The sequence below is a fragment of the Lycium ferocissimum genome, chromosome 9 (assembly GCF_029784015.1).
Source record: "Lycium ferocissimum isolate CSIRO_LF1 chromosome 9, AGI_CSIRO_Lferr_CH_V1, whole genome shotgun sequence".
In the NCBI taxonomy this organism is placed as follows: domain Eukaryota; kingdom Viridiplantae; phylum Streptophyta; class Magnoliopsida; order Solanales; family Solanaceae; genus Lycium; species Lycium ferocissimum.
In genome coordinates this window covers 13,560,940-13,677,186 of record NC_081350.1, presented here as the reverse complement: position 1 = coordinate 13,677,186, position 116,247 = coordinate 13,560,940, and the positions used below count along the sequence as shown (strand labels likewise).

At 36.7% G+C, this 116,247-nt stretch overlaps 2 protein-coding genes and 2 pseudogenes across 3 annotated transcripts; all 4 read right to left on the bottom strand.

The window, feature by feature from the left end:
* Positions 1 to 2,422: 2,422 nt before the first annotated feature.
* On the bottom strand, positions 2,423 to 3,778 carry LOC132029671 (3-hydroxyisobutyryl-CoA hydrolase 1-like; annotated as a pseudogene).
* A 20,487-nt stretch (positions 3,779 to 24,265) lies between these two features.
* LOC132029670 (3-hydroxyisobutyryl-CoA hydrolase 1-like) lies at positions 24,266 to 25,656 on the bottom strand (annotated as a pseudogene).
* A 10,510-nt stretch (positions 25,657 to 36,166) lies between these two features.
* Positions 36,167 to 57,774, bottom strand: LOC132029669 (uncharacterized). The gene is made up of 22 exons (XM_059418981.1): positions 56,541 to 57,774; positions 50,952 to 51,067; positions 50,373 to 50,578; positions 48,876 to 48,995; positions 47,327 to 47,455; positions 47,112 to 47,237; positions 46,645 to 46,700; positions 46,453 to 46,552; positions 46,235 to 46,352; positions 45,639 to 45,848; positions 43,213 to 43,546; positions 42,805 to 42,898; positions 42,454 to 42,562; positions 40,959 to 41,230; positions 40,731 to 40,858; positions 40,177 to 40,411; positions 39,264 to 39,452; positions 38,873 to 39,162; positions 37,959 to 38,163; positions 37,637 to 37,879; positions 36,744 to 36,823; positions 36,167 to 36,666 (listed from the first exon to the last, which is right to left on the bottom strand). Exons 1-22 carry the CDS (start codon positions 57,356 to 57,358, stop codon positions 36,519 to 36,521), a joined length of 4,326 nt encoding a protein of 1,441 aa, XP_059274964.1. The 5' UTR covers positions 57,359 to 57,774; the 3' UTR covers positions 36,167 to 36,518.
* Positions 57,775 to 70,873: 13,099 nt separating this feature from the next.
* On the bottom strand, positions 70,874 to 76,881 carry LOC132029668 (RNA polymerase sigma factor sigC). 2 transcript variants are annotated; one of them, XM_059418978.1, is made up of 7 exons: positions 76,664 to 76,881; positions 73,951 to 74,108; positions 73,262 to 73,828; positions 72,942 to 73,172; positions 72,081 to 72,221; positions 71,775 to 71,975; positions 70,874 to 71,322 (listed from the first exon to the last, which is right to left on the bottom strand). In XM_059418978.1, exons 1-7 carry the CDS (start codon positions 76,746 to 76,748, stop codon positions 71,044 to 71,046), a joined length of 1,662 nt encoding a protein of 553 aa, XP_059274961.1. In that variant the 5' UTR covers positions 76,749 to 76,881; the 3' UTR covers positions 70,874 to 71,043. The 2 variants fall into 2 exon arrangements, with proteins under 2 accessions (XP_059274961.1, XP_059274962.1); XM_059418979.1 differs by having other exon boundaries at positions 76,601 to 76,719.
* Positions 76,882 to 116,247: the final 39,366 nt, after the last annotated feature.

Here is a 116,247-nt window from a genome sequence, read left to right as displayed (position 1 = left end):
ATAAGTCCAAGTTCCTCACAGTTTCTTGATCTTATACTTTTAATTTGAAAAGTAAAATTCTTCATGCTTATCAACAGAAAATAATCTTCAATACTAGTCACAATTTGAACATAGAAAATGACCCAGCAAATGATACAAATATCTTTATGTTATATTTAACTATCTTACTTTCCTCACAATTTCTTCATTTTTTTTTTTAACTGATGTTCTTTGAAAATAACTAACTAAAAGAACATTTATAATATGAATTTATACCTTTTTAACCGGTAATTCAACGATCTTTTAGTATTTTAATTGCGGTTCGTTGACCAATAAACTCTACTAACATTTTTTAAAGCTTTTTTTAAGCTGAAACAACAAAATTACCAACTATTGATTAATTAAACTTGTAACTTTTATTTTTTTTATTATAATCTACTACACTAAGTACAAGATATAAATAAATCAAAAAAATAAATATGAACTAATTTATAATGACTAAATCAAAAAATATATGTAAAAATTTATAAAATTAATAAATTACCTCAATTTGAAGAAGATTATGGAGCAGAAGTTGTAGAAAAAAGAAAAAGAATGGAGAACGGAAGAAGAGGAAGAATGGAGAATGCAGGCAGAGGAAGAATGGAGAATGGAGAGGTGCAGCTATGATAAGGTAAAATAATTTAGGGTAAAAGTGGAGAGCAGAAAAACGATAAAAAAAAAAAAAAAAAAAAAAAATAATAATAATAATAATAATAATAATAATAATAATAATAAGGGGTTTTTCGTTCATATTCCAGCGAAATGGGACAAAATACATTTTGTCCCATTTTGTTGGAATATAAACGAAATACAAAAAAAAAAAAAATTATTTGTTACATTTCGCTCCTATTTTTGTCTATTAGCTCAAAAAAAAAAGCCATTTTGGCGCCGGACTCGATTTAAACTCTAGGGGTTCAAACTTCTAAATTTTTTAGCATTGAACCATTGTATTTCTAAAGTTATGGGTTCATATCAACTATTTATTGTAAATTTAATAAATTTTTACACATAAATTTGTACACCGCATCGAAAGTTTGGTGCTCCATCCGGATAATTTGCGTGACGACTTACCTGAAAAGTTTTGAGAACAGGTAATCTTGTTATCCTCCATCTATTTTATTTTATGTTATGTTGGCCCTACGGTGTTCAGAGCAAACAAATGATTCTCGTATGCATTTTCCTCTATTAGGGAAGCATTGATTTCTGCTGTGCCAAGCTTTGAGGAGCCTTACATCAAAGTTCCCAAGGTGTTGAATAAGGAGTGACATTATTTAGGTAATTTTCGTTTCACTTCTAGGGGAAGACCATAATTTTATATATTTTGATCAGTAGATGGAAGACCAGAAATCATCCCTCCAAGATCTTTTTCAAGATGTATCTTGATGCAACGTGTAAAACAGCTATGCTCCTGCTGCCTGTTAGTTATCTCTAGTCATTTTTTCTATTACTCATCTAAAGGTTTCTAAGTATCTGAATTGGTGTTCTTGACATTTCCTTCTTTTACAAAATTATCTATAGCCATGTCATAGACTTTTTAATTTTAAAAAAAGACTTATAACCTGTTAAACCAAGCTTCTAAAATCTGTGTCTAGAAAAGTGTTGTTTGTTAGAAGTGCTTTTTCAAAAAGTATTTTTGGGGGAAAGCAGTTTGTGTTTGGCTAATTATTTTGAAAATCACTTTTTCCGATATCAGAATAGCAATTTGTGCTTGGTCAAAAGTGCTTCCGAGAAAAAACTACTTTTTTCCAACTTCTGAAAGATAGCTTCTACTTTCCTTTAAAAAAAAAAAAAGGGCAGTCCGGTGTACTAAGCTCCTGCTATGTGGGGTCCGGAGAAGAGCCGGACCACAAGGGTCTATTGTTCGCAGTCTTACCCTGCATTTCTGCAAGAGGCTATTGCTCGAACCCATGAAGCATCTACGTTTCCTTCCAAAAATAATTATGAAGATGGATCACAATTCACATATCATATAATTTAAAAAATAAAAAAAAAAGATTCTTGCCTAATTCAATTCCAAAAGCTAACTCAAGAGATGAGAAACTTTTGTGCTTAACTCAATCCCAAGAGTTAAATTCATAAGATGAGAATTGTCCAAGATCAAATGAAGAATCCAAACTTATTTTTCCCAGCCAAGACTAGTACGCTGGTTCTCGCATTGCAATAAATTAAGACCAATACTTATCTCTGATTACAAAAACTACATTGCAAATTATTTATTAGTACAATCTACCATTGTGCTTGAGGGTGGACATCACAATTCAATCAAATGACGTGCATATCTGTATACACAACTCTAGCAAGTTTTGTACATCAATATATCTTTCCTTAGGCTTGATTTTTGTCATTTCATACATTGGAGTGATGTGCATTTATTTGGTGCACCACTTCCAAATAAAAATATAAGTTTTAAAATCTAGTGAAGAGGCAACATGCTGTAGAGAAGTGAATTTTAAAGTTTGGCAATTGCATATGGAGGCAAGTTTGATCTTGGAGGCAGCTTTAGGTCTTGCCAATCTTCATCATCTATCTTGGAGAAGTAACGATCAACATCATCATCTGTAATTAGTTCCAGTCTGGAGGGCTCCCACTTGGGATTTCTATCCTTGTCGATGAGTATGTCTCTGCATCCCTCGAAAAAATCTTTGCTGAATTCTCCCCTAAACACATGACAAGCCATCCTATACACTTGACTAAGGCAACTACCAACACCTGGCAGCCTCCCATCTCTTATTGATCTCAATGAAATCTTCAGACTTGTCGGGGGATGCTTTCTTCAGCGATTGGATGGTTGAAGAGATCCAGTACTTATCCTTCTTGTTCAAATCCTCATAATTTTCAAGAGAAGATATGATTTCTTCGATTGTTCTCCGAGAGAAACAATGGTCAATAATCTTCATCTTGTGATAGGACTTTCTGCTTTCAGCTTTGGTATGTTCGAGAAGCGATTAATGATGGCAGAAATAACATCTGGATCACTCGTATTGACTTTAATTAGTGCTTGTTCTAAAAATCGCAACCTCTTTACTGGTGCAGGTGCTTCTTACTTTTATTCTAGGCTTCCAGGATTCTTCGGGGAATATGCTGGTCTTACTGGTGCTAGGTTAGATTGTGCTGAAATGCTTGCTTGTGGTCTAGCAACTCATTTTGGACTTTAATTAGTGCTTGTTCTAAAAATGGCAACCTCTCCGAGGGTACAAAATGAGTTGCTAGACCACAAGAAAGCATTTCAGCACAATCTAACCTAGCACCAATAAGACCAGCATATTCCCCGAAGAATCACAAGAATAAAGTAAGAAGCACTGCCAAAGAGTCCTAAACCTGTTTCAGGCATAGCACAAACCGACTTCTCTGTTGCAACTCGAAATCTACCGTGTACAGAGGCACCAAGTCCACCTCCCATGACAATTCCATCAAGGATCGAAACCTGGGGTTTACTATATGTTGCCATCACATAGTTAAGAGTGTACTCTTCGCGAATATAATCAGCACCCCATTTCCAGTTACCGTGGCGAATATTACGAACAATAGATGTAACATCACCACCAGCACAGAAAGCCCTTCCATTTCCCTTCAATATTATCATCTTCACATTTGAATCTCCTTCACTTGCATGGAAAAGTTCCAACATCCGAGAAATCATTTGATAAGAAAGTGCATTCAACTGCTTAGGCCTATTTAATATGAATGTTCTAACACTTGCTCTCTCCTCCACCAAAACCTCATTGGTTCTGCCATTGTTAGAAAATGTTAGAGCCATGGTATGTGGTTCTCAGCTTCTTTGGGAATTTGAGATTGACTAGCTGAGTGCTGCAAGTTTATTTATTGCTGCAGCCAGGGGGTTAATTTTATCCATTGACCAACGAAACACGTTTCTTCTGTCTTTTAATTAACTAGACTAACCCAATGATTCAAAATTCTTTCATGTATTACGGCACGTTTCATCTTGCCCCCATTCTCCATAGCACCATTACCCATTACATGGTTTCTTCAGGACACTAGTTGCCAAACGCACACTGTGGATAGTGAAATTGTATTAAATTTAAATCTGCAAGAAATTCGGATTATATTAAATTCAAGATATATTAGTCCAAACAAATATTATGGATTAATATAATTGGATTAATTATTTAAGTCCAATAAATATGGATTTGATTAATGATCCAATTTTTATGGGCTAGTCCATTAATTTGGGCTATAAATAATGAGCCCTTTCATCTTCCTAGAGGCCCAAATTTGGTGCCACGTGTCAAATGACGTGGCGTGACAAGTCAAATGAAAGAGCCAATAGGATCATGCCACGTGTCAAAATGATGCAGCATGCCTAGTCAAATCAAAGGCCAATGAAGATGTGTCACGTGTACAAGTGACATGTTCCGACCAATCAAATATCACCATGTCAACTGAAATCTGATTGGCCGAAAGGAGTTCGTCCTTATCACAACTCCTCCATCCTACAACTATAAATAAGGGCCTCATAATTCAGAAAAGAGGAACAAAAATTCTAACAAGAAGCCAGAGAGAGCTCGTGGATCAAACGCCGCAGATGTAGAAATTTTTCTACATGCTAAAAGCATTCAAGTATTTCTCTAGAAGTTCTAGAGATCCAAGCAAAGATTCAAGATCAAGCTTCAAGCCTTGAATCCAAGTACAAGTTCAAGATCAAGACCACCAGATTCAAGATCAAGCTCAAAAGCCCTTGAATTCAAGTACAAGTCAAGATCAAACCCATTAAGTTCAAGATCAAGCTCAATAGCCCTTGAATTTATTGTTGAAAAGACTATTCAGAGGAATCATAGAGATTATGACACTCATAATTGAAATCAAATGCAACGATTGTTGGGATATTTTCCAATCTTGATTATTATTTTCTCGACGCGAATTTTATTGTTTACTAATTACGCACACCCAGTGGGACAACCTCTACCTCTCATCTCAACTTTTCGATCATCAAAGTTTTACAACATCGAAATGGCTTAAAAGAAGATCAACTCCAAATCAATTTCCTCCAAGGTTGCTGACTCCAAGTTCTCTGCTGATGTGGAACGCATCCTTGACATTACCTTCGGTAGCATTAGACTAGTTATGAGGAACCAAGCAGGCATGCTGGGACAACAAGAACTCCAAGTGTCGTCCGTATCAACTCATGTTTGCGGATCTTCATCCCTAAAAGGAGCACGGTCCTCTACCAATGCATCAGAGGAAGGAAGCGACATTGCTAAAAAGATTAAGAAGACTCTAGCTCTACTTGATCTCTCTGGATCCAAGAACTTTGCCATGAAGGAAGATGATGATACTTCAAGCGACGGATCCTCTCCACTCACACCCCATGAAGTAAGCCAGTCAAAGATCAACTTATGCGACAATCCATGCTATTCTCCAACATCCCCAACGATCGTGCAAGCGATGGTAACTAACGCTTTATCTATGAAGGAGACACTAGCAAACTTGACAAAGGGATCGACGGCTTAGCCAAGCATATGCAAACTCAAGATGCTCAGATTGAGAAGTTGATGGATAAGATGGATGGATTAATGGAAGGAGAACCCAGCCATGCACCTGGGAAGGGTCCAGAAACATAAGAGACTGAACCTCGTGCAAAACGAACACTGCTACCAAGGAAATCCCAGTTTCTTCTGAAGGGATGATTTCGCTTGACTGACTAAAGGAGTTCATCGAAGGAGCTATCAAGGATAAGTACGAAGTTTTGCCAAGTCTTCTTTTACTTGCAAAAGCCGTACTACTAAGAATTGATAGCTTCAAGATGCCTGCCGGTTATCAACCTCCTAAATTTCAACAATTTGAAGGCAAGGGAAACCAAAGCAACATGTTGCACATCTTTTTGAAACATGTAACAACACTGGGACCTATAGAGTCTATCTTGTCAAAACGATTCGTCCGCTCCCTCCGAAATGCCTTTGGGCGGTACTGCCCGATCTTGAGCCTAATTCTATCGATAGTTAGGAGCAACTAGAGCGAGGAGTTCCTCAATCGATTTTGTAGCACAAGGCGTACCGTGAGCATGGTCGAACTTACAAGCACTCACCAGAGAAAAGGCGAACCAGTTATCGATTTCATCAATCGATGGAGAAATGCAAGTCTAAACTGCAAAGATAGGCTCAGCGAAGCTTGTGCGATAGAGATGTGTATCCAAGGAATGCATTGGGGGCTTCACTACATCTTGCAAGGAATTAAGCCAAAGCCTTTTGAAGAACTAGCTACTCGTGCTCATGACATGGAGTTGAGCATGTCTTCCACTAGAAATGAAGTAATACCTGTCTACGACTCTCGCAAAGGAAAGGACAAGTAGGAACCCAAGAAATGAAGCAAGTTCGTTCCCAAGAATGACAACAAAGAGTCCATGAATATCAATGTCTCGCCTGTAAAGTTTACTACGAAGGTGAGCAAGAAGTAGAGTCTGAAAGCAATTTCCTTCCAAGACAACACAAGCCGAAAGTCGATTTTGAAGGAGATGCAAGAAAGAGAATACCCCTTCCTGGATTCTAATGTCCCTGAAATTTTTGATAAACTACTTAAGCTGAAACTCATTGAGTTACCAGAGATGAAGCGGCCCAATGAAGCTAGAAGAACAAGCGACCCAAACTATTGCAAGTATCATCGACTTGTGGGTTACCCTCTTGAGAAGTGCTTTGTCTTCAAAGACAGAGTTATGCAGTTGGCTAATGAAAACAAGATTCTGCTTGACGATGAGAAGGCAAGTTCGAATCAAGTCTCTATCACCTTTGGTTCTTTCGATTAGGTCCAGATACGCAGCTTTGAAGAATATGAGGAAGGACCATTGGAGGAAGATAGAACCCAAGTTGATGAAGCCGATGATGAAGGTTGGATTCTGGTGACTAGGCGGAGACACTGTAAAACAAGTCCACAAAAAAAATCATCTAAACAACCAACTAGGAAGATGATGGTTAGAAGACCAAGGAAGCCAAAATCAGTTGAGCATCCGAAGAAAGCAAAAGTGGAGGTGAACTACCACCAAGAACCACAACGTCCCGTTACTTTGGAGGAATTCCTACCAAGTTGGTTTTGCAATAAAACTGCTCGAGAAAACATTGAGGCATCATGCTACGATACTGATAAAGAAGAAGCAAAGGATGAAAGCCTATCAACGTTGTCTCTATCGTCATCTAAAAAGCTTGTTAAATCTTTTTTCCAAGAGGCACACGCATGTGATATAAGAATCACATTCACGGATGACGATCTTCTACTTGGTGAAACACTACATAATCGTCCTTTGTACATGGAGGGTTATGCCCTTGAGAAGAGGATAAACAGAATATTGATAGATGATGGATGCGGAGTTAACATTCTTCATTCGCCTGATGAAGGAACTTGGTATCATAACTAAAGAACTTTCTGAAAGTCGCTTGATGATACAAGGATTCAATCAAGAGGGGCAACGAGCCATAGGTGCTATCAAATTAGATATCACCATCAAAGATTTGTGATCAAGTGCATGGATGCATGTCATCGATGCAAAGACTTCGTACAATATGTTGCTTGGCAGGCCATGGATACACGAGAACAAAGTTGTCCCATCCTCCTACTATCAATGTTTGAAGTATCTCGAAGGCAGTGTCGAAAAGAAAATAGTTGCTGATGATAATCCATTCACTGAAGCTGAGTCACACTTCGTTGATGCGAAGTTCTACTTGAAGAACTACATTATGAGAGAAGTAAAAGTCGATGACATCGCAATGACCAAGAGTGATAAGATCGCAACTAAAAGAGCTGATGAGACTATTGAAAAAGCTGAAGTTGGTCTTTGAGTGCGGCACACCCAGGTCGAATAAAGGGAACATCGTGTCTTTGAAGAAGAAGAAGACAACTCTCGTGCTCTGCTATGTTCCAAAGTTGAAGAAAGCGGAAGATCAACCATCTGAAGCTCAAGGAAATGTGCTAGGGGGACTAACTCTTCCTATCAGACGAATTGACGCGATAAATTTATCCTCAAAGATGCTTGGAGACTTCGTGGCTCAGAATCTGCAGCAAAATATGGCACTCCCTACAAAACGTACAAATGAAGGCTTTGATCCAAATGCTTACAAGTTATTTGTCAAGGCTAGGTATGACCCCAGCTAGCCGTCAAAGTTAGGAAAACTTCCATCAGGAGCTACCATGATGTCACGTGAAGGTTTGGGATGCAAACAACCTCTGCCAGTTTGCATATCCATAAGAAGGGAAAGTACCAACTACATTACTGTGGAAGATGAGTCACATTTGCTTCCAACAAAAAGCCTTCAGTATTTGATCGTCTTGGAAAGTCTACCGCAAAAGCTTCTATGTTTGAAAGATTGGGGCCGTTGAAGATGAAGAAGAAGAACAAGTTCCATAGAAATTATCAAAGCGTGAAAATGCTCGCTTTGCCTAAAACCCAGAAGGATATACAAAGTTTAATTCCTTCTAGAATGAGGCGACAAACAAACCTTATGGTTTCATATGGGGAGGTACTAAAAGCAAAGTCTCATATTGTGGTGTATACTAAGAAGCGTGATGAAGATGAGGAAAGTGTAGGCTCTTCATATCATATTACCGCACAAAGTGATCGAGATACCTCATTTCAAATGGACGTTGCTGAGAAACTGGAGGACATCTTCTCGTGTTACCACATATCTTTCGATGATGGTGATCCTCAAGAGGATGAAGATGCTAGAGATGCTCCTCCAGAACTTGAAGAAGGGGTGAAAACCACAGTAGACTCCTTGAAAGAAATTAATCTTGGTACTGATAAAGACCCAAGACCCACCTACCTAAGTGCTTTTCTGACAGTTGATGAATAAAACACTTACATGGAGATTCTCAAAGAATATAGAGATGTTTTTGCTTGAAGTTATAAATAAATGCCTGGATTGGATCCCAAAGTAGTAGTCCATCATCTAGCAGTCAAGAATAGTGCTCGTCCTGTTAAGCAGGCCCAGAGGCACTTCAAGCCAGACTTGGTTCCTTCGATTGAGAATAAAGTTAACAAACTTATTGAAGCTGGCTTTATTCGTGAAGTTAAATACCCTACGTGGATTTCGAGTATCGTTCTCGTGAAAAAAAAGACTGGCCAAATTCGAGTTTGTGTTAACTTTAGGGATCTTAACAACGCATGCCCTAAAGATGATTTCCCTCTTCCCATCCCAAAACTAATGATTGATGCTACCATTCGTTACGAGGCGATGTCTTTTATGGACGGTTCATCCAGCTATAACCAAATTCACATGGCGCCAAAAGATAAAGAGCTTACTGCATTTCGTACACCTAAGGGTATTTATTGTTACAAAGTGATGCCTTTCGATTTGAAAAATACTGGTGCCACTTATCAAAGGACTATGCAGAATATCTTTGACAATTTGCTCCACAAAAATGTTGAATGCTATGTGCATGACTTGGTGGTAAAATCAAGAAAGAGGAGCGACCACTTGCAAAACCTGAGAATAGTGTTCGAGTGAATTCGGAGATATCAACTTCGAATGAATCCATTGAAATGTGCCTTTGGAGTTACTTCTGGAAAATTCCTTGATTTCATTGTTCGACATCGAGGAATTGAAATTGATCAAGCCAATGTTGATGCAATTTTTTAAATTCCCGAGCCTCAAAATATTCATGAGTTAAAAAGTCTGCAAGGGAAGCTAGCAAACATTAGGAGATTCATTTCGAATTTAGCTGGAGGTGTCAACTATTCAGTCGTCTCATAAAGAAGGGCGCCCCTTTCAAGTGGGACGAAGCATGTACTAATGCCTTCGAGAATATCAACTCATATTTAATGAAGTCTTCAGTTCTAGTAGCCCCTGTACCCGGAAAACCATTGATACTATACATTTCAGCACAAGAAAGGTAGGTTGGAGCATTGTTGGCCCAAGAGAATAGTGAAGGGAAAGAAAATTCTCTTTACTACTTGAGCAGAATGATGACACCAAATGAGCTGAATTACACACCAATTGAAAAGTTGTGTTTGGCGCTAGTCTTCTTGATTCAAAAGTTAAAGCACTACTTTCAAGCTCATAGTGTTCACCTTATTTCCAAGGCAAATCCCATTAAGTTTGTGATGTCAAAACCAGTCCTCAGTGATCGACTAGCAAGGTGGTACCTCCAGCTTTAACAATTTGAGATCACATACATACCTCAAAAGGTTGTAACAGGACAGGCATTGGTAGACTTCTTGGCGGATCACCCGATACCTGATGATTGGGAGCTAACCGATGAACTTCCCGACGAAGATGCAATGGTTGTTGAAATTCAACCTCCATAGAAAATGTACTTTGATGGTGCTACACAATGTGATGCAGCTGGTGCTGGTGTGGTGTTTGTTACTCCGCAAGAAGAAGTTCTACCATACACAATGTTGCTCCAACAATGTCGCTGAATATTAAGCACTAATACTTGGACTTGAAATGGCAGTCGACATGAAGCAGTTGCAGTTACAAGTATTTGGTAACTCTCAGTTGGTGATCAATCAACTCTTCAGAAGCTATGAAGGCAAGAAGCCCGAATTACTCCCCTATCATGGTTATGCTCAGAAGTTGATAGGATGGCTTGGTGATGTGACTCTTCAGCACGTTCCTAGGAAGGAAAATAAGAAAGCCGATGCTTTAGCTGCTCTAGCTTCAACGCTTACTCTGCTAGATCAAACACAAGTCACTATCTGCCAAAAATGGGTAGTACCTCCGCCAAATGAGGATGAAGGCGTGGAAAATGAGCTTGAGCATCTCGTAGCTGTTTCTGAAGCTGCGAAGAAAGACTGGCGACAACCTATCATTGACTACTTGAGTTATGAGATACTGCCAGAAGACTCAAGAAGAAAAACTGAAGTTTGTCGTCGTGCACCTCGATTCCTTTACTACAAGGATACTTTATATAGAAGATCTTTGAGGGAGTACTCTTGCGATGTTTGGGGGAAGATGAAGCAGTCCAAGCTTTGCAAGAAGCACATTCAGGAGTATGTGGATCACATCAATTTGGACCAAAGCTCAACTTGCACATGAAAGGGATGGGATATTATTAGCCAACGATGGTGAAAGATTGCTTGGACTATGCTCGAAGATGCAAGGCTTGTCAGTTCCATGCGAATTTTATACATCAGCCGCCCGAAGCATTACACCCGATTATCGCATCTTGGCCATTTGATGCTTGGGGGTTGGACGTCGTTGGTCCGTTGCCGAAATCTTCTGGTGGACACTTATACATCTTGGCTACAACCGATTACTTCTCAAAATGGGCCGAAGCTGTCGCTCTTAAAGAAGTGAAGAAGGAGAATGTTGCGAACTTTATCCGAGTAAATATCATTTACCTCTTCGGCATTCCTCGTTACATAATAACGGACAATGGCAAGCCATTTGATAACAAATTGATGAACAAGATTTGTGATCTCTTTGGTTTCAAGCAGCGTAAATCTTCTATGTATCATCTTTAACGCCAACGGTCTAGCTGAAGTGTTCAATAAGACTCTATGTAACTTGTTGAAAAATTTTGTCTCCAAGTCCAAACGAGATTGGCATGAACGAATGGAAGAAGCTTTGTGGGCATATAGGACGACTTACCGCAAGCAACCCCATACTCGCTTGCTTATAAAGTTGAAGCAGTCCTACCACTTGAGTGCCAAATACCTTCTTTATGACTTTCTACAAGAAGGGCTCACCGAAGAGGAAAATGCTCGATTGTGTCTTGCAGAGTTAGACCCACTTGATGAGAAAAGGCTAGAGGCTCAACAAAATCTTGAATATTATCAAGCCCGTCTATCTCGTGCCTTCAACAAAAAGGTTCGCTTGAGGTCCTTCCAAGTGGGAGATCAAGTCCTTGCAGTAAGAAGACCCATCATCGTTTCCCATAAGTACGGGGCAAATTCACCTCAAAAAGGGATGGACCATATGTCATACAAGAGGCGTATTCGAGTGGCGCTGACAAGCTTGTTGATGCGGATGGCATGAGGATCGGTCCTATTAACGCAAAGTTCTTGAAGAAGTACTATCCTTGAGGCAAGATGATGCTCCTTGACGTACGAGCATAAACTGCATGTTACTCCTGGCTCGCAAGAGTATAAACTGTGCACGGCCCAAAAAATGTCTGCTAGGTTAAAAATCTCGCAAGGGATTGCCTAGGCAAAAGTTAGGACACAAAAAAAATGTCCGCTAAGTTGAAAACCTCGTAAGGGGCGGCCTAGGCAAAAATTAAGACACAAAAAATGTCCTCTAGGTTGAAAACCTCGCAAGGGGCGGCCTAGGAAAAAGTTAGGACAAAAAAAAAAAACTCATTTTTCTAAACTACGAAATGACTTGATCCTCTTCACCGAGGTACGTAGGCCGCTTAGAGTTTCATTCTAAGCTCAGTCTCATGAGTTTAAAAAAAAATACGTCACCATATGTGTTGTTTGAGTGACGTATGATGAAATGAAATCCGCCTGACAAGGCACATGCAGATTGTACATACAAGCATCCTTTTATTGAAATTTGGACCTTCACTAAATACCGATGGTTCAATGGGGGAAAATCTCCATGGAAAATGGGTTTCTCTAATGGGATGATTGTAATCTCTTAGCAAGTGGTCAGATGAACAAGTTGAAGTCTGCAAATCTGTCGGTTTCAAGTTGAAGGCATCAAATCCGCCAACTCTTCAAGTTGAAGTCCAAAGCCATCGCATCTGCAAGGTGAAGTCTTCAAATCTGCCAGTCTTCAAGCTGAAGTTTTAAATTCACCATGTCTGCAAGTTGAAGTCTTAAAATCCAGTAAGCCTTCAAGTTCAATTCTTCAAATCCGCCAAGTTTTCAAGTTGGAATGAAAACAAATCTAAGGTGGACTTCCGAATTTATCTGGGATGACCCAAAGGGTTTGTTGACTTTGATTTTTGGATACATGTTAGATTCTTAGGTCTAGTTTCTTGAGAATTTGGCGGCTCGTGATTTCACCATTTCTACATCGAGATATGAATTTTTTGGCGAAACTTCACGAATCTGAAACTATCGGCGTTTCAGCATATAAAGTCAAATTCCTAAATTTATCTAGGATGATTAATATGTTTGTTGATGTTGATTTTTGGATACATGTTAGATTTCAAAGTCTAGTTTTCTGAGAATTTGGCGGCTAGTGATTTCAACATTCCTACACCGAGATATGATTTTTTTGGTGAAACTACTCGAATCTAAAACTATCGGCGTTTCAGCATGTAAAGCCAACTTCCTGAATTTATCTGGGATGACCCAGAGGGTTTGTTGACTTTGATTTTTTGGGTACATGTTAGATTCTTAAGTCTAGTTTCTTGAGAATTTGGCGGCTCGTGATTTCAACCTTCCTACATCAAGATATGATTTTTTTGGCGAAACTGTTCGAATCTGAAACTATCTGCGTTTCAACATGTAAAGCCAACTTCCTAAATTTATCTGGGATGATTCAGATGTTTGTTGACTTTGATTTTCGGATACATGTTAGATTTCGAAGTCTAGTTTTCTGAGAATTTAACAGCTAGTGATTTCAACATTCCTACATCGAGATATGAATTTTTTGGCGAAACTACTCGAATCTGAAACTATCGGTGTTTCAGCATATAAAGCCAAGTTCCTGAATTTATCTGGGATGATTCAGATGTTTTTTTACTTTGATTTTTGGATACATGTTAGATTCCTAAGTCTAGTTTCCTAAGAATTTGGCGGCTCGTGATTTCAACATTCCTACATCGAGATATGAATTTTTTGGCAAAACTGCTCGAATCTGAAAATATCGGTGTTTCAGTATGTTAAGCCAATTTCCTGAATTTATCTGGGATGATTCAGATGTTTGTTGACTTTGATTTTTTCGATACATGTTATATTCCTAAGTCTAGATTCTTGAGAATTTGGCGGCTCATGATTTTAACGTTCCTACATCGAGATATCAATTTTTTTGGCGAAACTGCGCGAATCTGAAACTATCAGCGTTTCGGCATGTAAAGCCGCCCGCAAGAACTTTGAGACATGAACAACAACGTTTAAGATAAACCGAAGCCTAATACAACGGCAATGTGCAACGAAATGAGTAAATAATCCTTGATGTTGAAGCACAAAAGAGATATCAACGAGTTGCAGTATAAAGCAAAATGCGAGAAGCTTTTTTTACTGTCAAGAACATCAACTAATCAAATGCAAGAAAGCGAAAGGAGAGCAGGTAAAAAAAAAAAAATAATAACAATATTTCCTGCAAGCTAATCTAGACAGAACTTATAATTGACTAAGTCTTGAAGGTTAGCCTCTAAGTATCGCCTCTTCTCTTCTACGTCGGCCGAATTATTTGTAGTTGCCTGGGAGACATCCATACATCTACGGTATTCATCTTCAGCAGCTGAGACTTTAGATTTGAACTCCTCAACATCCTTCTCTGTGGCGTTTCGGAGGGCTCGTAACTCCTTCACTTTCTTCTTCGCCGCCTTAAGAGATCGACGAGTAGCAGATAGCTTTTTGGCCTTCTCATCTTTTTCAGTTAAGACAAGATCAAGATGTTCCTTGGCTCTTACAAATGACTTTGATTTTTCGACTTCTGCGGCCTTATCAACAAGAGCTGATCGTGCTTGGTCATAGGAAGTGTCAAGCTCAAAGAAAGAATCCAATAGTTTTTTCAAAGGGGAAATATCCAAGTCCTTTCCATCCATCTCCTCGAGGATCACTTTTACCTCATATTCAAGAGAAGATGCACAAGCCACAGAAAGGTTGGAGAATTTAGCTTGGATTTTATTCCAGGCTTCCAAAACGAAATTCTTTCGAAGCGTCATCACAACCTTTCTTCCATAAAAAACGGACATAGTTGTTGCTGGTGGTTTGCAAGAATTGGTCCCAATTTTGCTTTAGTCCCACCATGAGGAATAGAAGTGGCCTCTCGCTCTGATTTAGATGTTGGAAATGATCCCCATGAGTCTGGCCCTGCTACAGATTCACTGCTATCTTGTGGCTTGCTTTGGTGGGAAGTCACCAAAATGTCGACATTGCTTGGCTGCATAGAAACGATAAACGGTCAGTAAATTCATTCAAGTATCATGGGATAACAAGGAAGTATAAATCATTACCTCTTTAGTAGCTGTCAGAGTCCTCGAAGAACTGCTATCGCTGTCATGAACCTCTACCGCATGCGAATTAGTGTCTCCTGGCTCATCTACGGATGGTTTCAGTTTTTTCCAACAACGATCTTCATGATCGCTATCACTTTCGTCTTGTGGTGGTCGCATTTTAGAAGATTGATGAGTCTGGGTATGCCTCTTCTCTTTTTGAATGTCTTCACATAGAATTCCCTTGATTTTATGTAGCAAAACTACTTTAAATTTTAAAGCAGGAGATTTATCGGCAAAGACCTCTTCGTTATGCTCTTGAGGAATGTCAGTAATAGGACCAACAGCATTCACCAACGACTGTAAGTTGTCTTTGAGAAATCTCCCCTGCACTCTTGCCCACCAGGATTTATACTCGGACAAACTTTCTCACATTAGACGTAGGAGTAGGGAAAGTTGCCTTTGACATGGATTTAAGTGACACACAAATTCGTGAGAATCTAAGTCCTTCAGCTAATGAGGCACTGCGAAGGTCACTTTCCAAAACACCAGGAGTGTCTTGATAAAACCCGAACTGACGGCTGAATCGATGCGGACTATATGGCTCGAAGATGTAGGAGTCTTCGCTCCTCAAAGGAAGGTAATTAAAACGAAGGCTCATAAAGTAACTTACCTCCAACTCTGGTTCCTTGTCATTGTCCACAAAATAGTAAGGATGGGACCTATTCGGCATAGTAGAAGTCTAAGCAATGCTAACTCCTCGATGAATGCGTTTTCTTGCATGCTCTCCGTCCAAATACCTTGCAGCACCTTCTTCAGATTATACTACCATTAACGGAGCTGATGGTGTATTAGGAAGTGCAAAATGCTTCTTGAAGTAGTAAGCAAGCCAACCATACAAATAATGAATGGCAAATGAGACTTTGATATGCTTAAGTTGCGATGACTTGGAAATCTTGGTTAGACCATTGTAAATGTTCGACAAGACTGGGACTGCAAGACTGATTACTAGTTTATTTGCTATCATGGCCGCCATTCTAAAAGTCCCTGGTCGAATGAAGTTACCATCTTTAGAGGGAAATACAAAGGCGCACAACCAACATTATAGGAAGGCTGCTAAGTATGTGTCGTCCCTTTGTTCATGATCTACTCCAAGTTTAAAAGATATTACTTCGTCTGCACTCGACCACTCGGCTGCTCCAGGTATAGCTCCAGTTGGATTATATGTTGACTTCAAGCGAGCAGATTTGTCACGCCCTAACCTTGGTAAGGCGTGATTGGCACCTGGCACCTTACTGGGCCGAGCGAACCAAGCTTTAACTTACATCTTCTATGTCTCAAATGGCAAAATAAGGCCAAGGAGGCTAACTATGAATATAATATCATGCATATGTACAATGGGCCCACGATGCTGACATAACCACTGACAAGATATAACTAAGCTGTATACAAGAAACAATCTGCAAAGCCTCTATGAACATGACTGAAGTATACAAGTCGGGACAGGGCCCCCGACATACCCGTACACACAAAAATACATATACTAACCCAAACTCGACAATGCTCCAGGAAGAAGAGGAGCCCACCAATCAAGACTAGTACCTGGAGGCAGCCTACTGTGGAAGGTCCTCGTCTCGTCTGTCTATACCTGCGGGCATAAACGCAGCGTCCACAAGCAAAAAGATGTCAGTACGAATAGTGTACCGAGTATGTAAGGTGGAAATGTAACATAATAAACATATGCTGAAAAGAAGAAGGATAAGAATCAACTTGGCACATCTGACTTACTAATGAGAATCTAGTATGCATGTCTCTTTATACTCTCATATCTTTAACTAAATCTATGTATAATACTGTGATCCTAACCTATGTATCATCCTGGTGCTATCTGCCCAACTGATTAGTGGTAACTGCCCAACCGGCCGTAGCACGGTGGTAACTGCCCATCTGATTATCGCCCAATGATAGAGCGCAATTACCCGACTGATCAGTGGTAACTGCCTAACCAGCTGTAGCTCGGTGGTAAATACATAGCTGCCCAATTGGTCGTAGACCAGTGGTAAATATAGTCAACATTATGATCGGTCTCTATGAGTAATCTCTATGCACTTCTCATGGTCATCACTTATCCGTTATTGCGTACATGATCACATAAGACTTATAAGCACAGTTCTGGGCCATAAGGACTTCTTCAAACTTAACTAAACATTAACCAAATCCTTTGATACATCATAAGCCTCTCTTCTAGCATCAAATACCTCATTAGGGATCCTCTACTAGCACTCTATTCGTCTTACAAAACATTGCTTAAGTACACATTTCTAAACCCATCGGAGTGACGTAAGGTCGGTAAACCTCCGACTAACATTATGGAACTATCGTCATGAACATATCTCACCTTGAATGAACAAAATCATAAGATGAGATCAACATCAATGAATAACATCTATAATCATGAAACAAGCTCAATGATATCATAAGAACATCGGGAACTATAAGCTTTGGTATCTTTAGAAACAGGGTTATTAAAGATATCATGTATAGGTTCACAACAAAGGAATCATGCCTAAAGAAAGAAGGGTTTAGCCTTAACATACCTGTAAGCTCACTTCCAGACTTTCCAACTTACCTCCTATCTTGCAATCTACTTAAGATCGTTCGTAGTCTCGTAATCTACATATAAAACCATCCATACTATTTTTAGGCTCATCATCATATGCTCGTCTTAAGCTTCCAAATTAAATCCTTTTAGAATCTGTCGAAATTTAGGTAGCATTTCCCCTATATTATCTACTTCCTCAAAATTCCAAAACAACTCCCAAAAATCATTAACAACATCAAAAATAACATAATCAAGATACTACATGACAAACATATACAAATCCATCCAAAACTTCCTTCAAAAAATCAATCCATAAGCCAACAACATCAACATATCAAACTACAACCTTTATACTATGTTTTTCCTTCACTTTAAACCATTAAAATCCTCCAAAAATAACTCAATATCAAAGTCAAGATGAATAACATACATTCTACTTGAAGAACTTCAATTCTCACAACTTGCTTCAATACCAAAATCACCACAACAACAAATAGAAGCAAGAACATTCACTTTCCACGGACTAGTTTAACGTAATCTTGTTGAATCCTTAATCTAATGGGCTATAAGTGCTTAGGGGATGTGTTGAGAGGTTTCTAGAACTCTTGGAAGTGTTGAATGATGAAAAAGTAGGGTGGATGGGATAGTTATACCCCTTTAAAGTCGGTTCCACCGACTCCACAATTGGCCTTCGCGCTCCCCAGGCCTTTGGCTCGGGTTCACGAAGGGCCTCTGCCAGCCCAACTTGAAATGCCCATAACTTTCTACTCCGATGTGATATCGACGAAAGGTTTGCTGCATTAGAAACTAGACTCGATGAACTTCAATTTAGGCTTTGTTTCACTTCAAAACTCCTAGTATATTAGGAGATATTCCTTCCTCAAGTTGGACCAAAATTGTCCCCATCTTTTCTCCAAAGTTCCAATAAATTTAATTTCCTTAATTCAATTGTCCTCCAATCCTTCCATAGCTTACTCTATGAACTGAAACCTTTATAACCATAAGATAGGCGCATATAATCTCATATATCCTAGAAGGTAACTCCAGTGTCCACAATTAAAACAACCAACACCTAACGAATCTCAACGTACAAAACTACGAGGTGTAACAAGATTTTTTCTCCTTCCGTGGTGGAGCAGGATCGTACCTCAAAGCTCTTTTGCATCAGAACTTTATCCACTTTCTCAAGGGCACCCTCGGATTATGAATCTCCCCTTCTTGAAGATGTTGAAAGACTACAAATATGTACTCGCACATTCGAGGAACGAACCTTTCATTCTTCTCATTAGTACTTGTAAGCTCCTTAGCTTCGAGCACTACTTCTTCATAGGGGGAACCAGCAATGGGTAAACCTCCAATGACGTGTAAATCCCAGAGGGATATTAACTGATGTAAGCAATGTATTTGTCGTTGGACACCATGCTTCAAAGAATGCTTGCAATATGTTTGAATTCTGATCATAGGTGAACAAAGAAGCATAAATAGCATCATATATTCTTGCTGTCTTCAAAGTTTGTTGACTTCTGCCAAGCACGTCTTCAGTGCATTCCCAATATCCTGGTGTATGATGATATTCACGGTCAATTTCCATGGTTCCTGATCCCCAATGTACTTGTCCTTGAAGTATTCGACGTTCTAAACAAAGAAGGGTGCCCGCAACGTTCGACTTGCGATGGTTAAGATTCTGAAGGGACCACATTTTTGACGATCGATTAGAACCTTGGTTGTGTTCTGAAGTCCAATTTAGCATACGGAGAGAATTCCTCAAAGATGGCCACGAACCAGCATACCAACCAACCAGCGGAATATGAGTCAGCAACTTGGTTAAGATCTCGCCATTTTCAGCTTCGATTATGAGATACTTGTTTTTGGAGGACGGAGACGTATAATCTCTGAAGTGAACCATCTCTTCAAACTGCATGAACAAAAGAAGCCTGGTTAATAACAAGGTTGAAGTTGATCGGATTTATGTACACGGAACTTGTCAGTCTTAAGGTGTCGGAGGCAATGTTAATCTCTCGCACCCTAAGCTGATTGTTTTGTGAATGTAATATTAAAAGGAGCTCAAGTTGTCAGTCTCAAAATGTCAGAGATAACATTAATCTCTCGCACTCTAAGCTGACTGCTTCTTGGATACGTTATCAAAAGGATCTTTACTTGTCAGTCTCAAAGTGTCGGAGATAATGTTAATCTTTCGCACTCTAAGCTGATTGCTTCTTGCATCAAAAGGATCTTTATTTGTCAGTCTCAAGGTGTCGGAGGCAATGTTAATCTCTCGCACCCTAAGTTGATGGCTTCATGGATATATCAATAAAATCGGGCTTATGATGTCGGAGGTAATATTATTCTCTCGCACCCTAAGCCGATTGCTTCATGAATATATCAATAAAAGGATGTCGCATGTCAGTCTTAAGATGTCGGAGGTAATATTATTCTCTCGCAAATTAAGCTAATCTCTCATGAACTTTTTGTGTTGCACCTACAAAAGAAGAAAGACAACACAGGAAAAAGAGAGGAAAAATTACACTCACCGTGACTTGAGAAGCTGCAACTGATGAAAAAATATTGGAGAGCATATCCCTATTTATAGATGGGTAATGACGGTTATCCACTCCTAATCCAATAATAATTCAATAAGGAGTCCTAGTTGGTTTGAAAGACTATGTCTCAATTCAATTGAAAAAGGAAAGAAAACTGGCTACGGGCGGTGCAGCACCAAGTCAAAACACTTACCTTAAATGTTGGATCCTTCTTTAATTAAAGGAAATTGGAACCTTTGGTAATATTAGGTCCATATGCCAAGAATTTCATATGTACGTGGTTTATAAATATTAAATATACCGCATGTACAAACATGGATTGGCGTTAAAATCTCAAGAACGAAGGGTATAATGAGCATTTTCTTGACCTGCAGTTCGAAGTCAGTGGTTCAATAATACTTCAAGACTAATCTTTTTATATTCGACAAGTCTATACCTCGATAAGTCTTGAAGTAGGGGGCATTTGTGGATAGTGAAATTGTATTAAATTTAAATCCGCAAGAAATTCGGATTATATTAAATTCAAGATATATTAGTCCAAACAAATATTATGGATTAATATAATTGGATTAATTATTTAAGTCCAATAAATATGGATTTGATTAATGATCTAATTTTTATGGGCTAGTCCATTAATTTGGGCTATAAATAATGAGCCCACTTTGCTAAGCCCAAGATGTCATCTTCCTAGATGCCCAAATTTGGTGACACGTGTCAAATGACGTGGCGTGACAAGTCAAATGAAAGAGCCAATTACGATCATACCACGTGTCAAAATGATGCAGCATGCCTAGTCAAATCAAAGGCCAATGAAGATGTGTCACGTCTACAAGTGACATGTTCCGACCAATCAAATATCGTCGTATCGAGCCAAATCGATTGGCGAAAGGAGTTCATCCTTATCACAACTCCTCCATCCTACAACTATAAATAGGGGCCTCATAATTCAGAAAAAAGGAACAGAAATTCTAACAAGAAGCCAGAGAGAGCTCGTGGATCAAACGTCGCAGATTTCTCTACAAGCTAAAAGCATTCAAGTATTTCTCTAGAAGTTTTAGAGATCCAAACGAAGATTCAAGATCAAGCTTCAAGCCTTGAATCCAAGTACAAGTTCAAGATCAAGACCACCAGATTCAAGATCAAGCTCAAAAGCCCTTGAATTCAAGTACAAGTCAAGATCAAACCCATTAAGTTCAAGATCAAGCTCAATAGCCCTTGAATTTATTGTTGAAAAGACAAATCAGCGGAATCATAAAGATTATAACACTCATATTTGAAATCAAATACAACGATTGTTGCGATATTTTCTAGTCTTGATTATTATTTTCTAGACGCGAATTTTATTGTCTACACACACACAAGCGTACACTGTTGTTTCGTACAAGTAATAAAGTGATAAGGTTATCAAATATAGTGCCACAGAGACTTGTGATTAATCATCCATCAAATTAAACTAATGTTAATTATCTAAACAAGAAATAAAACTCAAAGTTATTATTATAAACTAACTAAAAATAAAAAGAAAACAAATAATGTACTTTAACCAAGAAAGTGCAAATTTTTATGTTATCAATGAGATGAAATCGAACTAGGGTTACGGACTATCAAACAATCACGTTATATTCTTCAATTAATTCAACTTCTTAATTTATCTGGATTATTGATTAACAGGGTTAATATTGCTCGCAGTATTCCGTCAAATATTTGATCGTCTATTCAAGTTGACCTAAGCCTATATGTCAACAGAATAAGGATTAACAAGAACATATTCGAATTTCCTGTATCATAATCAAGCAAGACAATTAACATACGTCTGTAATCGCGAATCCGTTTCCCGATACCCGGGTTCAAGAACTCACTCTATTTAAACTTATATGCAATCTATAGTTCCCACTTTCGAGTTCAATTATAGATTATAGTATTCAATTGGTGATCACACAATCAAATAATTGAGATCAAGATTAAATAAATAAATACGATAAACTAATTAATTGAAATTAATATTTGAATAATAAAGAAACACAAAGACCAGCAATATGGAGAAGAAAAGATAAACCCAATGAATTTCAGCTTCCACAATGGCTCGTAGCTCTCTTCAGGTCAAAGTTTTCTTCAAAACGTATTTAGAAACTATTTATAGGGGTAGGAAAAGTCCTAGACGAAGTAACCGAGTTCAAAAAGAATTGGGAAAAATTGAGCTCCTAAAATCGGCTTGGGACATAGCGACCAATTGCTTTTTCTTGGCATATTGAAGTTCCGTAGGTGACTCATTTAACTTCAATGATTTTCTGCCTAACTTTTGCTTTCAAGATGCTTCCTTCCTTACAAATTCCAATTGCCAAGATCAAAGAGCTACTTCAATTGTTCCTGTTTTTTCTGCAATCATTACTTCATCCAATATTAAGTAATGATTGCAAGTAATCACTATTTGATGATTCGTAAGTTTCGCTTCAAATTTCATATCCAATGTACCTCAAATATAATATTAAGTATAAATTATTATAATTAATATCCAAACGACCATTAAAAGTATTAAAATGTTAGACAAATAATAACATAATTATGCATTTTAGACCGAACATCAACACTATTGCCCGTTACATTAAAGTGTCCAATTTAGTCCCACCTATGTGGAAATCTAACAATGACTAAGAAGCAACATTCACAAGTCAAATATACTCTCCAAAAGAAAATTAGTTAAACCTTTGGCACCCAATAATATAAAAGAAACTTGTCACTGAAATCCGCAAATGTCCAACTTCTGGAGACTCTTAGGTTCTTCTCTAGCATAGAGAAATTCTTACATAAATTTAAGTATTGTTTAAAAAAAGAAAAAGTTAGACAGAAGAACATACTGAGATACGAGTGAATTATACGTAACATATGACGCGTAGATATATAGATAATGTCATATGGTTCTCGAAATAGTTTTTGCTTCATTCAGCATCAAAAATGAGAAAATGGTATAAGAATGCCTGTCTTTTCATCTCCAGCCATAAGCACCAAAACAGATTGGGGTGACCCGCCACCAGATATGCCATGCTAAAAGATTTCGTTGACTGATCCTTAGTGTCAGCCATTGGACACCCAACAATGAAGAAATTTATCTCCTTGCAAATTGTAATCCATTAAAATAGAACAGCAATTAACACCTTCCTCATTCTTTTGTTCTCCTCTCGTGTTCTAGTTTACTAGTGTTAACCTTTGACAGTATCTTTAGGATTGGATTCCTGGAAGAAGCTAACCATGCTAGGTTGACAAACAATAAATTAAGTAGTCAAAGGTTACTGTTCTTTTTGCATCTGGATCTTTCCTTGGAGTTAGAAAAATCATTTTGAAAGTTGAAAGAGATTGTTAGAAAGTTAGCTTGATAAAACTGAGCTACCAATCAAAAATATTTGCTTGGAAATTCCGTGTCGCTTGCCATTGAAGAATCGGAATATTTTGTTCGCTAATCATTTTGAAAATCACTTTTTCCGATATCAGAATAGCAATTTGTGCTTGGTCAAAAGTGCTTCGGAGAAAAAACTACTTTTTTCCAACTTCTGAAAGATAGCTTCTACAACAACATACCCAGTGAAATCCCACAATGTGGGGCCTGGGGAGGGTAAAGTGTATGCAGACCTTACCCCTATCTCGGAAGATAGGGAGGCTTTTTTCGAAAGACCCTCGGCTCAAGAGAAAACACGACGAGAAAAAGGTCGATAAGCACAAGCGATTCAAAGCAAAATGAAAACGAAACTAAAGAAAGCGAATAAGTCATGATAGAGCAGTCTGAAAAAAGGAAAATGAAAGATAGCTTCTACTTTCCTTAAAAAAAAAAAAAAGGCAGCCCGGTGTACTAAGCTCCCGCTATGTGGGGTCCGGGGAAGAGCCGGACCACAAGGGTCTATTGTTCACAGTCTTACCCTGCATTTCTACAAGAGGCTATTTCCACGGCTCAATCCCAAGAGTTAAATTCATAAGATGAGAATTGTCCAACATCATATAAAGAATCCAACTTATATTTCCCAGCGGAAGAGTAGTACGCAGGTTCTCGCATTGCAATAAATTAAGACCGATACTTATCTCTGATTACAGAAACTACATTGCAAATTATTTAGTAGTACAATCTACCATTGTGCTTGAGGGTGGACATCACAATTCAATCAAATGATGTGCATATCTGTATACACAACTCTGGCAAGTATTGTATAGCAATATATCTTTCCTTAGGCTTGATTTTTGGCATTTCATACATTGGAGTGATGTGCATTTATTTGGTGTACCACTTCCTAATAAAAATAAAAGTTTTAAAATGTAGTGAAGAGGCAACATGCTGTAGAGAAGTGAATTTTAAAGTTTGGCAATTGCATATGGAGGCAAGTTTGATCTTGGAGGCAGCTTTAGGTCTTGCCAATCTTCATCATCTATCTTGGAGAAGTAACAATCAACATCATCATCTGTAATTAGTTCCAGTCTGGAGGGCTCCCACTTAGGATTTCTATCCTTGTCGATGAGTATGGCTCTGCATCCCTCCAAAAAATCTTTGCTGAACTCTCCCCTATACACATGACAAGCCATCCTATACTCTCGAATAAGGCAACTACCAACACCTTGCAGCCTCCCCCCTCTTATTGATCTCAATGAAATCTTAAGACTTGCCGGGGATGCTTTCTTCAGCGATTGGATGGTTGAAGAGATCCAGTAATCATCCTTCTTGTTCAAAGCCTCATAATTTTCAAGAGAAGATATGATTTCTTCGATTGTTCTCCGAGAGAAGCAATGGTCAATAATCTTCATCTTGTGATAAGGACTTTCTGCTTTCAGCTTTGGTATGTTAGAGAAGCGACTAATGATGGCAGAAATAACATCTGGATCACTCGTATTGACTTTAATTAGTGCTTGTTCTAAAAATGGCAACCTCTCCGAGGGTACAAAATGAGTTGCTAGACCACAAGAGAGCATAGCACCATCTAACTTAGCACCAGTAAGACCAAAGATATTCCCCGAAGAATCCTGGAAGCCTCGAATAAAAGTAAGAAGCACCTACATCAGGAAAGATTCCCAAAGCTGTTTCAGGCATAGCACAAACCGACTTCTCTGTTGCAACTCGAAATCTACCATGTACAGAAGCACCGAGTCCGGCTCCCATGACAATTCCGTTAAGGATGGAAACCTGGGGTTTACTATCTGTTGCTATCACATAGTTAAGGGTGTACTCTTGACGGGGATAATCAGCAACCCATTTCCAGTTACCTTGGCAAATATTACGAACACCAGCTGCAACATCACCACCAGCACAGAAAGCCCTTCCATTTCCCTTCAATATTATTATCTTCACATTTGAATCTCCTTCACTTTCATGGAAAAGTTCCAACAGCCAAGATATCATTTGATAAGAAAGTGCATTCAACTGCTTAGGCCTATTTAATATGAATGTTCTAACACTTGCTCTCTCCTCCACCAAAACCTCATTGGTTCTGCCATTGTTAGAAAATGTTTGAGCCATGGTATGTGGTTCTCAGCTTCTTTGGGAATTTGAGACTGATTAGCTGAGTGTTGCAAATTTATTGTTGCAGCCCCGGGGCTAATTTTTTCCATTGACCAACGACCCTATTGAACACGTTTCTTCTCTGTCTTTTAAGTAACTGGACTAACAGCTGTATGTTCCAAAATTCTTTCATGTGTTACTTATTTATTTTTTTTCCCACGTTTCATCTTAGCCCCATCTCCATGGGACCATTACCCATTACATGGTTTCTCCACGACACTTTGTTGTTTCCGACGCGCACACACGCGGTGTACAATTTAATAAGGTGATAAGATTATCGAATATCGTCCTGTAAAGACTTGTGATTAATCATCCACTAAATTAAACTAATGTTAATTATCTAAACAAGAAATAAAACTCAAAGTTATTATTATAAACTAACTAAAAATAAAAATAAAACAAATAATGACTTTAACCAAGAAAGCGCAGATTTTTATGTTATCAATGAGATGAAATCGATCTACGGCTACAGACTATCTAACAATCACGTTGTATTCTTCAATTGATTCAACTTCTTAATTTATCTAGATTATTGATTGACAGGGATAATATTGCTCACAATATTCCGTCGAATATATGCTCGTCTATTCAAGTTGACCTAAGCCTATATGTCAACAGAATAAGGATTAACAAGAACGTATTCGAATTTCCTGTATGAAAATCAAGCAAGGCAATTAACACATGTCTATCATAATCACGAATCCATTTTCTGATGCTTGGGTTCAAGAGCTCACTCTATTTAATTTATATGCAATCTATAGTTCCCACTCTCGAGTTCAACTAGATTCGTAGATAGTATTCAATTGATGATGACGCAATCAAATAATTGAGCTCAGGATTAAATAAATAAATACGATAAACTAATTAATTGAAATTAATATTTGAATAATAAAGGTCATGAAAAATCATTGAAAAATATAAGTTTAGCTCCACATAGACATGAAAGAAATATAATAAATCATCCAAAGAAACACAAAGACGAGCAATATAGGGAAGAAAAGGTAAAATCCATTAATTTCAGCTTCCATAACGACTCCTAGCTCTCTCCGGGTCAAACGTTTTCTTCAAAACATATTTAAAAATTATTTATAGGGGTAGAAAAAAGTCCTAGACGAAATAACCAAGTTAAAAAGGAATTGGGAAAAATTGAGCTCCTAAATATCGGCTTGGGACAGCCTCGCATTGGACATAGCGACCCATTGCTTCTTCTTTGCATATTGAAGTTCCGTAGGTGACTCATTTAGGGTGTGTTCGGTATTCCGGAAAATATTTTTCAATTTTATCATGTTTGTTTGGTCAAAAATTTTGGAAAACAAGTTCTTCAAAAATGGGAAAATGACTTCCCTAATCAAAATAGGGAAAACAAGTCAACAATTGGTATTTCACCAATCACCCTACCACCACGCAACCCACCCCCCAACCACCAAACCCCAACAACTCCCACAACTAAGGGTGGGCATGGTACGGTATTTGAAACTTCGGTTCGATAATTTCGATTTTCGGTATTTAAAAATACTATACGATTACCATACCAAATTAATTCGGTATGATCCTATATTTTTAAGTTCGGTTTCGGTATTTTGCCCCCAACCATAGTTTGTTCCTACCTTACATATATACATATAATAAAGAATTATGACTTTGGCTAAAAAACGTCTCAATTATTATTCTTTTTTTGAAAAATATTCAAAAGGAAAAATGTTTTTAATTAATTTTTCAATCAACTATATCATTTTTCTTACACATGTAAAAATATTCAAAAGAAAGTACAAGCAATTCCAACGTCTAAACAATTAATTTGTACAAATACTAATTTTTTGTTAGTTTATATATATATATATATGAATTCTATTGTTTTACTTCGGTATTGGTATTTCGCCCCCCCAATACCGAATACCCCCACACACACAAATGCATACCAAATACCAAAAAAAATTATTTCAAAAAAAATTTGAAAAAAAATCTTTTTTGTTTATGTTTTCCCCCCCCAACAACCACCCACCCCACCCCATCCCCCTCCCCCCCCAATTTTTAAGTTTTTTAATTATTTTTTTTTTGGGGTTTCTACTACCCATCCCCCCCCCCCCCCGCCCCGCCCCAACACCCCACCACCCCTTCTAATTTTTTATTTTTTATTTTTTTTATTTTGGTTTTCTATAAATAATTTATAAAAATGAAAAGTTTTTTGAGTGGTTATCTTTTTATATTTGGGTTTTCTACTACCCTTCCCCCCGGTGGTGGGTCCATAAAAAATAATTTCTTTTAAAAGAAAAAAATTTGAAAAGTTATTTTTTTATATTTGGGTTTTCTACTACCCTCCCCCCCCCCCCCCCAAAATAATTTATGGTTTTGAAATAAAAATTTTTTTTCCATTTTTTCTATAAAATTTTACCCTTATAAAAAATTTATAAAAATGAAAAGTTTGCGTAGTTAAATTTGGTTTGGGGTGGGGGTGGGTTGTAGTTGGGGGTGGGGTTGGTGGTGGGGTGGATAAGAATCTTTTTTCCATTTTTTATAAAAGTTAAATAAAATTATGAAATAGAAACTTTGGGAGGGGTTGGTGGGTGGTGGTGGGATTTTGTTGGGGCATGGAGGATGGGTGCTTGGGGTGGGTAGGTGGTGGGTGGTAGGGGTAGGGTGGGTGTGAGGGTTGGTGTGGTATGGGGTGGGTGGGGGGTTGGGGGGGTGTGGTATGGGGTGGTGGAGCATGGGTGGTATTTTCCGAAAAATATTTTCTACCAATCAATCGAATATCGAAAAATAAGTAAGAAATTCACTTATTTCCACTAACCAATCGAACACGAAAAAATAAGTAGAAATACACTTATTTTTGAAGAACACATTTTTATGTGTTCCTCCATACCGAACAAACCCTTAACTTCAATGATTTTCTGCCTAACTTTTGCTTTCAACGTGCTTCCTTCCTTACAAATTCCAATTGCTAAGATCAAAGAGCTACTTCAATTGTTCCTGTTTTTTCTGCAATCATTACTTCATCCAATGTAAAGTAATGATTGCAAGTAATCACTATTTGATGATTGGATCCATTTTCCTTCCTATATATTAGTAAGTTTTGCTTCAAATTCCATCTCGTACCTACAAAGTAAAAATATAATATTAAGCATAAATTATTATAATTAATATCAGACGAAAATTAAAGTATTAAAATGTGACAGAAATAATAACATAATTATGCATTTTAGACCGAATATCAACATTATTGCCAGTTACACTTAAGTGTCCAATTTAGTCCCCACCTATGTGGAAAAATCTAACAATGACTAAGAAGCAACATTCAAAAATCAAATATACTTTCCAAAAGAAAATTAGTTAAACTTTGGCACCCAATATATAAAAGAACCTCAACATCTCGCACCATCAACTTCCTGCTGAACATGTCACTGAAATCCGCAAATGTCCAACTTCTGGAGACTCTGCTCGTTTGATTGGGGAAGAAGTTATCCCGGGATAATGAATCCCGAATTAGGTTCTTCTCTAGCATAAAGAAATTCGTACATAAATTTAAGTTTTGTTAAAAAAAAAATATAAAAAATAATAAAAAGAAGTTAGACAGAAGAACATACTGAAATAATATTGAATTATACGGAACATATGACCCAAAATATATAGATAATGACAGTTAATTACATTAACAAACCTCACAGATTATCGAAATTAATTAGACTACCCAAGTTAATATATATATACAACCCAATAATATTTGATAGGGTGTGGATGGACTTCGTGTGTATCTTCATTTGTTGTTTTTATCTTCCATGGAGGGTTTAGATTGATATACTTCTGTCTTCACATCATACTTCATTTTTAAAAAATTCTTCTCCTTCTGGACAAAAATAAAAAGTAGTCTAAATAAGTTAGGACGAATTTTAACGAAGATGAATCTAGTATATATTGATCCCTCCGTCTCTGTAAAGACACAAGGTTATTCCGAGTGAGAACCTTGTGACCCAACATCGACTCTTGGTGATGGATCTAGATATCTAGAGGAATAGGAAGAAGAGGGGCGTGAATGACAAACCAATGATCAAATGGGGAAGTTTGACAATGACCAGTGCCCAGAAGATGGGAACTATGGGGGCGTGGAAGAGTAGTGAGGATGCGAGCAGTATGTGGGATAGAGCGGTCAGTTGCATTAGAGAAACAGCTAGAGAGGTGTTGGGGGTCTCGAAAGGTAACCGCAATGGGCATCAAGGGGACTGGTGGTGGAATAGAGAAGTCCAAGGCAACGTGGAAGCAAAGAAGGTGGCGTATGTGAAGTTGGTAGCAAGCTAGGATGCGGAGTAAGATGGCGAGGAAGGAGGCAAAGCTAGAGGTTACGGCCGCGAAGACGGCAACATTCGAACTTGTATGCAGAACTAGAGGACAACGACGGGGATAAGAAGTTGTACAGGTTAGCCAAGGCAAGGAAGAAGAGGGCACGTGACCTGGATCAAGTGAAGTGCATCAAGGATGAGGATGGCAAAGTACTGGTGGAGGATGCTCTCATTTGAAGGAGATGGTAGTCGTACTTCCATAAACTCTTGAATGAAGAAGGGGACAGAGACATTGTGTTGGGAGATTTGGAGCACTCCGAAAGATATCGCAATTTTGGATATTGTAGGAGTATAAAAGTCGAGGAGGTTAAGGGTGGTGCTATTTGTAGGATGCGCAGGGGGAGAGTCACCGGGCATGACGAGATCCCGCTAGAATTTTGGAAAAGCGCAGGCATGGCAGGTTTGGAGTGGCTGACTGCGTTGTTTAATATTACACCTTGGAAATTTCGTGTCGCTCGCATTAGGAATATGCTAACGTAAACCTAAAGTGGACATGAAGCCCTTGTAAGGTTAAGAAGGATATTTGACAATGCTAAGTGTATGTCTTAAGGTTTCGAAGTTATATGAAGCAATGGAAGTAAGTTCGTCGGAGGAAGTCTAGGTTGTGCCATGTTTGGAAAGCTTTCACACCATGTGAGTTTCACATTTCCTAGCATCACTTTGAGGGGGATATATAAGGCCCCTTAGAAGGTTAATGAAGCTCTAGACAAGTGCCAAGAAGGTTCCATAAGGATTGGAGGTCAAACGAATCGAAAAGATTGCGATTTCGCGAAATCGGGGAAAGTGGGGTAGTGTGCGGTCGCACATTGAGTGTGCTGACCCGTACACTGCACACGCACTGCCCATTTTGGGCATACTCACTGGACAGCACCACCCCTATGTGGTGGGGAGAGTGTGCGGCCGCACACTCAGTGTGCAAGGTCGCATACTCTCCGCAAAGTGAGTCGGGGTGTGATTTGGCCACCTTTTTCAATCCCAAACGGCCCCAAATTCATTTCCACCTTTCCACACTTATTTCCCTACCTTTCTAGGGGCTTCCTAAGAGTTCTTGAAGGTTCCCTAACCCTCCATCCCTTTTCATGTCATCTGAGGAGAGAATCAACATCAAAACTCAAAGGTGATCCAAGGAAGGTGATTGTTCTTGTTTTTCTTCAAAGTTGTGGTGAACTTGAGCTTGGAGGAAGTTGAGTGGGGTGAAGTTATTTGATTACAAGGTATTTTTCTCATCTTATTCTTATGGTTGAGTTGATAAAGGTTTAGTACCCCTTAGAAAGGAAAAGAATTAAAGTGGAGAAGCCATGGATGGTGTAATGGAGAAGATGACTATGAGTGAACTTAAAAGGGGGATTTTGGCCCAACTTTGGGATTAAATTGAATATAGCTTCTTGATTGTGATATCATGGATGTTGTCATTATTTTTTTAGAGTTGTTTTGCCATATGGTGGAAGTTGATAAAATAGGGGAAGTGCTGCCCAAATTTCGTTAACTCGTTAATTATGCTAGTTTGAACTTAAGAGTGTTTCTTCAAGACTTAACTTTAGTATGATCCTCTTGAATGTAGACTTTGCGAATTGGAAGGAGAACGTTAAGTGATTAAGGAGACGTTAAGGTATGTTAAGGCTATCCTTTCCTTTATTATGGCATGATCTTATGATGTGAACAAACGAGTTTCCATATTACTCTACTCTTAGAAATACTAGGAGTACTTCAGTCTTTGACGTTCCTATACCCCAATTATGATTATTCCTTCTGTTCATGGGTCTTGAGATTCCTTATATTGATGATGTTAGCTCAAAAGATGTTCATCGGAGATAGTACGACCTTGTGTCACTCCGAGAGTTCTATGCATTCAGTTTATACATGGATTGCATTCATATATTCATATGCATATTGACCCGTGACCAGAAGGCGTTATAGACGCGTATATTATATGTATATGGGGTATGGGGGAAAGGGATAGGCGTTATATACGCATTACCACCTGATCAGCTAGTGCACCATGATGATGATATATGGATCGAGTTGCACGTTCCGTAGCAAAATATATATGATGATGATGATCGCCGCAGAGAGACCGATGGGATATGAGATAATGGATCGGGCTGAACGTTCCTCAACACTATGACCTCTATATATATATATATATATATATATATATATATATCTGTGACCATGATTATCATTGAGAGCATGCATATTATGCGCCCATAGAGGCATGGTCGGTATACGGTTTATGCAAATATTATCGGATTCTCGGCCACGTACGGATGCGTTCGGACGATCGAGTTTGGCTTTTTGAGTTTTGATTACGTTCATGATTCTTATGCTTATGTTACTCCTATGCCTTACATACTCGGTACATTATTCGTACGACTCTCTATGCTCGGGGGCTTGCGTTCATGCCGCCGAGGTTCGGGTAGACGGACGAAGCGGTCCGAACTTAGTAAGACCTCTACCCAACGGTGGTTACTGCGCTCCATTTGATCCGGAGCTGCAGTTTATTTTGGTATGTCATTCTTTAGAGATGTATATGCATATGGGTATAACGGGGCCCTGCCCCGTCCTTTCTATAGCTTTATGCTCCAGTAGAGGTCTGTAGACAGTTTTATGTATTTGACAGATGATGTAGCCTTGTCGACTCCTATTCTTTTGTGTACAATCTATGTGGCAGCCTAGTCGGCTTGCATTGTTCCTTCCAGCTTATATATATATATATATGCAGATTGTACAAAGTTCATGATGTCTTCCTTCCTTGAGATAGTATAAGTTCAGTTTGAGTTATGTATGGGCCCTTGTTATCCAGATACGAGTATAGGGGTGTGTGGTCACTAGAGATCAGGCACTCGTCACGGCTCATCGGTTTGGGTCGTGACATTTAATGTCATTTTTAAGAAGACAAAAATGCTCGACGAATTGAGGTGGAGTACGATGGTTCCTTTGTACAAGAACAAGGGTGACATTTTGAGTTGTAACAACTATAGGGGTATCAAGCTGCTAAGCCACACTATGAAAGTTTGGGAGAGGGTGGTGGAGACGAGGGTAAGGAGAGGCGTGTCTATTTTCGAGAACCAGTTCGGGTTCATGCCGGGGCGCTTGACTATAAAAGTCATTCATCTTATACTGAGACTGATGGAACGGTATAGGGAGAGAAAGAAGGAACTATATATGGTATTCATCGACCTAGAAAAGGCTTACGACAAAGTCACAAGGGAGGTTCTGTGGAGGTGCTTGGAGGCTAGAGGTGTACCTGTGGCGTACATTAGGGCGATTAAGGATATGTACGATGGAGCCAAGACCCGGGTAAGGACAGTGGGAGGATACTTGAAGTACTATCCAGTGATGATACGGTTGCACGTGGGATCAGCTCTCAGCCCATTTTTGTTTGCCTTGGTGATGTTGACGCAACAAATCCAAGGTGAGGTGCCATGGTGTATGTTATTCGCAGACGACATAGTTTTGATTGACGAGACTCGCAGCAGAGTTAATGCTAAGCTGGAGGTTTAAAGACAGACTCTAGAGTCTAAAGGGTTCAGGTTGAGTAGGACGAAGACAGATACTTGGAGTGCAAGTTCAGTAGCGAGAAGCAGAAGGTACGACTGGGCATAAAACACCAAAAATCGAATTATCGAACTGAATCGGGGATTTTGGTAATTCGGTATTCGGTATTTCGGTTTTTTATTCCATTTTTAGGAATAAAATTTAAAAAATACAGTATTCGGTTTCGGTATTCGATATTCAGTTTAAGATAAAAATACCATTCGATAATTTGGTATTACCGAATACCGAAATAATATTATGTCGTCCTTGCTTATCTGTATGCTTGCCTGCTCATCCCTAAATTGAAGATCCGTGCTTTAGTTGAGTTAACGTGATCATTGCAAACTAAAGGTTGGTTTTGGTTCCAAATCTTTTACCTTTGCACTTGGAGTGTTAGATATCTGAGAAAAGGCAGGGATTGCTTCTTACGTGATTATGTTATTGGAAACATTTATCCTATCAAGCTCATCAACGGAAGCCATTATATATATAGGCGAATGAGCTTGGTTGGTGATAATCTTCGACTTACCGAATACCGTACATAACCGAAGTTTGATTTATCGATTACCGAATTACCGAACCGAAGTTTGAAAGTTCGGTATTTGGTATCTACTTTCAATTACCGAATTACCGAACCTGAACTTTGAAAATACCGAACCGAATACCGAATACCGAACACCCACCCTTAGCAAGAGGTGGATGTGGAAGTGAAGTGCGGGTACTTAGGCCATTCAAAAGAAAGGAAGTTTCAAGTATCTTGGGTCTATTATTCAAGGAAATTGAGAGATTGACGATGATGTCACACATCGTATTCGTACAGGGTGGATGAAATGAAGGCTCGCATCCGGAGTCTTGTGTGATAAGAAGGTGCCATCTAAAGTTAAAGGTAAATTTAACAGAATGGTGGTCAGATCAACTATGTTTTATGGGGCGAAGTGTTGACTAGTCAAGAACTCGTACGTTCAGAAGATGAAAGTTGCGGAAATGAGGATGCTGCGATGGATGTGTGACCATATGAGGAGAGATAAGATAAGAAATAAAGACATCCGGGGCAAGGTGGGAGTGGTCTCTGTGGAGTATAAGATGGGGGAAACGAACTGCGACCGTTCGGGCATGTGCAGAGGAGATTCGCGGATGCCTCAGTTATGAGGTGTGAGAGACTGGCTGTGGACACTTTTAGGAGGGGTAGAGGTAGGCCGAAGAAGTATTGGAGAGGAGATTAGATAGGACATGGCGCAGGTCCGACTTATCGAGGACATGACCTTAGATAGGAGGCTATGGAGGACACGAATTAGGGTATAAGGTTAGTTGTTAGCCGGGTCTGTTATACTAGTAGTCTTAGTATTACTAGTAGTCTTAGTATTACTCTTGTTGTCTCTTGTCCTTTGATTTATGCTACTATATGTTGTTTTATGTACTTCGATTGTCTTATTTATAGGTGGTAGCTACTGCTCCTTTTTTCAGACTGTTTTATCATAGTTTTTTCGCTTTCATTATTTTCATTTCCATACTACTTTGATTGCTTGTCCTTATCTGACATTTTCTTTGCCATGCTTTCTCTTGAGCCGAGGATCTTTTGGAAACAGCCTCCTTACCTTCCAAGGTAGGGTAACAGCACACTTTACCTTCCTTCAGAACCTCGGTACGTACACTTTACCTTCCCTGCACTTTCATTGTGGGATTCCACTCGATATGTTGTTGTTGTTGTTGCATGTTTGACTTGACACACCTCTTATTTATAAAATGATAAGTTTACTTTATCACCCTATGAGTATAATAAATTCAATATTTTGAAAAATGTATTGAGAAATGATTATAATTAATAATAAGGTAATTAGAAATTAAGTGATAAATTATGTATTGATTTTCCAAACTAGACAAGTAAAGATGAACATGTATTTTTAGTACAATGAAAAAGTAAAAATTGATGGAGGTAGTACTATATAATTGCAACTCTTTTAAGTTCTTTCCGTTTTGAGATTAATGAAGACACTTCCTAAAGTGAGATTAACGAAGCGTCTAGGTAGTTATTACTCGAGTGAGATTTTTGAGGGAGTTTTTTATTTTATACTCCCTCTGTCTCAATTTATATGATACATTTCCTTTTTAATCTGCCCCCAAAAGAATGATACATTTCTACATTTAAAAATAATTTCACTTAAACTTCCCGTTTCACGCTTAATGAAATGATTTAAAATCACACAAATATCTATGACTTATTTTAGACCACAAAGTTCAAGTCTTCCTTTCTCTCTTAAACTCCGTGCCTAATCAAACTGTATCACATAAATTGGCACGGAAGGCAATAGAGGATATTTGTCCATCAACTTTAGAGGGGTATTTTGGTCTCTTACCATTTTCATTTGGAGCATCCCACTTTTAATATAATATGATGCGAAAAAGCTTAGACAAAGTGGGAAGAAATCAACCAACACTTACCCACATTTTAAACAATCTTATTCTACGGAAAACACACAAAAGAGAGAAGAGCCAAGCTACTTTTGCACTAGTAGTCAGAAAATCATACAAGCGGGGCCCTTTACACAGTAGAAGAAAGGAACTAAGTCCACATGCCGGAAGGCAACAAAATTGGAAAAAATTAAGGTAGGAAAGCACATCTTATTGAATAATAATAAACTAATAAACATCACCCTTAAGATTACAAATTAGAATTTCAGAAGAGGGATCTCTTGGATATTTACAGTGAAGAAACACAACTGCACAACCAAAAGTGGGGGGTGTTACACAATGAATGCCTCTCTCTCAGTATTTCTATCTACTCTTTCAACTTTCTTCTGTTTTCTACCCAATTCCTTTCTACATCTGTGACAATTCACTATCTAACCGCCTATATTGAAAAAAAAAGCCAAAAAAGTGGGTGATGCAGAAAAATCAAAATCAACCCAGAAAAAAGATAGGGTGTTAGCGGAATATCCCTGCTCAGCTGAGTATTATGATTGCCAAAACAGTTCGAAGTCATTGCTGTACAACGACCTATCTTGAATCTCTAGATTAGCGACATGCCAATTTACGAGCTGCAATTGGATACATTTACACAGAACCAGTGCGAAAGGAAATATCCACCACTCACTTTCATCCCTGCAAGAACATGCAAAGTTTCACAACAGTACGAAATTGTATAAATTTCACGTGACAACAAACTTCAGAATGCTTACATGTTCCATGGCTGGAAGTAAGGAAGCTTTCTGCTTGACTGGGTGCTATAGTGGACATATCCACAGACAAATGCGACGATCTGGTATGAAATTAATGATATACAGGGTAAGCAGGCATAATCGGAAAACTGTTGGTTAACTAAAAGTTAATACACCCTCAAGTGAAGGGTTAAGACAGAGAATGGTCCTAATCTGTCAATAGAAAAGATCAGAACTTGTGGTGACAAAAGAATCAGAGATGCAACTCAGCTAATCTCAGTGGATCAATACACATCCCAAGTAGTTTTGGCAAACTAAAGACTGAGACGTATTTGACTTGGACAGGGTATTGACACGACTCATGAGTGTCAAAAATGTGCACTGTTAAAGCAGAATGGTACTTTCATTGAACGAACTTTTTTTGGTTGTAGACTATGTAACTGGGATTCTGATAATAATATATGCTAAGGAAGTGGGACACTATTTTTGAGATAAACAAGATAAGGGATATCCAAATTTGGGAGAGGAAGTAGTTCCAAGTGATCCCATTCTGAAATTTACAAAGATCTCAACTCCAAACAATTGACACTTTACCAGGTAAAAATATCGTAACAGATGAAAAGAACAGAAATCGACTAAGCATATTACCAGAGAAGATGTAAAGTCCTATACTAAAGAGACTTTTATAACTATATCGAGCATCAACGATATTGCAGTTTTCCCTCAATCCCAGAGCATGACACATTAAGAGAAAAAGGAAAGGCAGAATGCAAGGACCACTTAAAGAATGCTGAACGATTCTGGACCCCTATGAAAGGTATACAAGTTGGGAAAGGAACAGATAGATCACTAACACAAGTTCGCGACAGCATAGTTACTTTTCTTTTTCAAGGGTATAGGGTAAAGGCACTTACAACATTAATCAGGGATGTAATGTTCCACAAAGCATATACACGTGCAAGACCAGCGGAACGCCTTTGCCCATGACTGAAGAGAGCATTAATTCCAGCAGGAAATGGAAGTAACATCCCAAGAGGTAAAACAAACAAAACCAGAAAGACATCTGCCAAGGAAATTGAATACAGCTGGAGCAAAGTAAGCAGCACTAAACTAAAATCGCCAAGCAGCAGTATCGAAATGACCAAACCAACAAGATCCTGCATCATTAACAAATATGTCCTCAGTATTGAAACTTAAAGGCCATCCTCCAAGAGACACAGAGAGAGTGGGGCAGACCTGATGACCAACTGGTTTAGTATTATGGATTAGAAAAGAGAGAACATAAAACAGATCTCTTTTCTCCTTGAGCATCTTTAAGTTGTCAACGTCTAAAATCCTGCCGTAAAGCTTCCGCTTTACAGTGCTTTTGCCATCCCCCCTTAAATTTGATTCATCTCTTAGATAGCCCACAGGACTCTGCCCGTCTATGCTACTGCTATCACTGCAAAAAATGAAACAAATAGATCAATTAGGGAATGATGTGAAATCAATATTGATACCTTGCCTCACAATAAAAGGTGAAACTATTTGGGCCTAGTCCAAATAGAAAAAATGGGAAACTGGTACAGATAATGTTCAAGGATGCAGTAGCTATGAATTGCTCTTCTTTTCGAGCAAGACTCCAATTTCAGAGGGACTTGCATATTATAAACAAATGCATTTAACTTGCAGATATGAACTAACCAATGTAGGATCTTCAGATGATTAAAACTCTGCCCTCTTCTGACACTCCCCCCCCCCCCCCCCGGGGCCCCCTTCGTCAGTGACCACAAGATATTTTCTTATAGAAATTTCACAATAAATGACAACAATACAAACAATGCATATAAGATTCATACATATATAATATGTATTCATGACTCAAATACAAGATGCAGATACAAGTGGAACGAGGAGGTCACGGGTTCGAGCCGTGGAAACAGCCTCTTGCAGAAATGCAAGGTAAGGCTGCGTACAAAAAGACCGTTGTGGTCCGGCCCTTCCCCGCGCATAGCGGGAGCTTTAGTGCACCGGGCTGCCCTTTTATACAAGTGGAACGATGAGAAGTATGAGAGTTCAGATGGACGAATGTCAAAATGGAGGGGACTGGGGGCAAAAGGCAGGAGAAACCAAATAGAATATCTGAAGGAAACTCTAAGTGCACACCATACCATGATAGTTGTTCACTTCTGGAACCTTCATCAAGACCTTCAAAAGGCAGTAGTCCAGTTTCTTCTTCGATAACACACACCAAAAGTCCAAATTGAGTATAGCTGTCAGCTGTTGCTTGGAACGATGAGAGATCTACACGGATACCATAGATCCTTAAAGCAGGATTGGCAAAAGTCTCAAGCCATCTAAGCACCGGGCGAAACATTGTACTGAGGCAACCCCGACGTACCAAACGCAACTGAGCATTCAAACCAGCCACAAGACGGTACCATGTAGTAGGTGGAATGGACTGAAAACAATTGCATATCGTAAGTACAAAGTGATTAAAGCATCGAAAAATCCATACATCTGTCTCTAAATTCCTTTTTTGTTTTGTAGCGGATGACTAACCTGACTCATCAGACTGGTGATAACATTGTCATTATTCAAAGAGAGTGGAGCCATATAACTTCCATCACCACCAAATAGAAGAGACATCGGAAACCTCTGGTGAAGACTAGGAGGAAGATCGCTTCGTTTCTCATCACCGCCAAGAAAAAAGTCCACATATGCTAGCATTAGATCAGGTGTTGCTGCCACCTACAATCATGAAGACCTATAAGGTAAGGTTGAGAAGTCATTCTCGAACCATATGCTTCAATAAGATTTGCTTTTGGGACTCTAAACATATGATCAAATAAAAACAGGGAAAATGACACTTAAACATTTTTGCAACTGAAAAAGAAAATCATCACTAATTTATTAAGAAAAAATTTGATTCAACATCTGACATATCCAGGCATCATTTATAATATCTTAACCTTTAGAAGCGGTTGAATATGGCGGAAAAACAAAACTTAGATGGAAGTCTTTAAGGTTTAGGAAGAAATAGACAGTGGAAAACTGAGGAGGCAGTGGATGAAATCAAAATCTTGACTTATAGCACGTAAATGGCAATAATACAAGTTAAAAGGCACACATCAGTATGGCCTTTACTAACAATAAGTAGAGCTACGCCACAATAGAGATGCTGTTTTTCCTGCTCAGCATGATATAGTTGTCCTCTTAAGACCCTGACAAAACGAAGATGCTGTAGTTTCAAACTCAACAACCTTTATCGATGAATAAATGAAGTTTTACTAGAAAAATACCCAAGAGACTGTCACCTCCATAAAACAAGCATACATAAAACCAGAGTACAAAAAATGGAGTTTGAACAGCAAACAATAGAAAGAAGCAAAATTTCACACATTCTAGTTTCTAAACATGCTTAAACACAAAATTATGGCAAATGATACTCGATCAAAGTCCAGTATAATCTAACCTTCAGCCCCTCATAAAGAGCACGTGAACGACAAGAACGTAAGCAAGAATGATCGTATTCTGATCGAACAAATTCACGAATACGTTGTAACTTCATTCTACGCCGCCATTGCTGCCATGACCATGCAAGAGGATACACAAGGATACAAAGAATGCTATGCACTGCTCCTTCCCACCATTGGTAGGCAGCAATAGTGTTAATCTCATCCACAAAGGTGTTGAAGGCACCCTCATATCTGTCAGATAAATACAGAACCACTGAATAGCTATTTCGCAGTTTCTAATTTATTCTTTAAAAAAGACAGATAAAAGAAACCAAATTTTAGGAAAAAAAATTAAAAACGAAGAACAATCCAGGGAAATTGGAAGCAGAAAGAGATTTATCTATCCTACTCCCTAGTTTTCCCTCTGAAGTAATGCAAGAGAAAACTTGAAAAGAACCGATCCGAAGAAAGACTTCAATGAAACATGTGTAACAGCCAAAGCAAGATATTCAAAACAAAAGAGTAAACTGAAGATACCAGGACAATTAAAAAAAAAAAAAAATCATCTTACACGACTTCTTTTATTTGCTGGGGAGGTGTATGAGACAGATGCCAAGGTTCACTGAATGTATTTGGACCCAAAAAGTACAATCTATAGACATGGCTTTGCGACTCCTCAACCCTGTTTGTTTCCAAAACCTGAGAGAAAGACAGTCAAATTCCACCTGAGCTAGGAAGAATGTATACAATCTAATACAGTGGACTGTTGTATGTCAACAAGCAAGACATTTGGGCAAACCTCATTCAGTGACTCCAGAAATGGAAATGAGTGATCAATTTGAGAACCCTGTTGTGTGGGAGCAGGACCTGGTGACTCATCGACACCAACAAACTTCATCCGAGCTACACTAAGAACTAAGGCTAACAAAAAGAGAAGACCTAAAAGGAGAAGAACAAACAGCCAAGGCCCGCCAAATGTGTAGATTAGTTCTTCAAGAGCTGTATAACAATGAGGCATATGGTATCTTTCTGAAACACATTTGTAAGGACAAGGACGTTCTGTAACACCACCTATTACAAGGAAAGCTCCTTAAAGTCAGTTTAAAAGTAATCAACCATAAATCAGCACAGAAACTGTGTAGAGAAGAAAATTTGACAAAATTCGAACAAATAGGTTAAGAAATAAAATATGTCCACAATGTAGAAAATACAGACTTATACAGGTTAATTTCAATGATATAGATGTTTTGAATGTTTCTTAGTGTATTTTTTTTTTTTAAATTGGAAAAAGAAAAAGACACAAGATGTTTCTTAGTGTCTTGACCGATTCATTTCAAATCCCACCTAAACTATCACGTTTTTATCAGTTCCATATTTAAACTATGCCTAGTTTATGTTACCCTTCTGAGCTATAACTTTCAGGTGCTAATTTCCCTTGCTCATACCCCCCTCACATTATATGTTAAGCAATTGTGTTCACGCTCCCAAGAAGCTGAAAAAAAATGCCAAGCAGCACTACAGTTGTTATTTATTTTTTATTTTTCCAGATTTCGTTTAGATAATTAATGGTTTTAATAATAGCATAAATTCTAACTAAATAAGTAAAACTAAAGAAAAACTAAAAAGTAAAAAGGAATTAAAAGTTAAAGGTGAAGAGAAAAACACAAGGAACGCTACTTTTATCCCATTTCACCGTGAGCTCTCTGGCTGTAGAGAAATGGGAGCAGATCAGTTCTCATTTAGTTCTCATTTGTTTTCACAGTGATTTCAGTCTATAATCTTTGATTTTATCGTGTCTTGGGGTTGAAAGGTGTGAATAAGTATCGTGAACAAAGAAGCCCTAAACTTTGAGAGGTTGAAGAACATATCTATATATGTCCGCAAGTTGTCTTTCTGTGTCCTTCCTCTATTTTGCTTAGATGGGTTTTTTCGCCCCTCACGCGCCTCTAAGGAGGTGGTTACATGCACTTTGCCATCTTTCAAGCCAAGGGGGGTGGTTTTAGCACCTGGAAGTTATAGTTCAGGGGGTAACATAAACTAGACATAGTTTAAGTAAGAAATGGTTCAGGGGGAGTAACGTAAACTAGCAAAGTTTAAGTATGAAACTAATAAAATGAGATAGTTTAGGGGGATTTTGATCCATTATCTCTATTTTCATTGAACTCCCCCACCCCACCCCCCAAAAAAAATCTACATTCAGTGAAACTAACTTATATCTGGCCTCTTTATTCCCTTGATTATACGGACTAGTGAAAGCCTTTGCAGCTGCTATAAACTCTCGTCATTTGTCATACCTCGGACAGAAGTATAAACAGCTCGATGTGGGAGCTCATCATTCGGGCATGAAATACAAAGGGCACTATCAGATCCTGTGACATTCTTGAAAGTACCAAGTGGGCATTCCTGTACAGACACAACAGAGGGATATTCCAAAAAACAAGAAAAAAATCACCCATCCAGTCATTTCCAAATTCAGAGAAGAAAGAAATGAAACATACAGAGTTCGAAAAGGCAACACGCCAATGATATGAGAAAAGTAACAACCACCCCCACCCTCCAGGAAGTTCTTTCTTTGACCTTCTCTCAAGCTGTTTCAAGTAGATCCTTATACATAGAAAAGCTTATAGATGTTATTTGGCACTTACCGCACAGAAAATTCCATAAAGCCCTTTTGGGCATGGCTTTCCGGACAAAGTTCCACTTCCACCAATACCACCTTGCTCTCCACCCAATCCACCCCTGAGGAAACAGCACACATGAAGCAGAGAACTTGATAAGAATGTCAATTACATGGCAAAGTAATCTGAGTAGCAGCAAAAAAGTGCAAGCACAAGAAGACGTAATATTTGGATATTTCAGGTCTAACTATTTGCATCTGTTGATAGTGCAATAACACTGTCTCAAAGTAAATGTTTCATGACTTCACAAAAACAAGATCTTTTGATGCATTCAATCATGGCATTAGCAGCACACTAGCACACAGAAAATAATGGACTAGACCAACCAAAGATGCACTAAAGATGACTACCCAAGCTATCCTTATCTGCACAAACCTTGCATAGATGCTTCCATTCACAGTCGCTATTGGCTGATACACATCTCCAGTAGGAATGTCTGACCAGTGAAAGTGTATTCGTCCACCACCTCCACCTCCACCCCCACTGGAACTGCTATTACCTCCAATGCTTGACATGATTCCAGATTCACCAAGATGCAATGATTTCAAAAATAATAGGATACTTCCACCAGATCCACCTCCAGGCCCTATGTACTGACCTCTACTTAGATAATCTTTCTTCCTGAAGCTTTCTTCAAAGCTGTCCCCGTCAGAGATAACTTTGCCTTTAACCGACAAATACGTCAGGGGATGCTCCCATGAACCCATCACTGCATTCGGATGGCAACAGAAAAGTAAGAAAGACAGCAAACAAAGTACTACAATACCCAAAGATGGCTTAACGACAAAGCATTAAAAAAATAATCGTTATTCATCACAGATGGTCAAACAATAGCATGTAACTGGACCTCATGGGGAACTTCCCAAATTTAGAAATAGAAATAGCAGATATACGTTGTTGATTTCAGACTCCTCCGGTAGAGCCAACAAACATTCAGTGAATCGTCTTGTGTTACTAAGTTTCTTGAAATGCATAAAGCACCAGGATAACATTCACACCAGAATTGACATAGCTTGACGAATTATAGGTATTCAAGCGAAAAACCTGCACCTGATACAGGCTTTAAATAAGTAAAAGCACATGGAAGTTGACAGGTAAGAGAATTTGTTGCAAATGTGATACTTTTCTCCGACATATTTGAAAAAAAGAATATATCACATTTTAAAAGGTACATTTTCTTGTTCATTAACGCTTTAGTTTGAAATAACCAGCAGAGCTTAAAGAAGCGAAGTGAGCTTAGAGGAACAATCTATAACTTTTTTCCAAGACCCTTTATCTGTTTATTCAAAGTTCCATCCTAAGCAAATTAGCTAGGTCCAAGATGGTTGGTCTGGAACAATCCCATGGATAACCTGATCCACGCCCTCTTCCCTCAGCAAAGAGAAACAATCAATCATTTTATCAAACAAAAGTACTTAGACCTTAGTGAAGGAAGCAATTACAAGTTGGAGATTGGAGATGAAAGGAAGGCACATGAAAAACGGCACCACCTCGTCTCTATTGGAGTATATGGGAACGAGAGAAACAGAAAGCATTTCACTTGTACTTTTGGCGAAGGAGAAGATATTTTTGTATCGTTTGTTGGGCAAACTTGGTGGAAGACAACTGTCTCAAGCAGTCACACGCACACCTTGTACTTAACTTTCGACACCGACTTGGTGTTTATTACTGAACCTTTCTTATTTATTTTTAAAAAAAAGGTATTTGGAGCTTAAATGGGGAAGTGAAGAAAAAGAGGAAGAGCACAATGGAAGAAGTAGCATTAGATTTCGGATACCATTATCCTTTGGAGAACGCGAAGACCCGAGACCTTCAATCGAGGAACACTCAACTATGCCTCAATCCCAAATAAGTTGGGCCAACAACACAAATCATTTGTAACTATTACTTGATTAGCAAAACGAGAAACTCGCAATGTCAGGCGTACAACTGCTCGAGAGAAAATGTGGACCAATTGTTTCAACACTTTTGGTTGATAGTCAATTATGGTGGACGATACTGAGTCTGATAGGAATACAGCAGACATTAAATGCTACAGTACAGGACGTGACGTTAAGCTGGATTTTTTGACGAAGGATTAGAACTTTAGAAGATGTTGAGCATGACAAAACGACCTTTGGCTAACATGTGGGTACTTTAGAATTAAAAGGGAAGCTTGGGGAAGTGTGGAGAATGATTTTGTCATGAATGCTAGACTCTTGTAACTGGTTAAATTTGGGTGCACCAATGAGGTTTGTATTAGCGTAGATAATTTCATATTATATGTAAAGAAACAAATACTTGTGCAGATTTTTTACTTATGTATACCAGTTGTACATCGGGAATTTGAATGAGATATCTTTCCTTCAAAATATTAGTAACTGAGGTGATCAACTCATCCAATAAAATCTGATTTTTGGATCAAAACCGGATGAATGCGGAGTTGTTCAGACCTCAAATTGAATGTAAGACTCTCTATGGATGCAACAAAAAGAAGTGGCATTAAAACTGTTGCAGCTTAACATTTAAATTTCTGCATTACAAAGCTTACATTGTCCTTTTGCACTTAAGCCACGGCATGCCATGATAATGATCCTACTACGTATGGAGGAACTTCAACATCATATGAAGAATTTCCACCTTTAATACATAATCAGTAAAGCAATAGATGTTTATGCAATTTGTTTCATTACCAAACATAATATATCATCCATCTGCATGTTTTCACTTCTCATATACAGAAAATCTAATGTTAAATTATGATAAAGCTACCACAGGGAAGAAGTGGAAGTTGGGGATTATCGTCAAGAAGACAAACTTACCCAGAACACCACCACCAGAGGTTGATCCAGCTAGGCTACTATTCCCACTTCCACTGCCGAGTTCACATGGCAAATTGGGATCTCCATATGTGACGCCACCCCCAATGCAGCTTCCATTATAATATCCATATCCGCCTTCACCCCCATGACCAGCACCACTACCAAGACCATTGCTCAGAACCTTTCCTTGGCCTACTCCCCCAGTGCAGCCTGTGGAGATGACAAAATGGAATAGATGAACCAATGGGGTTATATGTTGCATTTAGAGATAGATTACGTAAATTGTTGTAGTTTGATTTGTTTGACAGAGTAAATATTGAAATTTGCATCTAAATTTGGGGTTTTTTATATAAGGAAAATTAGACCTTTAACAAAGAAATTTGAACATTCAAAGCATTGAATATTATATATTCACTAGTATTTCTCAAGCTTATCAAACATTTTGAATATCCTAAAGATGGAAGCGTGCAACATTAGATCCGAGCAATCACTAAACCCAGCCTAAAGAAAGCCAATAGATATTAAAAACTGGAGGTGACATAAAAAGACTTAAGACGATCACATCAAATATAAACTGAGGGAAATTAAGATCAGACCCATCCCCGATGTGCTAATAATTCCATAAGGTTGCACATCTATAGTCCTTGCTCTGTGGAAATGAACAACAGATCCTTCTATGAGGCCTTCAACAAGGATATCTTCAACTCGGCAGATCTGCAGATAAAGGAAGAATTAGAGTTGCACAAGTGCCATGTACAATCTATGTGCATATCATATACAGATGTCTGTTTTGATACTGGGCAGATAATAGCACCTGTAATGTAAACGACAGTGAAGAGTTCACGTTGCAGTCTTCAGGAGGGTGGAGCAATTCAAAAGGGCAACTTGGACTATCACAGTTCAACTTCGGTTTCCTACCAAGCACCAAATATCCTATTAGCAAATCAAAGAAGCATCTTGGGTAAGGAAAAAAGGGGGAACGAACAAGGAGTAATTGGGAACTCACACAGCATCAGCTGTTGCATTTCGTGAAGGACCACGCAAAATGGATCCTGGCCCAATCTGCATACAGTAACAGAAAAGTAGTCAAGAAAATTAAAAAGAGATATAATACATGGAGCAAAGTGATCAACTCAAACTACATATGAGGTCCCAGAAAGGGAATACCAAGCTCCTCAGGAGCTGAGGCAGAACATAGACCAGGTGAAAACCTGAGCAAAACGATGCTCAGTTAGCACCTTGCGAGGGAGACAAGGGGAACACTAACAGTAACAGCAGATATGCATATGTACGCGTAGACTGTGGCATACATTATCATGCATCAGATACTGATATCAAAACACATAAAAGATCAAGTGACCAGGAAAAATCAAGTGTGTTGAAAGAAAGTAAGTATAGAACCAGTTACAAATCTATTGCGCATCGCCTACAAAGAACAGAAACAAAAGGATACAGAACAAGATATCTGCTCACATTGACACTGTAAAACAAAGACAGTACTAGTCTTTGAGCTTCAATGGCATCTCCTGGTCCAGATAAATTCAGTAATCCTTGGCCATGAACTCCAAGATTTGCATTTGAACGAATTTGAGATGACTCCTGCATAAAACGGCATTTAGAAGACATCTCAAATGAACAAGTGCACAAAGACAACCAAGAAAAACAAGCAACAGAAAAAGAAAGAGCACCTTAAGAACAATTAGGTTACTAGCCTCAACCATTGTTGTCTCAACATTTTGATCTCCACCACCATCAATTACCATTTGTGAATTCCACATCAAAAACATTTTGACAGACATTCGCAGAGCTCCAAAAACCTGAAAAAATCAAGTCAGATAACATTCACTGCAAAAACTTCAGAACTACATTAATATAAGACACAGCATTGGGGACAATGAGTACAAGAGCTGCAATTTAACCATGCTTCATGTGTTCTAGAAGCACAGTGAAGATCTTATGCCAGAGAAACTAAAAGCATAAAACCATACAAGCAAAAGTGAGGCTGGATGAAGTTGGTAAGAGCATATAACATGACGAGAACAACAGCGAGTTAGACCAGACATTGTCAGTGAATAAAACTCCAGTTTCTCTTTCATATCAATAAATTACAAGAACTCTACCTTAAATTCTTAATCATGATACAAACATTATCTACAACCAAATACGGAACTATATGCAGAGGATCCCAGGTCATTTGGCTGCTTATAACCCCCAAATAATCATCAAGGAAAGTGAGATATAAGCTCTCCTTTGCTCCTAGACATGCCAATCATTTTTGCAATAAACAAAAAAAGGTGCTGAACCACAGTTTTAAACTGGTGCCGCACATTGCACAAAATTAAGACTCATCTTCACTATCATTGCGTCCAATTTTTTCCAGTAAGCAAAACAATTATAACCAAAATCTGAGGTAGAATCCTAAATCATTTTGACGTATAGGTATAACTTCTAAATCATGTAATGCTAAATAAAGAAGGTTCTCAAGATAACTAACTCAGTATGATTTTCAACTTATATTCAGTGAGCTGTTGTGATACTTGACAGCTTTTGGCGTCTGTAGTAAAAGAAAAATCACTTTTAACTTTTAAGTACAAAAAGCATAATTCAGCAGCGTGAAAAGCTGGTACCAAAGCCAAAGAAGCCTGTTTCAGTCTATTCAGCTGTGGTTACCCTGGAGCCTCTCTACATTGAAAATTATTTTTATGCTTTTATATTACAGTTCAGAAAATGTAAGACTTCAAGGAGACCTTTATGGCTAATTGTTAGTTAAGCTGTTATTAGGGTAAAATTACAACACAAAAAAGTGAGGAAGCCTGATGGTTAGCTAAGCTTTTTTCATCTTTCATGTATAGCTTTAGGAAACACATGGAACGTTGCACAATCTTCTGATATAGATGCAATTATCTAGCAAGTATCTACATTCTGCAGAAAAACACGCATGCCACAATATGTAATTGCATCTGTTGATGTTTCCAGTGGTCAATACACGTAAATGCATCAAAAGTTTGACATTCTAAAGAAGTGAAGAACAGCTATAAAATGATTCAAGTAGAAGCACAAGCTAGATTCAGTGAGAGTTTACCAAGACACTCGTAAACGAAAAAAACATGTGCAAAAGAGTTCCCAATTAGAACATCCCATGAATACTTCCGATAACCAAAAAAAAGGGGCTTGCGGGGCAATACAATGGTAACGAAACAACAAAATCTGTAATTGCAAGGAGATTCAACCACTTACCTTAATTATAGAATCACTCATCAAAAGCTCTTCTGCCAATAATTCAAACTCTGACATCGCGTAACGTGCCAGCCCGAAGCTCAGTGTTCCACGACACAAAAGGCTAATTTGACCTTGGACCTATATGAGAGAGAAAAATACTCATAACCAGAAAAAACAAAGGCAGAGTGCAAGTAGCAGGAAGCTGGAGAACCTTGTGATGCTCTATGCAAGCAAAGTTTCCTAAGGGCATTCATGAAGTTACTTAAAGCTAAAGGTGAAAACAACCCCCTTCACTACTTCGGCTTTTCAACGGCGAAAGTAAATGGATTATTCAGGCTTCTGAATTATCAAAATTCTTCAATTAAATATAAAAACAATTTTGAGGAAGAGGTCTGAATTACTGGAAAAACAAAAAAGAATTGGAGTCTTTTGTATCAGTTTCATTTTTGAGAGCGCTTGGACTCCCACTCCTCTTGAGATTTTTTGTTGCTATCTTTTACATATTCCTTTCACATGTAAGGAAATCAAGTTCTTTTTAAGATGAAAAGAAGTTAGATGTCAAGCGGAACTAAACCTTTTCAGCTTCAATGCCCATCCTGTGACGCATAATCTAGAACTATCATGAGTTTTATAATTTGGAACACAACTCAATTTTGAAATTTATCTGACAACGCATCAGGTTATCTGTACTCCTTAAAAGTATTGGTACAGCATCAGTACAAACAAAATTGAGGAAACTAGAACAAACCCTTCTTTCCAATCTAAAATCTACTTGTAGAAAATCAAAATCAAAGAAGGCAAGTTAAAGACACCTCAGGAAACAAAAAGTGGAGCCACAAATACTAAAGTAAAAAAAGACAATTAAGCATTAATTGCAAAATGATGCAGCACTCATTGAGAAACATATGTAATATCCTGAGGGCAAGAGTTTGGTATGCATATAGAATAAAAGAGTAGGACGGGACTATCTTTCTAAAGAATAAACAGCAAAACTTCTTACCACAGCTCAGGGAAAATTTAATTTCTCTATGATGATTCACTCAATAGATTCAGTGTCAAATAAGTTCAATTTATTGAGGTCAGTGTTGTCAAAGGCGCGCTTGAGCCCTGAAGCAAGGCTCAAAACATGTTGAGCGCTTCGCCTCGCTTTATGTGCGCTTCAGTGTCATCATCAAGGCTCTAAGACGTGCTTTTCCATGCCAATGAGCCTCTCTTGAAGATGTGACACTAGATAATTGATATTTAGCTTTATCGTAATGTTTTTACAATTTCTTTGTCCATACATTTGTTATTCATGCTTATTATTATTAGTCTTGGACTAAACATATATATATGTATTTTGCACCATTGCGCCTTTTTTCATTAAAGCCCACGCTTTATTTGCGCCTTTGCGCTTAAAGCCCCAGCTAACCTTAAGAGCTTTTTTGCGATTTTCGCTATTGATAACACAGATTGAGGTACACATATAGTTACTCCCATTAAATGACTGAAAACGGAAAAGAAAGATTCATCAACCTGAACGCGACTCCACAGCAAAGGGACAGCAGCCTTAGCGTGGTTGCGAATATAAACATTCGTCAGCAGTGGCTGGGGAAGATCCAACAGAAGCGTGTCTGTAGAAGTTGATCTATTGTGGTTGTTAACAGTAAGACTGCGGGGGACATTATCATAGAAAGTTCCTGCTGCGCCTGCATTTTCGGCGCAACCACGACTACTTCCTCCTACAGGCAGAAAAACGGAGGTTGCATTGGCTTTAGTACCAACTGAACACAATGATATAGAAAAGTCGAGCATTTTACCTATCCAAAGGCCACAATTAACTACATATTGAAGCCCACATGATAAGGTTTATTTACCACGAGTATTTCTAGAATAAATCCTTCATCAAGACGAGAGACCATGAACCTGCTAAGGGAATAGATGCTATGTAGAGATAGCTAATTGTTTAACAGACCGTGTGCAATATAAAATCCAAAAGCATGAGAAGGCTAATTCTCCATGGCTTGGCTCCCTTGTCAACTATTTGAGAGATCTTCATATAAAAGATGTGTGAAGTAGAAGATTCTTAAACACGTAAGATAAACTTAACCTTACCATATGCAAAGATTTCTGGTTCGTCGTGTCTACTAAAGATATCCACAGAAACTCTTCCACCACCTCCACCAGCAAAACCATCACCTCCACAAGCACTAATTCTACCGACTCCAGTCCTGCATTTGGTGAGAAAGAAAGGGTTAAATAGCAGTGCAGCTAAAGGCAGTTGACAACTTTTTGCAACTTAAGACATAAATAACTGGGCTAGGCAATTGTAATAAAATGTCAACAAAGCCTGTCTTCCAGGAACGTCCAAGATATGAGAATACCACATAGAAAGCATCAAATTAGGTATACTCTATGCGTGAGAAATATATCTTGATTACAAATGTAAAAGTTCAAGCTAAACAATTGGTTTGATCCAGAAAACTAAGGAGATACAGCAGATTTAGAAAAGTTCAGAATTTTTATACGTGCGCTACATATCAGGTGGAAAAAGTTATTTAAGAAGAAAATCATTTATCCTATCAAGTTGAGTTGTAGTTGCCCAGAGATACTTAAGGTTAAAACTGGCTATTTTATCCATCATCCAGATTGGCAAGCTTCATAACCTAGTAATCTCATCTCCTTTTTACTAATAAAAGGTCGAAATTCAAGTGTCGAATGAAAGAATAATTTTATGTGCTTATGTTTTCCAGCCACAAACTGTCTCCTTGTTTCTTTCATGTGCCTCCTAGAATTAACTTCTTCTTTTTTTAAAAAAAAAAAAAAGGGAACGCTATCTCCATGGTGATGTTAGGCACTTGACAATTTAAAAGGACGAAAATGCACCATTGTTACTCTATGTTGCATGCGCAAGAACCACAGGACAAATGCGGATCACCTCATTTGTGTTGCAGCTTTGCCACAAAGATATTTTTTTATTAGAAATTTTGCTAAAAAGTTATTGGCCCTGGCCATTTTCAACATACCATAGGTGCACCCTATAACAGTTGGAGTGGCATCGGCAAGCTATCGGATGAGCACAATGAGGAGGAAGATACGGAAGAGCGCCCCACTGTGTATCTATCATCTTATACAGAGAGGAATATGAGAACTTGGGAAGGAAATCAGGAATTAAGAATGAATACAAACGGAAATGCATCTCTATTGTTTCGTTGTTTGTTGTTGTGTAAACATGAAATAACATGTTGCATAGATAGCTGCTAGAGTTTTGGAAGGTCTAATATATGTACTAAGCTTCTTTCATTTAACACCACCTTGGTGTATATTACAAAACATATTCCTTTTTAGCACCTCATCTTCTCTAGTAGCAAAACTCAAACAGATAGAAATGGTCTAACATCATAACTTTTTCTTCTTCATTACTTCTATTGCTGGCAGCACCCATCCTATTGAAATAGTCCTTCAGTAGAGGTGTTCCCACCCACAAGTACCCCTTTCCCGAATTGTACTATAATTTCCATTCCTATCCTCCCTCTTTTTTTGTGACGATGGTGTCCAAGCCAACTTGTGTCCACCTCGACTATTTCACCAAGTACCTGCTACCTCCATCAAACACAGGTAACGGGTAACTCCATCCACCAAGACTGAAGCAGATGCGAAGACATCACATAGTGCTTTTTGCCTCCATTGGAATTTGAACTTGAGACTTCATGTTTCTCCTCCCACTTTATTGATCACTATGCCACACCCTTGGGTTATTCCTATCCCCATCCTTTGGAGGACAATTCATATGCTCCACAAACATAGCAAAAGGTAGAATCTTGGCCGGAGCAAACCCCCTATTCTATTACCAGACATAATTGGGAGAAGGTCATCATACAAATAGAATTTATTTGAAATATTTGAAAAGGCTCTCCGCATTCCTCATTTCAACTACTTCAAGTTGCATTACCAGCCTTTTCAAAGGTAACACTTGTATATTTATCCAAAAATCAAACCATCAGATATACCAGGTCTGAAAATAAGTGTAATTTTCGATATCTTTACTTATCGAAAAGGTAACACTTGTATATTTATCCAAAAATCAGACCTGCCACAAACAGTTACAGGTCTCATAGTTACATAGGAGTATTCAGAAGATCTTCAATCCTATAACAAAAACTCATATAGAACCTAAGACATCCATAAATGCTTCTAGATCTTCCATATACTCCTGTTTACACCAAAAGTAGAATAAAGCAAGACAGTTCATTTTCATCTTCTGTAGAGAATTACACTTATTTTCAAAACATCTAAGGTTCCTTTCACTCCACACAGACCACCAGATGCAAGCTGGTATAATTCTCCATCTCTCTTTGTGGCCAGAAAGGTTGGCATAACTATTCCACATCTCCAGGACTTGAACAATTTTCTCAGGCATTATCCATGTTAACCCTTTCAAATTGATGAATAAACTCCATATCTGAAAGGTAGTCTTGCAGTGAATAAAGAGGTGACTAACAGTCTCTGCCTCTTCACCACAAAAGAAACACCTTGGACTAAAATTAAAACCCCTTTTCATGAGAATTTCCTGAGTTAGTACTGCCTGCTTAGCTAGCAGCCAGACAAAACAAGAAACTTTGTAAGGGATCTTAACTTTCCATATCAATTTCCATGGCCAGTGGTCAATCTGGTTTCTGTAATTGTTAAAAGTCTTGTATGCCTCCTTGACAGAAAACTTGCCTAGCTTGTGATTCTGCCAGAGTAGGCAGTCTTCATCATCAGATGGTCCGTTAAATTGCTTCAAGGTCTTGTAGAAATCTGCTAGTCTTTGAATCTCCCAGTCATGTAGTAGTCTTCTAAAACTCAAATTCCACCCCTGATTAGACCATACCTCTGCCACAGAGGCATTTTGGTGCAGATTCAGGATATATATATCTGGGAATAAGAGTTTCAAAAATTACCTTGTTCTAACCAATTGGCTGGAATTTGAGTTTTAGAAGGAATATAAATGATTGGGAAATGGAGAGGATATGTCTCTTGCTTCAAATGCTAAGCAACGTTGTTTTGGACCATAACAAAACGTTGTTTTGGACCATAACAAAATGGACTCTATCAGTTGGATGGGTCATCCCAAGGGTATTTTTTCAGTTAAAAGCAGTTATAGTATTCTGGAGTTTAGCAACAACTGTGAGTTCTGGCCTCTTAAAAAAATATGGTACAACATTGCGCCTATAAAATCCGTTGCTTCTCCTGATTAGTGGCTAAGGAGGCAGGCCTCACACAAAACAATCTCCAAAAGAAGGGTTTTCAGTTGTGCAGCAGATGTTGATTATGTGAAGAACAACCTGAAGAAGTCACCGACCTTCTTTTGCATTGCAAGGTTAACAAATCAGTTATGGAATTTGTTTTTGTCAATATTTGGTATGTCTTGGACCATGCCAAACTCCATTACAGAAATGTTGAAGTGCTGGACCTAGATGTCTTTTGTACTGCTCTTTATGAGGCACTTCCTAGATGCCTCAATGACATCAAGGAATTGACTTGAATAATTAAACAGGATAAAGCAAATCATAGATTTAGGACCTTTTTTATCACGTAGCAAATTTATTTTTATTTTACTTTTTTTGAGTCAAAGGTAACCAAATTTTTTTGAGTCACGTAGCAAATTTATAAAAAGTTGTACTGGCACCAGGGTGGTGTATTTGAGTGTGTGTTACAAAATAAAATTCAATTTCTTTAGTGCACATGTAAGTAACTACGGAACTATCAAACTACATGTACCATTTTGCATCCACTGTCTTACACCAAAGATCTATACTATTAGACAAAGTTGTTCTTGAGCTTCACAGTGATTTCCTTTCTTTCTTTTAAAATTCTCTGGTTTCTTCCCTCCATATCACCCGCCATACTGATGCAGGGAGAGTATTCTAGAAGAATAATTTAACAAAATCCATATCTCCTCATGCAAGTGGGAGGATATTTTTTTTTTTTTTTTGGGGGGGGGGGGAGGGGGGGGGGGAGCAGCACAGTGCAGGTTAATTTATTGTCTAAACCAAGACATGAACTTCGTGATTCAGATCCATACACCTGGGATGAAAAGCACGTCCTTTTGGTATGAAGGAAAAAATAAGCTGTTGTTTTCAATGTGAAGGTCATATGTCAGAGCTACTGTTAGGTTATCATCAGTGGTGCTGGTTCATGGTACATAAGCTTTTTCTACTGGTTCTACAGTTTTGAATAGATCTCTTAGTTTCTTATGATGCCGCCCACTTAAAAAGACATACTCAAATTCATTTTCCACTTTGAGTTTGAAGGGGCGTGTTAGAATGTTAAAGAATTAGTGTTAGCATGTTAGAATTAAAGGAACAGAAGAGTTAAGTCTTAAGCATCATTGTTTTATAAGAATTGAATCTTAAGTAGGAACTTGTCCCACATTGGACAAACATCATATGTGTCTCATATTTAAGACTTATAGAGGAGTAGAGCTTGTACTCCCAAAACAGCCTCCAGGCTTTACCTGTTACACGATAAAGATGTAGACCTTGCAATCATAAAAATATCTAGTAATCAATATTTCTCCATCTCATGTTTTCTCATAGTATCTAAGGTCAGTATAAAATATTTGAATCTCTATTTTGTTCGGCGTAAATATTTGAATACCAAACTTGTCAAGATATGTATTTATAAATTACTACCATATATAGATAAGCAAGGAATCTTTCAAATACCTATGACTTCAAAAATATTCATACAATCAAACTTTCATATTCCTACTTTCAATATGCACACTTCTACCCAAACTTTATAAGTAGTCTATGCCTTGATGGAGATATATTGTACCCAGCGCAGCACAGAGGAATTCTTTCTCATCATGAACACCAACTCCAGATATGTCTTATCCTTTCTTGAAACGCTTGTTTCTAGCGATATAGGATACTCGGATTAGATAAAATTACTAGCTTTCATAGGCTACCACGAAGATTCCCAAGAAGCACGTCTCCAACCCTAGTGCTTTAATGTAGGTTGATCTACTCCTGTTATCACTTGAGCTAATAGTAAGAAATTCTGGGCCACATGTATTCGTTCTTCTTCTACAGTTCTACTTACTGGGATTCTGTGCTGCTGCAACTCCATCCTCCTAAACCAACTTATTTTGATGCATTCAAGCATGGTTCCTCGAGCCTAATCACATGTATCTAGCTAACATATTTAATGATATCGAACAACCATGCAAGCAAGTACAGTCTCTTATATAGAGTGAGAAAATTTGGTATAAGCACATTTCACAGTGATATGATACCATACATTCGCTGAAGATTTTCATTGAAACGCGATATAATCATTCACAAAATATCCAGTGTAAACCAAAGGTTCATTGCATGTATACTAACTACATGTTGGAGCACCTTTACAAGTGACAAACTCCTTTTGTTTGTCCCACAGGTGCAGAGTTCAAAAACAACTCTACTATCTCCTATCAATTCACAGTCTAACGAGTCATCATCCTATGAAAAGTAAACACATTCCGGACACAAACATATGCACCTACTCAACACTTAAGTATAATGGGATTACAAAAATAGCAATATAGGAGAATATCCACATTTCTAGTAACACTAAACTAATAATATGGAGGAAATCAAGGGCACAGAGATATAGTACTGAAAACTGAAATTCTAAATACATAATAAGAATAGGAAAATAAAGCGAAAGAAAAATTACATCTTATAAGCTTTGATGTAGATGCTGCCACCAGAGCCGCCGCCACCTTTGACACCCCCATCACCTCCATCAGCCAACACACTTCCATTGACTTCTAGAAACTTCTCGACCAACAGCATTATCCTACCACCTCCACCCCCACCATAATCCACATTCATATTTGTCGTCCCACCTTTACTTCCATAACTCCACGGCTCTTGCAATGTAGACCATCCATAAGCATCCCCACCCCAAACATCATCCTGAATCTTCTTCTCATCCGTCAAACAACACGCACCTCTTCCCCCATACCCCCCACCAGCCCCCTCAACTCCTTGTGGTGTCCCACTCGTCTGAGCTGGCGCTGACCCCGCCAAACCAGTAGTATTCACAGTAGAACGATTACCAAATGTCGCGTTATCAGCTACCAACTGAAATGTCCCCGCTAATATAACCGAATTCTCCCCTAAAGTAAAGTTACCAGTAACATTAATCCCAACTTCACAACCATAGGAAGTACAATTTATGGTAACATTAGGAAGGACATAAAAATTCCCCTTCCCTTCTATATACACACTCTTAGTAATATTCAAATTGGATACAATCTTACAAGTTGTATCCAACGTACCAACACCCTCAAGATCATCCTCACATGAAACCGAGGGTGGGTGAGGTGGGGGAGGGGGTGGGGCAGGTGGTGCATAATCTTGATGAAAAAGAATCAACTCAGAATCAATATCATCATTTAAATAACCATTAATTACTATAGGGTTTACAAAAATAACCAAGAAAAGTAGAGTTAAATAAAGTGAGGAGAACAAAGATAAAGACATAGCCATTGACTAATATTATTATTAAAAATAGTCATCACATCAAAAAGTGATAATAAAGATCGGATTGTTGCATCGCAAAAATTCGACCCAAAAATCAAAAACCCAAACAAAGATTAAAGCTTTATACTTAACAAGACAAAACCCAAGTTGGGTTTTTGCAAGAAAAGTAGTAAAAACAACTAATTTGGGGTTTATGGGTGTATAAATATAGTCTTTAAAGAAGAAAAAACCCTAGAAGTGATTTTATTTTTTTTCTAATTTTGATGGAGAATAACAGAGAGGTTTCGAAGAAAAAGGGTTTATAGAGAGAGAGAGAGAGCAAATGGGGGAAAAAAGCAAAGGAGAAGAGAGATGAGAGATGATGGGATTGGGGGGTTTTGTTTAATGGTGAAGGTAGGTAAAAGGTTTGTGAGATTAGGTAGGGGTGACAACCTTGCCTAAAATCTTATACACTTTACATAATTGTACATATGTACCTTCCCTATTAAATGGGATTTAATACAACTTTTAGTTAATTATTTTTGGAAATTTTTACTAAATGTAGGGGGTTCTAAAGATTGTAAAAGGAAAATAATCCTAGGTAAGAAAAGCTTTTCTTCCAAGAGAGAGGGAGAGGGAAGAAGAAGATTTCCACCTGATTTTACATTGATTTTAATATACGTGCTTTGTGTGTATAACTCGTGTCAATAAATATAATTTTTTTTTGTTAAATCACACAGAAAAAAATTGAGTTAAAGGAAAAAAATTCAAATTATGGAAAGGGCTCTATTGGCTCGAAATATTTAAGAAGTTAAAGGTATTTTCTTTTATTTACATATTCGACAATACAAGAAGATTTAGAAAAATATACGCACTTAGTAATAGAATTTTGACATAAAAAATCAACAAATATATCAGTAGGGAAAGTGTATGAGTTTTTTGACAATGATAAAATCAGTGACTGAACTATACGAAATGAATGTTAAGTAATTCTAAGATTCTTCCATTGACCACTAATTCAGTTATCTTCTCAATAAAAAAGAAGCAATTTACATACACATGGGTTGTAAATGGTGAAATTCCACATAAAAAGCGACAACAATATATAAAATGAGTAAATTATACTTTCATTCTGCTTAGTTCAGTAATAATGCAATAATGTTTTATATAGACGATACAGCGGATGAAGAGTATTTGAAAGGAAAGGGGATAATAAGACTAGGTATTCTATATATACACGGGAAAATACATAAAAAAAAACCCCAACGTATACTCGGATTAATTATGACGCACCCAATCTTTGCAGGCGACCTATTACCCCCGGCCTTATTTTTTCTGTATTTTTGTACCATTTTTGGCTGACGTGGCACCAAAAAAATTGATGCCCAGTTGCACAGTGGAGAGTGTTGTACACTCTCCGCCACATTGGTTCCACGTCACTGCCACTTGTTAAAGCTACTAATTACAATTTACTTTTCTCTTTCTTCTTCTTTCTCCTCAACCACCCCCACCGCCGCCGCCGCCACCACACCGCCGTCATGATTGAACATAGTCCAGTTCGTGAAATCATTGGCAGTTTGTGCAATTTCTACATTGTTGTTAAATTCCATTCCCCATGAATTTTCATGAAATTTAACAAATGGCAAGAGGAGCGGGTTGGACAATTTCCATGAAATTTAACAAACAACAATTTCCATTGTTGTTAAATTCCAGTCCATGATTGAACATAGCCCAGAAAGGAAGAAATTGCACAGTTTGTCCTTCAAATGGGTGGGGCAAGAGGAGCGGGTTGGTGGGGGGGGGGGGGGGGCAAGACAACGACGAGAAAAATGAAGAAATTGTACAATCTCGAGTTGGGTTGGGGGGGCGAGGGGGCGACCTGAAACGAAGAAGAAGAAGAAGGGGGGTTTATGATGAAATTGAAATTGAATGTGTGTGTTAATGGAGGAAGAAAATGGGTTGAATGTTTCTTGAAAATAAGCTCTTTATGATTGATGATTAAATTGAATATGTGTGTTAATGGAGAAAGAAAATGGGTTGAATGTGTGTATGTTAATGGAGGAAGAAAATGAGTTGAATGTATGTTGTTAATGAAGGAAGAAAATGGGTTGATGGATTTCTTGAAATAAAGAAGAAGAGGTTATGAGTGTCTTCACATTTATTAGTTGATTCTTTGTAGAATATTTATTTATATGAATGTGCCACGACTTTCTCTGATACGCCTAATATAGAATATATGTTTATATAATTTAGGATAAAAAAATAGTTTCAATATGATTTTATTGGGTTATCGGTTTAATCATTACCTAAAATTTACAAATTGGCAATCGAGCTGGTAGTCTAATAAGAAATTGTTAATTTAATAACCCGATATCGATAAATCAATAGCATTTTTTTGGGTTCGATTTATCGGTTAAACTAGTTTTGCACATCCCTATCATATCACATGTGCGTTCGCCGTTGTATTTTTCCAATCATCCACATACGGTCACAACACTCTCTATCACAAAGCTTCCACCAACACCCTCCTTTCCCCTGCCTATAGATTGTTTTCCAAACTATTTTCGTTAATTCTGCAACAGTAAACTCCCTGATCTTGTCGATACTCCAAAGTTTTACAACCCTTTGCAATTGCTGCTTGAAGTTGAAGAGCATATCTGACCGAAGATACAGTGGTGCATCTTCAGACCACGTAGCTGAATGAATTTTACCATCATCTCTAGTACAAGCAAATACATCCAACCAACCTTGAAGATGATCGAGAAAGAAAATTTGATGTGGATGAAATTGAGCACGTGATGGCTGCATGATTCTCTTCATCCTCACTTCCATTTTCAAAGCCTGTGAAAGGGAGTTTATCGCTTGACGACTCCGCATTATTATTTGGATAAATTAGAAACTGACTACTCCTAAGTTAGTATATGTGCATGTTTGTATGGTGGCAAACGGGTGGGTCGAGTCGGATATGGGTCGGGTCGAAAATGGGTTGACAAAAAACGGATCAGTTATCCGACCCGCTCATATTTAACACGGTTAAAAAATGGGTTACCCGTCGGATAATATGGATATCCATATTATCCAAATTATCCAAAGCTACTTCAAAGATGTTGGCTTCATGTAGCCAATATGGAGAAGATTAATTTACCATTTTGTCCACAAATCCAATCCCTAGTACATAGTTGCACCTCAACATTTGTGGGAAAAGTAGAACTTCGAACCTTTTCAACATTTGTGGGAAAAGTGACAAAAATGGCTATTTTTGTAAATTGACCATTTTTATAAAGTGACAAAAATGGTTATTTTTGCAAAAATTTATTTCTTGGAAAACGACCGAAAATGCAAATTTGCAAAAATAAGCAACTTTTTTGTCATTTTTCAAAAAATGGCCACTTTACAAAAGTAGCCATTTTTGTGCCACTTTAAAAAAATGGCTACTTTACAAAATTGACCACTATCTTGGAAATTGCACATTTCGAAAATGGTTATTTTAATACTTTCACAAAGATGCTATTTTAAAAAATGGCTACTTTTGCAAAGCAGTTAGTTTTTAAAGTAACTACTTTCACAAAATGACTATTCATGAAAATTGACTACTTTCAAAAAGTGACTATTTTTAAAAAGTATCTACTTTCACAAAGTGGCTATTTTCTAAAAGTGACTAATTTTACAAAGTGACTATTTTCTTAAGTGAATACTTTTGCAAAACGACTATTTTTGAAAAGTAGCTACTTTTCGCAAGTAATATTTTGAAAAAGCGGCTACTTTTGTAATGTCATTACTTTTGCAAAGTTGCTATTTTTGAAAGTTACTACTTTCACAAAATGTCTAGTTTTGCAAAGTTGAGAGATAGGGGTGGTGGTGGGGAGGTGAGAGAGTAAGGGTTGGGGGTAGGTGGTGATAGGGGGGGGGGGGGTGGGTGGTGGTTATAGGGGTGGGGAGGAGGTAGTGGGGGGTGGGGGTAGGAGGGGGTGGTTAAGGAACTTGTTTTCTAGAGAAAATATTTTCCAAAACATTTTGACTAACCAAATACGTGGAAAATGGAAACATTTCCTTCATACCAAACACACTCTATATGTTGTGGGTTTTATCCATTTTACCCATTAATTTACCCATATTTTAAGTGGATAATATGGGTTGACTCATATTGGACCCATATTAAATGGATAGGGTATCCAACCCATTTAAAATGGGTTGGATCGAAGGCGGATAACCATATTTTTAACCCATTTTGCCACCTTATTTGTAACAGGTTAGCATACCACGAGTAGTGAACAAGTACTAGCACCTATGCTTGTAATGGCGTAGTATTAAATATAATATGCAGAAAAAAGACCAAAAAAAACATGCTCTTAACTTATTAGAAATGGTATAAAAATGTCATCCCTTTACCTGTTGGATCAAATTTGTCGCTCCTTCCACCTATTGGATCAACAATGCCCTTAACGTATTAGAAATGGCTCAAAAATGTCCTCCTTCCGCCTGTTGGATCAAATATGCCCCAAATGTAATTTTTAGGCTTAAAATTATCCTCCATCAAGGATCATTCAAGGATGTAAAATAATCATTTAAAAAAAAAATCCCCTAATTCCAATTAGGAATTCATTGGGCCCTTTAGGAACATACCTTCATTTGGGAATTTTTATTCATCTTACCATTTAATAACTCATAATCAGGTCTAAAATATGGAAGAAAAATAAGTGTCTTACGACTCTATCATCCAGTCAATTTTGTTCCACTTAATTCCTTTTTCATGGCCATATTCTTTCGGCTAAGGAAAGCGAAATCTTTCTCCCGTTACATGAATTCAATTTTCATTTCATCCAGAAAAGTCACCTTTTTCTCCACAACATTTTTGTCATTTGATCCAATCAGCACAATTATATGATATTTAATTAAATACATTATTAGTCCATATAAAATCGACCAAACCGAAGAGGATCGAACCCATTCATAATCTAACCCAACATAATCCATTTTAAATTAATGCCATTAAGCCATAAATCAATTGCTCTCCTTGGAAAACCCGATTGGCTTGCTTAAGTTTAGTAGTACCTTTTACATATTATCCCTCACTTTAATTTCCCAGAGTAAACTTGACCAGCTATATGTATATAATGAGTAAATTCCTCGAATTGTCATTGAAGTTGTAGAAAAGTTTCACAAAAGTAACTTTTAATTTTAATTTTTTTTATTTTTTATAATAAGGTCATCAAACTATGGAGCCGTTTGAACATGGTTTGAAACCACGGTTTCAAATCATGGTTGAATATGCAATTTGGATATCTTAAGTTGTATCTTCTCTTATAGACATAAAAAACCCCATAAGTTGTGAAAACTATCAAAACATTCCCAATTCTTATACAATCTTGCTAAATGAGCAAATCATAATTCATAACAAAATTAATACGCTACTAGAAAGCCTTTCTAAAAAGTACAACATCAATTGATCAAACTTTAGTTCAATAAAAACGAAAGTTTAACATGAATAGTAATGAGGTTAGTAGACATAAATAAAGGTTGGTGGAAGTTAATGAGGTTGATAAATGGTTGGTGGAAGTTAATGAGGTTGATAAATGGTTGGTGGGAGTAATTGTTAAAAATATCTACCAACTTATGGGTCTGTTTTTACAAAATATAAACTTATGGGTCAAATTTTATATTTAAAATTTTGGAAACCATGGTTTGAAACCATGAGATGAAATGCACGTCCAAACGCTTGTTTCATCTCATGGTTTTATAATTTAAAAATGGGTTAAGACCCCTTAACCCATTTTTAAATTATAAAAATTCTTGTTCAAATTAATATTTTTCATGTTTTATAATAAAATAGGAATATTCAACGTATTATTTCAAGCTATAAGAACAACAAATAATATAACCATTCAAACTTTAAGTATGCTATAAGGTTTTCTTTGTTATATCAACTTCTTTTAAATTATTTTGACATTTTTCTATTGCTCAAAGCTGGAAGTTAAACATTTTACATAATGGAAGTGCTTGGATATAATTGAAACACATGAGACGTTATATAAATGCATGATGCATATAGATATTTGGATAATTTTTCTCAGGGAAAAAATCGTGTTGCATACTACTTTATAAAAATGAAAATATTTTTACAAATAGCTGTATATATGCTTTCTATAAATATAAGATGTTTATGTTAATTGTAATCCATTTATTTATGAAACTTAAACAAAATCAAATTATTACAAGTTCATCTCCAAAAAAATAGTAATCCTTTTTTTGATAATCGAAAATTTTATATATCAAAGAAAATTATTTACAATCAGTTATAAAATCTATAGTTAAGCACCATGCATGCTTAGTTCTACTACCATTCAACTGTATCTTTTTACTGTCAACTTTAGACACAATTTTGCAATATTCTAAAAATTGTGTTCGAATTAATATTTTTCACATTTTGAAAATAAAATAGAAATATTCAAATGAGTTTTATAATTTAAAAATGGGTTAAGGGGTCTTATGTCCAAAAATGGATTGTTTTACTTTTTTGAAAATATGAGCATAGTTTGATGATCTTATTGTCTAAATAAACTTAAAAATTATTTTAGTGAGACTTTTCTACAAGTTCAATGACCATTTGAGGAATTGACTTGGTATATAATTCACGGTTGGAAGAGATTTATTTATCCTTAGATATTTAAAAAGAGTTGGCGGATATCCATTCGATTATTTACTGCAGACAAGCGATTCTTAACATCATCATTGTGAACTCAGTTGGAAATATTTCGTTCCCCATATTTAAGAAAATTGAGATCAAATTGTACTACTTTTGACTCTTGGAAAGTAGTTATATATAACAAGTACCCTTGAACACAAAAATTAATTGAAAATGTGAGGTGAAAATATGATCTTATTGCTTAATTGTGTTAATTTATAACGAATTTTGTGTTCGGTTAGGTCATGAACGGGTCGGATTTTTTTGGGTAGGGTCAAAATTTTATGTGGACTAATAAATAAAAATCATGTGTTTAATTAATTTTTAATTAAATATCATATATTATGCCGTCAATGGAGGACAATTTTATGCATGAAAATAACGTTAGAGACAAATTTGATCCAATAGGTGAAAGAATATTTTTTAGCCATTTCTCATATGCTAAGTGCACTTTTTATCCAATTTGGGGAAGGATTTGATCTAGTAGATGACGGAGGAATTTTTGAACAAGTTCTAATGCACTAAGGGCTTGTTTGGTACGAAGGATAAGGAATAATTGATCTCGAGATTAAATTTGAGATGAGTTTATTCCATGCCTGGTTGGGATAAAATCGTGGTATAATAATCCCATGATTAGTTACTCCGAGATTGTAGTGTTATTTTTATCCTTGTAGAGGGTGGGATAACAATCCAGAGATAATTAATCCTATGATAACTTGTTCCCCAACCAAACGACCTCTAAGAACATTTTTGACCCTTTTCCGTATAGCATATAAATATCCTCTTAGTAAAAAAAAAAAAAAAATTATTTTTCATTTGCTATACTACTTTCTCTGTTTCTGCTGTCAATATTGATCAAAACAAACCCCACATCAAATTATCAAAATTAAAAATCTATTATCAATTTGGTTTGATCTAATCATTTGGTTCGATTTTTTTAATACTCCTAACGTTAAATTTTCTTACTCTAAAGATGTGTTTGGTATGAAGAAATATTTTTTTTTTGAAAAGTAGTTTTAAATTTTTTCATGTTTGATTGGTTAATATGTGTTTACAAAAATAATTTTTTTAGGAAAATAAGTCTTTAAAAATCAAGAAAATGACTTTTCTAGTAGAAATAAGAAAAACAAATTCCATAAATGTTATTCCATGATTGTCTCCTCCTCATTCCCCAACCCTCCCTCAAGCCACCTCACGCCCACCCCAACCCCTCGCCTCGACCACCAACCACCTCATAGCATTGCCTATATTATCTATTAATGCTCTTGGAATAATATTTTCTTCTTACTTGCCGAACACCAAAAATATGTTTTCATTAAAACTTTTTCTCCGAAAGATATTTTCCTCCTTACCAAATACACCCTTAATTCAAAATGAAATCCGTTTTATACAAGGATGGGATCAAAATATTCCCGTCTCATATTATTGGCTTTTCCGTTTGGCAAAAATAATTACATTCGCTAACCAATATATATAAAAAAAAAAATATACATTAATTATATACAATAAAATATACATTTACTGGATGTTATTAAGTGGAGAATGTACCATGTAAAAATCCCTATATTATTTGACAATTGACATATCCGTCTTGTCATCACCTTTCTCCTGCAGCCTCTTACTTCTTAGCCATGATTTCTATTCTTTATCGAATACTTATTACTATAATTGAAATGAATAATTGAGCAATAAACATTTTTCAATCTCCTAATCAATGACAAAACTCCACGAATTTGTGTCCATTTCTTTGTTCCAACAGTATATCAAGATAGTGTTTTCTGCATTTCTAATTTTCACAAATGTCACAAAAACATAAGAACTTCAATTCCTCTTTCACTTTAAATTAATTCAATTCAAATTTTCAACGTGTGATGGTGACACTCTTTTACACATGTCCTCATTCTTCAATTAACTGTCCTTGTTTCAAGAACAATTATGCTGTTTTTTCAAATGTCAAAGTTTTTAGCCAAAAGATAATGTCGTCTATGATGCATGAATTATTTTCATGAATTAAATAAGTGTGCGTAGAAAAGAACGTTTTGGAATGGACTGGTTTCCATTCTAAATTTCTTTATGTTAAAGCCAAATTGTCATTTTAGCGGTTCGAATAAAGGACAATGTAGCATTGATATGAGGTTGGAAGAAGAAATGGACTATAGCCATTTAAAGATAACATAATTGATGGAAAATGACAAAAGATTGATAGTTTGTCCGGATAATCCAAAATTGATGTTGCAATAAAGGTAAACTATTTTCAACTTGAGTTTTCAATCTACTTTAATTTTGTCGTTTGTTTTGGTTATTTTGATTTTTGGGGTTGTCACACCTTAAGCAAATAAAAGTTGAGTTATGAATTCTCTTCAATAGTTTTTGCATAATGTTTTTTCTAATATGATATGACGTTATAGATTGGTTTAATAAAATTTGCGAATTGAAATTCTATATTTGCTGCAAATTGAGAAAGAAATTATTTGAAACATCACAAAGTTATATTTGAAATTATGAATACTTGTACATTTTATCCTTTAAATGTTGTGGTGAATGGATAGAATTCTTTCATTTTAACTAAAAGTTTTGAGTTTGAGCTATGAAAATGAAAGAAAAAATTTAATAGGGAGCGTTTCCCTCAAAGGGTCTTACGCGACGCAAATAGCAGCCCAGAAGCAGATTCTGGACACCAAATGAGAAATAAAAAAAAAAGTGTATCTTTTATTTAATTATATATATCCAAATATCCTTCTCACTTTCTTTTATTCTTTATCAATCATACCCCTTATCATGTAACAAAATCAAGTAATCGATAATCTTGATTCTTATTTTACTTTTTTAACATCGATGAGTTGATGATTTTTCGGCTATTGGTGTCATAACCACAAATAAATTCTCATGTAAGTTTAGAAATGAGAAGAAAAATTGAATTTGAAGTGTATACTTCATCCAACAAGATGAACTAGGTATTGGTAAATTTGAATTGACAGGCTCAAATTTTACAATTTCACCCCTATCTATTATTACTATTAGAAAGATGAAGATTTGGCATTTTTAATTAAACCCATAGGAGTTAAGTCTTATCTTTTAGAAATTTCATTTAGAGCCTCTCATTTTTAGTGGAGGAAACTTAAGTCCTTGTTTAAAGTGATCTACTTTAGCCAAGACAAGTTACAGCTCAGCTCCATTAACTTTCCTTTCAAGATACCCTGTAAAGTGATCATCATATGGACCTTTTTTGACAACCTTACAAAAACCAAAGTACCAAATGGTACATCGAGATTAATTGTGATTACGACTTACTAGTTTTAGGAGTCTCTATCCATGAAATTTTCAAAAGAGAAATAAGACTGGGATAATAGTATTTTTGGCCCCTCAATTATGGATAAATTTTGATTTTGATTCTTGCAATATATGACTCAACACGTTTAACCTTCCGTTAATCAATATGCGTGCTTTTGGATGCAGGGAAATGTATTATATTTAGACTATTTTTATAAAGTTTATAACCTTCAAATATGTAGTAACAATACAAATTTATCATAATATATGTATAATTAAATAATGGAATGGTTAATGTTTCAAGAAATTTGTGATTATTCACAAACAAATAAATCAAAAGTGCACAATTCAAGCAGTGTTTTAAAAGGCGGAGGCGTAAGGCGAGGCATTTTACGTCTGCCTCAGCGAGGCGTAAGCCCCGAGGCACGGGGCGTAAGCCTCGTGGGACTTTAATTTTTAGTATTTCATAAAAGAATATAATTATAATAAATACTTTTAAATAGCGTAAAAATTTGAAGAAAACTATAAATATATGCTCCATCCTCACAAAAAAAATTAATAAGAACAATCTATTATACGCTACTTACAAGCACAAGTGACTGCTCGTTACTTTTTTGAGATAGTAGAAGACAAGATAAATAATTGGAAAAGAACATATATTAGGCATTCTAGCAATAAAAAAAGGTCGTGACTTTTAAATTTAATGTTTCGGTTCCTTTTTAAAATATTTGAGTAATTACTAGTTGACTTTTGAGAATTTGGGCATTATATTGAGGACTTATTTAACAAATTTTGTTTTAATTTGAAGTAAGTTTTCTGGGCTTACGCCCCAACACGCCCCAACAAAAAAAAAACTCGCCCCAAACGCCTAGACGTACGCCCCGAATTGCTGGGCGTACGCCTTTTGAGACTTTCGCCTCGAACCATAACCCCGGGACATTTTTGATATGCCCCGCCCCGAGACTCGCCCCGAAAACGCCTTTTAAAACACTGATTTCAAGTAATTGAAGGTTTTAGACATCACAAAGACCAAAATAAAAATTTATTAATTAACTGAGGGATCAAAAATGCTATTAACTCTAAAAGATAAGAGTTTCCATATCTAGGCCACCACTCTTTAGGGAAATGGCTCAAGATAAAATAAAGTAAATTGTGCTACATAGCTCATTCATCTTTAAAAGAGAAAGAAGATGAAAGAAATAAGTGGAAATCTGGAAAGTTTTTTAATGGAATATTATTAGATATGAATAAGACTTAGGGAGATAACAAAGTTTAGAGAAGGAGAGGGGAGCAAGCTCCTAATTTTTCTAAAACATTGTCAATTTTCGTAGTATCAAATGCATATATTGTGGAAATACAATAATTATATCTTTCTCGGTCTTTTTGGCTAATATCAAACAAATATGACAATTTCTAATCAAACTTTTTGTCTTTGATCTTCATAATTTTTTTTTTTTTTAAAAAGGTATAGATCCTTTTTCTTAAATGATTTTTCTTTTTTGTAGTCTTATAACATTAATTTTAGCATTTTGATCAAGTTTGGTTAGCGGTTCATCAGTAGGCAGATTTATAAAACTTAAGTACTGAATATTATAAATAATACTTTCTACATCTCAAAAATTAGTCACTTTGACAAACTAATTTTTTTTAAATACTTAGTGGTTTAAGAAAATAAAAGCATATTGTTTAAAATTCGCTTCTACCACTTCAATTAATGAAGTGAGATAATTCAGAAAGAGATAAATATTATACTAAATAAATACTCTTATGATTAAGACTATAAATACTATTTTAAGGAATGTAAAACTTTAAAACACCAATAATATAACTGGAAGATAATATATAGTTGCTCATCAAATCATGATTTTTTTGAGATAATGATGGAAAGAACACTTGAACTATCACTTTTTTACGAGTTTCATACCCCAACTATGAGTTTTTCCCATTTTCTATCTAGACTATCACCATATATGTATTAAAAAATACCTCGAAATTGACTAGACCAATTACCAATTGTTCTCTTTCCTACTTGAACTATCACTGTCTACTCAACTAGGTGTGTTTTAATAAACAGATGGTGATAGTTCATGTAGAAAAGGGAACAACTGATAGTCGGGATGTGAAACTCGCGGAAAAGTGATAGTTTATATTTTTGACAATCAACTCTTTTTTCTTTGTTTAAATTTGATGGAAACAGCATGGTTTTGGATAGAGGAACAGCATGAATAGTGAGTAATCCAAGATTGTCTCCTTCTCCTTGATTTCATCTGGAACAATATCTAGAAGCAATCATTCTATCAAATGGATGGATGAATTTAGAAGAACGCAAAAAAGAATGGGATGATAATAAAATAAATACTTAACTAGTATACTTTTTTAAGGGGATGCAAAATATAAATTGGACAAATAAAAGAAACGATAATAATAATATCATTAGTAGTGTCAACGACCAAACTCCAAGAGAGTGTTAACTTGTGCTTAGAGGTTAGAATTATATGTGCTAACTAATCTAAAAGTAAAATAAAGAAACTTTGATTATTTTATGCAAACATGCCCTCTCATATAGACGTCATCTCTTCTCATTATGTCATTTAATTAATGTAATTAGTGTCGAAAGGTAAACCTCTTTGAGTAGATAAACCTCAATCACTATGTTACACTTATCAAGGATAATATTTCAAAATAAGTATATTTTGATGACTCAAATAATAGATCACTTTGATGAATCCTATTTATTGATCACAACTTTGAATTTTATGTATTGCTTGTTCAATTACAATGATGATCATGTGTATTCGGACATCTAAAAGTTAAAATGATTAGTGAGAAAGCAGATTTAATTATTCATTTTAAGTCCGGACATACCAACAGCATGTTATTAAGAAACTTGTAGGATTTAAGTGTAGGAACTTGAAAGCACGCACTTCGACCAAATTCAATTATTTTGATTCAAATCATATAAGTGTATTAAAATTTTTACGAAACACGTATAAATATTAAATCCAAAACCAATTACTCACACTTATTTCGAAGATTTCATCATCATGCTACTACAAGATGTCGAATGGAAGAATTCTATACAAAGAGCCATTATTATATTGTAAAGTGAGTAAAATCAGGATTACATGTACGTTGACATCAGATTCAGTGCCATTAAGTGATATCACTAGTGTACAAATTGCTGATTGTCCAGTTGAGGTACAAAACCATTTGATATTTTATATGTAGAAATCATCTCTGAGTTGAATGCATAGAAAAGGCTGGTGGGAGTTTATTGAGTCACTGTAAATGTCTATGACTCAAATTTACTGACTTGTTTGTCCGCTAGTTACCATCTAAAACCAGGTTCAGGTTGTTGGCCAGATTGGCATTTATGGTACAAAAAACATGTAACATAATGCAAATGAATTTCACATTTGTTACTGAGTCGATGCCACACTGTAAAATAAAAAAAATCACATTTGTTTACAATTGCTCTGCTTACTTTTTTGTTTTCTGCCAAGTTTGGTTGCTATGATGTAAATGTCTAACTTGTTACATTTCAGACAGTTGAATGTCATCATGAGTATCTAATTTACGGATCAAATTCATACTAGGAGTAATTTTATTCATCACACGTCTTTAAACTTTACAAGATGCAAAACAATACACTGTTTCAATGGTATATGACTAGTCTATACAAAAGAAGTATGCAAAAAAAATTTACTTGGAGATCAAGTTTACGAGCTGGTAAACACAAATGTTTATGCAATGTCTAGAACTACATAGAGTAATGAGTTAAATGTTGGAAACAATCCGCGCTTCTTAATTTTGTGAGAGCTCTTCGTTCTATTCTCCTAATCCACTCTTTACTAACTCCATAAAGCCGCCCAATCTCCTCAAGTGATTTGCGTTGATGAGTTTCAAGACCAAACCTAAAATATATTACTTGCTGCTCTTTTGGATCTAAGCTTTCCAAAAGAGCATACATGTTGTCTATAATGTCTTGCCTCATGACAGTGTCCTCTGGGCTTGTAATTGTTTTATCTGCTGTGAGTTCCTGCCAAGCAATGAGTCAATTGTATTAAGATACTTTTTCAGAAAAAAGTGATGTCCAAAATTAAAATGGTAACAGGGAAAGCCTAGTTGTTAGAGAGAATATTTTATCGAGTGCTTAAGGTACATTTCTACTTTCCCCAAACAAAGATATGATGCGAAAAGAAATGGGGTTATTCACGTTCTCAAGCTTTCATATCACTACGTCATACTTTTGAAATATATACGGGTGTATTTCTCAAAGAGATCATAACTCACGCTAGAAAGGTATTTCCTTGATTAGAGTTCCAACCGATATAGTCTGAAATCAAGTCTTAGCTTACAATAACAAAAAGACTATGCCTCAATTCCAAACTAGTATGGAGTTTAAAGCTCCGAAATCAACGGAGATAAGCACAACCATATAAAAGGAAAAAATATAAAAAAAAGGAAGAGAGAGGATTACGGTTTTTTTACCAAAACTTTTGCACTGATGCAATGTCCAACTTTCTGATCAATTGAACCAACAACTCTCAGGCATTTACTAGCCATTGCAATCCTAGCTGTGGATAGACCCGTGAACTTGGCAATTTCATTATCATCCGGAAATTTTCCATGGCTCCTACTGAGAGTTTTTCGAGCTTTATGTATTTGGTTTATTACTTTGCATATAGTGAACTGCATGAATACATTGAAAAAGAAAGAGGGATATATAAAGCTTTGTTATACCTAGATGAAACTGAAAGAAGATGAGTAAAATATCCCAGGGAGAAAATTACATACGGGAATTCGAACCCCTCTAGCATGCTGTGCCACCAATTTTGACAAAGATTTTCTTATCCAGTACTGAACGTAAGTTGAGAATTTGTATCCCCTAGCGTGGTCAAATCTTACAGCACCTTGTAGAACACCCATGTTTCCAGCCTGTAGCAACATGATTGAAAGGAAAAAATAAATATTTCAGCTAATATGACATCCAAAATGGAAAGATAGCTTCCAGCATATAGTAGTTTTCCTCTTCAACCCAGTCTAACTAGTTAGTCATATATTCATATCCAGAAGTAGGTATATAACTAGGTTTTATTGAAATATGCTAGCAGTTGAATATAATTAACAATTATCTCTGTAAAGTTTCATATCCTGATTTAATAGTGAATTTCTTGCTTTTATTCTTTACGTGTGCAAGCAACATGATGCAATAGAGTTGCATCACAAGAGCAAAGTGAATTTCAAGTTCATTGTCTCCTCCCTGCCCACCCAACTCCCCAATCCCCCACCCCTCGCCACCCATGAACCCCACTCCCCACCCCATCCCAGCTCCATAGTGTTTTGCTAGATTACATATAAATGCTCTTGGGATGCTATTTTTTTGCTTATGTACCAAACACTAGAAAATAAGTAACGAACCCACTTGTTTTCCCAGAAAACATTTTCCATGAAGAACAATTTCCTTCATACCAAACACAGCCTTAAAGGCGATTCAGATGGTAACTTTGCACATCCATGCCTAAAGTTCTACCTCTGAAAATGATTTTAAAAAATACTGGATTTCAAGCATTAGGGTGTAATTGTGCTACTACCTCTATGCCTAAAGTGGGATAACAGAGTTAATAAAGGCATTCCACTAAGACATGGTTCACTAACCTGTATTAAGTCTTCAAATGCCACACCAAGCCCCCTGTAGTTTCTTGCCAGATATAAGACTAAGGAGCGTGTACTTTTCAGAAGCTCATCCCTGCAATACCAACCAAAATGCAAGCGCTGCTGCAACTCCTTCTGTTCAATCCCAGCAGCTTCTGCCCAACTACTGAAAGTAGCTACTCGACCAGTTTCTTCTTCAAGGATTGACCTGATTCTTTCTAATTCTGCCACCAACTGTTTTATAGAAAAGAATCAAATTAATACGTGCTTCAAATGTTTAAGAACTGTAATACAATATCTCTTAATAAAAAACTGGAGACAACCTTAACACCTCTTGACATTTCTGCCTCATTCTTAGCAATTTTCTGTCTTTTATTTCTAGAGGCAGCATGTGTTCTTTTCCCAGAATAAAACTTCGGCTGTTGCAAATCCTCCTGGATATTTTTGGTATGTGTCTGCACTGTAATAATGTCATTGGCATTTCTGGATGCTCTATTTCTTCTTGACTTCCGTTCTTGCTTTTTCCTAGAACGTACGACAACCTTATCCCCATTTCCAACAAGGTCGTCTTTTTCAATTTCTTCAATAAGCTCCCTTGGCTCAAGAACTTTAGGAAAAGTAGAAGAATGATGTGTCCTTGAGAGACAAGTATGAAAGAATTCTAAAGCTCCAAGTTTTTCTAGTTGCACCAGAATATCTTTTTCTAATCTTGACATCTCTGAATCAGCAAACATGTTTTCCAGCAGATCAAGATTTTTCATCAGTAAACTAAAATGAAGAGATTTGGTTGAGTTAAAATATGTTGGTTTCTCCTCGTCAGGTAATACCCCAATCTTATGATTGCCAATATCTCCATATATATTGCTAGGGGACCCTCTGCCGATTCGCATCTGACAAAAGAGAGAGAGAGAGAGAGCACATGTAAGTAATGACATGCAAATTAGATAACAGACTAATGGCAAAAAAGATACCCCTTAAGGCAGGCTTTACTTCTAACAAGAGAAGGAAAAACCTTTATTTCTGTAGTTACTGATGTATCACTAGTCCAAAGCTGGGGATCAGATAAGCAAGTCCGCACTCTGAAAGGATCACTATGTGAAGGTTCACAGTCCCCGTTGATAAAAGGCTTGAGAGACCTAGCTGGATCGAATAAAGCCTCCCTTCCTTTGACTGTATATACAGATGAAGTGTAATTAACAGAAAAGTCATGTCAATGAAAAAATGAAAATTGACTTGATTAACTGTTGAAGACTAATTCAAAGATGATTAACTGTTGAAGACTAATTCAAAGATGATTAACTGTTGAAGACTAATTCAAAGATGGAGTAGGAAACCTAAATTGTTTAGGATTTGGTATTTCTTAGTTTCTTTAATTATTGTCTAAATAGGTTTTGTAGTCAAATTCATATGGAAACAGGCTTTCTTGTTTCTAGTCAAAGTAGGTTTCGTACTATTATAAATATAGGCATTGCTAGTTGTTTTCGTTGTGAGAAGAACATTGAGAGATGTGTTGAGATTTATGAGTGAATTATTTTGGGGTGATTGTATCCTTCACTAACTAACTCTGTTTCTGATTAAGGAGCCATTACACAATGGTTTGGCTTAGATCCATCACAAACAATACGATTAAAATGACATGTTCAGGTGTGTCTAGTTCAGATGCATGTCGGACCAGACTGAAGGAACATCTCGTGAAGTTATATAACTGAATTGCAACATTTCTTCAAGACGGTATCTGCAGCTTGTTGTTTAAAGCGGAAACAAAATTCCAAAATTACTTTAAGCATAAAAAAATTTCAAGTTTTCATATCTTACTATCAGTCAAATCTCTGATAGTTAGCGAGGAACTAGGATAAAAGGATGGCTTGGTTCCCAGAACCATAAAAGTTACTTACGTTGACTAGGACAATTGTATTTGGTGTGAACATGAGATGTTAAAAGGATGAGAAGATCAATTTGTTTACAGAACAATAATGGCGGAGCAAGTTGTTTTGGATTATATCCAACTACAACAAAGCGTGAGGTAATATGATGCACCTGGAGTACTTCTCAATAAATCATTAGTGAAGTCTCAAATATTCTTTTCTGAATTCTCTCAAAGTTAAGATATATGCATTATGTCAGGATAGGAACAGTGAAAAATCCGCTCAAGTTAACTATACAATTAGTTTCATTTAATCAATATTGTCTTGTTATCACATATTACACTATAACAATGACACCTATCTAGTAGCACCCAATGGAATTCATCATTCAATCAGAGCAAAAAGAATAGAAACAAGAGTGGACATTCATTATAAGTCATGTTGATCGATTAGGTAAATCCGTAAAGGCAAGAAACTTTTATTGGTTGCACGTAACAGCTTGCTGGGAAAATATTGTTAAAGCAGCAGATAAGAATCATAAAGCAGCAGCACGCTAACAGAACTGGGGTGTAATTTGAGTATGGTAACACTCTCTGAAATGAGGGCAGGATAGTTACATAAATTGTCAGAAATAATCTCTGACATTAATTTCACGTTAATAATCTGGTGTCAAGTCGCAATTTTTGGCATTTGTATTAGTTACATCCTCATTAGTTATGTGATCCTCATACCAAATTTAACAAAGAATATCATACATGTATTAGCAATACTTGCATAAAAAACACACGACAATATACCTCCACGCATTACTTTTTAAGTTAACAATCTCCTTCTTTTAGAATGACAAACATGTCTAAACTTCCACTAGATCAGAACGAGAACCCTCCTACGCCCTTTTGGTGTTAAGTGGATGGAGAAAAGGTGGATTGGTTGCACCCACAGCATTCAGCTCGACGTGCATATCTATATTTATACTATGTTCGCGCTAATTGTCACAAAAGACTAGTGGGTGTAATGGTCACACCCACCGATTTTAAATTCTTGGATCCACCTCCCACACTCCACATGAGGAGAGAGTGTGCAGAGGCGAAGTGTTTCCATATACTGTAAGATCTTATCCAACTCACTAGAAGAGGATAACCATGCAAGTCATACATTCTTGTTAGTACGCTAAATTGTGTGATCAAAACACCGAGGAACCATAAAGCAACTAATCACATATTATATACAGTTCTTGATCATGCTTAACATAATGAAACAACAACAACAAACCCAATGTGATCCCACAAGTGGGGTCTGGGGAAGGTAGGATGTAAAAACAAGACATGGAATTGAAGACAAATAATTCCGAATCAAACAATTCAACACCAAACAGCTAGGCTTTAACAAATGATCACAATTCACAACAATGATTGATCAATCCAGAATATTTATTAAAAAAGATTCTAATAAAGCTAGAATCTTTATTAAAAAAGAAAGATACAATCTTTAGCATAAATTGATGTACTCAAAACAGTGCACAAAGGAAGCAAAAAAGCAAAGGGCTAAATGGGCATTGAACTAAATTGTGCGACCAAAACACAGAGGAACCATAAAGCAACTAATCACGTATTATGCACAGTTCTTGATCATGCTTAACATTTATGAAACAAGACATGAAGCAATTCAACACTAAACAGCCAGGTTTTAACAAATGATAGCAACAATGATTGATTAATCAACACATTTCCTCTCCTCTATAGGGGCATTTTGCCTCAAAATGAGCTAGAATCTTTATTAATAAAAAAAAATTCTAACCTTTAGCACAAATTGATGTACTCAGAACAGTAAAATAAAGAAAATGGGCAGTCAACTACTCACAAGAATGTGAAGAAGGCCATGATGATGATGATGATGAGTTGGAGGAGAAAGAGAAACCCCATTTAAGGTTCAGCCTAAAACCCATTTGGCAGAAGGTTTGAAGGGGCAGTCTTGGATGCAAGACAAATAGCGTACTTGAAGTTGGATATACAGGTGTTGTCAGACCTGAGCCACTGGTTTCCCATCATTTGTTTTGTGCTGGCTCTTGCTTCCTTCACTAATTCACTTCATTATATCCACAATTTCCATTTCTCTCCAAAAAAGTTTTAAAAAAAAATAGATATTTTGTAGTTTTGTCTTTTTGACTTTTGAATTTCTCTTTTAATCACTTATGCATCAACATGCTTCATGAGTTGGATAATGACAATATATATTTTGTCACACATACTAATTAATTAACAAAAATAATGTCTCGATTTAGAGATTGATGATATCACTTTAGAAAGTTTGTCATTTTTTTATGTTTAAATCCTGCAAGTAAATTTTGCATCCGAATGAAATAAGTTTGAGCAAAAATCTAAAAAACTTACAGTCATAGTTATGTGCATTACATTCAATTTGTAAATAGTATGGGCAGAAAATGTCTTGAAGTAGACCAAAAGAACTATGGCTTCAAGAGTGTGAACTAGCACTATGAATAATATTGGTATTCATATTATCTGTCACACAACCCATCGTTCATAGTAATTGGTGGTCACAACTCATATTTTATTAACCCGCCCAACGTATTCTATTTAAATAGGTAAGATGAGTGGTATTGTCATATTAAATGGATAAAATTTGGGCTTCAACCCATATTTAACCCTAAAAAATATGGGTTAAGTACGAGTAAATATAAGTTCCTTACACATGGCTTTTTTCTAGATAATTTAGGCCTTAAGGAGGCGTGGCCTTTTATTTCATCAACAAAAGATGTATAAAAGGCAGAGGTTAAAGCAATAAGCAAACCTTTGCAGAGTTACATAAGCCCATCTGCTTACTGTAGCCAGCAAAACAGAGAGTAAACTTCTCAACTCTAAAAAACAATTTACAACAAAAAGAAGCCTTATACAAGTATGTTCCTCCTCTGTTTATGCCTTATGGAGGCCGTATTCTCTTTGTCGAATGAGTATGCTGCTGCAGCTTGATTAAGCAGATGCTTGCTATCATAGAATTGTTCTTCATCTTCTTTTATGCTCCATTTGGCCAATGCATCCGCAACTTGATTCGCTTCTCTATAACAATGTTGAACAATGTTGGTTGTCTCATTGAGCATTTGTTTAATAATATCAATGGAATCCTGAAGTTGCCAGGCTATCTTGCTCTTACCCTTCACCATATTGATAATGATTAGGGAGTCACTTTCCAGAATAATATTTTGAAGACTTTGTGAGGTACACCATTGTAAACCATAAATTATAGCTTTTGCTTCCCCAATGTTACTGCTTCCTTTTCCCAAGTTTTTAGCATATGACATAATGATCTGACCATTACTATCTCTAATAATACCTCATGCTCCAATAGAATCATTATTGCTATGTCTTCCATCAGTGTTGAGCTTTGTCCATCCCATAGGAGGTATGATCCATCTCACTATAATGCATTCAATTTTGTGAGAACTATTTATAATTTGTTTGCTAAGATCTTGCCACTTCCAGATCCATTGAGTAGTAGACATTGTCTTAGAGATTATCTATTTTATATGATGAAATGCCTGGTAAATGCTCCTGGATTTTGAAACTTTTGTCTTATCATATCTATTAGCACATCTAGCTTTCCATATTTTCCAGCAGATAATAATAGGAATTGTTTTGAGCATATCTTTATATAGAGCATTCTTAGGCTTTACGGTCCACCACTTTACTATCAAAGTCTTGATGGTACCTGGCTCCCAAGGAATTCCAAGTGGAATTCCAAAGTAGTTCCACATTTTTCTAGCCGATTCTCCATCAAGGAATGTGTTGTGAATAGTTTCATCTTTGGCTTCAGTACAACAACAATATTTGGTATCAACTTCAATGCCATATCTGCTAATAATATTATCAAAAGAGAGCTTGTTCTTAAGCATTTTCTAGATCAAGAAAGACATTTTGAAAGGAATAAACTTGTGCCAATTGTTATAAACGAACTGATCTGGTTCTTGAGACTGCCTATTGATTCCCCATGCTGAAGATGTAGTAAACTTTCCATTTGTAGTAGGCATCCATATTGGGAAGTCAGGCTTATTTTGATCACCAATAGGTAAGCTAAGAATAGTTTTAGCAAGGTATTGTGGGGTCCAACCCCATTTACAGGAAGTTGTTTTTCTTCCTTTTGGTATGAGATTTTCAATGGTGTGCAGATTTGGTTGATTGGCCAAAGATACATTCAGACTGCAAGTGAAGACTTTTGCATAAAAGTGATGTCATTGATGACATAAGGAGGAGCAATTCATTCCTATAACTAGGCAGTTTATGGTTCATTCGAAATACACCAATCTCAGACAAATACATCTGAGAACTTAGAGAGCGGAGTGAGGTATACCATAGACTGTGTAAGAAAACAATCTGAGAAGAAAAATAGAGTGTGAGGGATATTATAGTGAGGTGGGAAAAAACCAAAAGAGAATTATTTCTTTTGAGTGTGTAGTGGTCTTTGGAGTATTTATACTCGTGACTACACAGTGTAAAATTCCTTACTATAGTGATATTAGTTGCTCCTCTTGGCCGTGATTTTTTCCCTTATTCAGAAGGGTTTCCACGTAAAATCTTGGTGTCATTATTGCTTCATTTTATTCTTGCTGATTTAACCATAACTTAGTGTTCCGCGTTTATCACTAATACCGTGAATATTATTTTTGCGGGTCTATTTTATTCCCAACAAGTGGTATCAGAGCCAAGGTTACTGTAAAGTATGCTCTGTGGTTGCGGCACAACAACTTCCACATCAGAAAAGAATTACTTTGGTCTCGGAATAAATAGTATTTGTATTTGTGATAAACGATGGAAGCCAACACTAGTAGAATGTTACTTTGAGTGGCGTAAATTATGCCATTTGGAAGGGCAAAATTGAAGATTTGCTCTATGTCAAGAATTTTCATCAACCTGTCTTTGCCACTAAAAAGCCTGATAATAAATTAGATGAAGAGTGGAATTTGTTGCATCGGCAGGTTTGCGGCTTTATTAGACAGTGGGTTGACGATAGTGTGTTGAACCATATTTCTAGGAGACACGTACTCGGACCCTATGGGAGCATCTTGAAAGTTTGTATGCTCGGAAAAGCGGTAACAACAAGATGTTTTTTGATAAGGCAAATGCTTTGGTTTAAAATACCACGATGGTTATGAATGACGGATCATCCGAATATTTTCGGGGGATCATGAACCGTTATCTACTATAGGCATTAATTTTGATGAAGAAATTCAAGGTTTGTTTCTACTTGGTTCCCTACCGGACTCTTGGGAAATTATTAGAACTTCATTATCAAATTACTCGCTGGATGGTGTGATCTCTATGGATCTTGCCAAGAGCGATCTTTTAAATGAAGAGATGAGAAGAAAATCTCAAGGTTCCTCCTCATCAGACGTCTTGGTGACTGACACTAGGGGGATAGGAAAGAATCGTGGTTCTCAAAATAGAGAACATCATAGAAGCAAATCCAAAAGCAGACTTAAAGATATTGAGTGCTATCATTGCGGGAAAAAGGGCACAAAAGAAGTTACTTAGGATTTTGAAAAAGGAGAATAGAGATAAGGAGGAAAAGAAAGATGATGGCATTCGTGTGGCCACCGTCACTACGAGAAGATCTTGTTACTATCCTTGATGCGAATACGATAAATATTACTGTGATGAGTCAAGGCTGGGTTGTGGACGGTGGTGCGCGTCTCGTATGTGACATCAAGGAAGGAATTTTTCTCATCCTATACTCCGGGTGACTTTGGAACTTTGAGTATGGGTAATGAGATTTGTATCTAGGGTGGTGGTGTTGGAACGATTTGTCCGGAAACTAGTATTGGAGCTAAACTAGTTTTAAACAATGTAAAGCATGCACCCGATGTTCGTTTGCACTTGATCTCTGTTGGTGTTTTGGATGATGAGGGATATGTCGGTACTAAATGGTCTTTGAAAGTGGAAGCTTACTAAAGGTTCCATGATTGTGGCTCGTGGCGAAAAGCGTCGTGGCCTATACTGGATTACAGCCTCTACATGTGTTGATATGGTGAATGCAGTTGAGAGCAATAGCTCTACAACATTATGGCATAAGAGGCTTAGCCACATTAGCGAGAAAGGACTAAATGTTCTGGCCAAAAAGAAATTATTGTCAAATTTTGAAAGTGCTAAATTAGAAAAGTGTGAGCACTGCTTGGCTGGAAAACAAAATAGAGTTTCTTTCAAATCTCATCCTCCTTCAAAAAAGACAGAGTTACTTGAATTGGTGCATTCAGATTTATGTGGTCCAATGAAAATAAGGACCTTGGGTGGTGCACTTTATTTTGCTACTTTTATTGATGATTGCTCAAGGAAACTTTGGGTCTACATCCTAAAGACTAAAGACCAACTATTGGGTGTCTTTAAGCAGTTTCAGGCTTCGGTTGAAAGAGAAACGGGGAAAGAAGGCTGAAGTGTATTCGTGCGATAACGGTGGTGAATACGTGGACCGTTTGACGAATACGCAAAGCAACGGGGTATTAGACACCGAAGACTCCTCACCAAGACTCCTCGACTTAATGGTTTGGCGAGAGAGGATGAACAGGACCTTGATGGAAAAAGTCGGATGTTTGCTTTACGAAGCAAAGTTACTGCATTCCTTTTGGAGTGAGGCTTTGTTGACACCGCCGCACATGTTATTAATCTATCCCTGCGGTTTCTTTGCAAAGTGATGTTCCAAACAGAGTTTGGTATGGCGAAGGATGTTTCTATGACCACTTGAAAGTGTTTGGTTGCAAAGCTTTTGTACATGTGCCTAAAGATGAGAGGTCAAAATTAAGCCAAGACAAGGCGGCATCTTCATTGGTTATGGCCTTGATGAGTTTGGTTACGGGCTATATGATCCAATTGAAAAGAAGGTCTTGAGAAGCGTGATGTTATCTTCGTGGAGGATCAAACCATTGAAGATATTAACAAAGCGGAGAAGATAAAATCTTCAAGTTCTGAAGGTTTAGTTAATCTTGATCAAGGCCCCCATACAAATGTTGATGACGTTGGTAGGCTCGATGACGATGGTGTTGCCCAGAATCATGTTCCAGATCAGCATGTTGATGATGATAACGATGCTACTATTGATGAGGTAGATGCGCCTACTCATGAAGTCGTGGATGAGTCAGATATTCCACTTAGAAGGTCTACTAGACAACATGTTCCTTCTTCCCGTTATTCACCTAATGAGTATGTATTACTCACTGATGGGGGAGAACCTGAATGTTATGAGGAGGCCATGGAAGATGAGAACAAGGATCAATATATTGAAGCCATGCAAGATAAGATGAAATCTCTGCATGAGAATCATACTTATGAGTTAGTGAAATTGCCTAAGGGTATGAGAGCTTTGAAGAACAAGTGGGTGTTCAAATTTAAAGCCGAAGAACACGAACATTAAGCCCGAGATACAAAGCTAGGTTGGTTGTTAAGGGATTTGGTCAAAGGAAAGGTATTGACTTTGACGAAATATTTTCTCATGTCGTGAAAATGTCCTCCATTCGGACAGTTCTTAGTTTGATTGCTAGTCTTGATTTGGAGATTGAGCAAATGGATATGAAGACTGCTTTTCTTCACGGTGACTTAGAAGATGAGATTTATATGGAACAACCTGAGGGCTTCAAGGCAAAAGGTAAAGAAAATCTTGTACGCAAACTTAAGAAGAGTCTATATGGATTGAAACAAGCTCCCGAACGGTGGTACAAGAAGTTTGAGTACATATGGGGGAGCAAGGCTACAAGAAGACTTCTTCAGATCACTGTGTGTTTATATAAAGATTTTCTGATGATGACTTTATCATCCTCCTGCTATATGTGGATGATATGTTGATTGTAGGCAAGAATGCTTCCAAGATTGACAAGTTGAAGAAACAGTTGAGTAAGTCTTTTGCAATGAAAGACTTGGGTCATGCTAAGCAGATTTTGGGCATGAGAATTACTCGTTCAAGAGATGAAAGGAAGCTTTATTTGTCTCAGAAAAAGTACATAGAATGTGTACTAGAGCGCTTCAATATGAAGAGTGCTAAGTGGGTTAGCACACCTCTTCCTGGTCATTTGAAATTGAGCAAAGAGATGTGTCCTACAACAACGGAGAAAAAAGAGAGAATGGTCAAGATTCCTTATTCCTCTGCCGTCGGCAGTTTGATGTATGCAATGGTATGCACTCGACCAGATATTGCTCATGCAGTCGGTATTGTTAGCAGATTTCTCGAAAATCCAGGGAAAAAGCGTTGGGAAGTTATGAAGTGGATACTCAGGTATCTAAGAGGAAGCTCAGATGAATGCTTGTGTTTTGGAGGATCAAAACCAATCTTGAAGGGCTATACAAATTCTGATATGGCAGGTGACCTCGATAACAGAAAATCCACTACTGGATATTTGCTTACTTTTTCAGGGGGAGCTATATCATTGCAGTCGAAGTTGCAGAAGTGTGGCGCACTGTCTACTATTGAAGCGGAGTATGTTGCGGCTACTGAAGCTGGCAAAGAGATGATATGGCTCAAGAGATTTCTTCAAGAACTTGGATTGCAACAGATGGAGTATGTTGTCTCTCGTAGCGGTCTGCAATGGACACGAGCAAGAACTCCATGTACCATGCAAGAACAAAGCATATAGATGTGCGATATCACTGGATTCGAGAAAAGATAGAGGACGGATCTATGCAGGTAAAAAAGATCCCTACATCTGAGAATCCTTCGGATATGTTGACCAAGGTGGTACCAAGAGACAAGTTCGAGCTATGCAAGGAACTTGTCGGGATGTACTCAAACTAGAAGCCCGATATAGCCTCCTTCAGGTAGATGGGTTTGGAGGGGGAGATTTGTGGGGTATAGCCCCATTTACAGGAAGTTGTTTTTCTTCCTTTTTGTATGAGATTTTCAATGGTGTGCAGATTTGGTTGATTGGCCAAAGATATATTCAAACTGCAAGTGAAGACTTTTGCATAAAAGTGATGTCATTGATGACATAAGGAGGAGAAATTCATTCCTATAAATAGGCAGCTTATGGTTCATTCGAAATACACCAATCTCAGACAAATACATCTGAGTGCTTAGAGAGCGGAGTGAGGTATACCATAGACTGTGTAAGAAAACAATCTGTGAAGAAAAATAGAGTGTGATGGATATTGTAGTGAGGTGGGAAAAAACCAAAAGAGTGTTATTTCTTTTGAGTGTGTAGTGGTCTTTGGAGTATTTATACTCGTGACTACACAGTGTAAAATTCCTTACTATAGTGATATCAGTTGCTTTTCTTGTAGTGGTTTTTCCCTTATTCAGAAGGGTTTCCACGTAAAATCTTGGTGTCATTATTGCTTCATTTTATTCTTGCTGATTTAACCATAACTTAGTGTTTCGCTTTTACCACTAATACCGTGAATATTATTTTTGCGGGTCTATTTTATTCCCAACAGGTATCCTGGTAGTTGTAAATGAGCAATATTCCAAGAACCATCAACAATCAAATCTTTAGCAAGTTGAAACTTGTTGATGTCATTGTGAGAGATTACCATAGCCAAAGCCCCCCAACTTGTCCAGTTATCCCACCACAAACTCGAGGAACCAGAATTTACTTTCCACGTCATTTGTTCCTCCACTTTGTCCTTAACATCCAGAATTAAAGGTGTCAATGGTACGGTTCGGGCGGTTATTTTATAAAATTTATATCCTACCAATTTTTCGGTTATTTGATTTTGTAGAATCAAAAAAATTAGACTTTTCGCAACCGTTCCATCATCTCGGTTAATCTTTGGTATCGGTACGGTTCGGTTAATTTTCGTTTTTTTTTAAAAAGAACATCATGTTATAGTCAATAGTAAAAGTTAAAAGATACAATATCATGCATACTTCTATAGAAGTTTGGCAAAAATCTCTAGACAATTTTTACTATTTAAAGGGTAATGAATCAAGAAACATGAAAGATGACAAGAATAAAGATTGATCTCACTATTTTACGATAGTGTAAACAATGTTAAGCAAGGACAAAAGTATAAGTTAGATCGCACGAGGGGGCAAAAATTAATCAAGATGGGACTCAAGAATGGAGTCAACTAAGATTAAGTAATTAATAAGATAAATTTAAAATCATACGAGGAGAAAGATATCAATATTTTGTAGCTTCCTATCCAAAATTGTCGGAATACCTTCTAGCTTACAAGCTTGTCGCTACTCAAGATTCTAGGACTAATTTAATTTCAATAGGAGTAGGATAATCGGTTTCAGCGTTGTAACTTTAGGTGTTAATTATGTTGCCGGCTTGTAGTCGTTTTTCATCATCCCGAACTCAAGGTGAAAATTTAAATATTTTATTATATTTAAATTTAATATATAGAATATATTTTACATAAATAAACTTATTCGGTATGGTTCAATATTTTTCCGATTTATTTTTATAAAATAAAAAATCAACCTAATTATTCGGTACGGTTATAAATTTATATGAAAACCATTGGTTTTATGAAAAAACTTAAAAATTAGTTTGGTACGGTTCGGTCGGTTTTTGAAAACCATTGGCACCCGTATCCAGAATACTTTGCCACCCATGAAATAATCCTGCTCTCTATTTTCTGTCCACGGGATGAGTAAGCTTACAATACTTGAATTTTAGAAAATTAGCCCATAAAGAATTAACAGTTCTAAATCTCCACCATCTCTTCTTGGCCTTATGTTCCTTTGTTCCAATGCAATATTCCTTCAACAGTCTATTGTGCTCAATGATTGGCTTTTGAGTGAAACGCTCAAACCTTGCCGTAAGGATGAAATAACTTATTAACTTGTACTACATGCGTAAGAGCCTGAAGGGTAAATCAAGAATATGAATTTGAAAACTGTATTATTTTTGAAATATGAGACAATGTTGCAGATTAACTCTAATCACAAGAGCAGATACTTTAATAGCTAAAAATTGGTCACATTCGTATTTTACCAGCATAAAATATGACTCATTTTTGTTTAACCCATTTTTCAATCCGTCCAAACCAGATCCAACCCTTCTATTTGCTACAACTAATATTCGTATTATATATGGATGAGTTATTCGTTTTTTACATCTTTGACCTGCTCATATCCGATCGGGTATGCGTACGTGTATCTCATGTTGGACTTTGTCTATAATTTTACTAATGATTAACTTATTTAGTTACATAGAAATCAAATTACTTTAAGCTTAGAATTTCAAGTAACATCTACTTAATTACATGCTGACATACATATCTATTTTAAGTATCTTAATCTATGATTATGCATTTAACATATAAAGTGTAATGCAACAATGCAGGTCTGGCTTAAGTTTTCTTTGGGTTGGCAGTCGGTGGGAAACTCGTTAATGGATGTTTACGACACTAGTACATGCTGTGACGCGTGATTAGCTTCATGAGGCTATCATGCTCCTTTGGGAGGTATGGAATGCTCGCAACAACCTGATCTGGAATGGTAAAAATACGCAGCCAGACACTGTCATACATACAGCAGGTCGCTCCTAGTAAGAGTGGACTGTGGCACGTGTTAGTGGTAATATTTACTCTGTGTCAGAACTCGATTTTATTGTTAAATGGTTTCCTCCTGGTCCGGGTATTCTAAAATGCCATTGATGCTTCGTGTGATATTAACTCTGGAAGGGCAGGGGCCGGTATGTTAATCCGTGATACACATGGAAATTTTGTTAGAGGATTTAGTTCACCACTGGAAGCTTCATATGATGCGCTAATAGCTGAAATCCTAATCGTCCGTGAAGCTTTGAGCTGGTTGAAGAACCACTACTGCACATTCCCGATTGTAGTTGGGATGGATTGTCTTTTGGCCAAGCAAGCATTGGAAAAACCTGAGAGCGACAATTTTTATTTTGATATTATTGTGCAAGATTATAAAGCACTCATGACGGACTTTACATCTATATCTTTATTTGTTGTTAAACGGTCAGCGAATTAGTGTGCCCACATGTTAGCTCGGGCTGCAGGTTCAATGTCTGATGCTATGGAGTGAATTGCACATCCCTCATCTTTGATTCGTGATGTACTCATTTACGATTTGAATAACAATTGAGCTTATTGCTTCCTTTAAAAAAAAATAAAAAAATCTAACACATCACACAAGACCAACAAAATAAATCGATAGACTATTTTTGTCTGTCTTTTCTCTTACACTAGTTATTGTGGACCAGTAAGTAGTATCTAGTGATTGAGATATACTTCTAATTTCAAATCAGAGTCTGGACTGATATATGTGCATTAATTTCAAGTTCGATATATTGTCAAAAGGACGATGAAGTGAAAAACTTGGAAGCTGGAAAATATATGATTAAGAGCCTGTGTGGATGGGCTTAAAAAAAAGAAACAGTTTATAAGCTGAAAACAACTTATAAACAAAAAAAAAAAAAAAAAAAAAGTTGGGGTAGCCAACCTTTTTTTTTTTGGCTTATAAGCTATTTTCGAACATAAAACTTTAGATAAGCAGTAGAATTATTTTTTTAAAGCTTATTTTTAACAAAATGACTTATAAGGTATGTGATGAAAACACTCAAAAGATTTTCATTTTCGAACATAAAAGCCCAATCCAAACGGGCTCTAATAAGTCAATGATGACGATTGAGAGTCTTACACAAATATCTATGGGTTAACTTTATTTACCCGTATATACCCATTTGCATCATTTACGCGTGCTCCTTAGTACCATGCCTTCTAAACTCATAAGTTTCATCGAAATTTCAAATAAGAATGATTCACTTGTCATTTTCCCTTGAGTAATCTTTTACCAATGTCCTTATTGCTTACCAATTTTTATGCCTGAAGAACATTTTACTCCAACAGCCAGTACTTCTAGACTTTTATGCTATCCCATATGTAGCAAATACATTTTAGTGGAGCAATTATCACTAATTCCATGAGAAAATATGGAAGAAAAGTTTAAAGAAATGATTAAGCACAGATTAGCCAATAAATGGTCACATAACAAGCTCTTGCCGATATGACTTTTGGAATATCCTTTTTTTCTCCTGTATTGCTGCAAGCGGACAACCAGTGGGACCCATTTCGGCATCAAATTGATCCAATTAAAAGTATGCAATTGATGTATATTATTGTAGTATAATACTATTATATATATATTTTTTTTTGTAAAAAAAATAATAATAAAGTCCACTAGGCTTTTTGGGCCTAGGGCTAGTTTTATTAATTTTCTAGAAAGCAAAAAAATATCCCAAAGGGAAAATACAAGTAAGGGAGACTATTAAAAGACATATATGATATCCTATAATGTTATATTGTTGCAGAATCATGAGAGGAGATGACTGGCTTGAATAGAGGGAATCTCCAAAAATATGATACAAATAGTTGAATTATGCTGTTGTATACCATAATTGTGTACAAAATATGAATTGTAAACCACGATACTATCTGACACACATACCTACTAGGTATTTTGAAAATATTTTCCCTAAACAGGTATACATTGTAACACTTCTAAAATGGGTAACTTTTGGGTAATTATTTTAGGCCACATGCACACGCATCATAAATTTCCCATAACATTAAGGGACAGTATCAACCCAATCCACTTAGTTGCGCTTACTTTCTGTAACCAATGAGTGAAATATTGCAGGCTAACGGGTAGGGTCATTTGCACGATTACCCTTCAAAGGCACTGGTCTTTAATTTTTGACCTTCACTAAAATTTTCTTAATTTCGGATTCGAACTCCTGTTCAGTCAAAAATTAAAAAAAGAAAATCACAAGGTAGAGTTTGGATTCGCAAGACAGAGTTTCAAACTCTATCTTAAGGCAGAGGTTTGCGTTCGGCCAATTTTTTTTTTTTTTTTTTTTTTTAACTTAGTTGAAATTTTACAAACCTTCGCTTTAAGGCCTAATTTTGAGCAAAAGTTAGGATTTAAGGGGAAGATTTGCCTTAAGGCCTAATTTTGGTGTAAAAGTTTGCCTTAAGGCCTAATTTTTGCCCGAATAGGCCTAACTTTACTACAATCCTCTGCCTTGCGATTTTTTTTTTTTTTACTGAGCTGGGGTTCGAATCCAGAATCTCGAGGCATTACACAAAGGGCAAAACTTAAAGACCACCAATTTGAGGGGTAAAAATTAAAGACCAGTGCCTTTGAAGGTCAAGCCGCACAAAAAATGAAGGTACTATGTATTATATTTGAGAATGGGTAATTTGCACGATTGCCCTTTGTTGGGGGTGGTCTTTAGTTTTTGCCCCTCAAATTGCTGGTCTTTAATTTTTGCCCTTTGCCTAAAATACCCTGAGGTTCTGGGTTTGAACCCCGGCTTAGTCATAAAAATAAAAAAAATTCGCAAGGCAAGGCTTTGCAAAGAGTTCTGTCTTATGCGGCTGACTTTGCCTTAAGGCATAACTAAAAGTCTGTCGGAGAGGGCAGAACTTGGCCTTATAAGGCAAACTTTTAGTTATGCCTTAAGGAAAAGTTCCGCCTTTCGGGGCTTACTCTTAGTTATGCCTTAACTAAAAATCTGCCCCATAAGGCGAAACTTTTCCTTAAGGCATAACTAAAAGTATGTTCCATAAGACGGAGCTTTTCCTTAAGGCATAACTAAAAGTTTACCTTATAAGACAAAGTTCTACCCTCTCCGGCAGACTTTTAGTTATGCCTTAACTAAAAGTCTATCCTATAAGACAGAACTTTTCCTTAAGGCATAACTAAAAGTTTGTCTTATAAGACAAAGTCTATGCATTAAGGAAAACATTCTTTTGTATGGGGCAGACTTTTAGTTATGCCTTAAGGCAAAGTATGCCGCATAAGACATAACTTTTTGTAAAGCCTCGCCTTGCAATTTTTTTTTTGACTGAGTGGGGTTTCAAATCCAAAATCTCAAGATATTTTCGGTCACCTTTTCAAGTGAAGGGCAAAACTTAAAGACCAGCAATTTGAGGGACAAAATTAAAAGCCCACCCCAAAAGAAGGACAATCCACACAAAAAATTGTTTGAGAATTTGGCAATGATAACGTGGCCCAATAAATAACATAAAATAGCCCAATCTCCGATTGATGGGACCTAGCAGCCTATATCATTTTTTTGCGCGGAGTGCCCTTCTTTTGGTGTGGTCTTTAAATTTTGCCCCTCATATTTGTGGTCTTTAAATTATGCCCCTCATATTGCTGGTCTTTAATTTTTGCCCTTCGCATTGCAACTTTGAGCTTTCGCTCCGAAATAATGAGGTTCTGAGTTCGAACCCCCGCTCAAGCATAAATTAAAAAAAAAATCGCAAGACAAGGTTTGGGTCGCGTGTATGCCGGACCCGACATACTTTTGTTAAGGAATTACACATTTTATGCCGGACCCGGCATACTCATGACTTATGGGCAGACTTGGCATAAGTATGCCGGGTCCGGCATAACTTTGATAATTCCTTCACAAAGTTATGCCGGTGGGGGCATACTTTTAATGGGCAAACTTTTATGCCGGACCGATAACTTTGTGAAGGAATTATCAAAGTTATGCCGACCGATATTTATGCCAAGTACGCCCGTAAGGCATAAGTATGCTTAGTCCGCATAACTTTGGTAATTCCTTCACAAAGTATGCGGTGGGGGCATACTTTTAATGGGCAAACTTTTATGCCGGATCCGCATAAACTTTTGAATGAATTATCAAAGTTATCTTAGGACCGGCATACTTATGCCAAGTCTCCCATAAGGCATAAGTATGCTTGGTCCGCATAACTTTGGTAATTCCTTCACAAGTGTATGCCGTTGGGGGCATAGCGAAATTTAAACTTGCCTTGAGAATTTTTTTTAAAATTTTGACTGCGCGTGGGTTCGAACCTGGAACCTATGGGTTTTAACCGAAGGGCAAAATTTAAAGATTTCAAATATGAGGGGCAAAATTTAAAGACCACCCCAAACGAAGGGCAATTCTGCGAATTTGACTCTTTTAACTTGAAAAATTGATATTGAAGTAATTGCACGGTTTGTCTTGCCCTTCAAAGTAGAACTTTGCCTAGCGAAACATAAGTATTTTAAGCTCGATTTTAAAGGGCAAAAATTAAAGACCAGCTCAATTGAAGGGCAAAATATAAACCAACAAAAAATAGGAGCAAAAGTGCATATGACGCATTGATAATATGAGTCCGCAACTTAAATGATCCAAAAAGTGGGATTTGGAACCAAAATAATTCATTTTTTAAAAAAAAAAAAACGACATAAGTACCTTTTGCGCAGTAATTTAGTGCATAATAGGACTAAACTGTAACTTTAAAGTTAAGTCCTATTGCGCACTAATTTAGTGCGCAATAGGGGTATAAAAAAGGGGGCCCTTCTTCTTCCCCAGTAATCGGTCCCTCCATCTTTTTTTAAAATCAAAACCGCCATTATCAAGCAAAAAGACCGTGGTCCCACATCGTAAAAAGTCATTTTCGTGTTATTTTTTAACCCGAAAGTCAATATTCTTGGTATATTCAAGGCAAGGAATAAGTTTCAAAGCTTGGATTTCAGAATAAAGTGGCGTAGAACTCGATTTCAAAAACTCAAAAACAACCTTCAATCTAGGTATTTTACTATAAATTTTCTATTACATTGTTAAATATATTATCCTAAGCATGATTACTGTGTAATAGTTGCGGATTTAAAAAAAAAAAAAAAAACTTTTACGTAATTTTTCTTGAGCGATTGGGGGCAGTCCATTGCCCTTTTTTTCGTTATTTTTTAATTTTTTTATTAATTAATTGTTAATTGTTAGTTAGCTAATTGTTTATTTGTTAATTTTTATTAATTAATTGTTAATTGTTTGTTAGATAATTATTTATTAATTAATTGTTAATTATTTATTAGCTAATTATTTATTTAGTATTTGTTAATTGTTTGTTAGCTAATTGTTTATTTGTTAATTATTTATTTAGTATTTATTAATTGTTTGATTAGCTATTGTTTATTTGTTAATTATCTATTAAGTATTTGTTAATTGTTTGATTAGCTAATTGTTTATTTGTTAATTATTTATTAATTATTTGTTAATTGTTTGCAAGCTAATTGTTAATTATTTGATAATGAATTGTTAATCTTTATATTTTTATTTGTGAATGATTTGTTAATTGTTTGATTAGCTAATTGTTTATTGTTTGATAATGAATGGTTAATCTTCATATATTTATTTATTTATTTGTTAATTGTTTGATTAGTTCTAATTAGAAATTGAACATCCTTAGTTTAGGATTAAACATCCTTAGTTTAGGTTTGAACATCCTTAGAAATCCTTACTTTAGGTTTGAACATCCTTAGAAATCCTTTGTTTAGGATTGAACATCTTTAGTTTAGAATTGAACATCCTTAGTATAATTTTTCGATAGAAGATTACATAATTAATATTACATGTTAATGATTAATTAAATATGCGTAAAACAGATACGACACCGCCATGGATCCCGACCCCCTTCATCCGGGGCATTTCGAGCTAGCGGTACTTCATCTACAGCGACATAATAGGTCCCAGCTAGTATGGGATGAGGATGTAGCTGCCAGCCGCTTGTTCCGTCCCCGGTTGATGGAACAAGCATAGGATATTTTAGGCGCTCGGCCCTCACATCGTCGCGTCTTAGATATACTATATCAGGATGGTATCTACCGTTGCGTCGCTGCTGGTCGGGTACAACATGATAGGGCTCTTGTGAAGGCCTTGATTGAGCAATGCCGCCTGGAGACTCATACATTTCATCTCCGGAATGGTGAGGCCACCATCACCCTTCAGGATGTGGAGGTCATTTACGGTCTACAGATAGATGGACGCGCGTTGTATATTGAGGAGTCTCAGCAGATGCCGTCATATCGGGAGGAGTTGACTAGGCTCACCGGTTTCGTGCCTCAGGAGGGTGATACATGGGGACATACTCGGGTGTCGATGCATTCCCTCTATACTCACTTGTACCTCGTAGACCTCGAGCATCCAATTACAGAGGAAACACCTCAAGTGGATGTTAACTGACGTGCTCGTCTGTACCTCCTCATCATATTCGGGGGCATCCTGTTCCCGAACACATCGGGTTCCCCTGTGAGCTTGAGGTATCTGCCGTCTCTGGAGCATTTGGGCGAGTTGGGATGTTACAATTGGAGCGCTATTGTTTTGGCTTACATGTATCGAAGATTCTATCGAACGTCTATGGTCTCGAGGACCGATGTCGCTGCATTTTGCGCGCTCCTCCAGGTAATATATTTAAGTGTGTGTAATTTTATTCTAACTGTAGCTTTTTGAAATGACGACTAATAAATTTTTTTTTTTTAATGACCCTTTCAGATATGGGTGTGGACTAGGATGAGACCTTTTCAAACCATAGCTGCTCACCTTCCGCTTGACTATGTTGATAGAGTGCCAAACACGTGGAGATAGACGAGAGGCGTAATCCGAGATGTGGATACGCACCACAGAGTTATCCCGTTCAGGGATCAGCTAGATTGTATGGCGGTGGACACGGTAAGTTTTTTTGATTTAACATTAGTATGTTATTATTATTATTATTTTTTTTTTACTATTTTAGTCTTTTATTGTTAACTAATTCAATTCTTTTTACAGGCTTTTACATGGACGCCGTATGATCAGATTTTGGATCAGCTGTTAGCGTTTTGTACGGCTGGTACGCACACGTGGAGGTCACGGTGTCCGTTGATACATATGGATAACATTGAGGATTACGCGCCCGATCGCGTCTTACGACAGTTCGGCCATGTACAGAATATACCTGAGCCGATTACTTTGGAGCACGACCATTATTCGCGGGACGAGCGTGCGGCCATCACTGATGCATGGCAGGCCTTTATGCAGCTCCAGGTCCAGCGTTGGGATCAGAGGATGGGGATGCTAGTGGTGGTCGGACATGCGACTCTGATCCAGAGGTACATGGAGTGGTACACCCAGATCACTCGCAGCTTGATTGGCAACCCCGTGAGGCCTCGTACAGATGGCCGAGAATATACAGCACTCACAGGACAGTATGAGGCGTTGGTAAGTTTTATTAGTCTTAAACTTAATTAATCATCGTATATATTACGTTACAAATTTATTCAATCATTAATAATTGCAAAACAAATACAGCTACGGACCGTACAGAGGATGCGCTGAGAGAGCTTGGACCATATGGAGGCTCCCGAGACAGCGGGATATGAAGCGCGGATGGTTCAGCTAGCCAAGAGTGGTATGCTATAGGCACAGAAGCTCGGTCGTCTTGACGAGCATGTTTCAGAGGTCCCGCATCAAGCAGCGGGTAGTCGTGATCGTGGTCATGCTAGAGGTGGTGGTGGTAGGAGGGGAGGGGAACAAAGGGGGTGGGTCCAGAGGGGCTGATGGCCGAGGTGGTAGGGCCAGAAGGGTTGGGGCAAGAGGGGCTGGTGGTCTAGTAGATGAGCCTGACAAGCATGCTCCAGTTCCAGCTCCAGCCCAGCAGCCTCCGTCGACTTTAGAGATCCCATCGACTTCTTACTGACCGTCTACTTCAGAGCATCTGTCGACTTCAGGGCAACCGTCGACACCTCTATATACGCTGGATTTATTTTTAGATCACATGTTCTGGCCATCATCTGCACAGTTGCCAGTTAGTTATCCACAGGGTGAGCGGCCAGTTCGAGATCTACAGCGTGACACGGAGCTGGACTTCGACTTGTTTCCGAGCCAAGATATAAGTGTTTAAAATAATTATTTTAACAAATTAAAATATTTATACTAATTATTATATAATTTTCCATTTCTTAGGTTCCAGCTCCAGCTTCGGCACCATCGACATCTCCGGCTCCGGGGCCCGCTCAGGAGACCTCTGAGGAGCCAGCTCAGGAGCCCTCTAAGGAGTCCTTTCACCAGCCATCTCAGGAGCTCGTCGACACACATGTTTGATTTTTTAAAATAAAATAATATATTAATTAATTGTTTATATGTTATTTCATGTTTAGTTTAGAATAAATATAAACTAAATTATTTATATGTTATTTCAGGTTCATTCTTCTACGCTTGTGGACCAGTCTCCTGCTGAGATTGAGTCATCTCCCGAAGCTGATGACATTTCGGCCACCGTCGTCTCCCATAAGAAGCATATTTTCAACAAGGCCCCAAAGAAGGGTAAACAGGATGATCATGCCATAGAGCATGTACGGATTAAGAGGAAGAAGGGGGACGGAGATGATGGTGAGGGTAGTGGGGTTCGCCTTAGGCCTAGAGTTATTCTAAAAGCTCCCACATGTGGGACCTAGGGCATGGAGTTTGTAAATAAAATGTACATTTTATGTTATTATTATTATTTTTTTTTTTTGCTGTTATTTTCTTAATGATAATTAGTTATCTTAGTTTTTATTGTCGTTTAATAATAACTCGTGCGGTGTCCTAAATTAATCAAAACCCTATAAAATAAAACACTTAAACCTAAAGATAACAAGTTTCCAAATAAACAAAACTTACTTCGGGGCACTTTACAACCCCTAAAACGACGATCCAAACGTATAGGTATACTTGATGTGTTGAGTCTACATTATTGTTCTCAGAAAAATATATCAGGTTCTATATAAAATATTAATATTCCAGTGTTTTGAAACATGACTAATCTTTGGTCAAAGTACCGAAAAAACGTGAATTTCAAAACTTTTGGCCAATGAACAAATGGTTGGGGCCATTTTATTAAACCCTTATTGTGCACTAAATTAGTGGGCAATACGACTAAACTATAAAGTTACAGTTTAGTCCTATTGCGCTCGGGCAAAAAGTGCTTATGTAACTTTTTTTTTAATGGGTTATTTTGATCTCAAATGTCACTTTTTGAGTCATTTAAGTTGCGGACTCTTGATAATATGTAGCCAAGAGTTTTTCCTGTGAAAGTAGCTTCAAAATGTTTTATATTCTGTCTGTCAGGGGCGGAGCCAGCATACGGCTTACGGGTTCAGCCAAACCCAGTAATTTTGGTTCAAATTCTATATTTGTCTTGAAAAATTCATTGAATAGGTATAAATTGTTACTTTAGAACCCAGTAACTTAAACGAATTAGCATCCCGAACCCACAAGCTTCAAATCCTGGCTCCGCTTCTGCTGTCTGTACTAACGTTTTCTCGAAATTTCTTTTAATCACTCACTCCCCTAACATTCATTATCATTATACACATCTGAAAAAACCTTTTTAGGTGAAATTTTTATCATTTTGTCTTCATCAGGGATTTGGTCGCTGCATTCTGCATTGGGTGTACTTTTTCTAATTTCTCAGAAATAACTCCTGAAATCTTCATTCTTCATTATTATTCTTCTTCATCTTCAGTGGGTGTATTTTTTAAAATTTCTAAGGGATTTTATGAAATCACTAAGACAACGAGTAAAAGCATCAAGGAATAGTAGCAGTGATATGGACTGTTATATATGTGGATATGCATGATTACACATGTTGTCTTTCACAGGTGTAACTGTGATATACATGAATATGTATATTATACATGGGATATACATGTATATCTATCTTTTATAAGTTTAAAAGTGATACACATAAATATAAATTGTTATACGCGAGGATATGCATGTAGTTTCCATGGAATCTTTTAAACTCGTGAATTGAATATTTGTTGTATGTGTGCTACTTTTTGGATAAAACTTCTACGACTTTTAAGTCATTTCTCTAATTTAGATGAAAGACTAACTTCTGTTGATTCGTAGTTGATGTAAGTTCTTCAATGGATGAATCAATTCTGCCTTCTTCAGTTTCTTTGAGAAACAAAGATCTAAGTTTATATGCGAAGTTGTACTAGTGATTACGATACTTTATGAAAGGGGATGTATAATGAATGGTACCTGATCCATCTTGCAAGCGTGAAATTAGGAGTTTGAACATTCGAGTTCTCCTATTTTCTTGTTCGTTTGATGGGATTTATCTATTTACTGCCTTTTTTTTTGGCTTCAATTTCTAACCTGGTCTTTGGCTAAAACCCTGCCAATAGCTATTAAGAGTGATATACACCAACAACCAGTGGTGGGGCCATAATTTTTATTAAGGAGTGTCAAAATATAAAAAAGAAAATCCACGAAGAAGTCAAGAGGTGTCAATATGTAATGTATATACATAAAAAATATTATTATCTAACTACACAGTGCAATTTTCCGATGAAGGGGTATCGGTTGACACCCGAAACCCCTTAAGCACATGTGGCTCCGCCAATGACAACAACAACATATCCAGTGTGGTCCCACTAGTGGGGTTTGAGGAGAGTAATGTGTACACAGACCTTACCTTTATGGGATAGAGAGGTTGTTTCTGATAGACCCTCGGCTCGAAAGGAAAGGCAGTGACGTGACAACAAATATCAAAGTCGAAAGCATGGTATTAAGAGAAATGTGGCAACAGAAATAACACGATAAAAAGCAAATGAGGTAACAGATAGTAATACACAGTATACACATCGAAGAAATGAAACTCACGAATATTACCTAATACTATTGCTATGGGGACCACCAGGCTACCTACTAACCCTCTAGCCTAATCCTCCATCTTCACAACTTTCTATCTAGGGTCATATTCTCAGTAAGCTGTAGCTACTAAGAGTGAAATATACATGTTAATTTCACTTAATTATTTGTTCATAAAAAATAGGCAATCCACATGAGTACAAAATATTAAAGGCACCTGGGCTCGGCCTCTTAGCTCAAAAGGTCATAGCCTAATAACTTTAATCAAATTGTATATAGAGTAGAGTCCGCAACTTTTTTTACCCAAAAAGTATCAAAATAACCCAAAAAAAAAAAAGTTATCGAAGTAACCTTTGCGCACTAATTTAGTGAGCAATAGGGCTTTTGCAGTTTGGCTCTATTGCGCACTAAATTAGTGCGCAATATAGATTCAATAAATTCCGCCCAACCTTATTTTCCAAGCTACTCTTCTTCACCTCCTCCATTTTCACTCTTTCAACGTACTTTAGCCCCCCCCCCCCCCAAAAAAAAAAAAACAAAATCATGTCTCAAAGCTCTGAAACGTCAAACTTTGCTATAGAATCTGATGTTTGTGAATGTGGTCGTTATTGTAAGCTAAAAACATGAAGCACTGAAGATAATCCGAGGCGTCATTTTTGGAGTTGTAAAGTGTCCGAAGTAAGTGTCTTTACATTTTTTTAGGGTTTAAATTTTTTTTCACATTATCTACATATTATACGTTTAAAAACTAATTTTCTTGTAATGTTTATAGGATATGGGCAGTTGCTAATATTTTCGTTGGGAAGATAGCATTCCCTTGGATAAAACGGTGGCGGCGAAAGATTAAAAAGCCTCCTGTTGATAGAGATAGCGCAACTTCACGTATCTCAAGAGATATCGTGAAGTTTGACTTGCAATTTAAGCTGATGGAAGCTAAAGAAAAGATTGACCTTTTGGAGGTCTTGATAAAAGAATCCAAAGAAAAACAAAGTTTTCTAAGGCTAACCTTAGAGAAACTCAACACGAGAAAAATGCTTTGAAAGAAAAACTGAAATTTTGGAAGATTATTTGTGATATCTTGTTGTTGTTTATTATTTCTATGTATTTTGTTTTTCTATGTATTTTCTATTTATTTTGTTGTTTTTATGTACTTTGTTCTTACTAGTTGCACGTTTTCATTTATTATGTAATCCTCACCCTTCATGCACTAATTTATCTGTTTTTTTTGTTGAATTTTTATGTATTATTAACTCTAAGAAGATTATTTAAATTAATAATAGACTATAACATTAAAAGAAAATTAAAAACATACTAAAAATATTCAAATTGGTGACTTCATCATAAACTAAAAATACAAAGTAACCGCATGAGTCCGAAAGGTAAATTACCCAAAATCTAAGAGAATGAACTAAAATAACCCTTAATCATCATCAGAATAAAAGTCCTCAATATCGTGCTCCAAACAATATTTTGGGTTTCTTAAGACATATCTTTTTTCTATAGATGTTAATTCTCTACTTGTTGATGATGCTTGTTTTTCGGCCAATTTTAGCATGTAAAATCTACAAAGTCTTGCTAGCATTCTGTTGTTTTCTCTCTTAATCCGTTGTATGGCAAGCTCGCAAGTTTCTGGACCTACTCTAGGCATGGTGATTGTGTACCTTGTTGGGATTTGAGCGTTGAGATTTTTTTGATCACGAACAAGACGTTTTGATTCGGCATGCTGATGTGCCCATTCTCGACGTAACCCGCAAAAATATTCTCATGTATCTGAATATTTCACGCTGCAAAAATCATCATTAGGCTCTATAAGAAGGTGGGTTTTCATATAGTCTAGTTGGAAATCATTGTTATTAAGAAAACTTGATTCACTGGAATAACTGCTATGATTTGAACTATTATCACCATTGCTATTCGAATCCTTTGGAAGGAATAATGACCAATCTACATTTCTACTACTCGATATTGAAAATGTTGTAATCTAATAACAAATGAAAGGCTACTTATATAGATGGAAACCCCCAAGTACCCTTGGGGGGTGGTCATTATGACCCTACCTACTTACTTTATTATAAAAAAAAAAAATTAATCTTCATCGGACATCTCACAGTCCGAATTCTACTTGGATCTGAATCTTACTTAACCATATTGCCCATATTCTACCCTTTGGAAACGTATTTTCATCCGATTGTTCTCTTCGCGAAAACGGTTAAGAGCAAAATTCAACTCTTGTGGAGTGTCACGAGGCATTGACATAGCACGTTTTTTTGGGCGTTTAAACCCTAATGACCCCAAGTTTTGTTCAAGTGCTGCAGTCTCCCTGACATGGTAATCCCACTCCTCTCTCATTGTGTTATTGTATTGTCGATTAAATCTGTTGTTTGGGTTATTTGAGTATTTAAAATCATCATATAGTTCCCATGTCCTACCCATTGCTTCGAATATGTCTTGTGGGGTAAAACATGTAATAGAACTAATATCAGCAAATTGGGTATAGAATGACATGATAACTCGTTTTAATGTGAATGCTAGTTATTCGTCAATCATGTTATATACTACTCTTTATGACACTAACTTGTATTGCGCAACATAGTATGTCCGCTTTTTGTGACACACTATGCTTGATGTGACAACACAATGGTGCATTATTTGACTGCTTTTTATGACACTAACTTGTATTGCGCAACATTTAAATGCGCAATATAGTGTGTCCGCTTTTTATGACACACTATGCTTGATGTGACAACACAATGCTTGATTATTTGATCGTTTTTTATGACACACTATGCTTGATGTGACAACACAATGCTGCATTATTTGATCGTTTTTTATGACACTAACTTGTATTGCGCAACATTTAAATGCGCAATATATCAGCCATAGACGACAAACTATGCTTGTGCACTTTTTATGATACACTATGCTTGATGTGACAACACAATGCTCCATTATTTGATCGCTTTTTATGACACTAACTTGTATTGCGCAACATTTAAATGCGCAATATATCAGCCATAGATGACACACTATGCTTGATTTGACAACACAATGCTCCATTATTTGTCCGCTTTTTATGACACACTATGCTTGATTTGACAACACCATGCTGCATTATTTCAAAAATCTTTTCATATTGCGCAACATTTTCATGTGCAAAAGTATTGCGCAGTATTTTCATGCGCAATAGGGTTCCCACATTTTTTAAATGTTCACTTTTGTGCTCATATTTTGCCTATTTAATATGAATGTTGGATGAGGTAAAAACTCATCCATTTCATAAGTTTAAGTCTTTTAAGTTCTTGAAAAAACTCGAACTTCAAAGAAAAAATGTCTTCATCTTCTTCAACCATTAGGGTTTCTCTATTTTGGGATGGAGTTATACTTGATGACAATAATACCGTTCGTTATAATATCAAACCAAAAGCCCATGTAAAATTTTCAACAAGCTTAAACTACGAAACATTAGTCACTTACCTACATAAAAAAATGAAAACTGATCCCACAGAGTATGGATTATCTGTAACTGGCAGATATCCAAACACCGTTTCACAAGGCTTAGTGCTTTATGGTGTGTGGAATATCAATGATGATGACTCTTTGAGGGAGTATTTGAGGGCGCCTGAAGAATATAGGGATGTAGTCGCCATTTATGTTCTTGAAATGTATATAGAAAAGATACATGAATAAGTCCCTGAAGTTCAGCCTACTCATGATAACACTTATGGGGACTTTAGTTCTTATACACACATTTTGAGTGGTCAAGTCCCGCTGGAAACTCTAAGCCAGCAATTTAATCAAACAAACACTGAAAATTGGTAAATATTCATTTTTAAATTATTATTTTGTGTAGTAGCATGTGTTTATTAGTAAATATCCTTTTTTGGTATCTTTGTAGGGAATATCCTTTTTTGGTATCTTTTTTGGGGTTACACACTTGATATGAGTAATATTGGGAAAAACTCTCAGTTCGGTGGAGTTGAATATTATTCACAAAACTCGCCAGTGGTACCAAGTGATGATTTTGTGCAATCCACTCAGTTCGGTGGAGATGATCTTTCTACAAACCATGTCAATATAGATCAATATCGGTAGGTTCATCACCTTGATATTAAATAATCCATATATATTTGATGTTGGTATTTAAAATATGTTACTTTTCGTGTAGGAAGAGGCCTTTCTTAGATGGTGATGATTGTCCAAATTATTGCGAGACTTCATCAAGTGATAGCGAACCGAATAATGCAGAACAAACCGATAATGATGATGAAGACGAAGAGGTCGATGTTCAACTGGTGGCCACTAAGCAAATTTAATAGCATTGATGCAAAGTCTGCTGCTGGAAAACCCAACTCCCGAAAGCCCTCCCAAAAGCCCAATGCTGTGGCATTCCGACAATATTCCATATCTAGACAGTCTTCAAGGCCGGGCTGATGCCTTTGTTTTCACCAGAGCAGATGATCAATGTCGTCAAAAAATGTGGAAAGAACCGGCCAATCGTATAAAAGATGATTTCTACCTTGAAAAAGGGATGGTGTTCGGATAAAAAAAGGCATTACAAAGGGCAGTAAAAATTTATTGTTACAAGAAAATTAGGGAGTATAGGGTTAATGATTCAATCGGAAAAATATGGAGACTAGTTTGTAGACGACGATTATCGAAATTTGTCAATGGATGCTTCGGGGAATTGAAAAGCCCGATGGCATGTGGGTTATCACAAAATTCCACAAACGTCACAATTGTGATATGGGAGAGAATCGAGCAGATCATTTTAATTTAGATATAAATATGATTGCTCAAGTGCTACTTAAAGACGTTGTCGAAAACCCAAGGTAACCTACTCGACTAGTTCATTATAAGTCTTACATCAATTAAATTATCATTGCTAAGTGTTGTTTGTTCAAACTTGTGCAGGATCCCCATCAAAGATTGCATTAGAAACGTTAAGCAGGTATATTAAAAAACAATAAGCAAGAGAAAGGGATATCTTGGGTGTAGGTGTGCGTTTGAGATGATTTATGGAAATTGAGAGGGCTCTTTCAAGACGTTGTTGAGGTATATGGCAGCTCCACAAAAATTCAATGCAGGAACTATTGTAGAGTGGAGGCTTCAGGGCGGTACAGTTTTCAACTATGTGTTTTGGGCATTCAAACCATCTATTGATGATTTTGGTCACTGCTGACCAGTCATATCCATAGATGGCACGCATGTATATGATACATACGACATCAAGCTACTCATTGCAGTAGGAATGGATGCCAATGGGTTGATATTCCCTCTTGCTTTCGCAATTACCGCTAACGAGAGAAACGACACATGGGGGATGTTTTTGACACATTTGAGGTAGCATATTATTAAGGATCGTATGGGCATATGCGTGCTATCTGGTAGACATCAAGGCATAATGCACTGCATGACTACTTTGGAGGGGTGGCAGCCTCCCTTTGCTTACCATCGCTATTGTTTGTCACACCCCGACTTTACTAGGGTGTGATGGGCACCCGACCCCACCTTCGGAGCCGAGCGAACCCGCTAATTCTTATTACACATATGAACTAGTAAGAAATGAATACATAGAGAATTTTTTTTTTTTTTTTTCTTCCATAAATAGAATCTGACATCAAATAAGACTCGTGACACGAAACATAATAACATATCGGTACGGAGCCGCTTACACATGACAACCCAATACCCACAACTCGTCGCAAAGTCTCTAACCTCGAACGGCGTATCATGGCATCTATACTCTAACTCGGCGGCAAAGACTCGGGACAAGTGGAGCCTACCAACTCTGCTGGAACATCCTCTCGTGCTATAATCGGCTCATCTGGGTGTACCTGCGCGGCATGAAACGCAGCCCCCGAAGAAGAGGGGTCAGTACGAGCTATGTACTGAGCATGTATGGCGGTAGCAACATAGTAGGAGATTTAAGCATGAATAATAACAAGATATCATATCGTGAGGTAAAGGGATGACTGTACATACGAGCAACATCTTCATAGGAACATAGAACATATCATAGGATAACGGAGTAACTTTTGTGCATATGAGGGCCCCATGGGGGCGGATGCCATGCATGCTTGTTTTCCCTTTTTAAAAAAAACATTTCTTTTCATAGGCCTAGAAAATAGAATTTATGTCATATCATGTTAAATCATAGTATATCATAGTATCATAGCATATCACGGTGTACCATAGTATCATAGTGTATCATAGTATCATAGTATCATAGCATCATAGTATCATAGTGTCGTAGTATCATAGCACCGAGCAGCGTCGGCTCGCCCACGTTAATATCGCGAAATACTCCTCGCCCGTAAATCCCGCGTCCGGGATGATAAGCCAGCTGACCAGGTGGCAATGAAACATAGTTCCCTTCCCATTTTCCATGTATCCCTACCCCCACCCCATGTACATACACATTTTCCATATACATAGGTCATATAAGCATGCAGGAGAGCCCAAGAAAATCATGTATCCATCGGAGTGACGTAAGGTCGGAAACCTCCGATTATATTATAGAATAACTATGGGCGCTTGTCTCACCTTGAAGGAATGATTAATATAAGGCGAGACCATTAGTGGAAAGTAATATTATGAGAAAATATAAAACAGGGTCATAGGGCATCGTTTCATATACTTGGAATCTTTAAAGGAAAGCATTATTCATGAGAAGAGTTGAGAATTCAAGGAATAGCTTAACGTTCTCATTTCGTCACTAGAATCATAGACTTGGAACCTTTAACCATAGAATCATCGAGGTCATAGTTAACATGTAAGCATTTTCTCCTAGACATCCTCCACGTTTTGGTATGACATATTCATAGTCATATTCATGGTAGGTACATATTCTTAACATATGCGTCATAGCCATTTCCTCATATCTAGCATCCTCATAGGCATCATAAAGATGTCCTCGTTAGCGTGGTCATAGTACTTGTCATTTGATGACGGAATAAGGATCAAAAAGTTCCCATCGGGTTCTCGCTTCAAGATAAGTCAAATGGTACAATAAGGAAAATCCGGAACAATGGGACCACCTCTGGGTCAAATGAGGCGGCGTATCAAATTTACGTATATTACGATTTATGGCGTGACTTGTGAGGATCTTAGGGTAATCGGGTCCTATTTGTGTAAGTTCTGGATGTTTAGGAAGTTTTTCCGACATTTCACGCAAGTTCGAATTCAATTCTACTGAATGAATAGTAGTTAATTTCAATCTCGGATTTCTGGGAAAGGAATTGTCCCCGAGGCCCGTGTTCAAGCCTACTACGTCTAAGACATGCCAAAGAAAGAAAGCGAAGCCTTACATACCTCTTTCCGCTCCTTCGCTACTCCAAATCCAAGTTGCAAATCCGCCGTAATCTACAATTTGGTCATGTTCACCAAACATTGATTAGAGCTTTTAGGAATCCAATCTTGAATGCACATTTGTCTACAAAAATTTCGGCAAAGACTTCCCCTGTAAATGCGCCATCCCGAGAATATGGCTCGGCCCAATTCAACAACAACAACCCGAGAATGGAACTCGGCCACAATATTAACAACAAAACCAACAATAGCATCTCCAAACATATTCTAGCATTAGCAATCCCTTTTTCCACAATTCGACAATATTCCCTTTGTTCAAATAACTTCATGCATTCAAACTAACACCAATGATCGTACATTCAAATATTATTCCGAAGCCATTCAAATACGATTTAGAAGCATTCCAAGCAATTCATACAACATTCAAAGCAACCCAAACACTATGCCATGGAACCCGAAATCTTCTAAGTGTAAGGAAACATCAACGATACATTTCTTTTCTTCCAAACTCATAAACTACGTCGGCAATCCATACATTTACAACATTATTTCCATAAGTTCAAGAAGCTATATTAAAATCACATTGCCTTCTAAATCAGCCCATATTCACGGCCACAACATCAACATCTTTCTTTCATGCACTTCACTCCATTACACGTTCAACTATCCATAACACAACAATCCAAACATACTACATACATTTAGTTTTTCACTTGCACTCACCTACCCTATTCGGCCAAGCACCAACATAGCACTATATTTTCATGAACTTTATTCATTTCTACATTCCACAACATCCACAAGTCATACATAACACATGAGAAATAAGACTAAACCTTACCTCTTTGCTTGCCTTTAACTCACGGCTAGACTTGTCCTTTGCAAAACAAATGACTTTCTTCTTCCAACCACCATTCCACGTGATAGAGGACCCTTCATTTAGTGGGAAAGCAAGGAGAAATAATTTTTTTCTTGATCATTTCTTGGAGCACCAAGTTCAGCCCCTTGGCCGAACTCCTCCATTTTTCTCTCTTCCTCTCTTTCTTGAATTTTCTAGAAAAGAAATTGATGAATCGTGTCTTCTCCACTCATAACTTATGTATATATATATATAAGAGTGCACATGACCATGCACATGGCCTCTCTTGGCCGTTTTTCCCCTTCCTTTTCTTTTCTCAATTTTTCTCAACTTTTCTAGATTTTTCCTTTTTCTTACCCTTCAAGTCTCTTGAATTTTCCTTAGGTCCTAAAGATGAATTATAGTCTTGCGTACGGCCACCTTGTACATATATACTTAATCCTCCTACAAATATAAAATGGACACATAGGCCCCTTTCATGGCTTGAAGAAATTGGCCACTTGACTTCTCCAAAAGTCATGAACCAAATTTTCCAAATTCCAAGTTTGCCCTTAGACTTCCATGCCATAATAATATAACGACTTGCACATTAAAACAAAACCGGAATGGCCTTTGCCCTTAACTTCCCGCAATTGTCTTAAACTATTCCCATGTACGAAATGCGGATGTTACATCCTTCCCCTTTAGAACATTCATCCTCGAATGTTCGACTAGTCCTTGGTCTCATAAGCACCTCTGGGAACTCCCCTTTTTATAGCCGTTGTTGTCCTTCATACTATCTCTCGTGTTATCCAATACCATTCGACTCCTATCCGTTCTTTGGTCTTCCGATTTTATTAACTTGTTTCCATGAAGGGGGTTTCGTTTGTAGGCTAAACGTCCATATCAAACATATTACCATATCAATCGTTTCTATCTCATCCTTACTTTTCTCTCCTTGCTTCCCCCGCACCCCGTGGGTATGCTTATATCATTATCCATTCATGCCTGTTTCTTTTCTACACCTTCATATATACATATATATATATATTACTATTAACTAGCCCACAAAATACGTTCGACGCTGTTCAAGCCTATCCTAATCCCCGTGGGGCGACGCACTTCCTCTTCTTCACCGAGCAAGTCCGCTCGTCCCGCGCATCCTCTTATGGTCTCCAACCTTTCCATATGCCCTAGTTTCCCTTAGGCTATCCTAACTTCTTATTTGTCTCTTAAGTCTGGATATATCGAATTTCTCACATACGTTGAAAAATGGACATTACATGCTGATGAAGGCAGGAGATGGGGGATGCTCACCACAAACAGCTCGGAGTCATTCAATGGTTTGCTAAAATCTGTTCGGGGACTACCCGTTACTACAATGGTAAGAATGACTTTCATGCAAGTTGTGGAGCGGTTTGTGACAAGCACCAAGCAAGCCAGATCCATATTAGCACAAGAGGGGACTTGGATGCCAAAACCTTTCAAAATGATGGAGCATCACTAGCAAAAAGGTCAGCTGCACAAGATGACCGAGTATAGCCTGACTGAACGTGTGTATGAAATCAGAAGAGGTTATTACCAGGGTAAGGGAGGAAACATACATACCGTTTATGAGGGCACGAGAACGTGCAGTTGTGGTAAGTGGCAAACATACCACATGCCGTGTTCTCATGCCGTCAAGTGTTTCGAGGCAATGGGAAAAACGGTATCAAGTTATGCGGCATCGGAATACAGCGTCAAAAGTTACGCTAAAGCATATGCCGGTCGCTTCTACCACCTTGGTGATCAAGCTTATTGGCCAGATGAGCCATTTTCAATGGTTGCTAATAAGGAGTATATCCGTAAAATTCAGGTTAACGCACGAACTCGAATTCCCAATCAAATGGATGTTCCGGATAGGACATACTCTCGAAGGTGCTCGACGTGTAGCGCGTTTGGCCACGATAAGCGTTTGTGTAGCCTACGAGGCCGTGGTGGTGCAACTACGTCTCGTAATAGAAGAGCCTCCCGTACTTGATGTATTGTTTTAAATATTTTGTTATTGTAAATAATGATGTATTATTTGGTTATTGCAATGAATTATTTTGAACCTCTCATGTTGGATGAATTATTTTGAACCTCTCGAAAAAAAATAATGCCTTGACTAAAGAATAAAACACTTGAAACAAAACCTTATAAAATAAAAGACTTAAACCTAAACATAACAAGATTCAAACAAACAAAACTTACTTCGGGGCACTTTACAACCCCTAAAACGACGAACCAAATGTTTAGGTAAACTTGATGTAATGAGCCAACATTATTGTCCGCCAAAAAAGATATCAAGTTCTATATAAAATATTAATATTTCGGAGTTTTGAAACATGACTAATCTTGCGTCAAAGTATGAAAAAAAAGTGAATTTGAGAGCTTTAAAATTGTGCGGGAAAAAAAAAAACCTAGCTATTGCGCACTAATTTAGTGCGCAATAGGGCAAAACTGCAAAATTGTAGTTTGGTCGCGCAAAGGTTACTTCGGTAACTTTTTTATTTTTGGGGTATTTTGGTGCCTTTTGACACTTTTTGAATTTAAAAAGTTGCGGACTCATATAGAGTATGTTTGGCCTAGATGATTGAAAGTAACTTATAGATGATTGAAAGTAACTTATAAGTATCAAGTGTTCAATTAATTTTATAAGTTAAAATTTATGAGTTTTGAGGAAAAAATCTAACGGATCATAATAAGTAGCTGTGTTTGAGGAAAAAAATAATTAAAATAACTTAAAATTCCCTCTAAGATGTTTACACTAAATAAGAGATGATTATTACAAGACTTTTAATTTCAAATAGATTCAGATACAATTAGTACTGTAAGATTTGGTTTGAGTATTTCGAAAACAAATTAATTAGCTTGGTTTCTTTTTGAGTATAGATTTATCTACAATTAGTACTGTAAGACCAAAGCAAAATGATACCGTGAACACTCTTATTTATACACATTTTTAGCGTCTGCCGAATCAACAACAACAACAAACCCAGTGTAATTTCATAAGTGGGGTCTGAAGAGGATAGTATGTACGGAGACCTTACCCCTACCTTGAGAGGTAAAAATGTTGTTTCCGAGACCCTCGGCTCAAAAGAAAGCAATTCGAAAAAGAAAGAAAAAAAACTACAACAAAATAAGACATTAATCGAGGTACAAGAAACAGTAAATAGTAACTGAAATTGAATAACAAGAAACTACAAGAGTAATATTACAACTGACACCTAGTCTGAAAGGATAACGAGACAACTCAGCTATCTACTAACCGAATTTGTGTACTCCATAACCTCCTAACTAAGGTCATGTCCTTAGTAAGTTGTAGCTGCGCCATGTCTTTTCTAATCACCTCTCCCTAGTACTTCTTCGGCCTAATCTCTACCTCTCTTGAAACCGTCCATAGCCAACCTCTCACACCTCCACACTGAGGCATCCATGCATCTCCTTTGACATGCTCAAACCATCTCAGTCTCGCTTTCCGTATCTTGTCTTCCATCGAGGCCACTCCCACCTTATCCCGGATGTCCTCATTTCTAATCGTATCTCTCCTAGTATTGTCACACAGCCATCTTGACATCTTCATTTCCGCAACTTTCATCTTTTGAACGTGAGAGTTCTTGAGTGACCAACACTTCACTTCATACAACATAGTCAATCTAACCACTATGCTGTAGAACTTGACTTTAAGTAAGTTTTGGTGGTACCTTCTAACCACTGCTCTATACTTTTAGCTTTTGCCGAATGCGTAAATAAATCAAAAGATATTATGAACTAATTTAACTAGCTTATAAAATTATTGAAACACCCTCCTAGTATTCACAAAAACCAAAACAACAAGCAAAAACTTTATTATTACCCTTGCGGAAAAGAAAATGATAGTTGTTAATCATTTTGAGTTTCATATTTTAAATTTTACATTTCTTCTAGTTTATTATTACTATTATAGAAGCATGGGTTTACCCATGCTTCGTCGTCAGTCACTATTTTTTTAAAAAAAAAAAAAAAAAAAGTGGGCCCCAGTCTTCTTTAATGCTAGAAAAATTGTAAAAAATAAAAAATAAAAAAATAATGGTGAGGCCCAATCTTCTATAATAGTAGGAATGAAAAAAAAATTATGGTGAGGTCCGCGTGGAGAATTAGGATACAATTGCAAAAAGAAATAAAAAATTAAGGTGGGGTCCACGTGAAGATGTAGGAGACAATTGCTAGGAAAAAAATTAAGGTGGGTCCACGTCAAGAAGTAGGAAACAATTGCAACAGAAAAAAATATAATATTTAAATAATGATAATAAGTTCAGAACATGGTAAAGGGACACTTACAGAAAATGTAAAGAAGAGAAGTTCAGGAAAAAATAAATAACGATTTAAATTGAACACAAAAACTGCTAAAGAAGTCATAAATCCAAAATATTTAAAACTTATACCATACCGCCATACGTCTAACACCAATAATAAGGAATAATATCAAGAAGGCGAAATATAAACAGTCTTCTATACTAGTACCCATGCTTCATCGTCAGTCACTATAAAAAAAAAAAAAAAGGTGGGCCCCAATCTTCTTTAATGGTAGAAAAATTGTAAAAAAATTAAGGTGGGACCCAATTTTCTATAATAGTAGGAATGAAAAAAAAAATTAAGGTGGGGTCTGCGTGGAGAATTAGGAGACAATTGCAAAAAAAATAAAATTAAGATGGGGTTCACATGAAGATGTAGGAGACAATTGCAACAGAAAAAAATAGAATATTTAAATAATGATAATAAGTTCAGAAAATGGTAAAAGGACACTTAGAGAAAATGTAAAGAAGAGAAGTTCGGGAAAAAATAAATAACGATTTAAATTGAACACAAAAACTGCTAAAGAAGTCATAAAACCAAAAGATTTAAAACTTATACCATACGTCTAATACCAATAATAAAGAATAACATCAAGAAGGCGAAATATAAACGATCTATAATAGTATGAAGCATGGGTTTACCCATGGTTCGTCGTCAGTCACTATAAAAAAAAAAAGAAGGTGGGCTCCAATCTTCTTTAATGGTAGAAAATTGTAAAAAAAATAAAATTAAGGTGGGGTCCGCGTGGAGAATTAGGAGACAATTGCTAGGAAAAAAAATTTAAGGTGGGGTCCACGTGAAGAAGTAGGAGACAATTGCAACAGAAAAAAAAAAGAATATTTAAATAATGATAATAAGTTCAGAAAATGGTAAAGGGACATTTAGAGAAAATGTAAAGAAGAGAAGTTCGGGAAAAAATAAATAATGATTTAAATTGAACACAAAAACTGCTAAAGAAGTCATAAAATCAAAAGATTTAAAACTTATACCATATATCTAACACCAACAATGAGGAATAACATCAAGAAGGCGAAGTATAAACAGTCTTCTATAATAGTATTTTTTTTAAAAAAAATAAGGTGGGGCCCACTCTTCTATAATAGTAGAATTTTTTTTTTTAAAAATTAAGTTGGGGCCCACTTTTCTATAATAGTATAAATTAAAAAAAAAAAAAATTTAAGGTGGGGCCCACTCCTCCATAATAGTAGAGATAAAAAAAAAAATTAAGGTGGGATCCACGTAGAGAAGAAAAAAAAATAGGACATTTAAATAATGATAATAAGTTCTGAAAATGGTAAAGGTACGCTTAGAGAAAATTTAAAGAAGAGAAATTTAGGAAAAAAGAAATAACGATTTTAATTGAACACAAAAACCGCTAAAGAAGTCATAAAATCAGAAGATTTAAAACTTATACCACATACGTCTCACACAAATAATGAGGAATAACATCGAGAAGACGACATATAAACGGTCAAGAAACGTATATACATATTTTCTTAAAATGATGAATTTGGTCTATACTTAAAAATTTAAGACTACAGCAGAAGCTGACACATGAAATTGCTTTTCAGTGTTGTTGATTAGAAAGAGATGATGGCATAAAACTCGGTAGGAGAAAGTGTATTTCAAATCTTTCAATTGGAGAACCAAATAGGAAAGTCAGTATTCGTAGCAAATACTAATATAATAAAATTTTGGATACGGAGCACAAACTACAATGTTATATTAATCGTGTTTTGAACATAGTGTGTGTGTATATACACACACACACACACACATAAAAACAATGCAAACTTATGTATGTTTATTAAGAATATAAAATATATATATATATATATTATCACTATCCAAACACAACTACATAAATACATACACCATAATCGTGTCAAAGTATTGGGCGTCTTGTAATCTAGTACTTTATAGAAGAGGGAGTTAAATGCTAGGGATAAATGTTGTGTGAACTCCCTCAATGGTCAAGTGAAATTAAAAGATGGGGTCCACGTACATTAAAAAGAAAAAAAATTGAATAGGAAACCAAGAAAGGATTGAAAGTGAAATAGCAAAAGTAACTGTGGCCCACATTTATATTTATATTTTTTATATTTATACTTTATACTATTATAGAAGATGGATAAATTATTAGGGTATTTAGGTAATTACTTCAAATAAGTTGATTGTTGTACATGTTTTATTAGTTTTTTACTGTGCTGACTTTTTAGCCCTTTGATATAGCCGCATTGATTTCAAGTGGGGTCATTTATTATTATGACTATGGTAAATGACTTTTTCAATTAACTTGCCCATTGCTGTAATCATATTTATGAACTTGTTCATAGTTTAAATTAGTTTTATTTGTCGTATACATTCTTACTCCTCCCGGTCATATTATTGGATATTTTTAATTTTTAGATTTAGTCCAAAATATATAATCATTTATATCATAAAAAAAAAGTAATAATTATTTTCTTGAAATTATCTTTCTCAAAGGGTATGTTCAAGCAAAAAACATAATCGCTGGAAAATAATTCTGGTTTTTGACGGACTTAACTTCCCATTTCATCATTCGTTCCAAGTACTAATGACGCGTAGTGCTTTTATTTTCATTTTTAGAGCACAGGTTTGTTAGATTCAATTGTTTTGACATTAAATTATGGTTATTATTCTTTTTCTTAATAAATTACATACTGCTATTATTATAGATTCTTTTATTCAGATTACATAGTCTGAAACTAACAACGAATTAGTATCGATGACCTAGGTGTTCCTTCTGACCTTAATAAAATGAAGTTGGATCTCAAGAGTTCTAGCAAATAATTGTGTGTCATGACAAATATTCTTTTCGAAACAGGTTAGTATTAAAATATATCAAAACTAAATTAAGGAATTCTTAACATTCGTTCACTGTTTTTACATAATTTAATTTCCACATCACGTTGCTACCTTCGATCTTGCTGCAATAAATGAATCTTGAAATATAAAATTATTCATTTCTTGAATACTCATAGTTATTTGGTTTAATGAATACTCATAGTTATTTGGTTTAATGAAAGACAAATTTAATAATAAAAATCCCGCATATAGGGAGAGGTTTACCAATCCATCAGAACTTATGACGATCCGTCAGAATTTTGCTTGCATATATGAGGCAAGTTTTTGCCCAACCATTCGTATTCTGAGATCCACCAAAACTTGTGAGTCATTTTTAAAAAAAAAAATTATAATTGTGAGTCATTTTTAAATTTATGAGATAATTTGTACTAAAGTCCGGACAATCCTCAAGGACTTTTGGCAAGGCAAGTTTTTGCTCATCCATCAGAAGTTATGATGATCCGCGGGGAATTGCTATCATATTGTGACACACAAACTATTTTTATAAAATGTGTCAAAACCTAACTTTTTTTGCTCATTCAAAACCTAAAATTGTGGCACAAAAATATCATATTTATACAAATCAAAATGCAATATCCGAGGATAGAAAATGTTGGGCCCGTGCCTACGCTTATCTAGTACATTATTGAGAAAGATTTCCGCTACACTTCCACCCTTGGGGGAAACAACCTAAAAACAATTTCTAGAAGACACTTGAAAAAGTGCTTGAAAATAGTATCAACTATCAAGTACAGTTGTTTGTTTTACGATGTTCAAATAGTTCCTTCTTTTTTTTTAAAAAAAATAAAATAAAATAAAAAAAAAATCATTTTCATGAGGCCAATAACCATTCCTTGGGTTTAATGTTTTTTGTTTTTACGTTGTTGCTTTATTCTGTATCTAAAATATTCCCTTTAAGCGGAGCCATACTTGTAAATAGAAGACAGTTGGCTAGATGTTCCGAATACATGCATGTCCATCACATTCAACAGTGTGTTATTTTTTAATCATATATGGGGAGAAGGGAATGCACCTAGCTCCCTCTTTGTTGAATGTCATAACTCGAAAGCAACAGTTCAAGTTTACACCTTTGTTGATTGTACCTAGTCAAATCTTTCTTGATATCTAGTAATAGTGTTCACGGTTTTCAGATTTGGGTTTCCTGTAAAAGGAAATCAAATCAATTAAGTCATTTTTTTCAAATATTGAAATCAACCTAAATCAAACCAACCAAATTGGTTTTTCATGACTTCAGTTTTTATCGATTTTTTTCAGTTTTTTATAAATATATGAAAATATACTTTCAAACACATATTAGATTATCCAAGAATTTAGTCATTTTCAAGGAACTTAATAAAACTTCTTACAATGAGCTTTTGTTTTTCATCCAAAAAATTAAAGAGTTGTGATTCATCAAGATATCTTGAGGATAATTGAATTATATAATAATGAATAACTGATGGACTCAAAGACAAATTATTTTGAACATGAAACAAATTCTTGAAATTATTAAAATAAAAACTACAAATTAAACTAAAAAATAAAGGAAAAGAATTGGATTAATATAAAGACAAATACCTAAATTACAAACCAAGGGTGCAAAAGATTAAGTGTAGTAGAATTTTTTATTATGTGTGTGTCATTATAATTTTTAAATAGGCATATATTCCATTTTTGTTTTGGTTCGGTTTTTCCAATTTTCCTTGAACATCCCCTGTCTAGTATCATATGTGGGAAGAATTATTTTCTCTTATACTTTTCCTTTTATGAAAATTCAATACCTCAACTCTTGGTTTAATTGAAATAAAGGTAAAAAAAAAGAAAAAAAAAGAAAAAAAGAAGCAAAGTAGAAAACTAACAGAAGAAATGGATATGTATCTCCCAAATGAGTTGTTTGATTCTCCTTTGATGAAAAATTCAAGACATTCAACTTAAAATCTTAAAGTAAATGGAAAGAGCAATAATAAACAATGAATCCCTTTAAAAAAATTCTTACATAAATAACGAGGAACGTAATTATTCTTTAGCACCCTTCCACCCATACAACATGATTCTAGGATTTATACATAGATATAACACTGTCTACTACTTTTTTATTTTTGTTAAAAAGGGATATAAACTCAACAAGCTGAAGAATATGACAAGAACAAAGGAGAATATGAAGAAATATAGAAGCCAGAATGACTTGATGGACTTGAACTGAAAAATAAAAGTTAAGAGTGATATGACTATAGAGTTACCAAAATTTGACTGGAATATGAAAGAATCTAAACATTGAATCCAAAAATCATTGCAAACTTTTTGAAAATTCTTGTATAACCGATTAAGTGCGCACGTCGTATCCGGTAAAAATCTAGCTGCACTTGGTGTTTACACCAAGTCAATTGATGCATTGTTAAAATCTAGACAGGGATGAGAATTTAGAGAGACAAAAATAATGGGAGAATTATTTCTGTAGCCGTATTCATCATAATGACCTCCTTATATAGAAGTAAGGTCTTCCTTCTCCTAGTAGAACTAAAATTCCTATACTACGATAATTATAATTGTACCATAAATAAACTATTATATACTCTCAATGCCTCTCTCAAGTTGGAGCAGGAGGGTCCCAAACGCCCAACTTGCCAAGCAAATATTGACGTTGCGATTTGCCCAAAGCCTTTGTAAACACATCGGCCAATTGCTCACTGTTGGACACGTGGCTGGGAAGTATTAGACCGGATTGGAGTGTGTCCCGGACGTAGTGACAATCAACTTCAATGTGTTTAGTCCGTTTATGAAATATCGGATTGCGTGCAATATATAATGTCGCTTGACTATCACAATACATTTTCATCAGAGATTTATGGTCAATGCCCAAACTATGCAAGTTCCCCTTTAGCCATTTCAATTCACAGACTATCATTGCCATTGACCTGTATTCCGCCTCCGCTGATGAGCGAAAGACAATGTGCTGCTTCTTGGTTTTCCATGATATGGGAGAATTCCGGAGGGAGATAAACTAACCGGTAAGTGATTTTCGAGTCAAGGAACATCCGGCCCAATCCGAATCACACCATCCGTACAACTGGAGATCATAATCTTTCCTCATCACAATACCTTGTCCTGGGTTCTTCGTCAAGTAGCGCACTATACGGAGAGCCGCATTCCAGTGTGCTTCCTTCGGTTACTGCATGAATTGGGACAGAAGATACGTGCAATACCACAACTCAGGTCTCGTAAAATTGAGGTATATAAGTTGACCGACCAGACGTCGGTATGGTTCCGGATCTCCTAAAGGAGCTCCTTTGGCCGACGCCAAACCGTGATTCTACTCCATAGAAACATTGATTGGTTTAGCTCCCAGTAAACCGGACTTAGAGATTATATCCAAGGCATATTTTTGTTGACAGAGAAATAACCCAGTTGGTGCCGTGCAACTTCAATTTCTAGAAAACACTTCGGAGGGCCCAAATCCTTCATGTGAAAACATGTGCGGAGATAGTCTTTGAATCGTTCAATGGCATTATGGTCATTCCTCCAGAGTACATAGTGAATAGAGAATAATCTGAGTATATGATTGTTTGAACCCATATTTCATCAAAGCACTTGACAATTTCGCAAACTAACACCTTGGAGCTTCTTACCATATCAAAATTTTGGTGCCCCGCCCGGGTTAGGGGCCCGGGAAACCCAAAAAATTTCAAAAAATTTAAA

Bases quoted from the DNA above. Each gene is read 5' to 3' on its own strand.
- LOC132029668 (XM_059418978.1), bottom strand. From the start codon at position 76,748: ATGGGTTTTAGGCTGAACCTTAAATGGGGTTTCTCTTTCTCCTCCAAC. The intron at 73,173-73,261 runs GTTGTCTCCAGT...TCTATAAAACAG, and splicing joins AAATGTCAAGAGGTGTTAAG to TTGGTGGCAGAATTAGAAAG. The intron at 71,976-72,080 runs GTATGTAATTTT...GTATTCATGCAG, and splicing joins CTAGAGGGGTTCGAATTCCC to TTCACTATATGCAAAGTAAT.
- LOC132029669 (XM_059418981.1), bottom strand. From the start codon at position 57,358: ATGGCTATGTCTTTATCTTTGTTCTCCTCACTTTATTTAACTCTACTT. The intron at 45,849-46,234 runs GTCTGATCTTAA...TCATCTCCACAG, and splicing joins TATTAGCACATCGGGGATGG to GCTGCACTGGGGGAGTAGGC. The intron at 40,859-40,958 runs GTTTGCCCAAAT...TCTTTCTCTCAG, and splicing joins TTCTGGAGTCACTGAATGAG to GTTTTGGAAACAAACAGGGT.